Source organism: Hydra vulgaris, chromosome 02 (assembly GCF_038396675.1).
Source record: "Hydra vulgaris chromosome 02, alternate assembly HydraT2T_AEP".
In the NCBI taxonomy this organism is placed as follows: Eukaryota; Metazoa; Cnidaria; class Hydrozoa; order Anthoathecata; family Hydridae; genus Hydra; species Hydra vulgaris.
This window is the reverse complement of record NC_088921.1, coordinates 56,983,686-57,095,924: the sequence shown is the minus strand read 5'-3', so window position 1 is coordinate 57,095,924 and position 112,239 is coordinate 56,983,686. Positions and strand designations below refer to the sequence as shown.

At 28.8% G+C, this 112,239-nt stretch overlaps 2 protein-coding genes across 3 annotated transcripts; one reads left to right on the top strand and one right to left on the bottom strand.

The window, feature by feature from the left end:
- Window positions 1-5,819: 5,819 nt before the first annotated feature.
- On the bottom strand, window positions 5,820-82,415 carry LOC100205758 (protein sidekick-1). Of its 2 annotated transcripts, none has more exons than XM_065791465.1 (15): window positions 82,216-82,415; window positions 81,407-81,473; window positions 75,227-75,511; window positions 49,769-50,056; window positions 49,151-49,408; window positions 48,639-48,902; window positions 37,024-37,311; window positions 32,911-33,198; window positions 24,473-24,757; window positions 17,565-17,663; window positions 16,690-16,857; window positions 10,127-10,273; window positions 6,808-6,853; window positions 6,400-6,669; window positions 5,820-6,310 (listed from the first exon to the last, which is right to left on the bottom strand). In XM_065791465.1, the coding sequence occupies exons 2-15, from the start codon at window positions 81,462-81,464 to the stop codon at window positions 6,154-6,156; spliced, it is 2,901 nt and encodes a 966-aa protein (XP_065647537.1). In that variant the 5' UTR covers window positions 81,465-81,473; window positions 82,216-82,415; the 3' UTR covers window positions 5,820-6,153. The 2 variants fall into 2 exon arrangements, with proteins under 2 accessions (XP_065647537.1, XP_065647538.1); XM_065791466.1 differs by having other exon boundaries at window positions 81,407-81,516; window positions 82,216-82,414.
- A 17,501-nt stretch (window positions 82,416-99,916) lies between these two features.
- Window positions 99,917-100,432, top strand: LOC136076172 (zinc finger MYM-type protein 5-like). The gene has a single exon (XM_065789646.1). The coding sequence runs from the start codon at window positions 99,917-99,919 to the stop codon at window positions 100,430-100,432; it is 516 nt and encodes a 171-aa protein (XP_065645718.1).
- Window positions 100,433-112,239: the final 11,807 nt, after the last annotated feature.

Here is a 112,239-nt window from a genome sequence, read left to right as displayed (position 1 = left end):
TAAATTAAGATTTTTTTTTTTAGGAATGAGTAATTTAAAACTTTTTTCCTTCTTAGAACACACAGAATACTTCTTTTTATTCCTATCAATATTATGGACATGATTGTGGTTTCATGTGTGGTTAAGAATGCTTTGCAATGTAGAATTTAAAAACTAATATTTACTAAAGAATACATCACTTTATGAAAATGTCACAAAGCTTTTTAGCTCTTTACCTTATGTTTTAATCTAGTTATGTACACATATGATAATATTTTGTTTAAATATAAACTTTCAAATTTGAATGCTCTAGAAAATCAAAATAAACAGAATGCTCTCATTTTCTCTCTATTGTGTAGGATGTAATTTTCAAATCAAATTTTCTTCCAAGGACGGTTACAGATGATTTCAAATTTTACATTTTTGTGATTAGGAATATTACAAAAATCATCCATCAAAAGCGTTTTTCTGGAGGGCTTTAAAGTAGTTTCTACCAATTTTGGACAGGTTTGAACTGTTTGATTTTATTAACATATTAAAGGCCCTAATTGTCGCTAATAAGATTTTATTCAGGTACGATAAAAGCTTTAGTTCAAAGCTTAACTACCAGTTTCTTAAGTCGCAAGTTACAAAAAATTAGATAAAAGTGATGCGAAATTTTTTGTTTACTTTGCAATTTAAATTTTTTCCATGGTGAAAACTATTTTCCATTAATGTTTCCATGCAAATATAGCTCAAAATGGCGTTGTCTCGTATTCAGTGGCGGACCGTGGTTTTTTGGGGCCCTAGGCTGATTGAATTTTTGGGGCCTTAGCACCCCAGAAGCTAAAGTTTCTAAATGTCTGAAATAGCCTGATGCTTTTGTGAACAAATGAAACGGCAGACTTAATAATTAAGTTCTACTAAAACTAAAAAATAACATTTATATAAAGACTTTATCATAATTATCATAATTATAAGTAATTATAACAGCAATATGTTCAAATAAATTTCTCTCTTCTGCGCTTAACTGATAGGGAAGAGCGGTGTATATAGGGACACTAGAAAACAAATTCTAGTTGCGGATAAACTAATCATAATTAAAAATGTTATAATAAACTTCTTAAAATTTCAATGGTAAAAAAAACGAAAAAACAAAATAAAAAAAACGATACGACAACCAAAGTAACAAAATTCTAGACAAGCAAAATTTTTGCATTTTATGCCATTTTGTATGATAGATCTGTCTTATATAAATTCTTACCACCGTTGTTTACACGAAACACTACTAATAAGAAGTTTTAAAAATAACAATTTTTTTGAATTTATTACTAATATTGTTTTTCAAAATAAGTAAAAGTATTTTAGATTAAAAATAAAATTATCAAACTGTAAACAGCATTACAAACTGGTAGTAATATTGTCAATTATATAAATAACTTGTTGTCCCGATATACCCCACAAAAGTCATTTACTAATATTAATACTATTTAAAAAGTTCAATTCCAGATATTTATTTAAAACCAGATTCTAAAAGAGGATAAAAAATACTGTCTGAAAAATATAAACATTTTATAAATAAAGCAAATTAGCAATAAATCAAGATAAATATGCATACATGCTCATATATACATATACACATAAACACAGACACGTATACATACAACATATTAGAAGATACTTACATATATGTCAGAAATTAAGGAGATGCAATTTCATTTGTCGTTTAAAAGAGAAAGTGCTTTTCAAATTTTTTATATTGTTATTTTTCAATTGATTCCATAGAAGATTGAATTTTTGTGAAAAAGCCGATGTAAAAATATCAGAAAATACTTTTGGCAGCAAGTTATTCTTATATTTATACATAAATATTAATATTTGAAGCGAATTAAGTTTTGATATATTTAGGATATTCATATGTTTCATTACAAGGGAAGGGTTTTCTAATCTCTTTAAATAGTTAACTACTTTACATGTGTGGTTTTGTAGGCTCTGTAATCTTATTAATTTAGTTTTGTGTGTATTAACCCAAATAATATTAGCGTAAGAGAGATGGTAAAGAACAAAACTGAAGTAAAGCATTTTGCGCGATTTATAATCAAGAAAGGCCTTAGATTTATATAATACACTTATAGCAGAAGATATTTTTGTTTCAATGAGACTAACATGTTTTTTCCATGATAAGTTCTCATCAAATATTAGTCCCAAAAATCTTGTTGATTTACTTGATTTATTTCATTTTTATTGATTGACAGTTTTGGCAACTTTAACGGAAAATTAGTTGATTATCTTATTTTATAGAAGAGAGTAAAACGTTTTTTTTCACAATTTAATGATAACTTACCAGCTATATTATATTAATATTACCAGCCATTGGTTAAAGCTTTCTAGTTTAGTGTTTATTGTTACTATCTCTTCATATACATTTTTGGATAAGTAAGTAGTAGATTTCATTGCCCCAGTTTGACACTTTGTTAGATGTTCTTTTAAGAAAGGATCGAATTCTGAAATCAATTCCGTGAGACCCATTAAATTTCCATTGTGTGAAAAGCCCCATTTTTTGTCATGATTTTGTAGTGGCAAACCTCTTTCAGATAAAAATTTTATTGCTGCTACGACCTGTTCTTAAAATATTGTAGTAATATTTTGCAGTTTTAGTAGTCTGTTCTTTTAACTCTATATCTATTGTGTTTTTATTGATCTTTATATTTTTGCTTAGATTCTGGATATGAATCAATTTCTTTTTTGTTTTGAAAAAAACCGGTTAAAGCAAAAATCGAGAAAGTTAATTAGTTCTGAATTTTTTTTCTTAAAAAAACAACTCAGAACTAATTAACTTTGGCCAATATCCTATATCGCTATACAGGGTGCGTAACAAGTTCCCGCACTCAGTATTTACGACGTAAAAACACGTAGAACTATCATAATGTGCCAAAAGTTTAAACATTTATTTTTGATAACATACTAAACAACAAAAACAAGTCAGATCTCAAAAAGTCCTCCTTTCGCCTTGATACACGCCCTGAGGCGCTTGGGGAATGCTTCAACCGCGGCGGACACCATATCATCGTCAAGAGTGGCCCATTCTTTTTCGAGTGTCTGCCGTAGAGAGTTCAAATTTGAATGACGAACAGCTCCAACCTTGGCCTTCATAGTTCCCCAAATTGAATAGTCGAGGGGATTAAAATCCGGGCTGTTTGGAGGCCACTCTTCTCGTGTGATGAAACCCGGAAAATTGGCTTTGCACCAATCCTGGACGACCGTTGCTTTGTGGGCTGGGGCGGAATCCTGTTGAAACGTCCAAAACCGCTGTCCGAAGTGTGAATTGATCCAATTTAACCTCTGGATGATAATTTGACCTCTGTCGTCAAAATATCATCCAGGTAGTTTTGAGCTCTGATTTTCACTCCTTGATCGACAAAAACAAATGGCATCTTGCCGTCTCCTGTAATCGCTCCGAAAACCATCACTGCTTGGGGGTGAGCTGTCTTTGAAGCAATTCGACCTTTCTGGTTTGCTTCTTAAACGTTTCCAGCGATTATCCGGTCATTCTGATGGTTCACGAACTGCTCGACAGTGAAGAGACACTCGTCCGTGAAGAGAATCGTCGAGGCGTTCGGCGGCTTCTTGAATCGCTTGAGAAGCTTCTTGCAACGGGCCAAACGAGTGGCTTTCATCCAATCAGTAAGTCCGTGAGCTTTTTGAATCTTGTACGGGTATTTTTCAAGCTTTTTGTGGACGATTTGCCGAACTAAACCTTCCGAAATCCCTTCATCCTTGGCCATTTGTCTCATCGATCGTTTTAAGTTGTACCGAATCTTGTCGCGGATTTTTTTGACGATTTTACCCGAAATTGCAGTTTTTGGTCTTCCAAAACGTCGAAAATCATCAATGGAACCAGTTTCTTTAAGTCGCTTCAAGCAATCGTAAACCGTACGCCGCGGAACATTCAGAAGACGAGCGATCTCCGATGCTTTCTTTTTCTCTTTAGCTAGCCTCTTAATTGCCGGCCGCAAATCTCTTGATTTCGTCATGGAACCTAAAAACTTCAATATTAAAACATATTTAAAGATTAGAGAAGAGCATAAATAATGCAGAAAAATAAACGGTATGCTTTAAAATAAGGGAAATAACGTCGTTGCCAGAGGAGTGCGGGAACTTTTTACGCACCCTGTAGTTTACTTTTACATCAATAATATCAGTAATTTCAGACAATTTTTTTTCATTTCTTCTTGCATGCAGCCCTTGTCTCTGTCTTGAACAAGATTTTTGACTCAGCATTTAGTATCTATGTTACCCTTAGCAGTATGTTCTTAAATTAGTTCTACATCATTAGTTACATTTATCTCTCCCAAACATGTAATTTTTTTGAATGATTAACCTACTTCGACAGTGTTGGATTGGAAAAAAAGTAAAAAAAAAATATATCATTATATCATATATATCATAGATACATCATTTAAAAGTGCATCAAATCTGTTATTTATGTCAAATTTGCTGCAAATTATGGTTTTTTCATTCTTTTACAATGGAAGATGCAATAAATATTTCATGTCATAAATCAACAAGCATCAGTAGGAAAGACATAGAGGAAGCTTTTGTACCAATAGTTTTGTTTGAGATACCTAAAGGTTTAAGATATTCAGACAGTTTTAGCCCAAACGAGTACGTAATGTTCAAGGGAACGGAAAAAATGTTCAAGATACACAAAAGTTCAAGATATCGAGCCAACTTAAATAATGAAATAATGAAATTTTTAAAATGAGCTTTTTTAGAAATAAAAATGACCGTAGATTTTAATTATGTAACTTATTTCACATAAAAATAGTTCTAATTCGCAAAACTATATTTTTTAAAAGTCATTATTTTGTTTTTTTGATCGTTTAAAAGCATAATTTACGTAAAAATAATTTTAAAAGGTTGTCTTAAAAAACTTAGCTTGGGTTGGGATACATTTTCCTAGACTTCTTGTTTGGAAAAGAGAGATTAAGAGCAAGCATAGAACCACGAACTAAACCACTTCTAAACCACTGCGCCATTTCTTGTTAACAAATATTGTTGCTTGTATACGCCATAATCATACACTATACACCCCATAATCAACAAAAGAAATATAAAACTGAAACCTTTCAAATTATAAAAAAAAAAAAACATTACCAATTTTTCTTTTTAATAATAATTTATGTATAAATATTTGTTTAAAATGTTTAACTAACACGTTTAAATATCTAAAACTGCCTTGTAAGAACATAATAAAACAATAAAAAAAAGTTATAAAAAAAATTATTATAAAATTACATCTTTATCAAACTATATTGTCTATAAACATGATTTACTAAACATTTTAAAATACCAAAAAAAAGACGTTTCCTTTATTAAATTATTTATTTTTAAATAAAAAAAAACAACAAAAAAATAACTGGCCTACAGTTTGCGACAGCATGGTGAGTAGACCTGTGTAAGTAGCTTCAATAACTATAGACTACTGACTACAATTCCTTCCTTTAATGTTGTTTTTCTTTATTTAAACAAATACGCCAGATAACGGAACTACTGGTTATAGATTGTTGATGCTAACTCATATAAATAATTTTATATTATTTTAGAAATACTTTTTTAACCATTTTAATTAAATTTTACTTAATCTTTTCCAGTCTCAAGTCAAATATGCCTGTATTTTTTTTACTAGTCCAGATCCAGAACATTCAACCAGTGTGAATGGTCCAATTTTAAGCAGAGAAAATGCAGAATAATGCCTAAATTTTCGATTTTTAAGTCCCAAAGCCCAATCCAGTACTTATTTAATGGTATTTTATCTTCATCCCAAAAATAAACATATATGACAGCTACGACAGACACGACCGACATTGATATTTTTTTCAACTAAAAAAATCTACTTGAAAATCGCATTTAAAAAAAAATTGTAATTACATTTATGTAAGGACATTTATGTGACAACCCAGTTGGCTCAATAGCTCATGCAGTTCTTCTTTACTGATTACTTCACTCTTTTATATATGTATAATTTTGATTTTATTACATTCACAGTTAAACGATAATTTCGCGTGCGTACAGTAAAGGGTTTAGTCATCAGTTTATATGCACTGCGATACTGAATATTACTATCATGACTTTGTCAATTTATTGAGGTAGCCATGAAACAGGGAAACAAATCTAAAAGTTTCATTTAATAGTCTAGAAACTTTGAAAATTTTCATTAAAAATGCCATCGGAAAAATCAGTTTCACTTTCAACAAGATCGAGATTAGATAAAGACGGAGGATTGTTTAGAGAATTTAGAGTGATACTGTGCTCATCATTATTAGCTTCCGGTTCAAAATCAGATAAATATCTAAAATGTAATAAAGTGTTTTGTGTTATAGGGGCTTTAACTAAATGTTTAATGTAAAACAAAAACAAACAAACAAAAAGAAAAAATACCTTTCAAACTTTACGTTTAAACCTTTCAATTTTACTAAAGGGCTGGTTTCCACTACCATACCTTGGTAAGGTTCAACACAAAAGTACTGTGTATTAGTATCTGGAATTTTTTTAAAATTTTTTTTTTTATTAAAACTCTGTGTTATTGAACTTGCATGTTGAATCTCAGAGTTATTATTTGAATCAATAGTATCATCTGAACCGGTAATCCCGCTGTCGTCATCGCCATCCCAAACTAAGTCATTGATATGCCGGACCAGATAATCTGAACTAAAATATTAGATACTAAATTTAAAGTATACAAAGGATATTTTAAGTAACTATAGTAACAATAACTAATAAATTAAATTTAGCTAAATAAGTTATTTAGTAAACTTTATATTTAAGAATAGCATATAACTAATTTACTTTTTGTTTCGATCGCTTTTGTCTAACTCTGCAACTTTTTTGTTATCTAAAAAATAGTTAAACTTGACATGAAGATGTTTTAGTTAAAAAAATACAAAGGTTGTTAACAAACAGTCAAAGTTTTATAAAGTTTGGTATTAAAAATAAAAATCTTTAAAAAATGGCATATAATAATGGTGCCCCAATCTACCCTTTTGGAGAAAACAAAAAAGTCAGAAATTCTTCTGTTTTTGGATTAAAAAAAATCTTAACAAAACCTTTTTTAAAACTAAACTTAATGATTATAAATAACACATCCACGAGTTGTTTAAAACCTGGGGTAAAAAATGATAAAAAATGATATATATATATATATATATATATGTATATATATATATATATATATATATATATATATATATATATATATATATATATATATATATATATATATATATATATATATATATATATATATATACAGTATTGGCCACTAATAACAACTCAGTATGTTTTTATTTTGATATCATTGGACTTTGATTGATATTAAATCAATGGTTGTTTGACTCTTACTAAATATAAAAAATGTATATTGTTAAGCATTCTATTTTCTTTCAAATAAATATAGATGTACATAAAAATGATATTTGATCTGCTAATTATATTACTTTTTTTGACATACATTGCATAATCTAAAATAATTGTTATGGCCAAAATTAACAAACCACTCTATTATTTCAAACTTCCTTCCAAATTTCATTTATATTTGATTAAAAAATTGCACTTATTTGCGAACTATTTATAAATATTTGAGAATTTTTATTTAAATTGTTATATTTGAAAAATTTGCGTAAAATGAATATCTAATTAACTACAATATTTTAGCAATAAAACAATCAAATTGACTGCAAAAATAATTGATAATATAACAAAATGTAAAATCATAGTGATGAATGAACAAAGCATCTTAATGAGAGAACCTGCAAAACATTTAAGCACAACACATGCCACTTTTAGCAGAATAATCAGCCGATATTAAAGATACAATAAAATTCAAAATCTTTCATATTCTGGAAGACTCAGCATTTCAAAGAAATGAACGTTCACTTATTCGCATAGTGAAAAAAAATAGAAGTTTATCATTTACTGATCTTAGTCAAAAAAGACAAAAAGATTCTGGTGTTGTTGCTAGTGCTCAAACAATTAGAAGACTTCAAAAACACAATTACATGTGGCGAGCTGCTTGCGATAAACCATGCATATTGATAAAACTTCAGAAAACAAGAAAAAATTGTTGTACAGCTCCTAAAATTTGGTCTATGAGCATGTGGCACAACGTTCTTTTCAGAGATGAAATAAACGTTGATTTAAGAAAAAACCAAGTCATGTAGATAAAAAAGCCACATGAAAAAATGGACCCAAAATGTTATAGAACAAAACATTGTAGTGGTAGAATAGGCATCTCGACCTGCATGAACTATGAAGGTGCCGGTTGTTTCAAAATATTTAATGGAAGGCTCGATTCTCAAAGATATTTAGACATATTGGATAATTATCTTATAGAAAAGAAGCCATTGGTGATTACAAATGGGATTCAAAACAATAAGAAGAAATTAGAACGGTTAGAATATCAATTAAGCATTTACAGTAATATCAATTCAAACACTCTGATTACTAGACATAAACATAATGCTTTGTCAATCGTAAATGACATAAAAATAATTCCAGAACCTCTATATGCTATTAATAGCCTTCATAATAAAAACTATATAAAAAATAAACAAAACACTGCAAGCCTTAAAGTGTGGTTAACAAATGCATTGTCACTACTCAACAAAACTGATGAAGGCATAGCACTACTTGCAACAAAACAAATTCAAATTGGCAAAGAACAATTATTATTTGGATACATTTATAGACCCCCTAGATCATCTATGAAATCAATAACTCGATTATAGCTTCAATACATAATGCCAAAAATGAATAGAAAATTATTTTTGGGCTTACTAATTTCAGACGAATTAAACTTCAACAAAACTATATGAAGTAATGAAAATGCTTACTTATCTGGTGATAACAAAAACCAATTTAAATTGTTTAGATAATTTCTTTTTCAAACAAATGGTTCTAGAACTAACTTTTCGGAAATCTGCAAATGAAATGACTAAATTTGGTAACTGTCAATTTACTGTCAACTCTAAATTTGGTAACTGTCAATGACGACAACAGAGTTTCAGACATAATATATTTACCACCGCTTAGAGTTGAACAGCATGCTCAACATCTGTATAAATATCCCATTATGTGCAAACAATATTAGGAAGTGCATACTACTTAGGCAGAAGTTGCATTAATATAGAAATGTTACTGTTGACATTGCTATATTAATGAATGGCAACCCTCTCACTGAGTCCTCCTCTTTTTCCTCTTTGTTTATTGTTCACTACTGACCTTTCATGAAAATCATATATACAATCGATTGCAAAATTAGCATCTGCTAAGGTTACTTCTCTTTATTATGCTTCACATATTCTCACTTCTGATTTTATTCTCTACCTCTAACAAATCTCTTATTCGTCCCTGTATGGAATGCTGTTGTCATATTTGGGCTTGTTCTTCTAAGGATGCTTTTTCTCTTTTAGACAAGGACCAAAAACGCATTGTAAATGTAGCCAAACCCGCTTTATCTGCTAAGCTTGAGCCTCTTTCCAATCCTCGTGAAGTTGCATCTCTTTCTCTTTTCTACAAATACTATCATGGTTGCTGCTCAAAGGAGCTATTATCTCTTGTTCCATCAACTAAAACTAACTCTCGTTTGAGCAAATTCAGCAAAGTCTCATTCTTTTACTGTATCTGTCCCTGCATGCTCTAAAAACTTTTATTCATCTAATTTTTTTCTCTGCACCTCTTAACCATTTGGAACTTTCTCACATTTTCATATTTTCCTGACTTATACAGCCTCAACTTTTTAAGTCTTCTGTCAACCGTTGCCTTGCTCTATAACTCTGTTCTTTTTTTCTAGTAACTCCCAACTTAAAAGTGGTTGCTTGCAGCCTTGTTGGGAGTGAATCAAAATAAAAAAAAAATAAAAAAGTTATTTATGACTTAACCTAATAACTTAAAAACTTTCTATTAATTTTTTAACCAATTGACTTCTTTTTCATTAATTTTCTACTTCATTCTATCAAATGTAGCAGTACTAGCAGTCTAATATCTATTATATTTTCTAACTAAGTTAGAAAATATAATAGATATTTTTAAGTTACTTTAAAATACATTAAAATAAAATTTATAACAACTGTGATAAAAAGATGTTACATAAAAACTACTGTATACTTACTGTATTTTGAATGAAAGATCCTGACAATAAATATTAAAAGCAATACAAACAACAATAAAACAGAAAGTGCTGAAACAGGAATAATAACAATCAAATATTCACGATCTAACCACCCAGCACTAGCTGTCAGAGGTGTTGAAATTAAGCCTAAAGAGAAACCATAAAATTATGTGTTATTTTTTTATGGTTTTTTTAAAAACAATTTGATGAACCAATTAAAAATAATATTTAAATATAAAACATTTCCTAGCTAGTCTAATTAGTTCAACCCTAATAAAAAAATAACTATGTTTTAGCAATTTTTTACATTTTTTTTTAAGTTGATTATAAAAAAAATTGAGAGACTTCCTACCTACTAGTAGCCCCCAGCTAATTTATTACAAGCAGATTAGTATAAAAAATTTTTTTTTTTGTGCATTTGGGAACTTAAAGATTTAAATTGAATGATATTAAAGTATATATGAGATTAAATTTTGTCTGAGTTTGAACACCTGCCTGTAGGTGAATCTTTATTCACTAGAAGTGTTCACATCTCAAATAATGCTATAAAAATAAATGCATTCTATGAAGATTAATGCATGCTTAAAAGACAAAAAATTTCAATTTAAAAATAATTATAAATTTTTTTATCCTAAAAATTAATATTTAAATATTCAAATATATATATATTACATATCTTATTTAAATATATAAATAAGTTTAAATACTCTGCTTATTTCAGTTTTAAAAGATTTGTTTACAATTAATTAAATCTCACTTATTTATAAGACAACCTACCCCCACCAACTGTTAGACATCTTGTTTATTAGACAACCTACCCCAACCAATTGTTAGACAACATGTTTATTAGACAACCCACCCCTTATTTATTACACATCTGGTTTAATAATGAACGTTGAACTTTTAAAATCTAAAATTTCTTGCTTTAAGATAGTTAACATTTTCTAGTGCTTGAAAAACTGATAATCAATTTAAAATAATAAAAAACTGATAATCAATGGTTTTTCTCATAAATGATTGTTATCTGCTCTTACCAACAAACTTTTTCAAAAGTTGCATGCTATATGTAAATACAAGGTGCAATACAGTTGTAAATTTGAATCTCTGACTATTCCTTTGTGTGGTTTCTTTATTTGTGTGCTTTTTTTATTTGTGTGGTTTCTTATCTTCAACACCTCTTTTTTCTTTATTGTTCTCTTTCTTCTGAAAATTGCACTCTTTTTTATGTTATTTCTGATCAAAATGACCAAAAGTATTCTCTTTAACCACTAGCAATTGTTATTATTAGTGACAATAATGTGAAAACCTAATGGAAAAATAAAAAGCATTTTAGTTATGGGAAGTATACCCAGACCTGAGGTTGACAAAAAGACCAAATTTAGTCTGAGCAAATTCCTTTGTTGGCTACCACACTCAACACTATTAGATGAGGGAACTATGAACTAAAAATTGCAGTGAAAAAACATTTTAATTGTGGTAAATTTTGGTGATAAAATCATGACATGAGTAAATAAAAAGATAAAATTATTCAAACTATAATGCTCACTGATCCTGGTGTCACTAAAACTTAATATTTTTAATTTAGTATTTAAACAGTTAACTTTGTGACTTTGTTTCCAAGCAAACTTAATCACACTTACCTATATTTCTTAAACTGTGTCTCTGACTCAAGCTTGGGCTCAGTTTCTCCTTTTAATGGTTCAGATAATATCATGAACTCACCAAAACTTTTATCTTGTACTTCTGCATTTATTCATTGCACTTCTTACTACAAACTTAATGCTAACTAGGATTTCTATTTTGATTTTTTTAATTATTTTTCTGTTATTTTTTTCTTTAATGGCCTTTGGACTTATGCTTTTCATCTTGAATTTGATATGTTTTTCATCTTGACTCATTTCTTGAGCCTAATAACTATACTATTCTTGTCATTCTGAAGAAACAGCTTCATCCATTCATAGACATCTAATTAATCCATTCTTAAGATTAATTTATTCTGAGACATCTAATTAATCCATTCTTAAGCTCAATCCATTCTTAGATATCTAAATCACTCCAGCTTTAGTTGTTAAAGCTATTTCTCACTTAAACTCTTCTACTGCTTGTGGACAGCATTCCCGTCACAGCTTTTTAAAATTGTTTTTTAAAATTTTCTTAATTTGTATCTAAACTATTTAACAAATGTTTAACTAAATTTTGTTTTCCTGCTGGAAAATAGCACCTGTGGTTCCAAGCTTCTTTGTTGAAAAAGTAAGAGATGAAAGTTTTAGTGAGATTACACAATGTCTGAACCACCTTAAAAAAAACTAAGGAAAACTTAGCAAAAGCTATTAAAAGAGATCAAGACACAAATCAAGAAAAGAAGATAAGTGATTAGGGTTGTTTGGAAAACCAATCACAAAGTTATTGGTGTAAAAGATTATAAAAAAATTTCGAACAAAAATGAGTACAAGAGCTAGCAATGAGATGAGCATTAAGTGACTAATCACAACAATATTGGCAGATGAATAAAGAAAAATGGGTTAAAAAATTAGAATAAGAACAATAACAACAAAAGGTGATTTAGTGAAGAGGGGCTAAACAGAGATATATAAAAGAATAGTCTAACAGCTTAAACCTGATTTCACAACAAACACAGGAATCTATAAACAATTTAACCACACAGGCAATAGCCACATTCTCAGTGAATATTGGAGGCTTTCAGGAACTTGTTAATTATTATAACAAATAGATTTTATTGTTCATTAAATGGAAACAGTGAGGTAAAAGCTATTGCTCTTGACGTATTAAAAGCTTTCAATAAAGTCTGGCATGCTGGTCTTCTCTATAAGTTTGCTTTGTACCGTGTGTCTGGGAAAGTTTTGAAAAATATTGAAACTTTTTAACTGCATTTGTTTTAGATAAGCAACACTAGGGTGTGTCAACTTTTTTCTTTTTCAATTTCAAAAATGGCAGGGTTACTTTTGGTGACGATTTTTATGGGGATTCTGAATCTGCAAAAAATAACTTTCGGTTCAAAACAACACTGACCAACCCAGGGTCAGCACTGTTTTGAACAGAAAAATGACTAAAATATGACTAATTAACATTAATTAAACTATAACTGAAAAAAAAATTTTTTAACTAAAGTTTTTGATTAATTCAGTAATTGTTATGTTGAATTTTAGGAAAATAGATTATTTGGTTCAAAAAGTCATAAAAATAAACACAGAAAAGGAGTTTTTGTGAAGGGTTTTTACAAAATTTTTACAAAAATCAGGCACTTTTTTCATATTTTAGACAAAGAATGTTAAGGTTATGTTTGTTGTTATTTTCCTGTTTTTATCAAACTTTATTATGTTAGAGACAAGAGTCCTAACAATGCATTAACTAAATGCAAACCATGCATTTTTGAAGAATGTGGGTTTCAATACATTTCCTAAAAGAAAAAAACCTTAGAAATCTAAGTTTAATTATTAAAATTATAGAAGATGTGTATTTTCTTTGCTGGTTTCAAATAAAGGTAAAACATTCCTGATTAGATGGACCTCGGGATATTTTATTCCAATTAAAACTACTTAAATATATAAAAAAAAAGGTTGTTGCAAATGAAAACTGTAAAGAGATCTGTAGAGGTTTTCATTTAGTGAATGCATTATAAAGACTCTTAGTGTTCCAAAGATGAAGAGGAGTGAAAACTAGGAGTGAAAAAGAAATTAGAAGAGTAGATGTAGGAGATGATAATACTCAGTTTGGAGATAATTCAGTTAAAATTCGCAAAACCTCATGCATAAATACTGATGCTGATAAATTGACCAATCTAATTGAGTGGAAATATTCAATACATGAACAATTACTTACCACAAATCTCACAACCCATAAAGTCAGAAAATTTCACAAGACTATTGTTGTTCCAGATTGGCCATACTATTCCTAATCCATCAAACATGGTGTTAAGCAGGTTACTTTTTTATACAATTACAAGTATATACTAACTTATCTAAATTTTTTTAATGACTAAATTGTTTTTAATGTTTTTTAATTTAGGTTATAGAGGCTTGTACAAAAAAAATACTCCCATGAGAAACAAGAAGAATATATAAGAACACAAGAAATCAGAAGGGGCTATATGGGCACAAACAATGCTAAATATAAGTTAGTTAGATTCAAAAAATTTAAATAAAATTTATAAACTATTAATTGGTAATTATATGTAAACTTTAATAAAGATATCAGTATTATATAATATATATTATAAAATGTATTAGTATATAATATACTGTTTGATATAACAAAATTGTTTGACTTATTAGTTTTGGAAAAGACAGCACACCCTACGATAACATTTACTGTCTAAAATATAAAAATATCGACTAAATTTTCTGAAAACAACCTTCACAAAAGCCCATATTATGTGTTTACTTTTTTGACTTTTTAACAAAATATGAAATTTTCATAAAGTTCAACATAGTTTATATTGAGTTTATCAAATAATTAAACAAACTTTTTTTAATTTATATTTTTTTAATTTTTTTTTAATTTTCATATTTTAGTCATTTTTTTGTTAAAAACTAAACATTTCCCCAAACAAGACATAATTTATTATTATTTTTTTTCAGATTCAGATTCCCCATAAAATTCCTCACAAAAATGAACTCCCCTTACTTTTAAAGTTTGATAAAAACTGGAAAAAAACAACACACTTAACCGTAACATTCTTTGTCTAAAATATGAAAAAAGTGTAAAAACCCTTCACAAAAACTCCTTTTCTTTGTTTATTTTTATGACTTTTTGAACCAAATAATCAATTTTTCTAAAATTCATCATAACAATTTTGAATAATCAAAAATTTAAGAAATTTTTTTTTTTAAATTATAGTTTTGGCCTGTTAATTAGTCAAATTTTAGTCATTTTTCCATTCAAAACAACGCTGACCCTGGTGGGTCAGCGTTGTTTTAAATGCAAAATTATTTTTCTAAGTTTTTTATTGCAGATTCGGAATCCCCATAAAATTCTTCACCAAAAGTAACAGTGCCGTTTTTAAAATTAAAAAAAAAAAAAATCGATACACCCTAAGGCAACACTCGCCATGGTTTCCAGGATACCGCAAGGCTTTATCTTTGCTCCTATTTTTGTTCTTCATCTATGATCTTCTTGATAATTTTATCTCAAAACTTGCTGATGACTATATACTCTTGTATAGTTTTGATAAAAGGTTATCACTTTTTAATCACTTATAACAGGCTGCTGATATCTGATTTTTCTTCTGTGACAGTTTGGGGCTCACAGTTATTAGTGAATTTTGAATTTTTTTTTTCCAACATCTTTGCTTCTAACAAGGCTGCAAATAACTAATATTAGAGTTGGAAGCAACTGGAAGAGAAAAGATGAAATTTATAAAGCAAGATAATGATTGACTGACAACTTAAAATATTGCAAATTATATGAATCAGGATAGCAAGATGGAGGAAGCAAATTCTAAAGAACTAATGTTTGAGGAAAAAAACTGGCCAAATAAAATTTTTTAGAGCACTTGGGAACAATCAAAGTAAAAGGATGAGACTTAATAGAATGACAAGCAACACAAGAATGAATTTTAGTAGATACCACAAGAGACGCAAGCTCTTTAGAGCAGTGCCCATTATAGTATTTATAGAAAAATGAAAAAAAAGAAATTATGACAATGTGATAATGGTTGGAGGTTGGGGGCAAGAGCAGGTCCAACTATGTTTACAATGTATTTTTGCACTTTGTCTATGAGAGAAAGGGCATCATTGGAAGATTCGTCCCAGATATGGCAACAGTATTCCATACAAGGACGGATTTGAAATTTATAGAAATAAAGAATAGAATCTGGAGTAAGAAAGTGTCAAGCATGACAAAGATGTTTACTGCTATATTTAACACAATAATGTTGATATTCTTGATAATAGATCCTAATATTAATCTTATTATTAATTAGATTAATAATATATTTATCTTAATAAAGATTTAATAAAGAAATAATTCAAGTAAATATAAAAGTAGAAGACTCAGAAAGAGTGTTGCATCTCTTACTGAGCCTTAAATTATGTTTACTATTCTTTGGTAGTGATGTCTCATGGAAACCGTATTTACAATCCATATCAAAGTTAGCATCTGCTAAGGTTACCTTTCTTTATTGTGATTGGTATTTTTAAAATCCTGTTTTCATTCTCTACCTCTGCAAGTCTCTTATTTGTGTTTGTATTCTAAATGTTCTTCTAAAGGGGGCCCTCTCTTTTTTAGATAAGACCCAAAAATGGATTTTAAATGTTGTTGGACCTGCTCTAGCTGCTATTTTCTACAAATAATACTCATACAATTTACACTTTTTTAAGTCTTCTGTCAACTGCTTTCATGTTCTTTGATTCTGCTCTGATTTTCTGATTCTTTTTGTTAACTCCTACATTAATTAGTGGTTCCTCACAGCCTTTTTGGAAGTGAACTTGTTTAGGAAAAAAAAGTTTCAAGGTTGTATCACATAAAATGTATATTTATAATCACATTAAATTTTTATTTTCTGTATTATTATTTGTTTTAATTAAAATGTGTTATTGTTTTACCTGTTTGAAACTGTAGTTTTTCAGAAGAATTTCCTTGACCAGCTTCAGTGAATGCTACTACAAATGCAACATATGTACTGTTGGGCATTAGAGTATAAATTAATATAAAAACTTCTTTGGTTGTTTTAACCATTGTTGCATTTCTATGAGAGATGCAGACTTCATAGTCTAAAAATGAAATCAAGTTTACTTAACTCTACTCTTTGTTAACAAATGTTTATAAATAATGTAAATAGTGCTTCCAATATCTAGATAAAATATCGGGGACCCAAGCTTTTTATTATTTTTATACCAAGTATATGTTAAAATGATATATGTCAAAACATTTTAAACCTTAAAGTATTTTATATTTTATGAAATATTTTGTTTATCAAAAATATGTCTTATGTTAAAAATATTTAAATTATAATTTTACTATCAGATTCTTGGAGTTAATTGACTTAACTAATGTTGTTTCAAAAGAGTTACAAAAGAAATTAAAAAAAACCGTTATTCAAATACTCAACTAAGCAAATGTGCATAATAGTGCAGTACACAAATCTAAAAAGTGATGCTACACCTCAAACAAACCTTGATCAAAATATTCATAAAATATTTTATAATAAAATAGTATATAAAAACAATGTAAACAAATCAGATTAGTCAGTATGTTTTTTTACAATTTTAAATTTAGTTATGAGATGAATATATGTAGAATAAATGCTTTTTGTTTTTAATGAAGAACTTTTTTTTAGCGTGTGATACAATACAAGAATATTTTTTATGTATATAGCATGTATAACATAACAACAAAAACAAGAATATTTATATACATAACAAAACAAGAAAAAACTTGAGTAATTTGGAAACACTAAATGCAAATTAAGAAATAATACATTTAATAGGACCATTCATTTTCTTTGGTGGCAACCATGACAACTTTACAGCAGTTGAATTTACAGCAACAACTTGAAGATTTGACGGAGCATCTGGCACTAGAAATTAATAATGCTTCAATAATTATTGTATATAAGTATATAGTCAGTGTTATTGTATTTACATTATATAATATAAATATATTTTTAATGACTATTAGAAATTGGATAAAACTATAACATGGTCTTTAAACAAATTTTGACCAATTCCTAAGAACTTTGCAACACTCCCTTTAATTAATCTAACACATTAAAAAAAACTGCATTGTGGGTAAGTGTTTAAAATTTGACATTTTTTTTTTGTATCCAGTTGGAAATAAGAAATATGAACAAAACCAAAAATTGTTTTAATATTGTACTATTACTCAAACCACGAGTCTTGATCACAGTTTTTCTCATTGACTAAATATTGAAAAAAAAAAAAAAAAAATCACAGAGATAAAAACTTACGCGAATGTAGTTGCTTTTTACAACCATAGATTTAAAATCTGAGAACCCAAACCTAGTTAAAACTCCTAATAGAACCTATAAGAATTTGAAAAAAAAAACAATGTCAGATTTGAGAGCCATTAATTTAAAATGCTTAAGTTAAAAAATATTTATACTTAACAAAATTTTCTCTCTTTTTTTTGTTTCAAATTCTTATAGGGCGTATCAGACTTTTTGACTGGGAACCTAACAAGAAACATTTTTTTAAAAGAATTTTTTTTTTATATTGAATAACTATTATAAATTCCACAAAAGATTTCAAAAGTCAAAAAGCAACAGATAAATCAACTACCATGCTTTGTCAAAAGTATGTTCTAATCCAAGCTATGAGCTGAGAAAAAAAAAGAGTTTTTAAAATTGTGAAATCTGCAAATTACTACCCCTTCAGAAGTCTTGGGAGCTAAAATTCTTAAAAAACTAAAGAGTATTGCCATACATCAATATAGAAATAACAACAATGTTGTGATAAGTAGCAGTAAACTTTACTCAAGTTTACTCTGTTATGGGGTGCCAACTCCATTATGGGGTGCCAACTCAGTTAAAACCCTAAATGTTAATGAAGAGTTTTGCTAATGAAGAGTATTTAAATATAACTTTCAAAATAACTTTAAAAACTTTCTCAGATACAACATATGAAGCAAGTTTATGGAGAAGTCCTGCATACCAAACTTTATCAAATGCTTTGCTACGTCACCTCCGTCTAATGCAGGATAGAACCTTTCTGTTATAACAGAAACAAGTCAGCTGTAAAACAAGAGAATCAAAATGCAAATTGATTGTCAAAGAGTAAGCAACTAGATTCAAATTGAGATAGACAAAATTGGTAAATCAAAGACTCAAAGAACTTCGCTAATAACAGAGAGAAGAACGATTGGAAGATAGTTAGAGAGGTTAAAGTGTTCTCTAGAGTTTTTAAAAATTGTAACCACAGATGCCATTTTCCATTAGGTAGGAAAACAAGTTACAGTTAAACACTAGTTTAGAGGGAATAGTTTAGAACACCTTTGTAGACCTATGACAGAAATGTTTTCCAGACCACAAGAGAAGAGTTCGAGTGAGAAATAGCGGTAGCAACTGAAAGCAGATTTTGATGTTTAACAATGAATTAACCTAATTTTATAGGATGACAGGAAGAATGTGGTAATTAGATTCAAGAGATGAGTTCGAATAAAAGTTCTTTGCAACAAGTTCTGCCATACCAATAGGATATGTTACAAAATCAGACTCATGTATTAGAGATGGAAGTCTCTAGAACCTAACTTCTGAAATAAAATGTAAAATTTAGTAAACTGAAAATAATGGAGTATCAAACAGCACCTTTTTGCTTTAACTTCTTGCAATAATAGAGACATTTGTTCTTAAGAGAGTTATTCTTGTAAAAAAGATGATAGAAATTATTAAGACTAGAAACAGCAGTTGTACAAGAAAGTGAAAGCTACAGGTAGAGTAAGGCTAGACTTAAAACCATCAAAAATAAATAAAAGTATCTACGTGCATATGTGTGAATCTAGGAGATTACACAGAAAATAATTATCAGTGGAGAAATAAAAAACTGTCATAAAGAAAATCAAAAAAAAAAAAGATATTCCGGTCAGTTTTAAAGTAATAATAAGTAGTGCGATGATAGGATGAGTCTGAAAAAGAAGTAAAAAGTATAAAAATTAGTAAAAGTTTTAGTTAGGTCTTAGCATGGTCCAAACCACTCAAAGGAGAACCATTAGATGCTGAAATGAGTTAGGACAAGAAACTAATCAAGAAGTGGAGGTAAGTAATTAGAGTTATCTGAAAAATGAGTCAAAAAGTTAATTGTCTGAGTAAGAGATTGAGAAATATGAAAGTTATGATCTTTAGTGTCAACAAGGTTATTGGTACTATAGCCAAATAATTCAGTGGAATGAGCAATAAATTCACTAATAACAACAATATTAGCTAAGGGATAAAAAAAGGACTTTTTAAAATTTGATCAGAAATAGCATTGATAGAGTGAAGTCTTGAAAAAAAGGAGAATCCTAAAGAATATAGAGAAAGGTGATTGAGTGAGGTGGTGATAAACGGAAGCAAATAAGAGAATGATCAAAAAATTCAAACTTACTTTTATGACAAATAGGTGAGTTGATAGGTATGTATATGCTACGGTCAAACATGTGATTATTGAAGTCCTTACAAATCAAAGGATAATAGCATTACCTCAAGAGAAAACAGTAAATCAAGATAAAATAGCAAACAAAGGATTTAACAGATGGAAATTGAAGTTTGAAGACCATGAGTATTTGTAAAGGATAGTATGAGTTAATTTGGTGGAAATGGTTTTTTTGATTGATATTTTAAAGAACTTTATTTATGTTCTTAAAAATCAGAGAACCTGACTTATTTATTGATAGTGCTAATTAACTCTAAAGTAATACGAAATAGACTTCTTATATGGCCTAGAAAATTCACACTAAAGATACTAACAGGGAAACTTTCCAAATGCAACATGGTACTGTTAATACTTTTCTATTTTTAAGTTGTTGATGAAATCAGCCTCTCTGAGAACTATCGCAGAGTTCAGGAAACCTTACTGTCAGCCGGTCTCAGAACCATTAAACCAAATTTTTGAGCTGCACTCTCATTACAAGATAACAGGAAAAGTTGCATAGCCACTATCAATAAGGCACAAGGAAAAACCCATGAGTAGAGTAAAAAAATATTTAGCGTCTATGATCCTAGGCAGGAAACAATGTAAGACAGGTTTATATCAAACTCAGATTTATAGATAAAGAAGGGATGCAAAACTGGTCAACAAAACTGTTCTGCTAACTTCTTAAGTCATTGCCTAGAAGAGCAAGATAAGTTTTTTTTTTTTATCAAGACACCATCTCTAGCCTTTACTCAACCAAGAGCTCTAAGCAGGAGATATTTCACCTCAGAGTTAACTTTTCCGAGCCTTTCCCTAGAAAAGTAAATCTTACAAGGCAGCAAGACATGCAGAAGGATTATCCACTGGTAACATGTAATCCAGAATACTGGATTACATGTTACCATTGAATCTTGCAGGCTTCCCCATCATAACCTTAGAAGATGTTAGGTAAAATCTTTTTTTTTTGAACAAATAAACAACTGTGTATTTATTACAAAAAAATAATTTTATTTTTATCTTTATTTCAAACCTTGAAAACAGCTAAAAAAAAGTATAAAATCACTGTTCAAATGGTAATCATTTCAAATATGAATAAGTAGCAGATATGAAAAAAGAAAAATCAATCTCTGTTGTTTTTTAAATTAAAATATTTTAAAGTAAACAGTTTACACAGCAATAGGCAAAGAACTTTCAGTTAAGCAACAAACTGCAGTAGCAGTTTGTTGCTAATTCAGAATATGATGTTTCTAATTTTTCTCTAGCTTCTTCAACTGCGTTTAGAATTGTGGAGGAAGTTGTAACTAAAGACAGGGAAAAAATTATAAAACGTATTACTGATCTTGCTAACTCTTCATTATTACCGATTATTCTGCATTTTGATAAAAAGAGAGTCAACGAATTCACAAATGGAAAAGACTATCAGTTTGACACATTTGCTAGTACCATCAGGATAAGTGGTCATTTCTCAAAATGTATCTTCTCATTAACAACACTCCTAGCATAATGAATTTTCAGAGGAAAATAATAAAAGATATGGCATTCTTCACAACTGTATTTTACACTACGTGGTTTATAGAGGCTGAAATTTTCATCATTACCTCATATCAGGTATATAAATATCCTTTTTTAAATATATTTTAAAATGATATATATATATATATATATATATATATATATATATATACATATATATATCATTTTTTTAGGTTTTGTAATCATTTTGTTTTAAATTTATACTTTTTTGTTTCTTTGAAGCGGTTTTATTATATTTTACAGTCTAAAAAATTTTAGGAAATAAAAGGTCTTTAGCATATTAAGGTATATTCAAAACTCAAACCAAACCAGCCAAAACTTATTGAATCTTGGGAAAAACCCAAATATTGTAGTGATTCTCTTATCTCTCAAAAAATGTAAGAGAGCAGAGTGACATTGTAAAGAAGCAGTACTCAAACCTACAGCATACAACTTATGCTATAGAAAGACAGTAAGCTAATTTTTATATTAAAAACTCCTTCATGTTTAATAGTAATACTCCCTCAAATGATCACTTAAATGGGACACTACAACAGCTTGGTTTTAATTTACAAAACTGTCTATTGCAAAAATATCTGCACGTGTTCTAATGTGGTGTTTATGGAAACCGTGCATCATTTTAAATAGCTAATTTAATTATGCGGTAGTGGTGTAGTGGTAAGAGCGCTCGCTTTGTAAGCGAGAGGTTCGGAGTTCGACTCCCACCACGTCCCTGGAAGTACCGCGCTCAACTTAGTTTCTCCGCGCAGCGGCCTTGCTCGGCAAGGTTCGTGTTTCGGAGTTAAAGAGTTGAGAGAGGGTTGCACCACGAATAACAACTAAAAAATAAAAACACAAAAAAATGAGTAGCCTCCTCGACTGTACTGGCCCCCCTCGGGCCTTGGGGAGGTGAATAATCTAAAAAAAAAAAAAAAAAAAAATTGTTTTAAAATGTCATTGTATTAGTGTTATTCAAAACTTAAAAATTTTGCATTTCTCATTGAAAATCCTGGTGTATCAAACAAAGCAACTTCTAAAGAGTTGCAGATTGCTTTGTGAGCAGTGCAGAGCATTGTGAAACAATTTAAGGACACTGGTACAATCAAAAGGAAATCAGGAAGTGGAAGAAAAAAATGTTTTATTAGACGAGATCTTGGTAAAAAAGTAAAAGATGCCTTAGACAGAAAACCAGAGACTTCTGTTCAAACTTTAGTGAATAGATTTAAGACAAGTGCTTCCACTATACAAAGAGTGAAAAGAAATTGTGGCTATAAATTTTATAAAAAGAAAAAGTTCCTCGTCGTGAAGAAAAACAAGAAAATGTCATAATTCATTGTTCAAAGCTGCTCTGTAAAAAATTATGTGCCAAAAAATCTTGTTTGATTATTGACGATGAAACTTATTGTGTTGCATATTTCTAATCTCTTCCAAGACACCAATATTATTTAGCTATTAATCGCAAAAATTCGCTAAAAAATTTTTAGTTTGGCAAGTAATATGTGAATGTGGTGAAAGAAGCTCTTGTTTTGTGACTACGGGAACAATTAACACCAAAATATACATAAAAGAATGCCTCAAGAAACGTCACAAAATGGAAACCTATGGAAAGATATTGGGCTCTTGTCAAAAGAAAACTAAGGCTCAATGTAAAAGAAGCCAAAAACATTAAAGACTTCAAAAATAAATGGATTAGAGCTACCAAGAAAGTCCAGCTGAAGACTGTGCAATAGCTGATGTCGAGTGTAAAACACAAAGTGCATGCGTTTTCACATACAAAACTTCACAAACTTTCCAAGTGAAATTCAAGAATATTAATATATGTACTTTTAAAGTATATGTAACATTTAACATCGAATTCCAGTAGTTAAATAAATATCCTTTAAAATGTCTGCACAGATTTTTTCTGGTATATAAAAGTGTCATATAAGCAATTGGCAACATGTTCGTTTGTGTGTTTTAACATTATTTGTTAAAACTGAGTTTGCATGTTTAAACAAATGTCATACATGTTAAACATATGTTTAAATATAATGCTTAAACATGCAAAGACAGAAAATACACTAGCTTAAAACTTTAAACTGAGACATGGGACCTAAATGACTATTATCTAAAATTTAAAAAGCTTGTGAATAATCTAATAATAGAGTAAAATAATCTTGAATAGTAAATAGAAGTACAAAGACTATGAAACTAATTTAGGTATATATTTTTTTAATTTGTAGTGCTGTTTTTGTTAAAAACATTTTATTTCATGAACATACTTCATTTAAATATATTAAATATTCCTTAATGAGTTGATCAATAAATTACACAATAATGAGAAAAGACTAAATAACTTTCTTTTATTGAACAAATAGATGAAAACTTATTTAATAGAAATATGCAATGAAACAATTAGTTCTAGTTCATTCATAATAAATCAAGCATATATGGCAATGCGTGGAAACGTATACTTAACACATCTCTAGTTTTTTACTTATTCCTATCTCAATTTTCACATATAACAGTAACAATGTAAAATTATTTAAAAAAGAAATAACTAAAAAAGCATTAAAAAATATTGAAATATTGAAAATCAGCTTAAGTAAAACTAATTTTTATGTGGATAGCAAAGTACTTGTCAAGATGAATCATTCCTATTATTCTTCAAAAAAATTAGTTTTTTGACAATTTTTTATGTTCAACAACCTTTTAGTGATTTTTCATGTTCAATTCCTAATGTTTTATGTCCAAAAAGAATTTAACTTACCTCCAATCTTTGTAAAAGCAGTATAAAGGTAAGAAAATTTTCCAACTCCGACTTTATTAATTATAGCAATATATAATTGGTATTCAGTATATGGAGTAAGTTTTTCAATAACTACAGATGTTGAGTTTGTATTAATGGTTACTTTGGAAACAGATGATACACAATTAACAATGTATCCTAAAATAACACCATTTGCACTATCCACAGTTTCAAGATTAAAGCTGATTTTAAAGCTCGTTGAAAAAATATCGATTGACTGTATTTTGTATATTCCAATATCAGGAACTAAAAAATAAGTTTTATTTATTTGAAAATTTTTAAAAATAAATTTCTAAGCAAAAATATGTTATTATTAGAATTTAATTTTGATTTAATTATTGATCTTACTTAATTTAAATACAAGAAGATTTAGATCTAGAGGCAGACTAATGAAAGTTTGCCCCAGGGCAATTTGAAAATATCGAAAAATGTATCAAGATTTAACTTGTTAAGAAATTTTTGTGAGCAAATTTAACTATTTATTTGATGTATTATTGTTAATTGGTAAAAATCAGGAGAGGATCTGATATCTAAAGTTCTTCAAACATGTACTTTAAAGCTTAACCAGCCCATTAAAAAACTGTACTTCTTTTTTTATTTTATTAAAAGAAACTGGATTAACTTTATAAAAACATTTTTAAAAACACTTTAAATAACCTAAAAACTTTAACATTAAAGAAGAACTTCACATATTCCAATATTTTTTTGAAATTTTCAACACTCATTATTTCTACACTCAAATTTCTACACTCATTAAAACACTTAAATACAAATAAATTTCTAACACCAACACAACACTCAAATTTCTACACTCATTAAAACAAACGCTTTTAACTTTTATCCCAATTGATGAATGCAATCTTTAATTTTTAAATGAAATTTTTAATTACTTTTAGCTTAAGCCTCTTTTACAGTTCACCTGACAAAAGTTAGAATGAATTTGTATAGTAAGTACAAAATGGTGAATGCTACTGAATGCATATTAAATTTGTATAAAAGCCTAAAGTAACAAACTTACCAACCAGAACGTTTACTAGTATTACAGGGGCCAAATTTTTCATATATAAATGCATATATAAATACCCATAAAACCAGAATATACATATTACACATATCATATGCATATTATTCATATACCAGCTGGAACTATTATTAACATTTGTTGAATAAAGTAATGTTAAATAAACATAAGTGAGATATAATCAAGTGATTAATTAAATTTATTTCAATTAATGAACCTAATAACCTAAATAGCTTTAACCATTGTCATTTAATGTTAATTTTGTGCACATCTTAATTAGGGGTGCACTGATGCATTGGCCTGCTAATGCATTGACCATTTAGCTGATGCATCGGCATCCATCTTGGTAACCATCAACCAATGCCAGTTGTTTTGAAAACATGAGTTTTATTTTTTTTTGTTTCTATATTGTATGTAAAAATGTAACCATTCCATAAATTAAAATGCATGTATAAGCCTAAGTTATTATATAGACATATATTCAACCACTAAATCTTTAAACATTTTTTGATTTGTTTTTTATCAGGGGCTCCTACATTTTTTGTGTATATATATAGAAACATTTAAATTGACCATTACCATGTTATTTTAAAAAAATCTTAATTTACCTAAAGAAAAGAGTACAAATTGGATGTAATGCATCGGTATTGGTAGGTGATAATTGACATCGACCAAAAGTAGGCACCCCAAATCATAATACATTTCTTCAGCTCTTTGAGAAAATGTTCCAATTAATGATGATAAATTTTAGAAAATGCTATGAGTTCTTTTATCAATGTGTTGTAAAGAATCTGCACTAAATTACCAATCTTTAAAACCTATTTTTAGAAAAGATTTTTAGGCAATTAGCATCAGATGAAAACCTTAAGTTTAAAATCATACAAAGTTAAATCAATTGGTATTATTAGTGATCTGTTGTCTCATCAAATTGTCTTCTTTTTTTTTGGTACAACAACCTTCTGGAAAGTTTTCTTTCACTAAAATATGTTCAGGCATTTTTAAGTTTGCAATTGTTTCATTCATACCAAGTACAAAAATTTTGCTTTTATACCACTATCTCAATACATATATTTTCAAATAATTTTTTACAACATTTTTGTCTGTTTTTGACTCTTTTCTAAGCTAACAAAAAATCTAAAATTGGTCTTATTTAATTAAAAATGTTCAAAAAATATGTGCAGTAAGTTATATAGTTTTAAACTCTGACAAATTGTTAGTATCAAAAGTTAAATATCACACTTATAAAATGCAATGCACTTTCAACTGTAGAAAACAAACACTTGGTCCCTTTAAACACCCATTAAAATGCCTTATGTCTTGACTATCACCTTATATTAGATACGGCAACCATGTGTAATTACCTAAACTTATTTTGCTGAACTTTACTTAGTATTTTCACTTGTCTAAGTATTCATACTCTTATAAGAAAATATATGTGTAACTAAATAATGTAATATATATGTAACTACCAAAAAATAATGCTAAACAGTTTAAAAGTTCAAACAAGACTTTATATATATCAACCTTGTTTAAATCATGGATGTAACGCTAAATAAAAATGTTATTTTCATTTCAAGATCTAATGTAAAATTGAAGACAAGAAAAGTGATCACTTATGTTATTACTTCATTAAATGACTCAACGATTATTTTACTAAATTTTATTCTGTGTCCAAAAAAAAATCTTTTCATAATTTAAAAAGTCATAGAATTAAAAAAAACTTGTCGAAATACAAAAAGTCGTTTTTTAATATCACCATTATGGATAAAGCAAACATGCTTGATTCATAACACCAACATCCTAAGTACTATCCATTTGTATACTGAATTTTCGATCATTAATTTCAGTTTTAATTTTATTTCTCATTCACTTAAAAATTACTAAAATTACTTTATCAACAGTAGTTTTTAATTAAAAAGTATTTAGTGAACCTTGTTCTTTGATATTAATTTTTAATTTTTCTCTGTCATTTGCTTCCTCAATTTATTCTTTTCAAAATTATTAAATTTTACCATTTCAAAAAAAATAACTATATAAAAAAAAATATTAATAATTACTTATATAGCTTAGACTGTATAATAAACTATATTTGAGTCTTGAACTTGTTGCAAAGGTAAAAATAAATATCAATTTTTGCAATAAGAAAATACTGTTACTAAATTTAACTGTTAAACATTTATAACAATATATCTAATACATTTTTTTAATAAGAAACTTGCTTCTGAAAAGCTAATTTATTAAGTATTTAATTTGAAGGCGCATTCAAATGCCATTCCATTTGGTTGTCAATGGAATTTTATTAGAAATATCGTTAAGGAAAAAGCTTTTATTTAAAATTAATCAAATGGAAAAAATAACAACTGATTAAATGTAAAACAACTTGTCTTACTTGTTAAAAGCTTTTGCTTTTTAGAATTTAAGTTGAAACTTACTAAAATTAAAAGATTTTTTTTACTGGCCCAGGGAGATAAATTTCTCCAACTCCGATTGCCAGTCCGCCTCTAATTAATTAGGTGGCTACACTTAGATAGTTACAATTAGTTTCTTACTGTTGCTGTGACAATTTTTGTTAACAAATGTTGTTACATTTATAGTTTACATTTAGACTAACTAAACAGTTACAAAACTCTGTTTTTGTTTCTTATTTATTTCTGAATTATTTGTTTCTTATTCCTTATTTATTTCTGAACTATTTTTTATTACATTGTATTTTATTATATTATTATTCTTAGTGGTATAAAAATAATAATTTTAAAAATTATATTTGTATTTAAATTATTTCAAGATAGTGAATTAAAAACTGTTAAAAATAAATTGAATTTTACTTATAAATAAATTATGATTAAAGTGAAAAATAAAATAAAAATAAAAAATGCAATAGATTTTTACCTAAACATTTGTTCTTTGAATTTATGAACATTTTAAAATAGGCTTTTTTTAAAATTATTTAAAATTTTGCTTTTGTAGCGTTAATAAAATGTTAGGAGAAAATCACTGGAGTGTAATTAAAATGTTTGAAGACAATCAATGAAGTGTTATTGTGTAATGATTGTTTTAGGCATCAATAAAAACAACTATTTTATCTAAAACTTCTTCATGAGAAATTTATTTATATCTAAATGTACTTTTTGAAATTCAAAACACTACATTTGAATCTGTAAATTTTCCTTGAAGTTTTAATACTTTAACATCTGCAAACAATTAAATATTAAGACTTGTTAATGCATGAAAAAAAAAATTGAGTCTTGAGAGAAAGTAAATAAAATATAAAGAATATTCTACTTGCATAACACCAGAGAAACAACTCTTATAGCTGCAGTCATATTTTAATATATCTATTATATTACTTATTTGCTAAAAATAAAGACATAGCAGAAACTGTAAAGAAGTAGCTTGTTTAATGTTGTATATATTTTCAACTGAACTCGTTAATTATAATTATATAATTGACAAAATTAGTTAAAAAATATATACACAAAACATTTGTAAAATCGTTGTTTACCTTCATTAAAAGTAAACCTAGGATTGTTTTAAATGCAAATTTGCTTTAATAAGAAAACTTTTTCAAATCAAAACATTTTTTTTTACAACTAGATTCAATCAGGAATGTTTTATGTCACAAAAAATAATCTTTATTATTATTGTTTTTTTTATAAATAATGAAACTTTTATTAAAAATTTCAAAAATAAATAATAACAATAGTAATAATAACCTAAAATACCCTCTAAATAATTATTTGTGTCCCCTATATTGGCAGTGTAATAGAAACATTGACATAAAACAAAAAAGTTTTAACAAACGCAACTTCTTTCTATAAAAGAATCTTATTGAAACAAAATTTTTAACAAAAGTTAGCCATATTTTAGTTTTGTTAAATATGCTAAAAACCTTATTGATTATGATTATTATAACTACTACTTTTAACGAAATGGTCAGAAAGTTTGTTCAAAAAAAAAGTTTGAATTAAAAATATGTTTAAATCTCATTTAGTAAATCTATTTAATATATAAAACATAAAATACAGCTGAGTACTAACTTTTAATTTATTTATGTGATATTCAGTCTTATTAGCTCAGACCCTCGTCAGGTGTAAAATATAATACAATAATAATCTCACAAAAAAATGTCTGTAAAAAACCGTTAAGAAGACATTATAAAGATGAGCTGACGTGACGTGAAAACTATTTGAAATTTCGATGATTTTTTTAAAAAGAGGTCTCCAGCTATTTGACGCAATTTTAATACATGTGTAGTTGATGGTAATGAAAATGATGGTGAAGATTTACTTCTGCAATCATTAGCCAATAGTTCAGGAAAAAAAATTGAATTCCACACAATTAGAGTAAGAGTTATTCTTGTTTTTATTGATAAAATTGGTAGGTAATTTTGATAGGTTGGTAATTTTGTCCTTGGAAAGTTAATTGTCTCTAAAACAAATTTTTTTTTTATCCAACCAAAATTTTTATTTAGGTCAACCTGGGTATCAAATAAAGCGCAATTAAATAAGGATTTAAAAAATAATGATTGTTTTTTTAAAAAATGAAGATTTAAAATTTTATGAAAGGAAAACTATCAAGAGCATTTTATTGAATAATTCTTTTAAAAAACAAATATTATTTTTAAAATCCTTATTTAATTAGGCTTTTATTTAAATCCCAGGTTGACCTAATTGAAAAAAAAAATATTGTTTTAGGGGACCATTAACTTTCCAAAGACAAAATTACCAAGCTAAAAAAAAAATTCTTTTAATTATTATTTTTATATGCCTATAACTAAAGCCTATAACTTCTACATTTCTCAATCTCTTACTCAGATATTTTACTTTGTGACTCGTTTTCCTAACAGGCCTAATGATTTACCTTTACTCCTTGATTTATGTCTGGTCTCTGACCCTAGCTTGTGTTCAGTTTCTCCTTTTTCTTCTTTAGGTGGTTCTGACCATACAATGATCTCTTTAAATCTTTCATCTCATACTTCCTTTTTGGACTCAACTTATCATCGCACTACTTACTCCTACCTAAAGCTGACTGTGATTATTTTCCTGATTTTCTATGTAATGGTCCTTGGGGTGATGTCTTTTTTCTCTCAGCTGATAAATGTGCCTCCTACATAACCTCCTGGATTCAGAAAGGAATGGATGTTTTTATTCCTTCATGCTGGTTCCAAGTCAATCCTCATTCTACTCCATGGTTTTCAGCCTCTTGGACAGCTGATATATCTAATGATGCGATAGTGGTGTAGTGGTAGAGTGCTCCCTTCATAAGCAAGAGGTTTCGAGTTCAATCCTCGCCATGTCCCTGGTAGTACCATGCTCAACTCGTTTCTCCGCGCAGCGGCCTTGTTTGTCAAGGTTCGTGTTTCAGAGTTATAGAGTTGAGAGAGGGTTATACCACAAATAAGTAGCCTCCTTGTCTGTAGTGGCCTTCTTGGCCTTGAAGAGGTGAATTAACAAAAAAATAAAAAATGAAAAAAAATCGTAATCATTCTTTTCATCTTTTTCAGAAGAACAACTCTCTAAGAACAATCAGCTATTTATTATTGCAAGAAATCAATGTAAAAAGGTGCTTTCTGATGCTAAGCTGTATTATTATCAGTTCACTAAATCTCGTATTTTTTCTCAGAAACTAGATTCTAGAGACTTTTGAAAAATCTTCAAGAGCGTTGTTAACAAGGGTAGGTCTAACATTCCATCTCTCATTCATGGGACTGATCTTATTACCTCTCCCAAAGATAAGGCAAAACTATTTGCAAAGAACTTTTCTTTTAATTTGACTCTCGAATCTTATGGCCATTCTCTTCCTTCCATTTTAATTAAACAGGTTAACTCATTGTTAAACATTCAAACCACTCCAGCTTCAGTTGCTAAAGTCATATCTCAATTTAACTGTTCTATGGCTTTTGATCCAGACAACATTCCTGTCATAGTCTCACAAAAGCATTCTCCAGAACTCTCTTCAATCCTCTCTAAACTATTTAATAAATGCTTGGCTGAGTTTGGTATTCCTGCATGCTGGAAAATGGCATCTTCTGTTCCAATTTTCAAAAACTCCGGTGAACATTCTGACCCCTCCAACATCTGATCAGTCTTCTATTTGTTATTAGCAAGGTCTTTGTTTCTTTAATCAATAAATTTCATCCCATCTTGAGTCAAATTAGTTGCTTAAACTTAAAACTTAGTTGCATCTCTTTCTCTTTTCTACAAATACTATCATGGATGTTGCTTAAAGTAGCTATCATCTCTAATTTTATCAACTAAAACTCATTTGCATTTAACTAGTCATTCATCCAAGTCTCATTTGTTCACTATATCTGTCCCTGTATGCTCTAAAAACGTTTATTCGTCTAGTGTTTTTCCCCTCACTTTAATTCTTTGAAACTCTCTGCCCTCTTCATGTTTTCCTGACTCATACAAACTTCAACTTTTCAATTTTCTGTCAATCCTTTCCTTGCTCTATTCTTTTTTTCTAGTAACTCCCAACTTAATAGGGGTTGCTTGCAGCCTTGTTGAGAATGAATCAAAATTAAAAAAAACAGCAACAACAACAATTTGTATTACACTAATAGTAATAATTTGTATTATACTAATAGTAATGATTTGTATTATACTGATAATAATGATTTGTATTATACTCATAATATTATAATAATAATTTGTGATGCAATGTTTTTTTTAGATTTTGACTATCTTTAACAGTGTTTTTAGAAATATGCAACATTCTCATATGTGTTGAAGGTTATGAAATATCATATTACTTAACAGCTTAATTACCAGGCTATTAAGATTTTTATACCATAATCATAATCATAAATAACTTTATGGGTCAATTATTATTAGTATTTAATATTATTTATTGTTCATATTTAATAGTATTGTTAATTATTACTAAATTAAACTTTTAAAATTATCTTGGTATTCAAAGTAAGAACAAGAATTTTAGTTAAGACTATTTCAAAGTTCACCTATAAAGAATACTACTTTATCACAGAAGTAAGAATGATACTCCATCTCAAAAGTAAGAATGCTACTTTATCTCAGAAGTAAGAATGCTATTTTATCTCAGAAGTAAGAATTGTAAATTAAGTTATTTAACTAACTAGTATGAATATTAATACAAAAGACTTTAAACTATCTTATACAAGTTCTTTTAAATTATTTTCAAATTTTTTTTATTTTATTAATCTATTTTTTTTTTTAAGTTTATTTTGGTTATGACTTCAATTTTATGTTACATACTGTGATATATCACCTATATTTAAATCCTATATATACTATATCTAATTTCTACTATATTTTTACCAATACAGCAAAAATAATAAAGCAACAGGTTATAATAAGTAACATAAATTCTACAAAACAAACAAATCATGAACATAAACCTCCTTCTAAAGTTTTCATTTCAGCTATATGACTATAGATGCTATCCCCAACAAAATTTTTTGATTTTAAACGAAAGTAATATGATGTATAGGGCTTCAAGTTTATTATTAACACACTAAACATATCATGACTCACTGACATTTTATTCCAACTTTGGTTATTTAAAGTATACTCAATGATGTATAAAGTTATTGGAGAATATCCATCAAATGTTTTGTTCCATGATACTTGTATTGAATCAGAAGAAATTGCTTTAAGGCTATTTATAACAGGTGGATCAGGATAACCTAAAAATTAAAGCAAAAAAAAAAAGAAAAAAATCTAAAAATTAAAAGTGAAAAAAAAGAAAAAAAAAAAGAAATCTATTTCATTAAAAAAAAATGCCTTAACAAAAAGTCATCAAACTTTTATTTCATATAAAATAAAATTGTTGTACAAATAGTATTCACATATGAAGTACATCTATTATGGGGAAAAAAATCTTCTGTTTCTAAAAAACATGTTAAATTAACTAGCAAGGATAAAAGTTGACTTTTCAAGATTTAAAATGAGCAGAATATTTTTTGCAGGGAGAGACCTAATCTAGTAAGAGGGGGAGGGTAATTTTTAGGTTGCTTAGATTTGGTGGATCAAGACCATCTTGTATTTTATGAAAAAAGTATAAATATATAACATAAGTATATAAAACATAAGTATCTAAAACAAAACATTTAAGTTACAAAGTATATGGTAAATAAATGCTTATATCAAAACATATTTTTTTACTTTATTATAATATTTAAAAAAAAAATATTGCAATAAAATAAAAAATTGTGTTGCTATACACACCCACATATATACATATACATACATATATATCAGCAATGTATATGTATGTATAATGTATCAATTGTAAATTATGGTGAATGCCAATACCAATGCCGATACTGATTAATTAACTGATTGTTAAAATATGAAAAAAATATAAAACCATCAAATATTTCAGGTCAGGTTAGGATTATGAATATCGTGATCACCCTGCTACCACCCTATAACTTAGTATAACTTGCATATCCCATTACTTTGTAGGAATCAAAACAAAGGCTAGGAAAATTTAACTATCATTGGAAACACCTCCTTCCCCTACCCTAAAGCTCTTTCTTGTCTTGTAAAAAGTCAATTAGCACCTGTTTTAACCCAAAACGGTTAAAAACGGATGCTAGGAGAAGGTTATATAGATGTAAATCTGTATTACTGACTGATAGTAAAGTTTTCTAAACTCTGTGGTAGATTTTAGAGACTGATTCCACCAACAGCTGTAAAATATCAGAGTATTATAAGTGTTATCTTTCATATGAATGATGTCCAGGTTAGTGTTTTAGTATGTATTGTCAAGGCCATAAAAGGAACCATTAACTTTAAAGTAACTTTGTAATTGATTAACAGGACTAAGGCAACTGTATAGATTATTGCTTAAGGAACTACTTACGATCTATGATTAAGTTAAATTCTATAATAATTTAAAAACATGACTGTAGCACCTAAAAATTAAAAACTTAAAAAAAATTCCTTATTACCATATTTTTTCAATCTATTTTTTAAAAATATTTGAAGTCTTCAAAGTACCTGTTCATCTGTTTAAACTCTAGCAAAGCACACCAGTCTTATTTGATTTTTGTAAAACTAATTTAAATTCAGCAGTTTCACCATAAGACCTCAGTGTTGATATCCTTTGATTGGCAAAAACTCATTTTTTTTCTAGTAACTTTGTTCCATTATTTTGCGCCAGCTATACTTAGGAATAGGCTAACAAGAATGTAAACTGTATTACAATGTTTACTGTCTAAGATGATTAATGCTGGATCTTCTAGATTATACAAATGGGTTTTGGCTTGTGCCTCCTTGGTAGAGGCTATACAACTTTTCCTAATGATATCTCTTAATGAGAGTACAGCTCTAAAACTCAGTTTAATCATTCTGAGGCTAAATTTTAGTAAGATTTCATTAATTCTGCGATATCTCTGAGATTCCATCGACAGCTTTTAAATATCATAGTATTAACAGTGCCAAATTGCCCATGAAAATATTGCAAAAATTTGAATCCGCTGACTCTCCTTTTACTCTTTTTTTGCTTAGCACCTCTTCACACAATTATCTTTCTTTTTGTTCTCCTTGTTTCCAAGACTCTATTTGATGTTTGTTCTTTAAGTCAAACTTCTATCCCATGGTTTTCTCCTTTTTGCTGCTAGTTTTAATCACAATAATTTTTACTTTTTATTGCAAAAAATCAATACAAAAAGTCTGATGCAAAGCTCTATTCTCAGATTACTTTAAATCATAACTTTTTGTACAGATTGCATAATCTCAGAAATTATTACCTCCCCCAAGGACAAAGCAGAACTATTTGAAAATAACTTTTCCTCTAACTCATCTCTTGAACCTAATGTCCTACTCCTCATGCTATACCAAAGAAAAGTTAATCTGTTATAATACATCCAAATAGTTCTCGCTTCTGTTGCCTAAGTTATTTCCCAATCAAACTTTTCTACTGCTTTAGTTCCAGACAACATTGCACTATCTAACAAAAGTGTTTTCCAAAATCATTTTCATTACTCGGCAAATTAATTAACAAGTATTTAAGTGAATCTAATTTCTCTTTCCTTTTTGAAAATGATGTTTGTAGTTTTAATTTTCAATGACTCTGGAGATTGTTCAGACTCCTTTAACTATTTCCCAATCTTCTCACTACTTACTATTAGCAAAGTTTTTGAATCCTTAACTAACAAACTTCTAATACCTCATTTTGAGCCTAATAACTTACTAACAATCATTACATGATTTAATAACTTTGACCTAATAACTTACTAACAATCATTATTTTGGGATTGCTTGTTATGGCTAGTATTAAAATTTTATGGAGAAACATTTCAAACACTTATCTCAGCTAATAGGGTCAGCTTGTTGCAGCAGTTATTTTCTCTTTAGCAAATGAGAAATACATACTGCCTAAAATGGTCTTTCCTCATGAACAAAAAAAGCCAGAATTAATAGTTGGAGTACCATCAGTACCTGGGCTTCATGCCACACAAGCAGGTGGAAACAAAAAAAATATTATTGTTTAATTACAAAATTTTTTTTTGTTCAGAGGCCCAAAAAAGTTATCTAGTTCTACTTATTTTAGATAGATATAAATCTCATACTTAAAGTATTGAATTGATTAACATTGCAACAAAGAATGGTATAAATTTCTGTGTATGCCTTCTATTACACAAATCAAATGCAGCCCTCAGACTTGGCTTTTATAAAGCCCTGTAGCCACAATATCTGTTATTAGCTGCAATTCCAACGCTTCTAATAACCATAAAACTGGTTCTACAAGCCAGTCACCTGATTGTACCAGCATAATGTCCACTTCTTCCAGCCTTCTCATTGTTTCTACTACCATTTCACATCATTTCAAAATCTTTAAATCAAAGTATAATCCAAATACCAAAGCAGGCACTACAAAAAAAATTGTCATGGTAGAGAGGAAAAACTGCAATCCTGACCTCCTCTCCATACAAAGCCTTGCAATTAGCCTGATTAAAAATGAAAAAATTGAAAAACACCTTTTGTATCTTAAAAAAAAAGGAAAACTGCTAAAATCTTACAACAAGTTTTTTCTTTCTGTCTATATTGTTAAGAAAATTACTCCAATAGTGTTGAAAGTTGTGTTTTTTGTAGCAATTGTCATAGTTAACACATTAATTGTGTGCTGATTTAGAAGAAAAAGATAAAAGTCTAAGTTTTACCTGTGAACTGCCTAACAGTAAGTAAAAGTCTACAACTTATTTTATTGTTCCATTGTATAGACATAGTATAAATGTTTTTAAATGTTGAATAATGTTTTTTATTTAATGCTACTGGCTTCTTCTTTTGCTAGATTAGTTTGTATTGTATTTTATCATAAAAAAAAATTGGCTTAATTTAAACTATTTTTTTAACATTTTTGATGATTTTTCTTAATTACCCAATTAAGCCCTAGTTTACTCTATATCTATATACAAAAGCTTAATTTTAAAATTTTCTAATTACATGTTATAAAAAATTAATTTTAAAAACAATATTTAACTCTATATTAAAATTTAAAATACCTTGTATAATTACACTAACTTCTTTGCTAATACTACCAGCAGTGTTCTTGGCAATACACTTGTAGATTCCACTATCGTTTAACGATGTATTGTATATAGTAAAACTACTGACAGTATGGAACAAATCATTTGAAGCAGATTCATTAGAGAAAATAATAAAAGGTGTTACGTTAAATGGAGCTTTCCATATGATGCTTACAGATGGATCACCATATGCCATGCAGGAGATCTTAAGTAAGCTTGATATATTTGCATATACTTTTTCTTCTAACTCTATCATGGGTGGGACTTTAAAAATAAAAAAAAATAATGTTAGTAGCAGACTCATGCAAACTAACGCCCACATTAAAATGCTATTTGCATATATTTGCATATATTTGCATATATTTGCATATATTTGCATATATTTGCATATATTTGCATAAATAGTTGTGTTAACTAGTTTGCATTTTATTAATCCATATTAATATTAATAGTGTTTCAAAATAACTATATTAATAAAAAGTGAATAAAAAATTTTCATTTCTAACAATCAAAATTTTTTTTATGTATATAAATTTTACATTCTCGTTCATTTTAAAATGAAATAAAATACCAATGAAATGTTTAACTTACAAAATTTGTTTAATATGACCTATTTTTACAACTTTTTTTATATCGTCGGAAATTTAATAATAATGTTTCAAAACAGGAAGTTTAGCAAAAGTAAAAGTACTATTATACTTCTACTTGTAAGGTCTCTACAAATAAAGGTTTGAAGTTTTGAATACTTTAATATTGCACATTTTTTTAAGACAAATTACTTGTAAGTTTAATTGCTAACAATGTTTAATGATAATTCAAAGCTATATTTACATTAAATTTGTAATAACCGTGGATTTTGGATTCAAGATGCCACATCCCAACATTGAAATACAAAGCTTACAACATTGTCACATTTAGTTTTTGATAATGACTATCGCCTAATACATAACAAAATTGATCACGCTGATCATATCCAAAATTAAAAAGGGATACCTTATGAGGCGTATGCCGTAATACAAAACCCTTTTAGAACCAATTCAGCAATGATTTACCAATCATGGAGTAAAGTAAGTTTGTCTAAATTGATTTTTAAGACAAAGAACTTAGCCCAAGCAACATTACAAATGAACTGGAAATGCAATGAAAAACTGGCTAAAATATCTGAAACAATTGAGCATGAATTGTCTGAAACTGAATGTGAGCTGATAAATCAGAGTTGTGAAAACTTTGATAATAAGGATAATGAAATAGTAGCAGTGCCTGTAATTCTGTGTTTTCCACACATTCCATTGTTAGTAGAAACTTAACCAAGCGATGTTAATTTATTTGAAAAAAAAACAGCTACAAAAAATACCCTTACTTAAAGTACATTCTTAAAAACAAAGTTCTTACTAAAAAGTTGCAGAAAGTTGAGGTGAATATTATAGATAAAATTATTTTATTGTCTACAATACAATCTCTTGAACAATATAAAAAATATGAATGTAATGTGCATCATAAAATTGATGTCACAAAATTAAAATAAGTAGCAAATAAGATATCAATGCATCAGAAGAATACAAAAAGATTATCATTGACAAAAATGAACTCTAAAAAACGCTATGATGAACTGATACCTCTGATAAACTCTGTTCTGTACCTGATACACTCTGTTATATAAGTATGTATCAAGACTACACCCAAAAAATTAATTGCGTGTATCATACTGTTTTATTTACAAATTGAAAGAAATTTTAATGGCACAAAAACCTTCATAATAAAAGATGTTAAATAAGTGTGCATTTTAATGCTGGATTTTGGAGAAAATACAAATACTTATTTATTTTATGCAGAATTAGGAACTTAGAATACATTAATTTAATCTAGTGTTCTAACACACAATGAAAAATTAATACTTTGGTGGATAAGACAAAAAAATATTCTGAATAGTTTTTAAAGCATTCAAACTAATGGCATCAGGACTTAAATCAGCTGCAAGCAATAAAAAACATTTAGCAAATTAAAAAATGTTAAAAACATTTAGCCTTCAATAATGTCAGATACTAGATTAAATTTATTAATTTTGACCAGTTGGCAAAGTGGTTTTAGTGGTTTAAAGTGGTTTTAAAACCACACAAAGATGTATTCAAACTCAGTAACTAACTATGCTTTTGTGTGCTTAATACATTTGTTTTTTATTTGTATATGCTTTTTAAAATCTATAAATTATTTTTACTTTGAAAGAGTTTTATATATATATATATACATACATATATATATGTATATATATATATATATATATATATATATATATATATATATATATATATATATATATATATATATATATATATATATATATATACACATTAGGCCGGATCATAACTTAAAAAAATTTGGAAAATTTCTTCGGGAATTTCCAGTAATTGGCTCTCAAATACGCTGAATGCAATGCTGCAAACCGTTTTTCGCTACTACTTTGCTATACTTTGTATTTTTACCTTTGAAGTTTTCAAATAAATTAACTTAAAAACGCTCATTTGTTACATAATTTATTGATTGAATTTATAATAAAATTCAAATTATTTGAACAGTCAAAACAATATATCATTAGCAAACGTTGATTAGAAACTATACTTAAATGTTCTTAAATTCAGATTTTGTGTCAAAGTGAGGCATCAACTTGCGGCGCTCCAGTTGAACGCGAATATAGCCATCACGATTTTCATGACCATAAACTTTGGATGCTGATTCAGTCACAATTTTAATCACACGTTCAACACTTTGATTGTGACATGGAAATGGCTCAATGTCAATAACTATGTCTTCAACTGACGAAAGCCATGCCAATATTTGTACAGTTGGAATATGTTTTGTCAGAACAGGTTCCAAGCGGGGCTGTGTTTGCCAGTCAATCAGTTCTTCATAACTAGTCGCTTGAAATCGTATCTCAGGGAGTTGAAATTTTCGATTTGGTATGTCATCTTCACGAGCACAAAGAATTCTCTTCAACGCAAGCTTACGGATCACTTGACAGTTGTCTTTGAGCATAGCCAGAATAATGCTCTCGATATGAGCCGGGTAGCTATTGCACTTCAAAACTTGCTGAACAATTATTCGATAACGCACAGGAAGAAATCGTGATGTTTCTATCATTTTATAATAGTGTGGAGCAGCATTCCAGCAGTTTGAATGTTTCTTAATGTCAAACCAAACAACCGCATATGAATTCACAATAAATTTAGCCAAAAGTATTAGTTCATTTGATGGATCTTCAGTAGATATATAGAGGGGTAGAACACGGTTTGCTAGTGTCAACCACCTTGCATGGTTTAGTCGCCCAGGTGTTCTAGAATTAAATCTATCTGGTACAACACCTGTCTTCACCGCATTAACAATTTCGAAAAAGTACAGTTGATCACTGCTTAACAACTGCTTATTGCATATAATAGGTTCACCAACAAATATGGCAGAGCTGACTATGGGTTTCTGAACAGACATTGAAATAGGCTTGCCAATTGGTCCATTAAATGAATGGGGTCCAGTTGTTGCACCATCTAAGGAGTGAAAAAGATGTCGCAAAGGAAGCTCGTTCAGATGTAAAAGACAAATGGACCAGTGCAGTGGTCGACCAAGTTCAATTTCCATTCTGCGTATAACTCCATTGTTTAAACCAGTATTAACGTTAGTTGAATCAGAACCAATACAAACAAGGTTCGTGCAGTCAACAGTATCAATTATTGAATCTGCAATGGATTTGGCTGATCCACTTGTTGGCGTACAATGATCAACATACTTTGAATTTGGCTCTGATAAAATGGAAATATGTTCCTCAGAAATCACAGTCTGCCTATCCCCCTCAAGTTTTAAAGTCTGATCTTTCCTTCCATCAAAATACAATCCAGTAATTCTAAAATCAGCATTTTTACAGGATGTTCTCAGTAGTTTTCATTCTCTGCGAATTTTATTCCGATCCACTGGCCCCATATGTTCTATACCAAAATCAACCAGAGTTGATGATACAATCGCGGCAACTGCTCTATCTGATATGCCAAAACCATCTGCTTGTAGAGCAATATTTTTTAAACAACGGTTTTTCAGACGAGTAGATGTGACTTCGGTATCGACATCTGATACGGAAGGGGAATAAGTTTCGGTGTCAGAATTGTTGTCTGTTTCATTATCTGATTCATTATCAGATGCTTCAACGACTCTGGCACACTTAACTGCAGTCTCTTCCTTTGATAATGAAACAGATTTTCGTTTTAAACGCCTCTCAGCACGTGCGGATTCCTTCTTGTCGATTCCAGCTATTCTGCCAACACGTATAGTGCGTTGATCAGTTAGGAAGTCATGCTCAATTGCTGGCACCTTCAGAACCATTGGACAGCAACAAGATGAAAGTTCTTTGCATTTACACGAACAAATGTCAAACAATGTGTCAAGATCTTTTTCTATTTCATCTTGTTTGACTGTTGCAGACTTTGATCGAATCACTTTCTGAACATTGCCTATGTACTTCTCCAGCTGTAATTCTATGCCTCGAAGACTTATAGTAGAAACTGATGATTTAATCCATATCTGAGAAAGTTTCTTTGCTAGTCTCTTACAAACAGACCGTAGTGGTTCAGTTTCATAATTCTTCTCAGACAAGTATGCTTTGCCTACTTGCTTGTGGGTTGGCAAGCAAAAATTGGGTAATTCACGACCTTCTCCAAAAAGTATATGACGATTCTTTGAAGCTTTAGATCTTGAAATCATTATTGTTTTACAATTTTATAACATATCAGAATTTCAGTTAATTTCTAAAAATACAAGATGAACGGATAAATTCTGCAATCAGTTGATAAAAGCAGAAATTAATAAACAATCATATAAAAATAGAATAATATAATAATAATAATATAATAATATAAAGTTATAATAGCGTTGGAGTTAATCATATCATTAGGGTTAATTTAGTTAGGTAGGTATAGGTTTGGTTCAATTTCATAACCTTGGGATTATATCTAGTATTAGGGTTAAATGCATGTTTCAGTTAATGCATGTACTAAAGTAAATATACTTAGCACATAAAACCTTAAAACTTAAAAATGCAAAGTATAATCAATTCTTTAGAAATATTTTTTTTGTAAATATTAAACAACACTATATCACGCCACTTTTCACAAATTCTAAAAAAAATTAATTTTTATGATCCGGCCTAATATACATATATATATATATATATATATATATATATATATATATATATATATATATATATATATATATATATATATATATATATATATATATATATATATATATATGTATATATATATATATATATATATATATATATATGTATATATATATATATATATATATATATATATGTATATATATATGTATATATATATATATATATATATATATATATATATATATATATATATATATATAATATATATATATATATATGTATATATATATATATATGTATATATATATATATATATATATATATATATTTATATATACACACATACACACACACACACACACACACACACACTCACACAGATAAACTTCTTAACAAACTGTATATAAATATATATAAGGAGTGTTCAAAAAAATTTTCAAAACGCAAATACACAAGAAGCCAAATTTAGGGCAAATATTAAAAAAATATGATTATAAAAAAAAAAATCGAAAAATATTGACATTTATCTTGTGTTCAAGTGACAAAATACCTCAAAAAATGCCTCAAACTGTTACCAAATTATTTGGCTTTTACAGCAAGGTAAATTTCAATATTTTGTTAATTTTTTTTTTTAGCTTGTTGTGTATCCTAGCTTTTTAATAATTGTTTAAAATAAACAAAGATTTGCAAAAAAAAAATTATTTTAACACGCATTTAACAAAGTAATGCATAATAGTTCTGTATTTATATGACTATTAAACAAAATTTTTTATAGTTGATTGAATAATACAATTTTTGGTGATTTATTTCAATTTATCTTCTGTATTTTGGAGCGTAAGTTATGTAACCCATCTGTGATTCTTTTCTTGCTTAATATGTTGTATCAAAACAAAGTAATCCAACATTTGATTCAAGATTTTTTTTGGAGTTTCATCACTTCATTGTACTAATTTTTCCCAGATAAAGAGTCTAATGGTGTAACACCAAAAAGATGTGACTCCTTATCAATGGTTGTCAGAACAGCTAGTCTGTCATTCTTTAATTTTTTTCCATTATTGGTTTTGAAAAATGTTTTTCCATCAAAATGAACAATCCATGAGTAATGCAAGTGTGACATCTTCTTTAGCAATAACCATCATTTCTTGAGCTGTTTGTTTCATCTTTCTAGGTGCTGTTGACCTGCTGCAACTTACATTTGTAAGATTAAGGCCAGAACTATCAAGAATTGCAGTAGTAACTTTCGTCAAAACATTGGAAGAAATATCAGTAATTGCAGCATTTAGGCACCATTACCAGAAAGAATATCTCTAATAATCTCAATTTTTATTATATTATTAAACTCCAAAGAACGCCGATATTCTGAGTCATAATCTATATCAAACAATAAATCTTTGCTCAGGTCTTGTGTTGAACTAAACTTCAACTCTGAATTCCTGACTTCCACTGATTTTCTAGCATCTTTTTTAGATAAATTTCTTTTTCTTGTAATCTCCAAAATATAAACAACACACACTATTATTATTATTATTTAATGTTAATCTTTTTTAATTTCAAAATTTCTTTAATTTTAAAAGTTTGTCAAATTAAAAAAGATAACAATGTAAAAAAGTGAAAAAAGCAAAAATAAAAATCAATAGCGGAAAAAGTGGTAAAAGTTTTTTAATTCAGGAAAAAAAGGTTATCTTAAAAATAAAACCTTCTTGCTGTATTTTTTATTTTTTGGCCCTAGAAACAACTTTCTATCATGTTCTTGATTGTATATAAATTCTAGGTCTTTCTTATCTAGGTCAGGTCTACTTTTGTCCTTTTTTATCCAGTTTTGTAAGTCAGGTATTCCTGCCAAAAAGATTTTTCACAGTTCTTTTCTAAAGCCTTGTTGCTTTTCAATTCTAAAGACAACATCCTGTGCATGTTTTTTTTTTAAATTTACATATTGCTTGTTCAACTTATTTAACTTTTGAATCAAGCTGTTATCTGATCAATAAGGAAATCCAGCTTTAAACCAGGAACTCTTTTTTTTGGCTAAGAATACATTTACAATGCAGTTCAACACATCTTTCTTATTTCTTGTTTTTTTTTTACTGAACAAGTAAGAACTAAAGATTTTTTTTTAGGAAGCATAGACTGATTAAAAGCTATGTGCTATAAAATATCCAATCCAGTTGGCAATTGATCAACTTAAAAAAACTTAAAAAATTCAGTAAGGTTGCACCTCTACAACGCAAAATCTTATTGAAATAATATTTAAAACTGAAAAAGAATTTATAACAATTTGTTACCTGGTATTGCTGGTTTGACTTTCCCAATAATAAATGTGTTTTTTTAATTTTTTTTTATTTCTTTTTTTCCTTGTCACTCTTAAATAGTTTCCCACTACTATTTACACCTACACCTAACTTTTTCTTTCTTATTTTCTATCAAACTTTCCACTATAACTTAAACATCATTTTGAGACAATATTCAACACTGTTTTGAAAGAAATGACAATTAGTTTGTTAAAAATATGGGATGAAATTAAAATGTTTACTGCAGAACTTTGCAATATATATTAACGTTAATTTACTGTCGCCAGTTTTTTCTTTTAATCACTTTTTAAAAGGTTAAAAGAAAGCTTGCTTATTATTTAAAAAACATTAAAACAATAGAAAAATGCAGCTTATCAAACAAAGCAAACAAAAGTAGATTTTAAATAACACTTAAGTGTATTCAAGCTTTTAACCTAAAATCTTGAATCTTTTTCCTTCCTTCCAGGATACACAACAAACAAACAAAAAAATTCGGCCATTAAGAGCACATTAGAAAAATGTTTTTTACAAAATATTGAGATTTACCTTCTGCTCAAAGCCAAATTACTTAGAAACTATCTGGGGCATTTTTCAGGGTATTTTGCCGCTTGAGCAAAAGGTAAATGTCACTATTTAAGAAGTTTTATTTTTGCAATCATATTTTTTTATATTTGCCCCAAATTTGGCTTCTCGTGTCTTTGAATTTTTTTTTTGAACACCCCTTGAACCACTTGTTTAAAATTTTTTGTTTTTGTGAACACCCCGATTACATATATATATATATATATATATATATATATATATATATATATATATATATATATATATATATATATATATATATATATATATATATATGTATATATATATATATATATTTCTATATACATATATATATATATATATATATATATATATATATATATATATATATATATATATATATATATATATATATATATTTATATTTATATATATATTTAAATGTATATAGAAATATATATTTACACATATAAATTCTTTTAACAAATACATTTATTTACTTTTAATATGTTGCAGGTAACAATAATAAAAATATAATAATGATTTTGAAAAATTTTCTTGAAAGAAATCTTTTTTTTTTAAAATAATGTATTGCCTATAATGAAGATTCTGCTTCATAAACTAATGTTAAATGGTAAAATTGTTTTAAAAATTTAAATTAAAACTATGAAACTTTATGTTTATCGGTAACAGTTTAAACTATTTTTTGATTGGTATTTAAATATGTTAATCAGATATTTTAAATTTTGTAATTAAATTTTCGTTAAATTTGGTTGCTATGTAAACTTTTTAGAATCAGTTTGGAAAAATAAGTTTTTGGCTTAAAAAGAAAACTCTTAATACTGTGCCAGTGTGGAAAATAATGGTGGGTCAACGGTCAACGACCGCCTGAAATGATTAAAATTGGTACTCTGACTTCCCAAAATTAATTCTTGTCAGTCATGGTTGACTGAATGAAAAAAATTAGAGTTATGTAATATGTTTGATAAATAATCAGGATGTAATTTGGAAAACCATATACTAAAAATTCAAAAAATCATTCAAATTTTGTGCAGCAGTGGTGCAGTGGTTAGAGGTCTGGCTCAGAATCCAGAGGTTTAAGGTTTGAGGCTGGTACAAGCATAATAAGCAACACTGGTAAAAAAGGAGGCATGAACTTCCTTGTTAAATGTTCTTCCACGGTGCTCTTTGATAAAACCGTAAGGACTTCTGCAAGCACAACAACTACCCAATACTTCAAAATAAAGTTTTGAATATATTTGTAAAAAACCTTATTTTATATAACGTTAAATGAGAACGCCTTCAAGGAATAAAAGCTTTTATTCCTTCTTGTCAGTTCCAAGTCAAGTCTCATTCTACTCTATGGTTTTCACCCTCTTGTGCAGCTGCTATATCTAATCATAATCATTTTTTTCATCTTTTTTAATAAAACAACTCTCTTGAGAACAAGCAGCTATTTATTAATGCAAGAAATTGATGTTGAAAGGTGCTATCAGATGCTAAGCTCCATTATTCTCAGCTCACTAAATCTCATGTCTTATCTCAGAAGTTAGCAGCTATTTATTAATGCAAGAAATCGATGTTAAAAGGTGCAGTCAGATGCTTTCGAATCTTATGAGTATTCTCTTCCTTCCATTCCAATTAAACAGGTTAAACCAATTGTTAGAGATTTAAATCACTCCAGCTTCTGTTGCTAAAGTCATATCTTTATTGAACTCTATGGCTTGTGGTCCAGACAACATTCCTGTCATAATCTTACAAAACTTTTCTCTTGATCTCTCTTCAATTCTCTCAAAACTATTTAATAAGTGCTTGACTGAGTTTTGTTTTCTTGCCTGCTGGAAAATGGCATCTGCTGTTCCAATTTTCAAAAACTCTGGTGAACAATCTGACCCCTCCAATTATTGTCCAATCTGTCTTCTTTCTGTTATTAGCAAGGTCTTAAAGTCATTCATAAAAAAATTTCTCACATCCCATCTTGAATCAAATAACTTACTGTCAAACAATTAATACAATTTTCAATTCATGGCTCGCTCTATGCTCTACGGCTCATTCGCTCTTCAACTGTCTTGCAAACTGCTGTGACAGAAAGATTTTATCATATATTAGATTGAGGAGAAGAGGCTAGGGCTATTGCTCTTGACATACCTAAGGCTTTTGACAAAGTTTGCCATGCTGGTCTTCTCCATAAGCTTATTACATATAGTGATCTGGGAAAGTTTTTGAAATTATCTTTCTAACCGCTTTATTAAAGTCATCCTTGAAGGCAAACACTCTTCTTTATTTCCAGTAACTTCTGGGTACTTCAAGGTTCTATCCTTGAGATTGCTTTGTTTCTTATCTACATTAATGATCTTCTAGACAATCTTACATTTAAAATAGCTTTTTTTGCTGATGACTCAACTTTATACTCCTGTCTTAACAAAAAGCCTTCTCTTTTCGATTGCTTTAAACAGGCAGCCGCTCTTGAATCTGATCTCACTTCTATAACAGATTGGGGCTCACAGTGGGTTGTAAATTTTAATTCCAAAAAAACTCAGTTATTTACTGCAAACAACTATCGCAGTACTGTCGACATTCCTATATTAATGAATGGCAACCCTCTCACTGAGTCCTCTTCTTTACATCTTCTTGGATTATCGTTTACTACTGACCCTTCATGGAAACCATATATACAATCGATTGCTAAATTAGCATCTGCTAAGGTCGCTTCTCTTTATCATGCTTGCCATTTTCTCTCTTCTGATTTCATTCTCTGCCTCTACTACAAATTTCATATTTGTCCCTGTATGGAATACTGTTGTCATATTTGGGCGGGCTCTTCTAACATTGCTCTTTCTCTTCTAGACAAGGTCTAAAAATGTGTTTAAATATAGTTGGACCCACACTATCAGCTAAGCTCGAGCCTTGTTCCCATCGTTGTAATGTCTCTTTCTCTTTTCTACAAATACTATCATGGTCAATGCTCAAAGGAGCATTGACCATGATAGTATTTGTAGAAAAGAGAAATCAACTCTAGTTCCATCAGCAAAAACTCATCCTTAATAGACTCATCACTCAGCAAAGTATCATTTTTTTACTGTATCTGTCCCTGCATCCCCTAAAAACTTTTACATGTTAATTTTTTCCCCGCACTTTAACATTTTGAAACTCTCTCCCAACTTCACGTTTTCCTAACTCATACAACCTAAAACTTTTCCTTACTCATACAACCTAAAAGTCTTCTGTCAACCATTTCCTAGTTCTACAACTCTATTCTTTTTTTTTCTAGTAACTTTCAATTTAATAGGGGTTGCTTGCAGTTTTGTTGGAAGTGAATTAGAATAAAAAAAAATAATAAGATAAAAATTTAAGTTAGGAAAAAATTTCCTAACTTAAATTTTTCTATCCAAAAAAAAACAATTGACCGTCAATTCCATGTGTTAGCTGGTCAAATTGACTGCTCGAAATTGATTTTCCACACTGCTGTGCAACCACTATAAGATTTTTTTTTTATATATTTTTAACAAACCTTTTGTAACTAATTTTAAAATTTGTGTAATCAAACTTTTCTGATTAGAGAAAATGACAGCAAACCTTTTGTATAAAAAAATGTATACCTAGTACACGTAAAAACCCTTTATTGGAGGTAATGTTTCCAACAAGATTAGAAGCAACACAATAATAGAATCCTGCATGCATTTTAGTTATGTTCTTGATGTATAACAAATCTGGTGTTGAAACATTACCAAATGATAATTTCTGGTTTTCATAATACCAATAAATATTTGGGTATGGATAACCATTGACTTTGCAATTTAATATAATGCTTTCTCTAATATTAGCTGTAACATTGGAAGGATGAGTTAAGAACACTGCAGAAGCTAATTTTAAAAAAACATAAGAAACTATACATAATATAAAGAACTAGAAATTAAACAATATTATAATAAGTCAGTATTTTGAATCAATTGAAATGCAAAACTTTAATAAAATTTATCTTGACTTTTTTTATGAATAAAAGTTATAAACAATTCATAACTAATATTTTTTCTACTTAAATATTTAAAAATCATTACTTTGACTAATGAAAAATATATTCAAAGCCCATTATTTAATAAAAGGAACTTACTGTAAAGCATCACATAAATCAAATGCTTTGTGTAACCAACTTCATTACTAGCAAAGCATACATAAACTCCTTGATCCAAAATTGAAACTAATTGAGCAGTATAAGTTTCTGACATAGATAAAACAATCATTTTATTTTGTACAACCCTGTATATAGTTATATTGGGTTTTGGTTTACCACGGACACTACAATTAATTAGCAATGAATCACCATCACGTATGGAAATGTTTTTATTTTGTGAAATAAAAGTTGGCAACTCTAAAAATAAAAACTTTAAAAAAATATATTAAAAAATTTTTAAAAAGGGTTGCATAACACTATTAAAATTTTTTTAACTACTTGGGAGTTGTAAAGCGCTTGCTTTATTTTCTTGATTTATTTTTTAATCAACTGATTTTTTTGCTTTAAAAATATATAGTTCCATTATTATAAAATTCTTGAAGCAAATATAGATGGTCATTGCTATGTACCAAATTTTATCGCATTTTATAACATTAATGCACATTGTAAACACACAAAAAGTGGATTTTAGAGATGTTCACTAACTCAATCATAAAAATAAATGTAAAATTTATTTTAAATTATCAGTGAAAAAAATAAAATTGTTATAAAACAAACCTAAAACCTCCAGATTTGCTTTCTTTGAAGTTCGATAGACCATTGCTACTTTATTTGTTGCTTGACAAAAGTACATACCTTCATCAGTCGTTTGTACATTGCTTATTGTTAAGCTGTTGTTTAACAAGACAACAGTTCTTCTATTTGGAAAAATAACGTTAAAGTCTTTAAACCAGTTAACAACAAGGGAATCAGGGTAATGAATAGGTGGAACACAATTAAATGTTATTGATTCTCCAACTTTTTTTTTTTGTGATATGGGGTTTTCCAAAAAGTCAAATGCAATATCTAGAAAAAAAAGTTATTTACCATTTCAACTTTTTGTAAAAAACCAAAAAAAAAAAAAGAAAAAAAAGTTTAAATTTAGAAAACAATTTGGTTTTAAAGGCACAAATATACAATTACTTAATGCATAGCCCAATATGGAATGTCCAGTTTAAGTAAACAACTTTTGTTGTAAAACTTAAAATTTAAAAAAAAGAAAAATATGTATAAGTTTACAAATCTAAATAAACAAAATAAGCAAAAAAACAACAATATATATATATATATATATATATATATGTATATATATATATATATATATATATATATATATATATATATATATATTTATATATATGTATATGTATATGTATATGTATATATATATATATATATATATATATATATATATATATATATATATATATATATATATATATATATGTATATGTATATGTATATGTATATATATATGTATATGTATATGTATATATATATATATATATATATATATATATATATATATATATATATATACATATATATATGTATATGTATATGCATATGTATATGTATATGTATATGTATATATATATATATATATATATATATATATATATATATATATATATATATATATGTATATGTATATGTATATGTATATGTATATGTATATGTATATGTATATGTGTATATATATATATATATATATATATGTATATGTATATGTGTATATATATATATATATATATATATATATATATATATATATATATATATATATAACAAACAATGCTATTACAATTATGTCAATAAATAAATCAGTGTTTTTTAAAAGGGCTAATTTGACATTTTTTTGTGAAATTATTTTGCGTTCTTCTATGATAGCTTCATCAGTTTATGTTAAAAATGTGTTTGAATTTTATCTTCTTACACAAATAAAGCCACCTGAAAGTTTTTATTTTTTTAAAAGAATTTGCTTCAAATACATCCTTTTTAAAAAAATCACTCTCCAGCTAATGTACGCATATATGTTGCAGTGCACTTTTATCTGTCTTAGGAATTAGTGAAAAACGATTACAGAAAATAAGGAATCTTAAGGTTATTGGAATAACCCCTGAAGATAAAAGTGGAAAAGGTGTTACTAATTGTCTTTCTCAGAATGTTCATGACATTGTCAGTAATACATAAGATCATTTTCACTCAAAAAATCACATTACTCAGACAAAAAAGTATATTAACTCAATGCAAGTTTAAATGTAAAGATAATTGACAGTGGCAGATTTGGTAAAGTCGAACAGTTCTTCCCAATGAGAGGGCATAGTTTTCTCCCTTGCGAAAGGGACTTTGATATAATTTCAAGTGTCTTTATCACATGCATCAACTCACTAAGGTTATTATTAGCAGCTCCAGATCAAAAAAGTTTATGTTAAAAGAAATTGTAGATGTAACTGAATTTTTTGATTTTAAAACTTGGAGTCCAAAACATTACAAAAATCTTGCATTTCTTCAGAAACCAAGGGTAAAAATACCCCAAAAGAAAAGAAGGTTCACTTTTCAATTAGTAACTTGTTTCATTTTGTATATGAGCATGATAAAAAAGGCTACATTAAGGCATTCACCAATATTAATGGTTTAGTCTGTCATACTTTTTTTATGTCCAAACGTACGGGTACTATACTACAGGTGGATAGTTTAGCTTATCCAAGTGGAAAAGTTGAAAAAAGCAAAGGCGGAAGACCTTAACAAATTAAAAGAATTCATTCCTGAAGAATTTAACGAGTTTTATAATGAGCTGTACTCCTGGCCAACTAATGAATATGAGAACCTCCCTGATAGTGACTTTGAGGAAGAACTAGAATAATATGCTAAGACTTTCTGATAGCTATTTTAGTTATTAATGCATATATATGAATATATCATATTTATTACTTTAAAACATTGTTTTAAAGTACAGATTAACATTAAACAATATACTTTATGTATATAAAGCATATATATATTTATACATAAAGCAACAATAATTTTACCAAATTATTGTATAGTTGCTATTTTTAATTGCAAATATTTTTTTCCACAAGAACAACTCTTTGGACATTTGGACTGCAGGAACAACTCTTTAAAAAATGCCTTTTTATCACCACAAGAAATTGATGCACCACAAGAAAAGGTAGCCTGACAATAACATCCATTATTCTTACAGTACTAAAATCTCAAATTAAATTCCATAAGATAGGTTCTAGTTGTTTTTGGGAAATCTTTAATTGTCTCATTAACAAGGACAAGTCTAACATTCTTTTTCTCATATAGGTAGTGTTATCTAGCCTCTATTTAATGTCACACTGACAATTTTCTACCTAACAAAGGAATATTCCAATTGTTTAAGACGTTTATTTTTTGGACTAAAACCAAGGCACTAAATTATTTTCTCAATGCATTGTTAGACATCCAAATCACTCTCGCTTTGATTGCAAAAGTTTTTTTTTACTTAAACTCTCCTACAGCTTGTGGTATTTAAAACATTCCTGACAAAGTTCTTACAAAACATTCTCCAGAAAAATATATTCATTACTCGATATTATTTAACCAAACTAAATCAATTGTCAAATAATATAAAATAACATCGGTGGTTTCAATTTAGCTTTTATGTTTTATGCTTAGCATAAAATTGTATTAGAAACTTAAAAACTTAAAAACTTTTTCCGATTTTATGTTAACTAATTTATTCAGAATAAAAATTTTGTTTTTCAGTTTTGATTTTAATCATATTGTTACAAATGAGCTCTGGAAATGTAGAAATTCCAAAATAAAAGAAAATCAAAATATACCTGCTACTAGAGCCATAGAAAATATAATAAAGGAAATTAAATCCGTCTGGAAAATTCAATATAACAAACATGCCAGAGAAAACAATGTTGTTATATTGAATTTTTGAAATTTTCATAAAGTTTTTTATTAAGCTGTAGTTCTTACGGAGTTTTAATTTGTTTTTCTTCCTGAAATCAATTTTTTTTAAATGGGCAAATTTTTCGAAATTTCATATATTAATTATTAACAAACGAAATGTTATAACAATTATCAAAGTGTACTAAGATGTTACTCTTGCATACATATTATCAAAGTGTACTAAGATGTTACTATTGCATACATATTTTAAAAATATATTACAAAAATTCTGTATATTTAATATTAAAAGATATTAAGAGTTTTTTTAGTTTTCTCAAAAACTGGTTTTGAGCAAATCAGTCCACAGTGAAGCGAAATGGTCAAAAAGCGGCCAAAACTCAAAATTTTGTAAAGTAATAAACATTTTTATTAAATTATTGTTCCAATTCAAAAACAAACATAAAAAGTGGGTAATTAAAAACTTTTCAAGTTGTAGATCCCTCCCCTTACCCCCCTCTTCCTTCCCCTCCTCCCTTGAATTTTCAATGCAATTTTTTTTAATTTTTAGATTCTAGAAATTATTCTAAAAATATTTTCTAAGTGAAAAAAATATTTACCTTATGCATTAATATGTAATCCCTGATTATATATACTGATAAGTGAATTTTTACATGAAAAAGTTTAAATTTGAAGAGATAACATTTTTAAGGAAAAAAATAACTATTCATCTCCTCTGAGGAGATCCCGTACATCAGAATCAAGGTTAGGATCAGAAAATGTCTTGGGGTTCCTGAAAGCAATCAAAGAGATGACAGGGTCGCTTCTTATTAGTAAATAATGAAATTGGTTCTGCATCACAGTAATTCTAGATGTTTTGCATGTGTGATTGAGTCTTGCATTTCGTATGGTCTTATTTTGTGCTTCCTAAGCCTCCTCCGAATATGCTCCAATTGGAAGATCCAAATGCTCAGCAATTAAAAATCCATGTTCCAGAACCTTATGAAGTGTAGGTGGCGTAATGTACCAAGGATAGGTTTCCACTATCAGCTCTGAAGTTTTATAACAGTATGCTTTAAAAGCATCTAAGTTCAGGTGAAATCCACTGCAAACAGCATTCAACATGTTTCTTAGTCTTAAAATGATGTCCAAATTAACTCCTGTTATTTCAGAGAAAGATTCTGCTGCTAGAAATGCTCTCCTTGCAGTGTTTCCTGTATTAGTATTTCCAAATCCCTGCTTTAAACTTTCTTTTGATTTCTTTTTTTTTTGAGATTTTACAGATAATTTAAACTTTCTTTTGATTTCTTTTTTTTTGAGATTTTACAGATAATTTATCTTCTGGAGATCGGGACTGATATATTTTAATATCCATTTTATATCCCAAGTGTAGAATGAATTCAAAAATTTGTATCCAACAGTGCAGTGTGGATAATCCTAAAGCTATAGCTTGCTTATTGCAAACTTTTTCTCTAATTATATCCAGCTTGTTCATTTCACTAGACTTGGCAGAACAAACATTGCAAGATTGAGTTGAGTTTGTATCTGTTATAGCATTCACTGCCTTGCCACTACACGTCATGTAACATTTAACATAATATAATCACATCATGTTAACAACATCTGTATTCAAGATTCAAGAAATACGAATGAAACGCTTTTCCAGGCATGATGTGAACTCCCAAATTCTTTATTTTAATACTATTGTCAAATAAGGATGTGTTACAAAATATTACAGTTATTGGAGCTTGGGAACATGAAGAACCCAAACAACCCTCCAACCCTTTGAGAGGGGGACAGTATTTTAAACATAATTGTTTTTAAAACTTAAAATAAAATTTAATTTTATCAATAGAATTCAAATTTCATAAAAAAATCTTTTGGCGTTCAGATGTAATGACCACATACAGTTTACAACCCCCTCATTGTGGGGGGAAAAATATTTTACACAGATTTTTATTATTTATACTTATGCCCATAAATCCATTTCGGGCGATTTGGGGCAGCTCGTTTTCTTTTTAGTTATCCATGATAACATCCCCTAGGATAAAAAAGTCATTTCAGGGTGGAACTCTGCAGAACTTTTGAGATATATTAATTTCAAAAAAAAAAATTTATCATTTGGCAAAAGTTATATTCAATATTTTAAGCTTTTTACTTTTGAAAAAGATAAAAGAATGCCTAAATAAAGGTTTATGATAAAAAAAATTAAAAAATCATCTAAATGAGTAAAAAAATTAAAATTAGAAAAGTATAAAAAGTTTGTGAATTTTAGCGAACTTTTTTTACCTTCTATTAGGTAGGAAGAAATGCTTCTCTGACTAGGATAGTAGACATGAGAGAACCAAAATATATATTTTTCTTATCATTTGATATTTTTTCTAATAAGTTGTAAAAAAAAAAATTAATGAAAATGGTGTATTAAAAAAATTCCACTTATAGCCACTTTTTGAGCTTTTCGCTTCATAGTGCAGCCCTTGTAATTCAAATATATATCAAATAAATGTAAATGATACCTAAAAGAAAAGGTCATTTTAAAAACATGCGTACATATATATATATATATATATATATATATATATATATATATATATATATATATATATATATATATATATATATATATGTATATATATATATATATATATATATATATATATATATATATATGCAGAAAAAACTTATGAAAGTTTTTTTAAACCTTTATAGATTTACATATATATATATATATATATATATATATATATATATATATATATATATATATATATATATATATATATATATATATATATATATATATATATATATAACCCCAAACTGGTTGTCAGAAAGTTTTTCTGTATTTTGTTGACAAAAAGTAAAAATTAAAATGCAAGACCGGAACATTTTTTTTTATTACTTGATGTAGCAACACTCCGTTTCGAGTCAGGCTATTTGTCAGTCAATGTAGTAGCACTTTGTTGCGATTCAGGCTATAAGATAGTTAATGTAGCAACACTCCGTGCATGATTTACAGTAAAAAAAATAAAAATAAAACTATTTTACTAAAAACAATAAAACTAAAAACATTTTTTTAAAAAAAATAAAAATAAAAACATTGTTTATATTATTAAAAACATTCTGGTCAATTAAATTTGCATTTTTGCAGTTTTTTAAAAAAAACGATTAATTTGTAATTAAATTAATGGTTTTAACTTTCTGATAACAAGAAAATGTTGGACGAAAGTCAAAAGTAATTCAAAGTGACGTGTTTGTTAACATAAACATCTTTTTTTTTTTGTTCTGTACTCCTAAATGCAACAATCTATAGAACTATATATATATATATATATATATATATATGTATATATATGCAGAAAAAGCTTAAAAAAGTTTTTTTAAACCATTATATATATATATACATATATTTATGTATATATATATATATATATATATATATATATATATATATATATATTATTATTATATATATTATTTATGTAGGGTTTATATTATTATATATATATTGTTATTATATATATTAATTATGTACTAATTTAATATGCTTTACATTTGAAGCAATTGATAATTTAAAAGTTTTGCAGCATACTGTATTAGGGTGTTTCATTTCCGACAAATTTTCGAAAATGATTACGTTACATGCATAACGGGGTAAATAATGTGCCAAAAAAAAGTCTGAAAAATTTTCAAAATTTTAAAATGTCATCTAGAGGTCGCCATCTTGAAAAAACAGCGTTTTTTACACTTTTTTCAACTGTAAACTTGAAAAACTTAAAAAATAATTAAATTTATGTTAGGTTACTGGGTGTATATATTAAAGGTTATTATATGAACATTTGGTGAAATTTTCAGAAAAATTGGTAAATGTCTAGAGGTCGCCGAATTATAAAGTTTTATTTTTTCAACATATTTTTTTGCTGAATAATTGCTTAAATGCTTTCACCTTAAATAAAATGCATAATTTATGTTTTGAGCATAATTGACCACTAAAAGTTGTTGCGTGATTAAATAGTTTGCAAAATAAACATCTGGACGTATGTATATAAATTTCATAAATTTATTTTAAAAAATTCGTTCTTATTTCAATTAGCAAAATTGAAATATTAAAACAATTTTAAAACTAGTTGGAAAAGCGAATATTTTATTGTAACGATGAACCTAAGAAAAAATAATCAAGATTGGTTAATTGGTTACCCTGAATCCAATAAATTATCAAGTTTCAGTCGTCTACCAACAAAAAAACATGTTTTGGGTAGATACTCTCATTTACATTTTTATTCAAAAGGCGACACTTCTGCAAGAGATATTTTTAAACTTGTTCTTGGTGAGCTTAAGGAAAAAGCTGGAGTACCAGTTCGTTCAGATAACTCTTGTCTTTCATTGCTTACCAAATTGTTTGTGGAAATGGTGAAAATAAAAAAAATTGATCACGCAAGTCGAGATGTTAAAGCTGGAAAAGAAAAAATTGTCACATTTTGTAATGAACTTGAGAAACTTTGCGACATTTCAACAGTAAATGCATATGAACAGTTATTAGTATCACGTAGACCAAAATGGAAAGAAGATTGGGCATTTTATGAAGATCAAAAGAGTAGCAGAAAGTATCATATGACAGGTAGCATCGATCTAGGTGTTTCAAAATTTTTAGAACGTCGAGAAGATAGACTAAGCATAGATTTTCGGAGAAGTTCAACCGAAGATCAAAAATCGAGTGCCTTTGATGTCAGTGAAATAGTTGAAAGTGCTGACGAAGAAGATCAAAAAGATACAGAGTTTACTCCTTTACCACTAAAGAAAAGAAAGGTGCCTTTAACAAATTCACTAGAGATATCATCAAAGAAGCTCTCAGAAGTAACGGCATCTGTGGCTGATCGATGTTGTTTATCAGTTCGCCAACAACTTCTATTTCAATCCACTATCATCTGCAAAAGCGGAGGCAAACTTAATGAAATTTCTATGTCAGTATCAACTGTGCATCGTCAAAGACAAAATGCGCGAAAGAATATTGTTCTGTCAATTAAAGCTGACTGGGAGATAAACAAACCTAAAAAGGCCATTTTGCACTGGGATTCGAAGCTTTTTCATTTAGACATAGCTCATAATGAAGAACGTGTAGCAGTTCTTATTAGCGGATCTCTTAATGGGTACTTATTTATTTATTTATATAAATCCTATGTATATTTTTTATTTTTGTATTCAAAGAAACTAACTTAAGTTTTATTTGCAGGCCGAAACTTATTGGTGTACCTTTGATTAAAGATTCGACAGGTAAAACTCAATGTGACGAGGTCGTGAAACTTGCGCAAGATTGGAACATTTTGGAAAACATTGTTGGTATATGCTTTGATACAACAGCAAGCAACACAGGTAATAAAAAAGGAGCAGCAACTTTAATTGAAATTGAGTTAAAGAGACCTCTTCTATGGCTCGCATGTCGCCATCATCATAATGAGCTACACATTAAGCATGCATTTACCGCATTAAGAGGAGGTAGCAATAGTCCAGATGAACCTATTTTTCAACGTTTCCGAGCCGAATTTTCTAGAATTGATATTGATTACTCAAACCTGAATTTTTTTAAATGGCCTACTGATATTAAATCAGAAATATTTAATCAAGCAAGTTTAGTTCTGAAATGGGCTTACCAATGCCTCGAAGAGAAAATATTTCCGCGAGAAGATTATCTTGAGTTAATTGAATTAACTATTATCGACCTTGGGGGGAAACTATCAATGGAAAGAATATTCAAAATTCACAAACCAGGTGCAATTCACAATGCCAGATTTATGTCACATTCCATATATATTTTAAAAATGGAACTCTTATCTAATAAATTTATTATGTCCAATAATGAGCAAATTATGATCCACCACATGGCTAAGTTTATTAGTCTTTTTTATTCGATGCAATTTCTCTGCTCGAGGATTTCCGTATTTGCTCCAGTTGATGACTTCAAATTTTTTTTTGCAATGAACTGGTATCAAGAAGAAGATTCAGATATCGCAACCGCTGTGATTTCGTCGATTAACCGTCACCTTTGGTATTTAACAGAAGAGCTTGTTATTCTACCTTTATTTAATGAAAAATTGTCAGAATTTACCAGAACAATAATGGCAAAGAAACTTTTTTCTACCCCAAGACCAAAAACATTTTTAATTGGGAAACCAAAATTTCCGACATTAAGTCCTTCAACCGTTATTTATTTTTTAATTGGACCACGGTCGTGGCTTCTTTTTGATTTATTAGGACTAATAAACAACCAGGAATGGCTCCAGATGAATCCACAAGAGTGGAAATTCTTCCAAGATTATCGAACTGCAGATGATTTTGTTAAACAATTAGAGGTAACAAATGATTGCGCCGAAAGAGGAATAAAACTTATTGGTGATTTCCGCGAGTGTGCACAAAATGAAGAACAACGACAATTTATTTTGCAAGTTGTCAAACAACACAGAAAGCAAAATCCATCCGATTCGAAATCAAAACTAATTAATACTTTATAGTATTTTGTATGTTACTAATATCTTCTTTATTAATTATTATTCTTAGAAAAGCTGAAGCCTAAAAATAGCCCAGTTAAATTTTTTTTAAGATTTAAAAAAATAACAAGTTTTTTAGCTTTATATTTTAATACGGCGACCTCTAGACATTTACCAATTTTTCTGAAAATTTCACCAAATGTTCATATAATAACCTTTAATATATACACCCAGTAACAAAACATAAATTTAATTATTTTTTAAGTTTTTCAAGTTTAAAGTTGAAAAAAGTGTAAAAAACGCTGTTTTTTCAAGATGGCGACCTCTAGATGACATTTTAAAATTTTGAAAATTTTTCAGACTTTTTTTTGGCACATTATTTACCCCGTTATGCATGTAACGTAATCATTTTCGAAAATTTGTCGGAAATGAAACACCCTAATACTGTATACATCATCAGATCATTTGTTGCCAACAGTATCATGATAGCAATAAAAATATACTTTTTAAGTTGAAAGTATGAGTATTGAAAGAATAAAATGACAGTTGCATGAAATAGTTTGGATTAGTTTGACTGAAAATCGATTTGGCAGTTCAGGGTTTTTTGGAAATCCATGCAGATTACTGGAGTGATGCATACAAAGTATTCTTATTTTGTAACATATTTTTAGCAGCATCTAAATCATACTATTTATTGAGTCTATTTTTTACTTTGTTAGGTCATAAAACGTGCAAGCATCCTATTTAGGATATCCAAATTACTTACAATTATAACTATACATATATATATATATATATATATATATATATATATATATATATATATATATATATATATATATATATATATATATATATATATATTCGTGTACCAAGGGCCAGATTTTTTAAATGTCCAAAGTCAAGGCCTCAGACTTGTCTAAAAATGGTGAAACTGATATGACCACATCTCTATACTAATTACTTTGTATTGGTATAAGTATATTGACTTAAACTATAGAAGTCTGTCATGTAAAAGACTTTACAAATAAGTGGCTCTAGGTACAATAATTAGCTGTTGTAGCTTGGGCTGCTCACTGAAAATTAGATTCAAATCCATAATAATTTTACAACAAAGGTAGACAGGTGCGCTTGATGAAAAATTTATTTGATCTTAGATTGTTTTTAACAAATTTATCTTGTGTTACTTGATTGCAACACTTAAATAAAAAACAAAATTGACTAATAGTTCTGAGCAAAGTTGACAAATAAGTCTGCATGTAAATTGGTTGTCCCAATTTATGAGTAGACTTATTTGTCAACTTTATTTTTCTTGCGTGTAAACAACCGCAAGAAAAAAATTCTGTACAAATCAAAATTGAACAACCTACCTCATTATCTACAAATTCTTAATGCACATTTGATCCTAGTTACAAGTAAACAATACGACTCTAGGTACAAAAAATGATAGCCTCATAAAAAATGTCATCTATTAATGAACTCCGATTGAGAGGAAAATTATTGAACATCCCATTTAGTAGTTAGTAACAAACAATAAAATATACAAGAACTTATAGAAAAGCATTTCCTCTAGAATTGTAAAATAATGTAAAATACCAGTGGAAAAAACTTACTTTAGATCATTAAAAAGCGTTTTCCAATTTTAATTTGCTGTAGCAATGCTCTCTGAAAATCAAAATAGGATTAAAAAACAAATATTTTTATAACTCACTGTTGTCACATCACCTCACTGAGAAGCGTTGCTCTCCCTCTCCCCTACAAGTTTTAAAAATGAGACACAATGAGGCAAAAAATTACGTAAGAAAAAAAAATAACATAATGATTAATACTTGTCTATTTTTATTTTAGATCTATAAGATTTCAATCTACTAAGTTGATAGTAGCCTGCCCTCAGAAATATGAGAACAGGGATCTGATCTGTAAAGATAGTTTCTGCAAGAATTCTGAACAAAGATGTGTTGCTTCTGCTGTAATAGACACTTGGAAGAAAGCAGGGTTTCAAGATTTTATCATCAGTGGATCCAGTGTCAGGGATAAGATACTGAAGCTCCATAATAAGTACATAAATTTGTATCATCTCAAATCATTGAACTGGAACTCTAGTGATGGTAACTTCTCTAAGATACAGACAGAGTTTTTAGAGGAGAGAAATACACTCTTTGATATATCATTAGTAAATTTTGAACAAAAAGGAAATCAGGATCGTTTTTTGTTCTGAGAATGCCAAAGATGAGAGTATTCAGTTCTATCTAGATCAAAAAGGAGAGCGAAACATGTATATTACAGAAAAAATTGATGAAGTATTACAAAATTCAGTTGAAAATAAAAATATTAGGCTCAAGAGGATGGAGGAGGCAATAGGTAAAAGTAGAATCACAATGAATGCAGTAAAATCCAATGACCTTGAGGTTTCTTTGCATTCATATGAAAATGAATCTGAATCGGAACCAAGTTTAGATTCTTTAGATGATGAAGATTTACCTAATAGACTCAGTCATTCTACTAAATCTAAGATAATGATAAGTATAAGTACTGAAGATCTGGTTGACTGTACTGCTGCAGTTTCTGCCCGATACAGAGTAGGTATACGACTACAAACTTCCATAGTAGCTGCTATTTGCAATAAAGCTGGTGTGAATCTAGAAGATATTATTCTATCAAGAAGTACAGTTCATATAAAGAGATTCCAAATGATAGAGGCAGTAGGAGATAAACTCAGGCAAGAAATTATAACTACTCTGAAGGGAAAAAAGCTATGTGTTCATTTTGATGGAAAACGGGTGAAACAGATTGAAGAAGATGTGAAAATAACTGTTTCTGTTGAAAGAATAGCGGTGAGTGTTACATCCCCTGATATGGATGACACAGATGACGTACTGCTAGGAGTTGTTCAGACAGCAAGTTCCAAAGGTAGTAACCAGGCTGTAGCAACTTTGAATCTGCTAGAATACTTCAACATTGTTGATCAAATATTTGCTGTTTGCTGCAACACTACGGCATCTAATACTGGAATACACTCTGGAGCTGTTGTTATTCTTAGCTCCATCCTTAACACTCCACTTTTATGGTTTCTCTGTAGAAGACATATGCTAGAAATGCACATCTCACACTTTGTGGAGGCTTTGACTGGAGAGAAGACGAAGGGCCCAAGAAAAGGGCTGTATGTCAAACTCCAGAAAAATTGGTATTCAGTCAAGAAAGAGGTGGACAAGATGCTAGACCTAGTTAGGTTTGATCGGAGTCAGCTTCAGACTGGGTCACCCCTTTATGAAATTGCTAAGAAAGCTCTGGAGTTTAGAAAAGAAGCCCTTACCTCAAAAACATTTATCAGGAGTGATTACAGGAAACTATGTGAACTTTTTGTTTTCTATTTGGGAGGAGAAGTACTTGGATTTTGTTTCCATCAACCTAGAGCCTGCCATGCCAGGTAAAGTATATTGAAAAAATATAACCTTATAGATAAATTATAAAATTTGTGTAAGTATTATAAATAACATATAAATAAAAAATATGATAAATATTAATGGTAACAAAATTTTAATCTTTAGGTTTATGGCTGATGCTTTATACATTCTTACCTTGAGAATAACAGATGAGATCACCATGATTATGAGCGAAAAGAAAAGAAATATGATGAAGACACCGGCATTCTTCACATCTGTCTGGCATGCACCTTGGTTTCTAAAGTTGTATTTAATTGCAAAATCACCCTCAAATGATCTTGCCGCTTTCAAAAATGCATTTAGCATCAAAGATAAATATCCCAATCTTGCTTCAGCATTGGTTGCTAGTATGCAAAGACACAACTGGTACTTGGCTGAGCAGTTGGTGCTGCTATCTCTGGCTGATGAAAATGTAGAGCAGGAAGTGAAGAAAAAGATGTTGGACAGATTAGTTCAGTATGACGTTCCTGACAAGTTCAAAACTGGAAAACCTAAGCTATCCGTCATATCAGAGTCCGCTGAGCTTTGGGAATTAGTAGATCCGGAAAGCTGGCTTCTGTTGAAAATTGCTGAAGTCCCTGATGGTAAAGTAGAACTGTGAAGGAAGGAAAAAGCCTTGAAGTCATTAGATTTATTCAAAAAATTTGTTAAAAACTTGACTTGCGTTAACGATTGTGCAGAAAGGAACATACGCCTTTTTCAGGACTTTGTAGGTGGATACAAATCTGACATTATGCAACAAAATTTAATGCTGGTGGCAAGGGACAATAGAAAGAAGCTTAAAAAGGTTCTTTTTAAATCCCAGATAAAAATATATAGTTTATTATTCCTAAAATACATATTTTTTTAATCATTTTTGTATTTTTATGAGGAAAATGTGTAAAATTTAGGTTTTTAACAAAAAATGGAATTTTACATATAGCTAAAATTGATTTCCGAAAATGTTTTTATATATATATTTACTACCGAGGGACATAAAAGAATGGGAAAAAACTGCGTGCACATTGAAATTAAAAAAAAAGTGAAAATTTGGGACACCCTAATATACATATATATATATATATATATATATATATATATATATATATATATATATATATATATATATATATATATATATATATGCATATATTTAGTTGTGGCAAATTCAATTTTCCATAGATCAAATGATATGAAAATGTTTCTGTTCAAATTAATAGTAATAAAAACAGCATTGGAACTAGAGTAGTTACATTTTATTTGTTATATTTTCTAAACAATAGGCAAAATATAAATTACCAACATTCATCCTAATCATTACACCAAATCTAACACAAAAAAAATTTACCACCACTTGGATTAGCTTGTTAAAGCCATTTAGTACTAATATTTAATTATAATTCATCATGTTATGAAGATAGAAATAATTCATTAAAATTCAAGTGCAATAACCCCAAAAATGATTTTAATTACATGATTAAAAATCTTCAAAATGTCAATTAATCAAAGAAGGTTAGCAATTTAAATATTGCCAGTTACTCTTTATTTTTTTTATGGTTACTTTTTATGGTTATTTTTTTTATCGTTACTCTTTATTTGAAAAAAAAAAATAACACTTTTTTTATAACCTGAAATATGTAATTAGTGCTTGATCATCTTTTACAATATCTTGTTTTAAATTTATCTAAATCTGTTTATAAAAGTTTTTAATAATAAACTTTTACAATAAATGAATAAAGAAAATACAAAATTAAATAATGAAAATATTAATCTTGTTTTAAATTTATCTAAACCTGTTTATGAAAGTTGTTAATAATGTACTTTTATTAGAGTTTTTTTAATAATTTTATTTATAAAATCCAACTTTGAACCAATAAGCAACAGTTTAACTATTCTTATTTGATAGTTTTGTCACTGAGCTACCAAAGATTTGCTCAAGAACAATACCAGAAACCACTTTGACATCTACTAAACATAGTGTTAAACCTCAGATTTAAAAACCCAAAAAAATAAAAGTTGCAAATTGCAGAAAAAATCATGTTTTAAAAACAAAATAGTTTTCACAAACTTTCTTGAACAAATAAATCACTTAAAATTTAATCAAAAAGAATTTATGTGAAAAAAACTGTACACAATAAAACAATATTCAAAAATTAGAAATATATATTTGACAAGTATTTTGGTGTCCCTGAACATCAGCTCCTGTCAAGCTATCTTTTGTTAGAGTGATTATGATTATATTTGTCAGATTGATAATGTGTCCTCATAGAGCATAGAGAGCATGTCTAATTTGTTGCTTAAAACTTTGATGTTTATTAAATGTAACAAAGACTTAAAGTGATAGTTAATGCTTTTAACATATAATTAATGCCAACAACTTATAACAACATATTTTTTAATAAAAGATGTTAATATTAGTTGTTATGTACAAAAATGCATAGAAAAAAGAATTAAAAGTTTATCAAATTCTGCGCATAACCTTGGTATAATTTCAAAACATGTGGTTTTATTGTCAAAGCACTTGCTACCTGGAGTTTTGTCAATAATTGGTTTTTAAGTAAGACCAAAATTTAAGTCTTTAACCTTGAAAATGTTTGGATAAGCCTTACCCTTGAAACTCTTACCCTTGGCCTTGACCTTGAAACTCTCAGCCTTGGCCATGAAACTCTGGGTCTTGACTTTGAAACTTTTGGCCTTGGTTTTGGCCTTGGCCTTGGAACATGTGGCCTTGGCTTTGCTATTTTTGGCCTTGCTAACAACTCTGTTTTAAGGGTATAATTTCTTAACTGTTATTAACTTAAAAAGTTATTAACTTAAAAAAATAAAAGTATGAAATTGCAAATTTAAACTACCTATATAATGCATATAATATAAAAAAATATAAAAATCAGAAATTGTGCCTTGAATTTGAATTTAAGCAGCATTTAGAACAAAACATTAATTGTAGTTTGTTTAACATTAGATTTATCATTTGTTCATAATTCAAATACTTTTGATATATTTCTTTTATCTCACTGCTTGTTTGAAATTGTAGCTAAATACTTCAAAAGTTCATTTTTCTGATGTTTCATTTTTCTGATGTTTCAATTAATTTTGTTAAACTTCTTCTTTAATATAAAATACTAGTATATATAAAGTATAGATTTTTTTTTTAACAAACTCTTTCCAAACAAGACTGCAAGCAACCATAAACGTTGTTTGGAGTTAACAAAAAAAAAAAAAAAAAGAGCTAAAGAGCAAGAAAGCAGTTGATAGAAGACTTAAAAAACTCTAAATACTATGAAAAATAAGAGACTTATAGAGGTAGAGAATGAAAACAGGATTAAGAAAATAATGATCAAAATAAATAATAATAACCTTAGCAGATGCTAGTTTACATTTATAAATTCTCATATTCCTTGCAATTGTTCTTGTATATATTTCTTACATTTTGTCTTTATGTCATTTTTAACTAGAAATAGTTGTTTGAAACAACAAAACATTACAATAGGTTTGATTTGTTAATGACTGAAAATTATCTAAAAAGGTTTGAAAAAAATGTCAGATTTTTGTTGAAATGTGATTGGGTGTAACCAAAAGCGAGTGGTATATCAATCAATCAATCAATATATTTCTGAGATATTTGGTATTATGACTAAATAAATAAATAAAATGTAAACTGAGAAAATCAAAACAAAACAAAAGTTACAACAAACATTACAAACAAAACAAAAAATTACGTTAAGTATTTTCAGCAAAAATCAATAATAAATAAAGAAAGAAAAATAATAATACATGGTAGAATAAAACATATATAATAAATGACTAAAATGAAAATAAAAATAAAAAATCTATAAATGTATAAAAAATTTATATATCACTATTTAAAAATAATTAATAATTAAAAAATAAAACATTAAATGACTAACAAAAAATAATAAGTAAAACTTTATACGCTAAAAAACGAAAGAAAAAAAATCACAACTTCAAGACCGCATAACAACATAACCAAAAAACAAATCAAAAATAAATAATCCTAGAAAATATATGAAAAAACACTAAAGAAATATATGAAAAAATCAAAAAATCTTGGTTTGACAATCTTTTTCCGATGTTTAAATAGTTTTTTTTCTTTCTTTTCAATTCTTTTTATTTATTTCATTCATTAACTTTATTTCTTTTTAAATATTTTTGACTTTTTGACTTATTTTCTTTCAGATATTTCTTTTTTTTTGTTCTTCTTCTAAAACATTTATTTATTTTTCTTTTTAGAAGAATAAATAAATGTTTTAAAAGAATTTAATTTAATTTTTCATTTAATTTATAAATGTTTTCTTTTCCCTTTTTTATTTTTCCTCTTTAAAAAAGTTATTTTTAACCGTATATATACCACTGGTATTATAACTGGAATATACCACTTGAACATCTACATATGCGTTTTTAGAAAGCAATTTATGTTAAAAAATTAAAATTATAACATTTTGGGCATTTTTGGGGGACGTTTAAAAAATTGTTATTTTGTTGTTTGAGTCATTTTAACTTAAACACATTCACACAAGTTAGAATTACTTTACAATCATTATAATTTCAAAAATATACACAGAACATAATTATGCATCAGAAAAAAATTGAAATAGATGGTTATTTTACATCTACAGGCCTATACTTTTGTAACTAACAAAGCAAAATAACAATCAGGCCTATACTTTTGTAACTAACAAGTAAAATGATCAAAGTCACCCTATTTTACATTACCTACAGTGTCCGACAAAAAAAAAGCTTAGATAGACATGCAAGAGAACTCAACTAAATTTCTACAACTGATATCGAAAAAAATAAACAAAAAATTTTTATTTGGTGCATTGATTCTTAGATAGAAAAAAAACAAGAAATTAATGACGAAAATTTGAGAATTTTTATTGAAATAACGAAATAGACCAAACTAATACTTTGTGGTGAAGCAACGGCTTTTGATCACTGCCTTGCACCGACAAGGCATACTCTCAACAAGTAATGGTAAGAGTTCCCCAGAAATGTTCTTCCATTGATTTTGAAGAATTTGAAACAACTCTTCTTTACTTTTTGGAGCTCTTGTCTTGATTCCATGATCCAATATACTCCAGAGATTCTCGATAGGGTTCAGATCAGGACTTTGAGCTGGCCAAGAAAGAACCACTAATTTTTTGTTCTTCAAATAATTTTTCACATTGTTTGCCGTATGTTTTGGGTCATTAACTTGCTGAAGGACCCAACTTTTATTTTTAAAGAGCTCATTTGCACTAGGTATCAGTTGATGAATTAAGATTTGTTTGTACATTGTAACCGCCAAACACGCGACCATCCACTGAAGCGCAAACAAAATGGTGACTCATCACTCCATAAAACATTTTTCCATTGTTCGATTGTCCAATTCTGATATTGCTTTGCCCATTGAAGTCTTTTTTTACGGTTACTTACAGAAATAAATGGTTTTTTAATGCTCCAGTAAGATTTAAATTTCCCAATAGAATGAATCCTTCAAAGAACAGTCCATTCATCAACATCCAGTTTAAAATTTCTCTTTATTTCAGCCGCTGTTATCTTTCTATTCTTTCGAACCTCTCTTATAATTAATCTGTCCTCTCTGGCAGTTGTTTTACGCCTTCTTTCGCTCCCTTCTTTGCGTTTAAAACTTTCCGTCAAATAATACTTGAACAAAAATCTTCGAATTGTAGTGCACCATCGATTCAATTTTTTTCCAATTTCATGGTCAGTGTATCCACTTTCATGCCATGCCACAATTTGGCTCTTTTCAAACTCAGTGAGTTGTTTTCTTATCTTTTTTTGAGTTGTCTGGCGCATTGTTCGACTTGGGTGCTTTGATAGAAAAAGGGACAATTGAAGCAAGAAAAATAATTCAGGATTACGTTTTCGCTCACAATAAATTTTTTTTTTCACAACTTGCCAAAAATTTGTCTGGAATTCGACATGTCAAGCTCTAATTGACAAATAATAAAATGACGTAAACATGTGGTCCTAGTTTGCCCAAAGATATTTCTAGAATATTAAAGATACACTATTGAAATGAATTATTTCTTCCTGAAATAGTATAAAAAATATATATATATTGTAAAGAATATTTGATTATCATTCTTTTTTGTTGTAATTTTTTGAGAGTTTACCTAAGCTTTTTTTTTTGTCGGACACTGTATTTTCTTAAAAATCAGAGAAATTTTAAAATACTATAACTTCGGTTTTTGTAAATGTCAGATCGACTAATCTAATCTACTGGATAACGACACATCAAGCATAGGGGATTTTCTTCTTCCAAACTAGCAATCTTTCTTGTAAGGAAATATCTAAATTTTGATAACAAGGTAAACAAATTTCATAATTAAAACATTATCAAATCATAAACTTGCAATTCCATTTTGTTCTTTTCGGTATTTTCATCATTAGGATCGAGTTTTTCCCATAAAAAATTGTAGTACGTTTTGTGTAACAAAGAAATTGCTCTTTTGAAAGAAATGGGTAAATGAGTTAAAGGATTTGTTTTTAAAGTTTCTATTGTGTTTTCATAATAAAACACTCTTAGAGTAACAATTTCACCAAGTTCGTCCAAGTCAAAACATTCTCTAGCTAAATTTTTGTTCAAACATTGAATAACTACGCTATGTCAATAATAAGAAAGAATAGATATTAATATTTTTTGTTGATTCTGAATAGGAGGCTCGTTTCACAATCAAAAGTCATAAAAAGGGAAACAAATTTTGACTTCGACTTCGATTCATAAAATTGTTTTGAGGTTTATAGTAAGTTCAAGTATTTATTATATATTATACCATTTGTATAAAGTATTTTGATAAGGCGAATTGAGTTGTTTTTGAAAACACGCATTTTTTATGTAAAAAAGATTATTCTTTAAAATTATCATTAACAAAATAGTTGTTTGATGTAAGTAAAAAAAAAGATTAAATTATGTCATGTGAGTTAAATTTAGTTAATTATAATCTCAGATTTTTAAAGGATTAAAAAAAGTTAACACATAAAAAAACACTACGAAGAAAAAAAAATTTCGGCAAAAAGTGCAATTATGACATGTTAAATAAGTTCAAAACACTCACAACCATCACGTCGACATAGCTTAGTGCATATACATTCAGCACTAAAATTAAACCGCCATAAACTCAGGTCTCCGGGTTTAAATCTCACCTCACGCTATCATTTACATTTTATAACATTCTTGGTGAATCTGTCTAGAAAGTTTAGACAGTTATATGTTAAACATTGAGTCACAAGACTCGGTGAGTCAGCCTAGAAAGTTTTTCTCTGATTGGCTGGTGCAATTAGAGAGTTTTAATTGGGTTTAAGGCTGCCAATAGTTTTCTTGTTTTTTATTTAAATTAATTTAAGTTTGTCAATGTATTTTTTTATGCAAAAATATTTAAGCTAAAGAAAATATTTCAAGGATGAGTCTTCCAAATCCAATCAAAAAATGCTAGTCTTGTTGTATTTAGTATATATTGTTATATATTGATGAATAAAAGTCTTAAACTTTATTGTATGCAACTATAAGCATTGATCAAACAATGTCTAACATTACTTGTTATGAAATAAACAAGGATGCTTAAAAAAAAGTTAAATAAATAAATTCTACCACCAGCATGTTATTAATTTTTTTTTTTTTTCAATAGTTCTTACTTAAAAACATTGCAAGTAGACACTATTTAAGATAGAGTTATCAGAACACTCAAAGGAAACACTATTTAAGATGGAATTATCAGAAAACAATACTGAAAGCAAGCACTATTTAAGATAGAGTTATCATAACACAACAACACTGCAAGCAAACACAATTTAAGATAAAGTTATCAGAAAACAATACTGAAAGCAAACACTATTTAAGATGGAGTTATCAGAAAACAACTTTAAGGTTTATTAAACTGATTTTAGGTGTAAAATCACTTAAATAAACCTTGGATTGGTTATCATGCTTGAACTTTATTGTATTTTTTTATGTTTCTATGTACTTTACTATAATATACTGTTACTAAAATAAATTGTATAGTGTTTTATATTATAATTTAATATTTTTTATAGGTTGGAACTTTAAAGATTTTAAAAGTTATTTCTGAAAATATGCAAATATGCAAAGCCATTGCAGATTTAAATGGGTTAGAAACCATGGTCAAAACACTTAGTTCATTAAATAAAGAGTTGATATTATTTTTATTATAAACACATATTTAGCATTCATGGTAAATCAAAACAATAAAATCAATCGCCTAACATTGAGCTGTTTGCCTATTTTAAGATAATTATTATGAACTTTTCAAGTTATTAATTTGCTTTTCGGGTTGTTAAGATTGATAAACCTCCAGATGGTGTTTCAAATATCCAGGTATGCTCACAGTGCATAATGGATAGCCAGGGCAATCTGTTTATGAAAGTTAGGGTTATTCTGTGACCAATTATCAACTAGATCTTGGAAATATATTCATTTGAAAGAGATGTGCTTTTGTAAGTACTATTTAAGTGATGGTTCCAAAGACCATCAGCTGTTGAAGCTCCAAGAAACAATTTAAACTTGCTCTATTTTGTATCTTAATACTCAAACAAAAAGTTTCAAAGATAGTGTTTACTGCTTTGCGGTATTTGTCTAAAGTAATTGCTGGTTTTGGATTTTTTTGATGATTTTGAATAAATAAATAAATTAAAGGTTATATCTCTCAAAAAAGGCCCCAAAACTAATCTTGAAAATTGAAAACCCAAGACAAAAAAACTACATGATTTTGTGACAATGTTCACAATGAATTTTTCAAACTGCTAGACTTGTTTGAGGAAACCTTGGAGTTATATCTAAGCATATCGAAACTCTAAAATACATGCCAAAAAAGGAGAAAAAACAACATCTTTTACTCTAACTTTAACTCTTTGATTATTTTATACAAATGTTTTTATATTGATCAATATAATTTTTCTCCAAATTCTTTAAATGTGATTTTTTCTTATGTGGACTTTAAATATAATATAATTTTAAAGTATGTTTCAATACCAAAAAAAGTTTGTTTTTATATTCATGATAAAGTCCAAAACTCCTGCAACCTACACCGCAAATTGAGGAAGGATAGATTAAACTATAAGGGTTGACCAAGGGCCTTGCATTTTAAAAATTTTATAGACATAAAAGACTAAAAAATCACTTCTAGGAAAGGGGCCTAAATAGTAAAATATTCTTTATACTATTCTCAACTAAATGTGTACTCATAACCCCCTCAATCCCCTCAATTTAAGGGGGTTTAAGTAATTTCATTATTTAAGCCCCCTTAAATTGATTATTGTATGATATTTTAAATTTATTAAAAAATAATTTTGTTGAGAATAATAAAAAAAAGTATTTTATCAACTTGTTTCTCTGACTTTTGGGGCAAGTGTAGCTAAAATTTTAGGGTTTTATATTTTTATATATAAATGTTTTACCGAGGCATTTTATTAAAATACTAAAAAGCCCTCTGCAAAGACCTTGGCATATGCCAAGTGCTGAGGTTAATTTTGCACACTATATATATATAAATATATATATATATATATATATATATATATATATATATATATATATATACATATATATATATATACATATATATATATATATATATATATATATATATATATATATATATATATATATATATATATATATATATATATATATAAATTAAATCAGTCTCAGATTTAAAGTGTTGCGCTAGACTAGTAAAAACGCAATTAATACGCACAACAAGGAAATGAATTAAGTTAATGAATTAAGAATTAAGATCGATATTTTAATGTGAAAAAACGTGTCGTCATTAACAACCAAGATCATTCATTCAAAAATAGAAAAAAAAAAAAATTTTAATTTTTGATTGACAACAGTTATTCTCCAGTTAAGATTGTTTAATATGTTTAATAAATTATTTTGTTAATTTATTTTTGTTATTCAAAAACAGATTAATAAATATTAGAATTTAAAATAAGTTAATAACATTTTTATATTAAAAGATTTATTAATAATTTCGGTAAAATAAATTAGCTGGTAAAGTAAACCGAAAATAACAACAACAAAAAATTAAAAATAAAACTTGCAATGAAATGTATTATATATGTTATATTTGCGTAAAACATAAAAGAAGATGTTTATAACATTTTTAATTATTATCCAATATTTACAATATAATATTATTAATTATTAACCAATATAATATTATTAATTATTAACCAATATAATGTTGTTAACTATTAACCAATATTTACAATAATTACAAAAATTAATTTTTTTTTAAATTTACAAATACAAAATTTACATAGATATTTAATGTATATTTGTAAATTAAAAAAAAAAAAAAATCTGTTTTTGTATTTAAATATATTTTTTTACTAAAATATCTAATTTACTAGATATTTAAATATGCTGATTAAATTTAGTTGCTGCCCTTGTGCGGTGAAAGAATCTATATCTGCCCCTTAAATATCTTTGTTACTTATTCGGTTTAAGGCAATTTTAAAATACTATAGTGTCTGTATGATATTTTGTTGACTACGACATATTTCCGTTAAATGATCAGGCCTGTGAATCATGAAAAAACAAAAAAAATTTAATGACAAATTTTGCAGTATCATAAAATATAAATGTTTGAAGCAAAAAAACCCAAACAGTAGATTCTTTTTTTTTTTTAAATCTTCTTTAAATCCCAATCGCTTGTCCAAATTCCAATAAGATTTTAAATAAATACGATTTTTAGGTAAAATGAACATCATGGTTTAAAAATATGATCTGTTCTGATCGTTTATTGGCACTTTTTCTTATTGCAAGTTCTTTTTTGGTCGGAATTCTTGTATTTTTTGTAAAAATTGATAAAAATATTGTATTTTGACAACTATATAAAGCTAATATAGGTCAGAACTGATTAGAACTAGGATCTATAGTAAGTTAAGGCACTTTTTCAAAAGATTTCAACTAAATTCATGTTAACGCCAATGAGCGAAAGTGATCTAAAGGCCCCAAAATGGTGTTCTTTAAATTCACAATTAGAGGTAGTAAAAAGGATTAGAAAATTATATAAAAAAGAGAAAAGTTTCTTCAAATATTTAAAAAACCTGAAGCGAAAAAATTAAATTGAAAGCTTTTGTTTGGACATAATATGCGTATAAAATCACGCTAATTTCAAATAAATAAATTCGAATAAATTGTAAATCGCCTTAACTATACCGAGGATTTAAAAGGTAGCATTATATTTGACGGAAATTGGAAAGCCAACCAAGTTTTTCAACTAAAAGTTATTAAAATTTCTGAAACTTTCATTTAAAAGCTATCGATTTAAATAAGTTTTTTAACTTTTAAATTTATCTAATGATAAAAATTATAATATAAAATATGATGAACAATAATACGATAACCTATGTAAAAAAGTTAAAAATTTTTTTAAGTATTTTAAAATTTTTAGTTTTAAAATATTAAAGTATTTAAAAACTGAAATATTAAAAATCTTTCCATATAATAAGGGTTGCCAAACATCTCGATTTTACGCAAATTACAACTTTACGGATTTTACAAACCTATAATAATTTTTTTTTACTGTTTTCCTTCATAAAAGCTGAAAATAACGTATAATATATAGTGTTTTTTATCAACTGTCGTCAATTAAAAAGTTGTTTTAGCAAGTTGAAAAGTTGCAAGAGGATCTTGGAAATCGTCAAAAATGTTTTGTTAAAAATTAGATACTATTTAGCATTTTTTTTACATTTATAATTTAAAAATGAAAATAAAAATTAAAGACAATATATGTAACTAATCGTTTAAACCTTTTAAAACTGTATTTAAAAACGATGTACGAAATTAAAACAGATCAAAGTTTCAATGAGTAAATTTATTAATTCATTCATTAAAACCGCAAACAATTGTCTTTTATTTTTGTTTTCTCTCTATTAAACAAAGAAGAGAAGCAATTTAAAAATGAAAACTGAAGAAGATTGCTCAAAATGAAACAAGTTGAATAATTAGAATTAAATATTTATAAAATAGAAAAATATTCTTGAAAAATAAAATAGAAAAATATTTATATGAATAACATAGCAAAAATAGAAAATTTTTATTGAAACTTAACTGTATCTAAAAAATTGTATCTACTTTTTTAAATGACAGAATGTAATGAACTTTTTTTTTTGTTTGTTGACGCACCTAAATTCCCAATTTCTCTAAAACACTGTATGAATTTTTTTCCTGGCTAACACCCTGTATATACACACACACACACACACACACACACACACACACACACACACACATACACACACACACACACACACACACACACACACACACACACACATATATATATATATAAATATATAATATATAAATATATTATTGGTTTGAATGCTATAAATTACTTAAAAGTACAACTTACATGCCACTAAAATTTTGATTGGTGGAATTGATTGAATGCTCCCATGTACATTTTCACCTGAACAGACATACAATCCTTTATCTGTCAATGTTGATTTCAGGATTAAAAGTGAACCATTTGATAAAATATGGATTCTGTCATTTTCAATTATTGTAATATTGTTTTTAATCCAAGAAATAGTAGGGGCAGGGTTTCCCATAATCAAACAGTCAATCATTAAAGGTAAAAACTCAACAGCAAGCTTTGGTGACGGTTTAATCACAAAATAAGGCAAATCGAAATCAGCTTAAATATAAAAATTTTAAATTCAAATACAGAAAATATTTTGTATTTCAAAAAGTGCTTTAACAATCCTTTTTTAATGGTGTTTAAACACAATAAAAATTGAAAAAAAACATACAATCAAAAACTGAAAAAAATTATACAATACAAATATTTTATTGCAGTCTTGCAATCATGAAAATGTATACTTTTAAAAATATAATTTAATATCTAAAATGGGAAAAATTAATTGTTAATTTTAAATGTAACAACTTTTAAAAAACCTATTTTAAATAGGGTAGCGCGGGGCTAATCTAAACAAAAACATTTTAGGCTTTGTATTTTTTTCTCTTCAGTTTTTGCAATACCTTTGCTTGTTTTTTTACAAGTAAACGTTTCAAGCATTTTTAAACAAAACATATTGTATTTGCAGATCCTGATACAAAAATATGCCTCGTTCAAAATAGTCCCATGCAGAGGCTAATCAGAATAAAAGTCTATAAAAGTGTATAAAAAAATACTTTATTTAAACCACATGATACATTTTTAGATAACATGTATTTCAGAGTTATTCGTAATACCAATGGACAAACAATAGGTGTATTTGAAGTAATATGGAAAGATAAAATTATAAATAAAATCCTTACATTTTCTTTTTTGTAAATAAATTTTTAGTTTGCCTTTTTTTTTTAAGTTTTTTATTTTTATTTTTTGAAGCCACTTCTTCTTTTCTCAGAGTTAAGGCAACTTATACATTGAGAACCTTGTCACATTCTGCTTGCACTCGTTTTCTTCCTTTTTCTTTTATTGCTTATAGCTGTTAGAGTGTTTTTTGAAAAGAGCTGGCAACAATATTTCTAAAAGAGTAATTATCTTTTGCATTCTTCGCCATCACCTGCCTTTTATTGCCAGCTTCTGATGAATCTAACAGATATGGATTTGAGGCTCTAAAACCAGATTCTAAATTTTTTCTGTTTACTTTCAGCCAAGTTAGTCTTAATAAATTTAGAAAAATTGTCTTGAAACATGCTTCATTAATTTATAGAAACTGGCATCTAAAGGTTGTAAAGTGTGACTGCTATTTAGGGGAATCTAAATGAGTGCAATCTAAATTGCAGAAAGTTATCAATAAACTTAATTTAATTTAAATTAGGAAAATGTTGTTAGTTTTAAATTAAGTCACTTACAATATTGGACTTTGCCTCTGATGCAAGAATATATGTAAGATCGCTGCCATGACAATCCATAAATAGTGTTATATACACTCTTTTCCATGCTGACTCATTTTGTAAGGAATAAAGACCTTATTTAAAATTTAACCTATCTACACAATTGAAAAGGTCTGAAAAGCTCTTACTAACAGACTTACTTTGACTTTGAACCAATTTTCAAAGACATATGCTTCCATCCATCCTAACTCCGATACATCATATCGGGTATCATTAGGACCCCCTATACACCAAGTGTTATGAAGATTTTTCCCTTTATAAACTACAAAAGGTAGCATAAGCAAACCAGTAGCGTTTCTACATATTAATACTAAGAACATAGCTTTGCCACAAGAAGAATTTAAGTTAAGGGTGAAATGTACGCTGCGTTTAAAAAAACTTGTTTATTTCCTTCACTGGGAGAAAATCTGGTCTCATCCAAATTATAAAATTAGTTAGAATTATTATGTAAAGTATATTTATTATAAACTCTTTTGATGGTTTCAAAAAAAGTTGTTACGTTTTTTACAGAAAGAGGGTCTTGAAATTGTAAAATACTTTTGGAGTTATTTTAGATTTTTGGGAAACCCATTTTTTTTAAAGCCTAATAAGAAGTCTTCACCTGGTAAAAGTTAATGAAGTAAAAGTAAAACGAAGAAGACAAATAAAACAATGTTTATCTGTAAAAACTTAATTTCATAAAACTATTTGGTTGACTTGTCAAAGTTATAAGTAATTAATTTAATTTAATTAATTACTTATAACTTTACTTATGACTTGTTATAAGTAATAGAGATACCGTATTGTATAGGGACACTGACCAGCTCCAACAATGTTTGGAATTGCCCCACAAATGTTTGGATTAGCCTAATTTTTTTAATGTCAAAATTCTGGTGGAAGAGTTTAAAGTACTAAAAAATAAAATTCTCCAACAAATTCTATGTAAAGCTCAATATTAAAAGCTATCAATGTAAAAAAATACATAATAAATAAATGGGTTATTTTTTAAATGTTAAATCAATCAAAAAAGTTCAAAATTGAGCAATTATGGTAAAACTGATATATTTTCCAGAACCGTTATGTTTTTGCAGGAATAAATATATTTTGTTTGTATAAAACAAGTTTAATCAGAACTTCATACTTAATTTTTGAATAATACATAAAATAGCTCAGAAAAAATAAACTATTTAGATTAGCATCGAGTTAAAATTAGCCCCGCACTACCCTATGAAAAATTGCCTGAAACAATATTTCATTTTTTGAATAACCATAACTTTTTAATGCTTTAGGATTATTCAAAATAACAGGAAATTTATTACTTTAAATTGACATAAAACGTAATTTTTCAAAAATAAGAGTACAAGAGTAATAACTAATATATAAAAAGATGAGATGGTGTCTTGTTAAAGTAATAGAGATGGTGTGTCAGTAAAAATACTCATCTTGGGCAGACGTTAAATAAATCCAGCTACAATCTTGTAAAAGGTGACTTAGCCAAATAATTAAAGGGGAATAAGATTTTATCTGTTGACCAACCTTATCTATTAGGCTGACGGAGAAGTATTTATAATACATTGTTTCCAGTTTAGGATGTTGAATGTTGGATCTTCTTGACTCAATGCATGAGTTTTGCTTTTCTGTATTCTGTAACTCATTCTGTTATCTTCTAATGAGGGTACACCTCTAAAACTCAGTTTTATGTTTCTGAGACCGGCTGGTAGTCAGGTTTTCCCAAACTCTCTGGTAGCTCTCAGAGAGGCTGGTTCCATCAACAGCTGTAAAATATCAGAGTACTAACAGTGCCATGTTGCGCATAGATGGTGTCCCTGTAAGTGCTTTTGGTGTACATTGTCAAAGCCATGTTTGGAGCCTTTTGTTTGGGCTTAGGATTTATTAATAGTAATAAGGCAATTTCTTGGATTATTAAATAGTGTACTGAGTACTATTTGTGCTTGAGTCAGGTTCTTTAACAAACTTAAAAATGATTAAAGTACCAAAAAACTATAAAACTCAAAAAAACCATCGTCATCATCAAGTTCTCTAAATCTATCATTCACTAATATTTTTGGTCTTCAAACTAACTTTTTATCTGTTTTCAGCTCTTGCAAAATTCACAAGAACTACTTGCTCTTTGTGAGACTATTTCAAGTTTGGCAGTCTCATCTTGTGATCTTAGTGTTAATAGTTATCTGACTTTACTTCGTAAAGACTCCAATAGTCACATGCTTGGCCTGGGCATTTATATTCGTGAGAATTCAGCCATTTGTAGGGAAACTAGGATTCAATCCACAGACTATTTTATTATGTGGTTTCATTTAGCATCACTTCACTCTATCACCTTCCTCTTTGTTTTAAATCGTTCTCCTTTGTCTCAAGACTGCACTCTTTTCAATGTTATTTTTCTCTTTATCCTTTACTGCTCACCACACTGAATAGCTTGACTCTAGTGTCAGTGACTCATTAAGGCATTAAGGCCCACAACTATTGACTTTCTCAATCTTTAACTTAAATAGCCAATTTTCCTCCCTTTCCAGACAATCCAAATCATTTACCTTCTCTACTGGACTTATGTCTTGTTTTTGATCCTAGTTAAAGCTCAGTTTCTCCACATTCACCCTTAAGTGCTTCTGATCATGGTTTCATCTCTCTAAAACTATTATCTCATTCTTCCTCATCATTAGAATCCCCATATCATTGTACCTCTTATAATTACCTTAAAGCTGACTGGGACTTTTTCTGTGTGATTTTCTTGGTGATGGCCCTTGGGTAGAAATCTTTCATCTCCCTACTGACAAATGTACATCTTACATAACTTCTTGGATTTAGACTGACATGGAACCTTTTATCCCCTCTCCACAATTCCATGTCTAGCCTCACTCTTCTCTATGGTTTTCCTCTCATTGTGCTGCTGCAATTTTAAATCAAAATCATTACTTTCATACCTATCAGCAAAATAGTTCTCCATAAAACAGGTGTCTGTTAACTATTGCTAGAAACTATTGTAAAAAGGTTTAGTCAGACAATAAAGCCCCCTATACTCAGATCACAAAATCTTGTATTTTATCTCAAAAATTAGGCTCTTGATTCCACTAGTTGCATTCTACCTGAAATAGCTGACACACAGGTTTGTCCATTGCCTGATTTTTGTATTACTCCAGCTTCTGTATCTAAAATGATTTTCTACTTAAACTCTTCTACAGCTTGTGGTCTGGATATCAAACCTGTTATAGTGATGCAAAAGTGTTCTCCGGAGCTGTCATCTATACTTTCAAAACTATTTAACAAGTGCTTATCTATATCTTGTTTTCCATCCTGCAGGAAAGTATCTGTTATCCCTACTTTCAAAAATTCTGGAGAGCTATCTGACTTATCTAACTACCGTCCCATTAGTCTTCTTTCTATCATAAGCAAGGTTTTTGAGTCTTTAATTAACAAACACTTAATTTTTTATCTTGATTCTAATAGTTTACTTTCTGATCAATACATATATAACAACTGATAGGTTTTTTGTGCATTAGATTGATGTGGAGAGGCCAAGGCTATCGCTCTCAACATTTATAAAGCCTTTACAAAAATTTGGCATGCTGGTCTTCTCCATAATCTTTCCTCTTAAGGTGTATCAGGTAACATCTTTAAGATTATTGAATCTTTCCTTACCATTCATAGTATAAAAATTGTTCTTAATGGACAGTACTCTCCTTTATATCCTGTAACTTCAGGGGGTCTTTAAGGTTCTATCATCGGCTCTATACTCTTTTTAACTTACATTAACAATCTTCCAGAAATTCTCACATCTAAGGTAGCATTGTTCGCTGATGAGACTACCATTCCTTCTTTTCTTAACAAAGACAAGAAGGAATGGTAGTATCATCAGCGACTCTCAGCGGCTGGTGAATTTTAAATCAGATAAAACTCAATTTCTTTAGTTAATTGTTATCACAATAATCTAGATCTCCTTATACTTATGAACAGTAATGTACTCGATCAGTCATCTACCCTTTATATTCTAGGATCAACTCTTACATTTGATCTTTTTTGGAAACCATATATCTGCTAAGGTTGCATCTTTTAACCATGCTTGCCACTTTCTTACTCTGGATTTTATCTCTATAAATTTCAAATCCGCCTTTTTATGGAATAATGTTGCCATATCTGGGGCGGATCTTTCAACCATGTTCTTTCTCTTTTAGACAAAGTGAAAAAACAAATTGTAAACATAGTTTGTCATGCTCTTGCAGCCAACATCCAATCATTATTACATCTTTCTTATAAATACTATAAGGGATACTGCTCAAAAGAGTTAGCACCTCTTATGCCATTTACTAAAATTCATTCCGGTATTACTCATCATTCAATAAAGTCTCATAATTTTACTGTGACTGTTCCAAAGTGCTCCAAAAATTCTTACTCATCTAGTTTTTTTTTTTTTTTAACATCAGTTCTTAGGAATTCACTTCCTTCATCTTCCTTTCCTGATTAATATAATTTGCAATCTTTTAAGTTATCTGTCAATCGTTATTTTGCTCAATAAACTTCTTTTTTTTTCTTCCAGTAACTTCCAACTCGTATAGTGGTTACTTGCAGCCTTCTTGGAAGTGAAGATGTTGAAAAAAAAAATTCTAACTTAACTTATTTAATAATGAATAACAATAAAATTAACTAATAAAAATTGGGTAATTAAAAATAAGTAATACTTTAACAAACAACTCACATATATTTGAACAGTTTGTAGCTTCCATCAATATCAAAAAAACAAACCAAGTGATCATGTTCTAGTACTACGTAAAAAATGCACACGTGATTTTTACATCATAACGTTATCTATAAATTTTTTTTTTGTTTAAAGATATTACCTTTTTTAACTACTGCAACAAAATAAATTACAGCAAAACAAGTTTATTTTACTAATCAAGTAAAACAAATCTAGAATTCGAAGTTCTTGTTGGAAGTGAAGATGTTATAAAAAGAAAAAAAAAAGGAACTTTTTTTTCTTTAACGTAGTTTGCAAATTTTACCAGTAAAGTAAATCAGGGGGTTTTTAAATTAAAAAAAAATTTAATTTAATAATATAAACTAGTTCAGTAAACTAAAGATTGACAGGTTTATTTTGAAATGAACCATGTGCAGACCTGTCAATCTTTAGTTAATTGAATGTTAAATTTAAATTAAAAAGTTTATTTTTTGCTTTTTAGTATAAAAAAAGTTATATTTTTTGGAGCTTTTTTCTAAAGGTTAAACTTAAAAAAAAATTTATTCTGAACGGATAACCGATCAAAACTAAACGTTTTGTCTATAACCGTTGTTTTGACGTTTATGTGTTTATAGGTTGACTATAGTATAATGCAGTTAACTAACAATATAGCAGTTACATAAATAAATTGTTACAAAAAAGATTGATTCAAAAAACATGGTACAAATAATATTTAATAGAAAGTATCTTAATACTTAAATAGAGTATTGATATACAGTCTAAATAAAAAAGTTTTTTTATCAAAATAAAATATTTTTGAAATAGTATACCTTGTATAAGAGATATTTTAAATACATCTGGAATTTTATTTAATACTCTTTTTAAAGTTACTTTGCCCAATAATGCCTAAAATGTACTTTTCAATATATTAAATAAAATATTAAAATGGCCAAAACATGTGCGCGTTAACCGACGCACCAACTCATAACAGCAGCCATATTTGTTAGTAAACAACATGTAGACTGGGCTTGAGGACTTATTTGTACTTACCGTAAATATATTTTCCGTAACTTTACTTTTAATAAATATTTAGGTTGGTCATTTTTCAAAATTTTTAAATAGGGTTCGGCTGGCCATTTTTCTTATATCTTTGACATTATGATACTAAGAATTGGTTTTCATTATTTTTACAATTAATGTTTAGTCAGGTAATTTTGAACTTAAAAATATTGGTTTACTCATAAACAGTGGCGGACTTAGACATTTTCGGGCCCCAGGCAAACCTTTGTAAAGGGGCTCCCCCCAAGTCTCCGAAAATCACGGTTAATCAATTCTGGTCCTTGAGGTTTTACAGCTCTGCACGTTTTACTCGTTTATCTGCTCCAACACATCTGATTCGAATGAATGGATGATTTTCAGGCTTCTGCAGAACTTGGAAGAGATAATTCACTGACTGAATCAGATGTGTTAGAGAAATAAAAAAAATAAAACATGCAGGGCTGTGGACCTTGAGGACTGAAATTTTATTTTTCCTGGCCTAAAAATATCATTAGGCTTTGAGGGTCAAAGGTTTTCATTTTCATACTCTAAAGCTGTGAACCATACCATAAAATCAACAATTTTTTCTCTACTTTAATAAGGTACAATTACTTATTAAAATCGTTTTTCAAAAACTTTTGATTTATTATTGCAATAAAAAAGCTCTAAATCAAGTTTTAAATCAAAATTCAACTAACTAAACACAGATGACTAGAGATGTGAACAATATAGTAAGAATATAATATTTTCCTAAATTAGAAGATTTTTATATCTTTAATTATTTTAGTTGTCAGATAAATGTGAAAAAGTCTGTGTTGAAGATGCAGTACTTGGAGGTGAATTCACCCACTGGCCCGATATGGATAGCATGATATCCAGACAAGAGACTCTCTTGTGCAACCTGTAAAAAGGACAATAAAAAAGTTATTGGTTTTTTTTTTGTAAAACTTGTTATTTGTCTTTTGACTTTATAGATTTCAATTGAAATTGTTGTCTACGCAATATATCAAACAGCAGAGGTTGTTAAAGATTCTCAGTCATCCAGGTCATATTAAATCCTTAAAGGTGAAAAAATAAAACAAACAAAAAAATAGTAATTAAAAAAAATAACAACTGGACTGAAGCAAAATATGTTTCACTTCCCATATAGGAGGCTATATCAACTCAAAATTAACCATTTATGGCTGATTTTAACTTTAGAACTTTAACTTTTTATAATAACTTATATTGATAAAGTATAAAACTTGTAGTTTGTGCTTAAAAAATGAATGATTAATCTCTGTCAACTCTCTAAACCAGGGGTTTTCATCTGGCAGCCTGCGGGCCTAATCCAACCCGGTCTGGTGGACCAGACCTTGCAAGCTGTGTGAGGCTGCGGGCTGCCAGTTGAATACCCATGGTTTAAGAAGTTGGCAGAGATTAATCGTGAGGTTTGTATGGATATGTATGGATAACAATTTGTACTTAATGGTCTTCTGTTATGTTAGGTAAAAACTGCATCTGAAAAAAAAATTGTTGGAGGAAATAAACTCACTGTACTGTACTGTGTTTTTACAGCATTAGGTGATCATGAATTACCTTGATTATTCAGCTAGACTTCTGTAAAAATTGTCTTCTGTCTTGTTACTGGTCTTTAGTGACGTGTGGTTAAAGATTGGATCTAAAAAAACACAACAAATATGTTAATGCAAGAAGAAATAAACTCACTTACCTGCGTGTGTTTTTACTGCATTATGTGATCATGAATTACCTTGATTATTCAGCTGGACCTCTGCTTAGAAGTTGTCTTCTATCTTGTTTTACTGAAGAAAAATAATCACATGAGAGCACAACAGGTTAAATATAAAAGGCATGCATTAATGTAATTTACTGATTTATAAAGTACTACCTTTACTCTTTTTCTCTCTTTTAGGCTCCCTATTTGTGTCTCCTCTTTTATTCCTCTTTCCCTGGAATGTGGGTGTATTCTTCTCTTTGTCCCTTTTTTTCTCCTTTATTCATTCTCTATGCTTTTGTAACTGTACACCTCTTCGTTTCTTTATTATATTCCCTTTAAGATCTTTTTTGTTTGTTTGTTTCAAGTGTATTTTTTTGATAATACTGTATTTAGTTATTCAGCTTTAACAATATTCTCACTTTTGAGCTAGCTGGCACAGTTGGCATCACTTGCTGAACTTAACCATGCGGGCTTTGGCCTCTGCAAACCTTTGTATAAGTGTGTCCATGTCCATTGTTTTTCTGACCTCATGTTCAATGGCAATGACAGCAAGGAAAGACTGCCTGTCCTGTAACATGGTGGACCTCAGGTATGTTTTTAGTTGTTTAAGTACTGAGAAACTTCTTTCAACTGAAGCTACAGTCACAGGGAGGGTGAGTAGCAGTTTTAGTGCTATGCTTAAATTTGGATACAAGTCAAGCACATTCTGCTGATATATATAATCTAACATCTCAAATGGTGTTAAGATCTGTGAGGGGAAAGATCTGACAGCGCCAATTACTTTCATTTTCAGCATTCACCCAGCTTCCCTTCCTGAACTGTGTTTCTCAGTGACTTAGTGGAGTAAAGAAATCCATATAAGTAAAAGAAGCTCTGTAGGTGAGAAAATCTCTCCCTTAATGTGACTATGGCTGTGTCAACTAAGTGGAGAAAAAGTCTCTTTTGAAGCGCTTCTCTGGAGTTGAAAGTGTTTCCTCTCTCCCTTCATACTCAAACTGCCTCTTTGCCTTTTTCTGTCGCTCCTCAGGCTAGCTCATCTCCACCTCAAGTGTTTTTTAATTCTTCTTAGCATCAGTTTTTGCAGCATTAAATCCATTATCTCTGAAATCTTCAAGATATTTTGATGAAGACAGTATTTCTCTTCTTACTGTTTCAATGGATACATTGGGGTTCTGCAAGATCTTACTGAATCTGTTTATGTGATACAACACATTATACCAAACATTGATACTCACCAAGAAAGGCATTTTTGTCATGTCTTTGCAGAGGTTGTCAGCACTTGATGCACACTCTGCATCTTTTTTCTCCTGTGCATACTCTTTCAAAGCAGTTAGAGCTTTCACAATGTCTGCGAGCTGATAACGTACTTGTTTCACAGCCTCCACCCAACACTCCTATCTTGTTGTGGACAAAGCCTTGATAGAAAATCCTTGCACATGCTGGTGGAGAATTATCCACCGATGAACAGACCCACTGAACAAAGTGTACAGCCTTTGCAATAACCCAAAGAAGTTGAGGGATATCACGGAAGACTTGGAAGCAACACCAACCACTAAGTTTAGGGTGTGGCTTCCACATGGCACACACAGGGCTTTTTTGTTAACCTTTAGGACTCTCTTATGAACAACCTGTTGTTTCCCTTTCATGTTATTTCCGTTATCATAGGATTGTCCACGAAGGTCAGCGATGTCCAAGTGCAGTTTATTGAGGTGTACAATGACATCAGTGACACTCTGTGCAATAACTCCTATTAACTCATTTTGGATGGTCTTGCTCAGGTATGTATCAGAGATTTTTTTCTCCTGGATTCTTTTCAGATGCTCCTTCATCAACGAGTCAAACTTGGCCAGCAATTCTACTTGGCCCAAAAAGTTGCCATTGCCATGTTCATACAACTCTGTGACCTCTGTGACCTCTAAAAGCAATACTTCGCTCTGCAAGGTGAGTTACAATAGCAACTAACCTTTTTAAATTTTTTTCCATCTTGTAACTTCAGCTTTTATTAGACCTTGGCTTGTCTGATCAATGGTTGTGTCTGTTTGAAGTCTGTCACTCAGTGTGTGGCATTTTTTTATGTTGATGATGTGTTCATCAGTATTCTCGTGCTGCTTAAGATGCGCGTGGATATTTTTCCAGTCGCTGAAACCACTGGAACTCAATTGGGTTTTTCCATTTCTAAACAGTCTACAACAAAAGCATACAGCTGAGTTTTTTGGTCTACTGTAGATTAGCCAGAATCGTGTAATTTTCTCTCCGCTTTTCATTACCATGTGATAATAATGTGATGTAAATCTACGGCCATCTGGATTTCAAGGGAAGTCGATGTTTAGCTGAACAGGGCCTGTTTGAACAATAGAGCATTGTTCTTTGTCATTCAAGTCTTTTGGCCACAGTGTTGGATCATATGCCAAACCACGATCACCAGACAGTGAAGGGACTTCTTGATTTACAGCGTCTAAAAGGAAAAAGAAGACATTGTTGAAGTTTTAACCGTCAAATATTTTTTAAAATGGTTAAGAAAGATAATTTTTATGAATAACATTGTAGAATATTTTAGATCTGTTCAATGTATGGTCCATAACATTTATTACATGCCTGTGAAGGCTCTTAGTCATCCAAGTCTCCATAATCAAGACTGAAGGTTTTGACTTCTTTTTAAACTTTAAGACTTACGCAAAATGACTCAAATAATGCCATTTTTCATTTAACTATTCTAACATTTTAGATAATAATTAAATTTACTTCTTCTAGCCTTTTAATTCTGTTTTTTAAACTAACAATGACATTTCTTTCAAAAGCAAACAAATTAACATAAAAATATTTTTTGCATTATACTGACAGCTACAAGTTGTATTTTGTATTACAAATAATGGGGGTAATATGGGGAAATGATGAAACAATGATGGTTGAAGTTTTAACAGTCAAATATTTTTGTAAAATGGTTAAGAAAAATAATTTTCATGAATAACTTTGTAGAATATTTTAGATCTCTTTAATGTATGGTCCTTAAATCTTAACTTGAAATATTTAAAAAATGTAATAAACAAGCAGGGTTGGGAGCTAAAGTAGGTAAAATATCAAAATCTCCTCTATCTCTCCTCGTTTAAATCAGAAGAGTTACAGACCGAATATCGTTTTAATATTTTGATACACTACACAAAACATGAAAATAGTGATTGTCTCAGATATTTACTGTCAGTGAGAGTCTATATTACCTAAGCTTAATCTAAAAAATAATTCCTAAAATTCTTAAATACATCTACGTAAACTGTAATGTACATCCTTCTATCATCATACCTCATCTTGTGAATCCTCCTCTTCGCCTTGAAGCGCCACACCCTTGGCATTCACTTGTTCTTCCGGTATGCTGTCCTGTTCTCTATCCTCCACACTTTCAATGAGCCGCCCGTCATTATCAGCCATCGACGACGTTGTAGACACATTAAAATATGTTGTCAAATTTGGTAGTGTAGAAACATATATTTTGTTTTTTTCACGCTTTTTCCGTTTTTCTGCTCCGCTTTCGTATGTTTGCTTTATCTTTCTTTCTTCTTGTCTCCCGCTTCCCGATCTTACATTATATTTCGTTTGATGTGAGTTTTCATCGTAACTATGATTATTTTGATTTCAAACGTACATTAACAATGCAGAGGAAATGTTAGGGGCGTAGAAAACTAGCGGGGGCCCGGGGCCCTTGCTGATTGGGGGCTCCAGGCAGCCATCTACCTTTATCTTAATGGTACGTCCGCGTCTGATCAAAAATACATTAATGTGGTTTTGCGAACTGCTTTGAAACTATTTCAATCAAAACAATTTTATAAAATCAAAGCAATTCTATATAATAAAAAAATTTGATAAAGTCTTTAACTCAAGTTACTTTATGAAATAATAAAATTAGACCATAAACTCTCAGGGCCGTGTTAAGTACTTTAGCCCCCCTGTACTTTAGACCTTCTGGTCCCTGTTGGCCTCCTAGTATTCAAATTTAACAGGAAATTCAGATTTGTAATTGTTGTGCTGTGGCTTTCTAATGTATTTTTATTTCTATTTAAATAAACATCTCACGTTATTTATTAATAAAAACACGCTGCAATTAATACAGGTTTTAAAATACCTTTCGTCAGCATTTTAAGCTCGCAAATGCAGAGATCTACTAGGTCAAATACTAGGTTTGGTAAAAGATTACTGCATCTGTCCAACAGTATCTTTGAAGTAGTCCAAGATCATCTGTATTTTTCTTTTACTCTAATATCGTTTGTCCAATATCATCTGAAAATTAAACGACCACTAACAACATCTTTAGAAAGATGTAACTAGATCTGGCAATAACATCTGGAAAAATTTTCTCCAGATGTAGTTACATCTGAAAAAGTTTCTATATATCACTACATCTGGTTAAAATAAGGCATTATTTTTTTCCAGATGTAATTACATCTGAAAAAAATCCTTTTTTTTTTGTGAAGCTATTTCAAGCATGAATCAAAAGTTTGATAATTTTCAAAGAACTGTATTTAAAAGCTGAGAATCTTGCTAAACTCTATGTAAAGGACTTTCGAAAAATAAAGTTTCGGAAAAAGTTATGTCTTCTTCCTAACCATTGTTGCTTATCAGGCAGAGTATACCTCTGTATGATAGGGCATCAATTAAAATACAAAATTACTAAAAATAACTAATTATAAAGTTGCACTTGATCCTAATTTGTATATCAAATAGAATCGAAATAAATATCAGTAAGTTTCGCTTACTATTTCTGTAAACTGAAAAGCTCTATTTATGCTTGGAGCATTTTAATTACATTCCTCAGAGTCTTCAAAAGATCTTGATTTATTGAGTTGAAGTAATAGAAAGTCTATTATTGACAATCGGTTTGCTTAATTAGGATTCCATGAAGCTAAAAATAAAGATTTGAAAAAATCAAGGAAATACTGTTCCCGTAAAAATTCAAAAGTTAAGAAATAAAAATATTTTTTCATGAAAAGATTTTTATCCTAAGATAATCAATAAAAAAATTCTTCCTGGTGTTATATTTTTCTCACTTTTTATTTGCAAAAATTTTACGATCAAGAACATAATTAAATCTAATTCCAAATTTTTATTATAATTTTTAAAAACGCTTTTTTTTAATAGAATTTTAAGGTTTCGGTAATTAACATGAACGCTATGCTAATTTTTTATGCTTTGTATAATTGACTTTTTTTATGCTTTGAATAATTGACATTTTTTATGCTTTTGTATAATAGACATTTAGACATTTATATAACTTTTTTATACAGCTGAACTTTAATTATAAATTTTTTCTTTTAAAACATTTAAAAGGAGGCTAATTTTTAGTTTTTATTGTTTATTTTGTTGTTACTGACCAATTATAAACTCAATATCAGCAACAGCAGGGTAAGTTAACATATATTTGGTCACTATTACTTCTATCTAAATTTTTTTGAACAAAAAACATTAGGAAATATCATAATGTAAAAAAAGATCAATTTAGAAAAAAAACTTTCTCTTTTAGAAAATGTAAACAGTATTTTGTTTGATAAAGTATTTTTAAGAAAATGCTCTTTCAGTTGAATCACTTTGAAACATATTCAATTTACTAGTTTAAAACTTTCTAAATTTTAAATAATAACTTTGAAAATTTTTAAAAAACTAAGAAAGTTTTTTTTGTTCTAAATACAAAGTCAAGACTGTTGTATAATTGTAACTGTAAAAGTTAAATACAATAACACATTACAGTTACCAGAGATGTAATTTAAACATTATTTATTGTTATTGTATTGCTGTTATGAAAAACAGTTATAATAAAAATTTTCAATTGTTTTTGTTCTAACAATACATTGAAATCCTAAAACTATTGTATTGTGTTGCTGCGATGTAAAACACAATACAATAGTTTTAGTAAAACAATTACAATAACTTTTGTATTGTATTGCTGGGACGAAAATCAATTACAATAGCTATTGTATTGTTTTGATAAAAAGCAATTACAAGAACTATTATGGTGTATTGTTTTACTAATTCAAAGTCCAACAGTTTTATAGTCAATCGCATTTTAAAGTATTGAGATTCTTTTTCCATTCGTTTATTATTATTTGCGCACTAGAAAATTAAGAGGCGCTCGTGACGCTCGTTTTTAGCAGTCATTTACACATATAAGTTTTATTTTTTTTGAGTGCAAAAATATAACTGTTTAAAGAATTTATTTAGAATTAACATGAGCAATGTTCATTCAAAATCTTATAAATATATAATTAATTATTGCTTGTAATTAAAAAATTATTTACTATGTGAAGTGAAACTTGATTTTTTTTAAAGTTTTGTCAAAACTCTTATTGAAATATTTCACTGGATGATGACGTCACTGGAGACGTATAAACTAATTGATTAACTACACAACGCGCGCGAAAATAATTTTTTTTATTATTATAATTTACCGCTAATGAGTAATAAATTAAAGCATTATGGAATCAGGGAACTGCTAACCTATGTAATTATATATTAGTTCGTCTAAACATGTGAACTACTTTTATTTTGCAAAAAAATTTTCTACATTTTTAGATTACTCATCACCTATCAGATCGTACCGTTGAATTTTGTAGGGCGATCATTTTTGAAAAACGAGGCAGTTTAGAATAATAGCAAATAAATATTGTTGATTAATTTAATATACACGTGTTTAGGGATTCAATACATGTGGCAACCCTCATTAGGATAATAATAAGATTATTGCAAAAATAATTAAATATCAGTACCAAAAAAAAAAAAAAAAAAAAAAAATTTTTTGACAATATTAATATATATAAATACAATCTAGCAAAAACTTTATTTTTTGGCTCGTTTTTATATGTCGCCAATGGCGCCATCGATGTTGCTTGCATCATAACCAATTTTGTCACCAGCAATAAAGAAATCTAAAGAAATAATATTTATCACAACATTGTCGGTTCTAAAGAAATAATATTATCACAACATTAATCACAACATTGAACTCACCATTAACTGTCGTAATAGAAATAACTTTTTCCTTTGTCAGCAATAAATCTAACTCATATTGAAGAGATATTGAAGCTGAACTAGTCTGATGACCTTCAGAATCACCATAATCAGAAGTTTCTTTATCTCCTCGAAAACCGAAAATTCTTTTTGCTAATATTCCAGCAAAGAGCCAAGTGTCTCTTGATGGAATATTCGTAGGATCTCTTAGTGATCTTAATAAGTTTATCACATCGTTATTTCATCTTTCACTTGTTCGCTCTTGAGATTTTCACATAACTCCTTTCCGATGTTGTTATTTAAATTCAAAAGTTTTCCAGCATAAAGCCAATAATAGCTTTCAAAAGCGTTGAACTTTCACGACTCAGTGTCTCAACAGCAATTTGGATTGGCTCCATGGCAGTTTGCAACATCGACAAAGCATTAAAATCTACCTTATTGATTGAATCAAGCATATTTAATTCAGTTACTGTCTCAAACAGGCAAAGTTTTGTTTTAATTAGTGGATCAATCATTGTGGGAATAGAATTCCAACAATGCTGAACGTCAAGATGCAATTTAATTTCAGATCCAAATGCTTTTGTTATTTTTGACTGAAATATTTGATTTCTAATGGTCGAATTTTTGATATATTTGACAACATTTTGCGCATTTTTCAAAACAGAATGAAAATTGTCTACTGATTAATCTACTAGCACAACCTCAATGTCATAATTTTTAAAATTGTCAACCTATTCTTCATCATCAGAGTGCGAATTTATCGTATCGTTAATCCAACTCTGTTGAATTTAGAGCTACGACTTTTATTCCATTCGTGCGGGATGAATTTCTTAAGGAAATCCGACCCAACATAAGACGTCTTGAAGACGTATATAAGAGACGTCTTTAAGACGTTTTGGTCCAAGTCGTCTTGACGTAAAGATGGCAATATTAGAAATAACAAGTTTGAGACGTCTTAAAAACATCTTAACAAGACGTTTTCCGGAACATCAAGTTTAAGACGTCTTTAATTCCGTCACATACCTAGTCGATTTACGGAGGACGAATATTAAATACGGAAGATGAAAGAAAAATGGTAACTATATATTTATCAGTTTCTTTTTGCACTTTTTTATTTTTAAATGAAGTTTTAATATATTAATGTTATATTTCGTTTCAAGTATTTGTTAAGAATATGTCTGCATCGAGGAAAGATTATTTAAAGAATTGGAGAAAATTAAATAAATCAGTTTTAGAGGAAGTTCGAGAGGAAAGTAGGGATGTGTGTTTGTCAACGTCAACTGTCAATTTCAACTGTGCACAACCTCAAGAAGAAGAAGTTATAGATTATTTGCATACTAGCAGTCAGAGCTGTAGTCATTTACCTATGGAAGAAAATACGGAAGTAGAGTCGAGCAATTCACCTGATTATTGGTCTGGCAGTTCTAGTGACAGTAATTCTTTTAATCCTTACCCTAGTAAAGAAAACCTATCAGGAGACCTTGCATCCTGGTGTCTAAAGTTTAATTGTTCCCAAGCAGCTATAAATAGTTTACTTGATGTACTTCAAAGATATGGTAACACGTTACCCAAAGATGCAAGAACTCTTTTAAAAGTACCACAAGAAGTACAGTGTGTTCAAAAATGTGGTGGTACATATTATTATTTTGGATTAGAATCCGGTATCAAAAACAATTTCACAGGTTTTGAAAGTGAAATTAGTTTTAGTATTGATAGATTACCTTTATTTAAATCATCTAATACTCAATTGTGGCCGATTCTTTGTGAAGTTAGTGGTGGAAAGATTTTTATTATGGCATTATACACAAGGGAACGAAAACCATCAAGTTTGGATGTGTTTTTAGATGATTTTTTAAAAGAATTCTTTAGTTTAAAATTATCTGGTATAACAATAAAATCAGTCGTACACACTGTTAAAGTTAGAGCTTTTCTATGTGATGCCCTAGCAAAATCATTTTTAAAAGGGACTGTTGGTCATAATGGATATTATTCCAGTGAAAGGTGTATTATCAAAGGTTCCGGGGAAGTAAGGGTAGTGTTTAATGAAGAGCAAGAATTTCGTAAGCGAACAGATGAAGATTTTAGCTGCCAGTCAGATAAGCAACATCAGAAGTATAAGTCTCCTCTTATAGCTGGTGGTATTAAATGTGTTTCTGGATTTTGCCTTGACTATATGCATTTGATATGTCCTGGGGTTGTTAAAAGAATCCTGAATTATTTCCAAAAAAGTCCTATGGCTAGGCTGTCACAAGCACATATATTGCAGATATCTGAGAGATTAATTGAATTTAGAAATTACATTCCTAGTGATTTTGCTAGAAGGCCACGATCATTACTTGAAGTTGATAGGTAGAAAGGAACTGAATTCAGACAATTTATTCTATACACTAGACCAGTTTCTTTGAAGGGAATTATTTCTGAACCTGTCTATGAACACTTTCTTTCACTGTCAATTTCAGTATTTATTATGGTACACCCAGATAGTAACCTGCGTAAAAGCTTTTTACCTTACTGTAAAGAATTGCCTAAATATTTTGTGAACAATTGTAAACAAATTTTTGGTAAAACATTTTCTGTATATAACATTCACAATTTATTGCATATATGTGATGACATAGAAAATTTTGATTGCTCGTTAAACCAAATATCTTGTTTTCCGTTAGAATATTATTTGCACATGCTAAAAAAAGTTGTAAGGAATGCCAACAATCAGACTGCACAAATAGTAAAGCGAGTCATAAAAGAAGAAAATAGTTATGATGTCAATTTAAAACGACAAAAAAGCTTGCTTCAAGTAGCAAAGATAATTTTTTTTTAATGAAGATGGGAAACTTGTTTTTATTAGATTATATAAATATGTTTAAATTTGTAATATACTTTTTCAAATAAATAAATTCTTTTTGTAATGTTATTTTATTACATTACTTTACCAACTAGTTCTATTTTCCTATTCATATCATATCATCTATTCCTATCATGGCTTTTGTTGTACCAGTATTAATTGTAAATGTCGTCTAAAATGTTCTGCTTCCTAGAGTACATTTAAAGATTTTTTTCTTGCTCTATAAGAATTGTTGCAAATCAGCGTGGAAAATAACGGGCGGTCAACGGTCACTGACCGCCCAAAATGACTGAAATTGCTATTTTGACCTCTCAAAACGAATTCTTCCCGGCCAAGGTTGACCGGTTGAAAAAAAAAGAGTTATATAACGTTTAACAAGTTATCAGGATGTCTTTGAAAAGGCATATACTAGAATTTCATAAAATGTAAATCTTTGAAAAAAGCTTCTCATATAGTTTTATCGTTTGTACGCTACTTTAAATGGCTTTGCAAGTGAGTATTATAAATGACGTAAACTATTAATTTATTTTGCTTCACTTATTAAAACTAACTTCATTTTACTGGTGGTGAAATTTTTTTTATTCCTACATTTTATTTATATTTTCTTTATATCATTTTATTTATTTTTCTAATAACCTTTTGCTTCCAATTGCAATGAAAATATGCTTTTATTTTTAGTTTAATTTATCCGTAATCAACAAAACTTACAAATTATCGACTAAGAGCCGCACACCAAGCCCTTTGTGATAAAAAATAAATTTTTTAGATTTCAATAAGTTAAGACTCCGGAAAAAAGTAAGTTCGCATTTGAAATTGTCGAGGTTCTTTGTGTTCTCCGCATTTTGGGTCAAAGCATTCTATGGGTTGACAACACGGTCGGTGAGAAAACTGTTGCTTTCTGAGCAGTTTTGAACAAGTTGTCGTTTGAGTTGCTTTGTGTATGCACGCGGTCGAAGACTCTACTTTAAAGACTCTTTGTTCGGTTGACGATGAGTGACTGAGAAGTTAACTTTAATATTTAGATAAATTTAAAACTACCAAATGCCCGTTCGCTTTTTATTTTTCTATTATTGAAATCTTAAAAATATATATATTGTAGTATAAAGTTTCGTTTTAAGTAACATAAATAATTTTGATAATATTTCATAAAACGATTGTCATAATTTTGTTAAATATTAGTTCAGCAACTGCCGGCGAGAGGCATTAATATTATTATCAACTAATTAACATTAGCAGTTAATAAAATGATTTTAAATGAAAATGAATGAAAGATATAAAATGATACAAATGAGGTATAAAATGTGCAACCATTTTTCTTTTTCAACGTAGGTAACGACTGAAGTACTTATTTAACTATTATTTAAAATGAATGTATGTAACTAATAACATTTTCTCCTTTTTTTTCATTTATTTTTCTCGTAACCTTTTCCCGGAATTTCCGAAGTCTTGGCAATGAATGAGTTATTTTTAAATAATTTTCAAATTAACAATTGCGAATTTGCACATTTTTTATATTACTAAATTGTAAGAGAATCGTCAAAGATCAACACTTTAAAATGGAGGAGACTAAAAAGAGACAAACAACACTCTCATTTTTAACACAAGCAGGATCGGAATTAAAACCACCTGTTGAAAAAAAGAAAAAACTCAATAGTAGAAAATTACAGCTAACAACAGTTAAAAAATGGGTAAATACTAATCTTGCAAAATATTATGCAAATGAATGGCTAGAGATCTTTAATAATGGAAATTATATTACAGCATTAAAATGTACTGTATGTCGTCAGTATTCTAAACAAATTGATATTTATAAAGGATATCGCTACACCAGAATGTAACTTCATCGCTACACCAGAAACTTCATCGCTACACCAGAATGAGGAAGCGATGAAGGTAGTTGTAGGATACAGCACAGTGCCGCAGTTGATCATGCAAATGATTTGCCACATCAAAGAGCTTACGAATTAGCAATGAAAAGTAAAGGAATGGATGTAAGCGAACGAAATGATAAATTAAGCAACCTGCAGAAAAAAATGCGGCAAACTTATATTTTATCGGGCCTGAAAACCATGACCACGAAAGATCTAAATTTAACAAGAAAAAAATTTGAGGTAGCATACTTTATTGCCAAAGAAGAGCTTCCGCTTAGCGTATACCCTAAAATACTACGTTTGAAAAAAAATCATGGTGTTGAGTTTTGCCAACCATATAGAAATAAAATAACTTGTGGAACTTTTATTGATTACATTGGATTGAGTTTGTCAAATATTCTCAGAAATAAGTTAAAAACACTAAACTACTTCAGTATTTTAATTAATGCATAAACAGATGTATCTGTAATTGAAAAAGAAGCTATATTTATTATCAGTTTCGATCCTACTCCAATAGGAAAGACCGTTGATATGCGTTGAGTGTTCTTTCTATTTCTGATCTTGAATATAGAACATCTGAAGGAGTTTTCAATAAAATCAGTCAATCCCTTGTGAATCAGAAGGTATCGAAAATTTTAAAACTAAATTAGTTGGTTTTGGTGCTGATGGTGCAACTGTAAATAGAGGAAGTAGGACAAATGTAAATTTATTACTTCAGAAAAAAATTCCATGGATAACTTTGGTTGGTGTGTTGCACATCGCCTTGAGATAGCGTTAAAAGATAAATTTGCAGAAATAAAAGCGTATAATGATGTCAATAACATCATTTTGAAAACGCATAACATTTATAAAAAATCCTAAAAAAAGTTACGACAGTTAGGAAAGCTTGTTGCTATCCTTGAAGAGGGTAATTCATGTGACATTGCAGGTATTCGCCCCAAAAAAGTATCAGGTATATTGGATTTTTTTTTTCAATTTTATCTATAAAAAATACTTTATAAAATAATATTCTTTATTTCATGCTTTTTTATACAACAAAAGTTCTTTCATCTCAAGTGCTTGAATTTTATGTGCAATCACGATGGATTGCACATAAAATTTAAGCATTTGAGATGAACTTAGACAATTATGGAGTATATATGAAACATCTCGAAAACATGACTGCAGACTTCAGTTTTACTCAAGCAGAAAGAGCAAAGTTTAAAGGGTATCATTAGATGTGGGATCATTGATGAATACCTCTTTATATAGCATTATTCATAGAAGTTTTATCGCCAACAAAGTTGTTATCTTTATCTTTTCAAAGCAACAAAATTGATTCGGTAGCATTATCTAGATTTATTGAAAAAACTAAAAAACAGTTAAGTCGCTTGAAGAAAAAAGAATTTAATGATTTACCAACAGTCAAACGTTTCCTTGCAAAAATAACAAACAACACTGGAAAGTATTCATTCCAGAATGTTGAGCTTTATGACTTTACAAACGCACTAACTTTAGTTAAGAATTCGAAATCAATGATTGTAGCGTTAATTGCCGAATCTATAGAAGAGCGTTTAAAAGCACAAAATACAGTTCCTGATATGTATGGAATGTTAATCCTAAACACTGGTGGCTGGTTTCAAAATAACACCAATAATTCATTTGCTGATGATAGCATCGAAAAATTGTATGACTTTTATAATATGCCGTTACGTTATGCTGACTTCACTGGGAGTGTAAATAATATGTTAGATGCTTGGCATAACTTAGTTGATTACACTGTCAAATATTTGGCACCTGATAAAACTGAGTACCGTAAAGTATGGTATCAAATTTTTTCGAGTTCTATGAAAAAAGATTGAAGTCCAGTTCTACTTCTTGTCGAATTGTTGTTCGTATTGCCTGTAGAAAGGTTGAGCGTCTTTTTTCTCTTATGAATAGAATTAAAATTGAGACAAGAAATCGCTTAGCTGAAAAACGGCTAAATAATTTAATTCGGGTGTGCACTGATGAAACAAGTAGTGAAAAATTTGATGTGAATCCTACTATTGAATTATGGGCCGAAGATACGTTGCGATGGCCTACACAAGAAAGTTGAAAAATTTATTCAAAAAAAGCAACAACAAAAAAACTATAAAAACATAAATTGAATTAGAATCGTCATCAGACGAGTCTTTAGATTTAAAATTGACTTTCGATGAAACTTTGGATAATGAATCAGATAAAGCGTATCTTTAAAAAAACATCTTTAAGTTACATTGTATCTTTGGCAATTATTATAGTAGTATTACATAAAACGATACTTGATTAAGTATTCAGTATAAATTATTTTGATATAATATAAAAATGTTTATTTCTTATTATTTAAAAAAATAAAATACAAATAAAAAAGGAATACGAGTTCGTTCATTTTAAAGTATGAAGTTAATTTTTTATTTACAAAGTTTCGTCATGCAAAATAATTACTACAATAAAAATTTAAGCCAAAAAAACAATTAAAACTTTGACCGCCCCAAAAAAACAATTGACCGTCAATTTTATTTATTAGCCGGTCAGTTTGACTGCTCAGCTTTGATTTCTCATTTTCCACGCTGACGTTTAAATACTATTTTTCAGGATTTGATCCAATAGGATCCATTGTTAAATTAACAATATGACACAAATTCTTCCATGTTGATGAAAGTAAGTCTAGTCTTTGCATAGGCCAAACTGTATTAAGAATAGACCAATCTCTAAAACGCCCTATAAATCGTTCAACATGAATTCTGCTTGAAGCAATAATATTGTTATTGCACTATCTGATATTGAACCTGGATAAATATCACTGAACAAAAGACCACTTCTATGAGGTGAAATACCAATCAATGTTTTTCCTTTTTGTGTGTTTTTGTAATGAGAAAACATAAGAGTGTTTAAATCAAAATATTGTTGAAATTTAAATTCGGTGTATAATCATATTAGTTAGACCATGTCCAGTCTTGACAAATATTTCTGGCATTCTTTTTAATAAATATCCATCTTCAGGATGAAGATCAACTTCATCAAACAGTGTTTCTAAAATTACTATCCATGCAACAAAAAGTCTATTAACTGTGCTTTTGGAAACTGATAACATATGTGCCATAACTCCCAAGTGTAATGCATGACGACAAAAAGTTAAAACTGAAAATAATTCAGTTCTTTTATCTAAAGCTCGATTACCAGTGCCTTTACAATCTTGATATTCAATAGCATGTAAATATGGACTAGTAACATCAAATAAAACATTAAACTTTTCAATGGATAAACCACAAAGGTATTCAAATGATGAAGGTTTATTATCTGTTATACTATTATGATAATTTTGTTGATAATGAAAATATTTTTTTGTTACTTCGTTTAGTAATTTATTTTTAGATTTTTAGAGAAATTTTACTTTTATTTGTAAGGTTTTATTTTCATTTTCTAGTCTCTTGATTTTTACATTAACTTCTTCAAGTTATTCTTTTAATGATTTAATGTTTTTTAATTAACTAGATACAGAGCCGTACCAAGGGCGGGGCCGGCCGGGCCGCGGCCTGAGGCGCCAAAATTGGGAGGGCGCAAACTTTAATAAATTAAAAAAACAATAATCAGTTTATGAAACTTATTTTTACGGCGTCGCTGCAGTTGATAAGAAAATTAATTAAAATTCCGCCTCTTGACACAAATATTAAAGCTCATATACTGAATAAAAAAGCGCCCTATAACATTAATATACCTTTGATAACTTTTGCGCATTATAATTCTATTATGAGTCGAACCCAAAAGTTATCTGGTGCTAAATTTAAGAAGAAAAGAAAACAGCGCCAAGAAAGTGACGAGAAACTACAAAACTGTTTCAAAAAGTGGTTGGTAACAAACTCAGTGGAGAAACAAATTATTTCAGAGGATATTTGTATTGAAATTAATGACAATTCAACAGATCCTATAATTGACTTTAATTGAGTTCAGATCATCATTTGGAATTAATTGAAGAGGAGATTTTCATCAGCCAAAGTCAAGAAGAATTTTGCACAACTGATTTAGAACCAACCAGGGAAGATGAAAATGCCTAGCTTTCAGGCCCAGCTGAAATGGACGAGGATGAACTTCATTCAGAAATCTCAGAAATTCCAGTGGCCTCGGAAGAAAATTTTCAACATAGGGATCCAGCAACATGGCCTAAAATAACGGACAAAACAAGATGCTTTTTGATTGAGCAATGGCCAGAGCAAGACAGAAGAGAATTTTTCCCAAACGCGCTGTGTGATTTTGACAACAGAATGCGACACTTCAGCTCAAAATGGTATGAAAAAATTCATCCCAATGGTAAAAAATTTGTTCGCACTTGGCTGCAGTACAGCAATAAAAAAGATTCTTTATTTTGTTTTTGCTGTTTGTTATTTTTAACAACAAAAACCAACAATTTCTCAGAAATTTCTAAAGGGTTTTGTGACTGGAAAAAACTAAGCCCAACAATTCCTGAGCATGAAAACAACAATGAGCACCAAAGATGCTATTCTGATCGGAAAACTCTTAAAAAAAACCTCAAGGAAGGAAAGACCCTGAATTCTGATCTGTTGAGAGTTATTAGTGGAGAGATATCTTAAAAGTGATTGTTGATGCAATTTTGTACTGTGCCAAGAACAATCTTGCCCTTCGGGGAACAACAGAAGACATCGGTCAACAAAACAGTGGCATTTTTCTGAGCTTAATTGAGTTGATTAGCCATTATTATCCTTTAGTGGCTGAACACATTGAGTCCGTTAAAGCAAAAAAAACCAAAATATCCTACTTTTCTCCTTGAATTCAAAATGAGCTGATTGAGTTACTTGGGCAGAAATTCAGGAATGAAATTTTGTCAAACATCAAAGAAGCTAAATACTACTCTGTTCTGTTTGACTGCACTCCAGATACCTCCCACAAAGAGCAGATGACTCAGATCATCAGGTATGTCCGCATCAGTGATGAAACCTGCACAATTAAGGAAAGCTTTGTGGACTTCATTGAATCTCACCAAAAAACCGGAAAAGGTCTTGCAACAGAGATAAGTGAAAAATTGGAGAAGGATGGTCTAAGCATTTCCGATTGCCGGGGCCAAGGCTATGACAATGGAGCCAATATGTCTGGAAAATACAATGGCGTTAAAGCTCACATCCATTCTCTTAATGAGTCAGCAAGATTTGTTCCATGCACAGCTCACACTTTAAATCTTGTTGGTATTCATGCTGCTGAGGTTTCCCCACTCATGATTACGTTTTTTGTAAAGGTTTAAGCCATCTTTAACTTTTTTTCAAGCTTCACGTCAAGATGGGAAAAACTGATGAAAACGTTGACCATCTCATTAAAGGGAAATAGTGACACAAGATGGTCTACCAAAAAAGAAGCAATTACACCATTGCACAGACAAATCAAAGATGTTCTTCAAGTTTTGGAATCCATTATCCACAATCCCATGATAAATGCTGTCACAGTTAGCAGTGCAAAAGAACTTCTCATTCATATTGATTTCAGTTTTTTGTGTTTGTTGGATTTCTGGTGTCAAATTCTTTTTCTAATTGACCGGGAAAACAAACTGCTTCAGTCAAAAACCATTTCAATTGACATTGCCGTAAAAAAAATGAAATGGTTGAAGGCTTTCATTCAGAATTTTTGAGATGTTGGGGTGGACAATATTATCCACAGAAAAAGCTAACCAGAGCGGAATTGATGGTGGCTTTCCAATTAAGAGGAAGCGCAAAGTGAAGCGAATAGCACTTTATGAAGCTGAAGATGACTCTCACCTTCTCACAGCAGAAACAGAATTCGGATCTCAGTGCAACCTTGTGTTTGACAGCATTATTACACAAATAGAGTGGCGGTTTGAGGCTGATGTCTGCTGCATCCTCTGATTTTGGCTACCGCAGTGGGCATTCACTCTCTAAAAGTTCAGAGGATGAACTCAAGAAAAAAGCTGCAAATTTATCTCAAATTTACAAGGCAAAGATTTTTCCGATTTCCAGTCAGAAATAGCAAGCTTTAAATATCAAGCTGCCGCAATGATAGACAACTTTAAAAAATCTAGCCCGATCGACATTTTGCAGCTCACTCATAAATATTTTTTGACCAATGCTTATCCCAACACAACAATTACTATTCGCATCTTCCTCACCATACCAGTCACAGTTGGTACGTGTGAGAGAAGTTTTAGTATACTTAAGCTCATAAAACACTATATGAGGTCAACAATGGGCCAAGAACGTTTGTCTAGTTTGACTATAATTTCAATTGAAAATGAAGTGGCAAACAACATTGATTTTGATGATGTCATTAGTGAATTTGCCTCAAGAAAAGCCAGAAAAGTGGCATTGAACTAAAGTTTGTGCAACCTTAATGACAAATTTTACTTATAACTTGATGTGATAAATTTTGTGATCAATAAATCATTTTTTTCGTTTAATTTTCTTTTTTTTTTTTTTTAAGGAGGATGCGGGGGAAGGGAGGGGAAGAGGGGCGCAATTTTCTTTTCTTGCCCGAAGCGCAAAATTGGCTCGGTACGGCCCTGACTAGATAACATAGAATTTAGCTGCAATTTTGAAGGACGACGCTTAAGTTTAGGAACATATTTTGAAATTATTCTTTTAGTAGGAGATTTCCGACATGAATGCACAATAATAGTAGGAGTATCTTGATGAATTAGGTTGTTAACAATATCTAATTTTTTTAATACGAATTCGACTTTCGTTTATCAAAAGGCGTTGGTTCCTTAAGTCGTTTAAATTGAATAAAACATTTATTATATTTATTTTTATGAATAATATACTGAGATGGTGGGACAACAACATCGGGTAATGAGTTTAAGTGTTCCCTGTTTCCTGAACTCCAGTGTTCACAACAGATGTGTCTGTTCTTCCAATTCATGCCTTTAGTTTTTAATATCTTTTGATATTGTATTTGAAGATTTTCATTTTTTGGTAGCGAATAATACTTTATTTTAGTTCCATCTTCTTTCTTTGTATTAACGTTATTGTAGCATAAAGATGAAGAACAAAACCACTTCATGGTGTTAATTCTTTTATAACACTATTTATTTTAATAAGAATTATCTAATATTAGACTAGCAAAAAGTCATTTGCTAAAATCAAAACAACAAAAAACGCTTTAAAAACAACCTAAACAAAGTCGCCATTTTGATAATTTATCCCCTACGGAAAAGTCATACACTGAAACCGCGCTCTGTGAAAGTCCGTAATTAATCAACACATATCTAAGAAAAGTTTAATTTCAGAAAATGCTTCAAGTTTTCTAAAAAATAAAATCTTTAAGAGAAGTGAAAATTGGATCTCAAGCTTCATCCACTTATAAAAATAGTTATTTAAATTTGATTGACTTTAAATTGCTAAAAAGGTTCATAGAACAGACAGCCACATATTCTGATTTTGACTATAGAGACGCGACACTATGGAATATACATAGTGTATGTTTAAAAAACACAAGTCAACAAGAAAAATTTTTATTAGTCACAAGTATACCAAAATGGATTCATGATATTATAAAGCCAATTTGTATTAGTCTATCGGAAAATGAGCTGTAATTAAAATGTCTTCAAGATTAAACACAAAACTCAAATGAAAGCTTAAATTAAATAATTCGGAGTAAGTGCCCAAAAATTTTTGTTGAGTGAAAATATTAGAAATTGGAGTTTACTCTGCAATTGTTCAGTTCAATGATTTGACGTTTGACAAAAAACAAGTAACTTTTATGAACTTTAATCTCTTATATCTTTTTTAATAACAAATCTAGAACCTTGAGGTTTTTTGCATCAATTAGTTTGACTAAACTTCTTTCCAACCATATATCGAATTTACTATTAATATGGCTTCTTTTATATATTATCCATGTCTTTAGACCGCAATTAATAAAAAAACTTGCCGCGGACACGTTTTTTCAAAAGTAGTTTTTGAAGGAAAGATTTTATGAGTACCAAAAACACATCAAATTTGTTTGAAAATTTCCATATGGATTAAAATTTTTTTTTTTTGCTTTGTGTTTTTCACAAAGATCAACTTCAAACTATATATTACATAAAAAATTGTGTTATAGCTCTGAAAATTTCATTGAACTGAAATGTCATTCACAAAATCAAGGTTCCAATAATGTTTTTTTTAGAAATTATGACGCTAAACAGGAAGAAACCCCCTGATTTATGATCTAAAAACTATGGTCATAACAATAAGGGCATTTAAAAAATATTGGTAGATACTTAGATATAAGATACATCAATAATTTTGGTGCATATAATGTAAGGTATTTCAATAATTTTGGTGAATGTTTTTTGCATATTAACAATCAATATTTTTATTGATTGCGTTCTAATTAAGAGAGCAGCATGTGCAAACTTTTTAGGGGTTCCAATTGATGAAAATCTCACATGGAAAAAACATCGAAAATATTACCTGCAAAATTTCGAAAAGTGTAGGTATATTATATAAAGCAAGAAGCATGTTAAATAAACATATTTTAACTATACCACTCATTCATTCATTGTCACATAAACTATGCGAATGTGGGTTAGGGTAGTGTTAATAAAAGTAAAATAGAACCTCTTCATCGCCAACAGAAACATGCTGCTCGTCTTATTAGTTTTAAAGACCGTTTTTCACATGCTAAGCCTCTTTTTATTGAAATGAATATTTTAGATATACTTCAACTAAATGTTTTTAATGTACTGTGTTTTATGTTTAAATGTAAAACTCGTACGGCTCCGGTTTCTATTCACAATTTATATTCCGTAAAAGAAAAAAAGAAACATAATTTACGAAATGATAATTTCCTTCTTCAACCAGTTTTCAGAACCAATTTAGGCAAGTTTTGTATTTCTTTTCGAGGGGCGCTTCTATGGAACATTAGAGTTTTGAAACATTTTGATTTTTCTCAAGACTGGACCTTTTTCGCATTTAAAAGGAAATTAAAAAATATCATTCTCTCTATTAAAAAAATTCTTATATATTTTTCAACTTAATTATTTTTGATTTATTTATTATGTTTCTACGAATTCTTATACAAAAAATATTTATTTGACTATATACTTGTATACTTAAATTTTTTTTTGTTAATTTTATTTTTGTATATCATGTTAATTTAATTTATACATTTTATACCTATCAAGTCTTTTACTTTAAGTATTTATATAAAACGTTAATTTTTACTTCTAACTTTCGTTTTATAAACTTTATTTGACTGCCTTATTTATTTTATACACATTACAAAACTGTTTTAAACACGTAACGATTGTAAGCGGTTCTTGATGACAAGATCATCTGATCTTCTGCAATTCTCCGCGTTCTTATTTTATATGTAAAAAAATTTTGTAATTTTTTATTTATATGCATTCTTCTTTCATTTATTTTATTGAAATAGTTATTATGAAAAAATAAAAGAACAAAAAAAAAAAAAAGCAAAAAAAAAATATTTAGGCCAAATTTAAAGTTTTTTTTGTTGAATAGTTCCTAAGTTATTTGATTTAGAAAGTATACCTAAATTGCATCAAATTTAGGTAAATATCGTATAAAAGAAGGACTTTTTTTTTTTTAATAAAAGGTTTAGTTTTCGCCTATTAAATATGAAGAACTAAAAAAATATGACATAATAAGTTTAAAGAAAGATTTGGTTTTTTTCTATAGGAACCACCATAAAGTTAAACGTTGTTTTCTTAGATCAAAGTGGATTTTCATTTTGTGTTATTGCTATTGTCAACTTTATACTATCTTCTTTGTTCAGAAGATAGTTTTGTAGACAACAAAACTTTTTTTTCGTTTTTATGGTAAGCTCCAAGTTGAGAGTTACATAGCAATGATTTTTATTATGAAAACTAAGAGGTAAAAGAGAAAGAATATTGGACACACCAAATAAAATTGCAGGAAGTTTTTTAATATTGTTAATAATTAACAATTACTCCACTTGTTAAGTCATATAAAAAATCTCTTAATGACCCAAATAATTACCGTTGAATAAGTATTTTCTCTACCTTTACTAAACTTCTAGAATATCCAATCTTGCTTGTATGTCCTAGTATAACAGATAGCTATTCCAACCAGTTTAGGTTTAAAAAAAAAAGACAGCTCTACTCCCCGCGCAGAGTTTCTACTGAGTGAAACTATTCAGCACTATAAAAATAATAACACGCCTCTATATTTGTGCAGCTTATATGTAAATAAAGTTTTTGATACTTGCAACTGGAATCTGCTATTCGAGAGGCTCTACTTCCAAAAAAAACCTCTATTGTCGGAAGTACACACAATTTCATTACTTTATCTATCAGGTACGGCAAGCAAATCATATCAAGGACTTCCTAAAATCAATTTAGTCTCTCACAAGAAGTGCAGCAAGATTCTATTCTATCGCCTCACCTTTAAAACATTTATTCTGAAAGCATTCTAAATGAGATAGTTTCAGAGTGCAAAGTAGGATCGATAATAAAAGGCATACAACCGTTTATCATTTCATACTCAGATAATGTAATCTTGCTAAGACTTACAATTTCTGGTCTTCAAGGATTGTTTGTTGAATTTCAAACCTATTGAATGGCTAATTTTATCAAATGAAATACTGAGAAAACGGAACTTCGAATTTATGGAACAAGTCCTCTTTCAAACAATGCTATTCAAGTTAACGGAATTTCAGTATATCTACAAAATAAACTAAAACATCAAGATTTCCAATGAGATAATAATACTAATAAGAATAAGATTGCAACACTTCAAAAAACAAACTTAAATAAGCGTATAACTCACTTTCAATTGTTTGCAGCAGCTCTAATCGAACGTGGATTTCATTTTTGAAACTTAACTCAAAAAAAGTTAACTCAAAAATCCCAGTTTAGAGAAATCAATCATTTAAGTTTTCTTCCAATTTAAACTTTTATAATGTAATTAAATTGCAGTAGGTGTTGACATTTAAATACACCATAGTTTTAAGTGGTTATTTAAGAAAATATTTATGGCTTTTACTTTTTTAATTTAAAAGCTTTTAAACTGAATAAAATACCTTTTTGTGAGTTAACGTTAATTTATTTTTTATAACCAGAAAAAAGATGATGTTTCATTCAACTTAGTATATTTTGCCACTTTGTAGAGCGTTGTAAACTTTTTCATACTGCATCACTACTCATCGTAGTGATGCAGTATGAAAAAGTCAAAACTGCCAATTTTTGACTTATAGTACACACACGATGATTAGACTTTGTTTCAAACTTTTTTCCTAATTAATATTTTTTACTTATTTTTTTTAATTTTATTTACGTGCCCAAAGAAGTCCTTACGGTCTTATCACAGAGCACCGCGAATGAGCATTTGATAGGAAGTTCACGTCCTGTTTGTAAAAAATCTAAAGAGTTATTAATTTACTCTTTGAATTTTTTAAACATTTTAAAAAAATATTTAAATCATAAAGGCAATTTGGTTACAGAAGTTGCGGAGGTGCAATAATTTAGGTCTCTTTGTCACAGGTTTTTATACTTTTCAAACGCTTTTACCAAAATATGATTAGGAAGCTGAACTTAAGTTTGAAGATAGATTTTGAATAATTAAAAAAACTAATTGAAAGAAAACCACGCGAACCCTACTATGATTAGCAGTGGCAGATTTAAATCCTGTCAAGTTCTGCAAGTGGCGAGGTAAAAGGAATAAAAAGAATGTTACTTACATAGCTTTAGTAAAGTCTGTCCCAACTTTAAATCAAAGTTCCTTTAAGAAAGGTTAAATAATAAATACAAATTCTATAATGAAAACTACGCTTTGCTGGAGCTGCAAACCTTTAACAAACCACACAATTTAATTGATTCTTGACTACGTAAAAGTGATTCGTTTGCAGGGCTTGCAGCACTTATAAAATCTAATAAACTGATAAGTTCTTCACTTCTAAATAGAGATATCTAATTTGTTAAAAAAACAAGCTCTTCCAAGTAATGTATTATGGAGCTCCAGATTTTACCTATTCAATTTGTTGAAACAATACTTTGCAGGATCAAGATATAATAGAAGTTTTTTTGACAAAACGAAATGTGTTTAATAAACACATTTAATTTTGTTAAAATAATAAATATAATATAAAAATAATAAAAAGTAAACACTGTTTATCTTATATTGAAAAAATCATTCCAATAGAACATGCTCAGGAGAGCATTAATAAAGTAAATGAATTCATTATTTGCACAGCTCAAAAAAAAAGTTCATTTAAACTATTTAGCCTGGCTATGTTTCTTATTTATTACCTTATTTGTATAATATTCCAGAAAAAAAAATCCACTCAACCCTGGTTTCCGTGCGGATTTTATTTGTTTTGCATGAAAACATTGTGTATGAATTTTTTTTGAAGGGGTAAACTGAAAGTTCTTCTTCCACCCCTACTTAGCAAGCACTCTTATATACTCCCATACAGCTATTTTACGTCATATAAGTAAACTTAGTTGTTGCTCAACACTAGGTGCTAATGTTCCTTATGATTTTACACTAAATCATTGATTATGGATGTCTTATCTTTTGCAGTCAACTCTCAAGCAACAACGGACTCGAACACTCTACTTCAATTTTGCAAACAGCTGTTCACAACAATTCCTTCCTTGTGTTTGATCTTGAACCCTAATACTTATAAATAAGTTATTAAACTTGTTTTACAGAACTATTTTTTCAAGTAATCAAACAGTAGGTATTCAATGTTAATTACGACCCATTTTTTCCCAATATCCATTCCAATTGCTTAGACTAATTCAAAAGCCAATACTAACTCAAAAACCTGAAATCCATTCAAAAAAGATAATGTTTTTAGTGTAATAAAGCGTACGTGGATTTCTATATAGGAAATCACTCTCTGCCAATAAGTCAGCACAGAAACCTCCTGCAAGCATAAAAATATGCTGAGTTCAATTTAAAAAGCTTTAGCAAAAATCCTTAGCTGATTGTTAAAAGCAACACAAAATTTGTTTTCTCCATCACAATCCTAAGGATGTTGCAAAATTGACAAGGCAAATGTTATTAAAATGAGATGTATAACCTCACACATCGAATTTGTTAGATTTCAAAAATAGGCTCCGAAAAATCGAATTTTTATTTGACTCAAAGTTGTCCATTTATTGTTGCACCCAACAGTTTGACCAGCACCCAACAGTTACATCTAAAAAATCTCAATTAAAATTTTTTAAATATTATCTATTACTTAATTTTGCTGTATATATCTAAAATAAATTAATCTATTCTATATATAAACAATTTAAGTATTTCTCGTGCATGGCCGTCGACACGTTACCAAAAAAAAGGCCCAGTTTTTATTTATTCAAAAATTAAAAAAAAATTATGATGTTTTATTGAATGTCAAAAGATAAAACATTTTATTAGTGTTAATATTCTTTTTAAAGAATAAAATTATCTGTAATATTTCAAAAGTCATAAAAGTTTTAGAAAGACCCCTTAATTAAATAATTTAAAAAACAACAAAAAGCCAGATGTGCACCTTAAAACAGCCGTGCTCAAGGTGTCAATATAAAAACTTTAGCACTCAAGGTGCCCTATAAGTCTTTATTTTTTACATTAAAATAAAACTTATTGTTTTATTTTAACGTAAAAGATGCATGCTTTTAAAATCTTAAAAAATTATTAAATTACCAAATATAAGTAATAACCAAGCAGCCGTGGCGCTGTGGTTTGAATGCAAATTTAAGAAGGAAAAAATCCAGGATTCAAAACAAGCTCTTGACACATTTTAGCGCCATTGTTAAGGAAGTAGATGTGAATTTTCTAAAATGTTCTTTCACGGTGCTCTATGTCAAGACCTTAGGACTTCTTGGAATACCTAAAAAATAAAATTAAAACTGTATCTTCTCGTCCACCGTCCAAACTAATGAAGCATTTTTTGTATTTAAACACAAATTTGCGTCAAAATTTACGTAAATTTAATTTTTAAAATGTTTTACGAGTTTTTATCTAACTAGGTTTTTATCCTTCCATGAAAAAGATTATTCAGTATGATGCAGATGTACAGGATGATGCAGATGTACAGGATGATGCAGATGTACAGGATGATGCAGATGTACAGGATGATGCAGATGTACAGGATGATGCAGATGTACAGGATGATGCAGATGTACAGGATGATGCAGATGTACAGGATGATGCAGATGTACAGGATGATGCAGATGTACAGGATGATGCAGATGTACAGGATGATGCAGGGTTTGACGAAGCTCACCAATAACAATGAAACTTAAAATTTTTTTGTTTTCTTTCCAAAAGTGACCGGATCAATTTAAGTATGTCTTTTAAACAAGCTGGTTTCAATTTAATGAAAAAAATTGAAGAGAAGGTAATTTATCGTTGTGGTACTTTAGCTCTAAGTTTCTTTGCTTCATAAAAAATATTAGCTTTAATTTCACATCCTCATTCTTTTGAGCGTATTGATGGTCAGGTGTGACCACGATGATGGTCAGGTGTTTCTTATCTTTCAATTGTTGAAATAACTTCTGTTTGGATTGTTTTTGATAGATATAGTTATAATATATCATGCAATATTTATAATAAAGTTAAACCATGTAATCGAACAAATTGTGAATCCTAGATTGATCCCATAAATGAATTCAAATAACAATCAACAAGTTTAATCGATAATTTGATAATCGCAAAGATAATCGCTGGTTTTTATTCAAGTTTCTTAAAAAGTTCTAATTCAATACTAATCAGCATGCGCAAGAGGTACACAATTGGATAAAAAATTTTTTTTGCAATAAAACAACAAATTATTTTTAAAGCTTTTATTACAACAGTTATTAAAGGGGTGTAGTTCTGAGCATAAAAAAAAAACAGATCATTGTTTGATTATGTAAAATATAAATCAAACACAGTTGTACTTAATTAACATTAAATACGAATAAAATTTTTTATCCAATTAAATCAAAAAAGCTCAAAAATTATAATCGTTTATTTAACACATTATCATCTGGAATGCGACGAAAATAAAATTCAAGCGCAGTATATTCTTAATTAATATTGAAAAAGTTGGTATGGGTACCACTGTTTATAGATTTAACAAAATGGGAATTGTCACAATTTCATTGAGTCAAAATTGAACTTTAAAACTTTTCTACGCTTAAGAGTTGATAGATTCGTACATCCTATTATTTGAGCTTAACAATGATATTTCCTCAACTTGAAAAAAAAACAAAGTAAGACTTAGCCCTGCAAATTGCAAATCAGGGTTCTCTAAAGAAACAAACAAATGAGGGTTCTCTTCTTCGTAAAGTAAGAAGTAATTATTTATTTGACCTACCAGCAGTGCGAGCACAGACGCCCCGGGGATGTCTGTGCCGGCTTCGACCCAGGTAAAAAAGATCAATAAAGTTTCTATAAAATGTTGAAACATTTTCCATATAAAATTTCTATAAAGTTCTTTAAAATTTTGATAGAATTTTTCATAATTATTTTAGAAACTGCTATGAAATTTTTTTTATATATAAATATATGTAGAAAAAAGGTTCTATTACAATTTATTAGATATTCTTTAGAAGTTTTATAGAATTCTACAAAATTTTTTAGGCCATATGTTTCAAAAGTTTATAAAAATTATATCGAGCTTTATATCTATTAATAGTACTTTTCGTTATTAGTAATTGTAGGATGAAATAGTAGTATGTTTTTGTTTTTTTAGATATTTAAACTCAAAAACAAATCAAGAAAGGCAATTTTTTGTAAAATTGGTTTTGGAATCTTTTTGTACAACGAATTTGTATTAAAGAAATAAATGGCTAAGTCGTTGTTTTACCAACCCTTACAAACAGACCTGTCCGATCTAAATTTTGCTATATCTATCCATATTTAAACCATTCAATTTATAAGCACAAATATTGAATTATTAATCTTTATGAAAAAAGGAAACGAGTTTAAAATATGTTTAAATTTTTAAATATTTACAACATATTGATATTCTTTATACAATTTTTGAATAAAAAAATTAATGCGATTTTTTTTCATTAAAAATAAATAAACAAATGCATAAAATTATTTGGGATTGCAAATGTAAGGACTTAGTTCTGTTTTATATTACTTACCGCAGTTGTAACGACTAAATTCTTTTTTATAACACTTATTGGAAGTAAATTTTGCCCTATAGTCTTTTCCATTAACGCGTTATTTCAACTTGTACTTAGTTATTTGCTGATATATTCTTTATGTCAAGTTCATTTCTAAAAACCCAGACACCATCAAATATTTTTTTAATATACATTAGGTATATGAGACAACATTACCAGTTTTATTATGTAAAAGTTGTTAGTAATGCATATTAAAATTGTATGAAATTATAACAGATAGTTATGTATTTCAAATCATTATACTTTAGAAACACATTTACGATTTTACTGCCACCTCAACAATCTTTTCAATTCGTACCTTAT

Excerpts from the sequence above, each read along its gene's own strand:
- LOC136076172 (XM_065789646.1), top strand. The coding sequence starts at position 99,917 with ATGGACGAGGATGAACTTCATTCAGAAATCTCAGAAATTCCAGTGGCC.
- LOC100205758 (XM_065791465.1), bottom strand. The coding sequence starts at position 81,464 with ATGATCACTTGGTTTGTTTTTTTGATATTGATGGAAGCTACAAACTGT. Across the intron at positions 24,758-32,910 it reads AATGAAAACTTTAGAAGGAG|TTCCTGATATTGGAATATAC; the intron begins GTTTATGTTCAT and ends CTTATTTTTTAG. Across the intron at positions 6,311-6,399 it reads TTAAACGTAAAGTTTGAAAG|ATATTTATCTGATTTTGAAC; the intron begins GTATTTTTTCTT and ends ATTACATTTTAG.